Source organism: Canis lupus, chromosome 25 (assembly GCF_011100685.1).
Source record: "Canis lupus familiaris isolate Mischka breed German Shepherd chromosome 25, alternate assembly UU_Cfam_GSD_1.0, whole genome shotgun sequence".
Taxonomy (NCBI): domain Eukaryota; kingdom Metazoa; phylum Chordata; class Mammalia; order Carnivora; family Canidae; genus Canis; species Canis lupus.
In genome coordinates, this window is record NC_049246.1 from 50,991,720 (window position 1) to 51,113,615 (window position 121,896).

The window sequence follows — 121,896 nt, forward strand, 5'->3', positions numbered from 1 at the left end:
AGTCAGCAACAATGGGAGTTACAAGGACCATCCTGTAAACAACTGTAAACCAGACAAAATGTATGAAAATACCTGTTTTTAGACATTGTACAGTAGGCAGTGCAGGACTGTGATCACTGAGAGAAGGGAACATACAAGGGGAACCCAACGGTCACTCCAAATCTGCCCAGAGGCCATTTCTAGACCTCAGGTTTGGGGAGGTAGGACCCCAACAGCTCAGCAGCTTTGATGAGTTGGGGAGATAGAGGCCAGGGTTAGGATAGTTTGAGACAGCCGGAAATTGTGAGTCAGAGTTCTGGAAAGAGCCATCAGGTAGCAGAGGTCAAGATAGGGATTCCCTTGAGTCTTTGTAGAGGACTAGTACATCCCCATCTAGTCCAGGCAAAGAAAACACAGGGATTCCCAAAGCTCACATAAAATAAGAAGGTTATCTGCACATTAATCAGTCATAATAGTCCCCTTGACCCCTCTGCTCCAGACATCCAGTAGATACCCCAAAGAAATTATAGTTGGGTAATGGGCTTAACTATCCCTGTGACATCTACTCTAGAGTAACTCTAGGAAAGCTTAAAATCAGGTCTCCAAGGCTCGAGTTATCTCAAGTAATTTACTACCTGACAAAACAAAGCCCAACATGCTTTCTAGGATGGAAGTATAATTCAGACACTCCACAATGTAGAAATGTCTAGAACACAACAGCAACAATAAAACTGGGGCATCTGAGTGGCTCAGTTGGTTGAGCATCTGCCTTCGGCTCAGGTCATGATCTCAGGGTCCTGGGATCGAGCCCCGCATCGGGCTCTGTGTTCAGCAGGGAGCCTGCTTCTCCCTCTCCCTTTTCCTTGCCTCTCCTTGCATTCTCTCTCTCTCTCCCTCTCCCAAATAAATAAATAACCTTTTTTTAAAAAATTACTACGCATGCGAAGAAGCAGGAAAAGATGACCTATAACCAGGAGAAAAATTAGTCAGTGAGAACCTGAATTTTCTTACAATTAAATAAGTTGATTCAATAGTATAAATTCTACTTACCAAAAACAATCAGCAGACTCAGACACTTTTTACAAGTGAGCCCTAACATACATTAAAAAAAAACCTCGATAATTGCAATCGTATAAAAACTCTTTTTAAGAGAACAAGAAAAAGAGGGAGACAGGAGAAAAGGTTATGACCGTGGCATCAAATTAGACAAAAAAAATTGAGAAATGAGGATCAGAGACTGATCTCACTGATGAATATAGATATAAAAGTTCAAAACATTAGCAGGAAGGCCCAGGAGCAAATAAAAAGGATAATGCACTAGGCTTATTCCAAGAATACTGATATGATAGTATATATATATTGTTTAATATAAGGACATATATTAATATAATTCACCACATACCAGATTAAAGAGAAAAAGCCACCGAGGTCCTCGAGAGGTGCTAAAAAAGCATTTAATAATTTTCAAAATGTGTTTATGATAAAACTCCTAGTAATATGAGAAATATAAGAAATCTTCTTTAATCTCATAATAGCCGCCTACTAAAAACCTACCCAAATATCACACTTTTGACCGTAAAATATTAGGAACATTTCCTTTAAATTCAGAAACAGGTTTAGGTTGCCTGTCACCACTTCACATTGGAGTGGTGGTGCTAGCCAGAGTGATAAGGCAGGAAAAAGAAACAACTATGACAAAATATGGATTGGAAATGAAGAAACCCAAAATGTCATCATTTGCAGACTATTTGCTTATCTACACAGAAATCAAGAGCATCCACAGACAAATTATTTGAATTAGTGGGAAGGTACCACAAAGTTGGAATGCACTAGAGATAAATAGTTAAAATATATATTTTTTACAGTATATTTTTAAAAAAAATAATAATCCAAAGAGGTGCCTGGGTGGCTCAGATGGTTAAGCATCTGCCTTCAGCCCCGACTAGGCTCACTGCTCAGCGAGGAGTCTGCTTCTCTCTCTCCCCCTGCCTCTCCTCCACCACTCATGTGCACTCCCTCTCTCTCCCCCAAATGAATAAAATTCTTTAAATAAATAAATAAAAATAAAAAATAATCCAAAGTATGTAGTAATCTTTACAGTAATAAATGTCACAAAAGATGAAGATGCATATAACTTTTATTAGGAAATTTTTAGCCTTCACAAAAATATTATAGAAAACCTAAATAAATGAACTGTAACCTATTCATGGAAAAATTTCAACATCTTAAAAATGTTTATTTTCACTCATATGAGTCAAAAATTCAATGTAATTTGAAGTGAAATCTCAACCAGATTTTTTGTGAAAGTGGACAAATGGCTGCTAAAAATTTTTTTGGAAGAGATGCTATGAATACCAGTGACCCACTTAAAGAAGCACAGGAGGGTAGAAGACAACATGTCCTCCTGGAATCAAGATAATTATCATATGATCTCACTCATTTGTGGAATTTAAGAAACAAAACAGAGGATCATAGGGAGAGAGAGGAAAAAATAAAACACGACGAAATCAGAGAGGGAGACAAACCCTAAGAGACCCTTAATCATAGGAAATGAACTGAGGATCACTGGAGGGGAGGTGGGGGGGGACAGGGTCACCGGGTGGGGGGGGACAGGGTCACTGGAGGGGAAGTGGGGGGGACAGGGTCACTGGGTGGGTGGGGGGACTGGGTCACTGGGCATTAGGAGCACACGTGATGGGATGAGCACTGGGTGTGATATAAGACCAATGGATCACTGACCTCTGCCTCTGAAACCAATAATGCATTGTCATATGTTAATTCTTTGCATTTAAATAAAAATTTTTTAAAAGACTTAATGTAAAAAAAATAAAAAAATAAAAGACAATGTAAAGTTCTGTAATTAAGATGGGGTGCCCGGGACAAGGTAAGTCACCACCAGTGTAACAGGAGGGACCCAGAAACAGACTTGCACAAACACAGCCCTTCTGAGAGAGGACAAGGGGGGCTTTGCAGGTCAGTGGGAAGGAGAAGGAACACTGAAGTTGTGCTGCTGAGAAAACTGGTTAGGGACTGAATGTCTGGTCCCCACATTCCTAACCCAACCCCCTAACGGGCTGGGATTAGGAAGGGGGGGCAGTGGGACACGGTTAGGCTTAGATGATCTCATGAATCGCATTCGTGCCCTTACAAAGATCCCAAGAGACCTTGCTTCCTCTCTACGATGAGGAGTGGGCCACCTGCAACCTAGAAGTGGGCTCTCACCAGAACCTGGCCCTGCCGGCACCCCGATCCTGGACTCCCAGCCTCAGAACTGTGAGAAACCAGTGTCTGTTGTTTACAAGCCCCCAGTCCGTGCTATTCTGCTACAGCAGACCAGACAAAGACAACTGGCTAGCCACGTGGAAAAATACAAAATTAGATTCCTTTCTGCACCAAACCAAATGCCGTGCAGACTCAAGACCCAAACGTGAACCTCAGGTTTGGAAGAAAATGAAGAAAAGTGGTACCTCCATGTTCTCCTTCGAGGATTCAGGCCCCAGAAGGCACCAAAAGGGAAGGCCAGACATCAAGGCACCGCTAGTGGGTGAAGAGAAGCTCACCCACCTGGAGAGCTTTGCAGCACATCTGCTGACAAAGGTTCCCGCACAGGACACGTGAAGAACACACATAAATCAAACAAAAAGAATGCAAAAAAATGGCAAAAAAAAGTATAAACAGGCAATTTATACGACAAGACAGTCAACCACAATGGTAATCAAGAAAGTGCGGCTCAAAACCATGTCCATTAGGGGCGCCTGGGTGGCTCAATCAGTTAGGAGTCTGACTTTGGCTCAGGTCATCTCAGGGTCATGGGATCAGGCCACAGGTCAGGCTCTGCGCTCAGCAGGGATGCTGCTTGTCTCTCTCCCTCTGCGTCTCCCCTGCTTGTGTGCAAGGGCTCATTCTCTCTCTGTCTCTCTCTCTCTCTAATAAATAGATAAAATCTTTAAAAAAAAAAAAAAAAACCATATCCAGGAACACCCAGGTGGCTCAGGGCATGACCCCGGGGGTCCTGGGATCGAGTCCTGCATCGGGCTCCCCGCAGGGAGCTGCTTCTCCCTCTACCTGTGTCTCTGCCTCTCTCTGTGTCTCTCGTGAATAAATAAAATCTTTTAAAAAAAAGAAACATTTTCATCAGGTCACAACATGAAAACATGTGGCAACAGGGAATGTCGTAAGGATAGAGCAGCGGGAACAGCACGGTCCACTTGGGAGCAGCTCACTAGCACGGGCGCCGTGGAAACAATCCGGAGCTGCCCAGAAAAGCTGCAGACTCTGAGACCACCAGGGGTTCAACTAGACCCACCCGGGATCACAGGAGAAACGTCCCCAGACACTGCAGTACCTGCCGCAGAAAAGAGAAAAGGCAGGGAGGTGGGAGGAGATGGAGAGCCGACTGTCCACTGTCCGGAGAGGGACAACGGTGGCCTAGTCACACGGTGGCTGTCCCGAAGTGGCAGCGAGCAAGGCAGAGCCACAGCTCCTGGGAATCTGACAACAGCAAAGGTCACTTGGACCGTCCAGCAAGAAGCAGGCGGATGCATGCGGGGGCTGCGGCCCACACAGGGCCTCACGCTCACGAGGGAGCTGCCCGGAGCCTCGGGGTCAGGGATGGCATCCTGAGCACGCTGGACGCCGGAGTCCGGGTGGCGGGCGCCTCCGGGTCAGCTCAGGGCTCTGAGGCGCTGGCGGTCCGCGGCCCCGACGTGGGCCCCCACCAAGCCTGCGAGGTGGGGTCACGACACAGCCCCTCCTCCCCCCGTGAGGGTTAGGGGAGCGGTCGCCCTAAGCGCCAACGTCCCGGGTGCATGTTGGAAAACGCTTTATTTCTGAAACAAGGCCGCTTGGGGAGGCCTTTTATACTCTGGATGCTTTTCCGAGGGTCCTGTCACATGATAGCATTTTTCAAAGATTTGACTTATTTCAAGAAGTCTTGCCACGAAGGAGAGCAAGCATCAGAGTGATGAGTGACCTGGCAGGGGAGGGAGCCAGGCCTGCCTGTGGCAGGGGGCGCAGGGGTCACTGGCTGGGGCTCGCTGCTCGGCCACGCCGCGTGCTGGAGAGCGGCAGGAGGGCCAGCCCCCCTCCACAGAGCTGGGGGAGAAGCTTGGGGACACGGGAAAGTGGGACGTGGTCCTTCGGGGGCGGAGTCTCAGGCCGCAGGTGCCGCCGAGGCTGCCACCGCCGGGCAGGGCCTGGCGAGGCCCGATGGCCAGCCTCGAGGCCAGGCGAGGAGGAGGACAGAGGCAGGGAGGCCGCCGGGCCCGAGGAGCGCCTGCGGAGCTGCCCGGGAGGCCCTGAGCCGGAGGCCTGTCCTGCCGACCCTCCGCGGGCGCCGTCCCCGGGCCGCGTCCCCCACAGGGGCAGAGGGTGAGGGGCCGGGCGCCAGGGCCGTGCGCGGCGAGGACGTGACCGGTGGCAAGGACCACGGAGCCACGGGCCGGGCCCGGCCACTCGGGGAAGACGGGCTGCGGCCCCGCGAGGGCCGGGCAGCGCAGACACGGGTGGGCCCAGCCCTCAGGGACCGCGGGCGCCTGGCGTAGCTCCCACGTCGCGGAGCCCGGAGCGTGGGCGGGGAGCACGAGGACGAGCCCGTGGACAGACGGTGGGGAGGGCGGCCTGCGACGGGCCGAGCCCAGCCCCAGGGCCAGCCCTGCCCCACGGGCGCCGCGGCCCCGGACGGCGGCCTTCCCCGAAGTCTGAGGAAACCCAGCCCGTCTTTCCTAGTGTCAGGCTCACGGGATCAGAGTCCGAGCCGGCCGCGCCGGGGCCCCTCAGAAGGCGGGAGGCCCGTGGGCGGGGGGACGGTGGGGGGATGGCGGGGGGACGGCCAGGTGCTGCCAGGGTCCACAGTGCGCCGGGAGTCACCTCAGTGTGCAGGGCGGGGCCAAGGCGTCCCCAGGGCCTCAGGCCCGAGTGACCTTCCTAGAGGGCAGGGGCAGCGGATGCCAGAGGGGGCCCCCACAACCGCAGGAAGCTCGGGGCGTCCGGACTCGGGGGCTCGCGGAGCCAGCGGGGCGCAGCGGCAGGACGCGAGGCTGGGGAGGTCGCGGGGTCAGTCTGTCCGCAGAACGGCCGCGAGGAGCAGTGGGGCCTGCACCCCGTGCCAGCCCACAGAGCGGTGGCTGCCAACACCCCCAGGCGAGCAGCGGAAGCTTCCTCTCCACAGCCTGGCAGGAGTGAGTGCTTCGGTACGGGCGCTGGCACCCCGCATGCTGCCGAGGGGGACGGGGCCTCGCGCGCCCAGCTCCCAGACCGGAAGCCAGGCCTGCCTGCCGATGGACGCCCGCACCCCCCATCCCGGGCTCCGGTCGGAATCCGGCAGCAGCGCCTCTACTGCCCCGTGGGCCTCCCCAACGTGAACAGGCCCCAAGGCCTTCCGCACACACCAGAGGAGGATAAAGCTGCTTCAACACTCAAGACCAGACTAAACCAGGAGGAAGCAAAAACAAGCGAACAAGCAAAAAACCGTCCACGAGTAGACTCAGAATGTTTCGAGAAGGCAATACATCCCTGAAACAAGAACAGGATGCTGTGAAATGGGAACCGTTAGAGACGAGGAAGAAGGAGCTGTCAGACGTGGAAACACAAGTGCTGAAATACACGATCCCAAAAGGAACTCGAAAATGAAGCCCCAAGTCGCCCGGAAAATAGGACACAACACAGGAGAGAAAGAAACAAGAACAAGGCAAGACGACCAATGCAGCAAGTCTGGGAAGGAAACAGAAAAGCAAAAGGGGGGGACGTCGCTCATAAGCAGGTGGACGCAGCAGGTCGTGATGCTGGTGCCTCGTGCTCAGAGGGGAGTGTTCATGGGGACGGGGAGCCGCCGGGACACCCTGCAGCCGGCACGAGGACAGAGCAGACACAACCACAGCAAGGGCTCGTCACCCTTCTCAGGAAGTCACACAAGACAGGAGCCAAGGAAGGAGCAGCTCCGGGGTTCAACACACAGAGTCCCCAGGCAGGGGATGGGGGAGCGGCGGGCAGGCGGGAGGGAGGTGGGCTCGACAAGTCACCAGGAAGGACGGGACTCGGCAGAAAAGAGAGTATGGTTGAGAGCCGGGGAAATGGAAGGCTACTGAGGAATGTCCTGCCTGAGTGTCCTCCTCCCGTCTGGACCCGGCGACCGCACCCCTGCTCACCCCGCACCTGCCGGGCACCGGGGACCCACGGCCATGCTGTGGCCCCGGCCTCAGAGGCAGGTGAAGAACGGGGACCAGATGACACAGAGCAGCTGAGTCCCCCCGCTGCCCCAGCCCCACAACGGCCCCCAGAAGCCGGGTCCCCATGACCCACAGGCCTCGGGCACCGATGCCCTGCCCTGCCCTTCACCATCCTGGCCGAGCTGATGGCAGCTGGGGAAGGAAACTGAGCTCTACTTGCAGGGCCGAGACAGGAGAGCGGGGACGGGACTCCTGACACCCCTGAAGGCACTCCTGGGAACCACCAGCCCCACTCTGAGGGCGGACCCAAGGGAGGGGGGTCGCAGGAGCAGCTGGGCCGCCCCCTTCCCTTCCCTAGCGCTGCATTCCAGGAGCCGCATAGGAGGCCCAGAGCGAGGGGGCATCTGCCTCGGAACCGCTGGGCCCTAACCGGGAGACAGGAAGACACGGCCTGATCCTGCCAGCGTGGCTGCTTCTCCGCCCCGCGGGAAATGGTCCACGGGAAACGGCCCACTTGCACCACAGCAACTGGCTCAACAAGAAAATAGCATTTACTGGGCACCTACGGTGTGTGCGGCCCTGTGTTGACTAGGGTGGGTGAGGATGAGGATCGGGGTGGGGGTCTGAAGGGGCAGGTAGGGGCGGTGGGTGGGGCGGTGAGGGTAGAGGATTGGGTAGGGGAGATGGAAGAGTGAGGGTGAGGAAGTGGGGGTGGGGGGATGTGGGGTAGAGGAGTAAGGTAGGGAGCAGCTGCGAGGTGGGGGGGAGTAGGTCAGGGCTGGAGGGGTGACGAGGTGAGGAGTGGGGATGGGGGTAGAGGCGTGGGGGGCAGGATGAGGATAGGTAGAGGGGTGGGGTGAGGGAGAGAAGTTGGGGAGGAGTAGGGTGTAGGTAGGTGGGGTAGAGGGGGGGCAAGTTGGGGGTGGCTGAGGATGGGTAGAGGGGTGGGGTGGGGGAGAGAGGCTGGGGAGGAGTAGGGTGCAGGTAGGTGGGGTGGGGGGACAGGTTGGGGGTGGCTGAGGATGGGTAGAGGGGTAGGGTGGGGGAGAGAGGCTGGGGAGGAGTAGGGTGCAGGTAGGTGGGGTGGGGGCAGTTTGGGGGTGGCTGAGGATGGGCAGAGGGGTAGGGTGGGGGAGAGAGGCTAGGGAGGAGTAGGGTGCAGGTAGGTGGGGTGGGGGGCAGGTTGGAGGTGGCTGAGGATGGGCAGAGGGGTAGGGTGGGGGAGAGAGGCTGGGGAGGAGTAGGGTGCAGGTAGGTGGGGTGGGGGGCAGGTTGGGGGTGGCTGAGGATGGGTAGAGGGGTGGGTGGGGGAGTGAGGTGGGGTAAGGAGCAGGGTGGGGGTGGGTGGTGCCAGAGAGGTGGGCAGAAAGCACGAAGGGTACCCCTCTCTGGGGTCTAGGGAGCCTTCGCCTCCAGGGCTGAGATGCGGGGCACCACCTGCTGGCTGGGGTCTTGCGGGCGCCCCAGGAGGCCTCCCAAGTCTGCACCCGGTAATGTTCACTTCCTTCCCCGACCCACCACCTACAGTGGGGGCTTGCAGCAGGCTTCAAGGTGGTGGCGTCTGAGGGGGTCCCGGGACCGCCTGTGGAGGTTGGGCGGAATGTTCCAGAGAGTGAGGGCTGCGTGTGTGTGTGTGTGTGTGTGTGTGTGAGAGGCAGTACGTGAGTGTGTGAGTACGTGAAGCCACGAGGGTATGTGGGGAGGGCTGTGGGGGGGAGATTCTACGAGTGTGGGGGTGTGAGGCTGCTTGTGGAACAGTGCGAACGTGTGAGAGGGTGAGGCTGGGTGTGCGTGTGAGTGGGTGTGAGTGCACACGTGTGAATGCGCAGACGAGCGTGTGAGCCTGGGAGTGTAAGCGTGTACGGGTGCGCGTGTGACCGTGTAGGAGGCGGGAGGCCTGGCAGGGGGTTGGGGTGTCCTGGCTAGTCCCCCCCTGCCCCGGGAGCCCAAGACCTAGCAGCGGGCGCTTCCCCCCTCGGCTTCTGGCTTCTGGGGGAGGGTGGGCGGGGCCTGCAGGCCGGGATTAGGGGATTAAGTCCCGGGTGCAGGTCAATCCCCATCCACCCCAGGGAGGCCTCCGGCTCCTGAGGGGCTCACGTTCCGGAAGCAGGGGGGAAGCTGGCCGGGGGTGGGGGCATGGCCACAGAGGCCCCCGGAAGGGCTGCGGAGGGGCCGGGGGCTTCGGGGGAGGCTGGGGCTCAGTAGGGCCTGCACCCCTCGGGCGCCCCACACGGAGTCCGAGGCCTGGGGCTGGGGCGCCCAGAGCCGGGCCCCTCACGGTCCAGGCGGGACGGATCACTCGCCTACACGCCCGCCCCTTGCCCTGCCCGCTGCCCCGGCCCTGCTGTGGGGGGCCCCTCGGCTCACGGGCAGACCCGCGCTGGGCACCCCAGCCAAGCTGCAGGGGCGGGGCGGGGCGGGTGTGGTCCAGCCCCAAGCGAGCATCTGAGCCCTGAGATGCTCGCCCGGTGGGGTGACCGCGGGTGGGGCCCAGTCCTCTGGGAGCCCTCGGGACTGGGCAGGGGGGCAGCCAGGCGCTGAGCGCCCCCGCCCGCCCCCTCCGCCGAGGGGTGGCTGCTCCGTGCGCCCCCCGCTCTTAGAGGTATGGGGTCTGTGGCGAGAAGGGCGGCGTCCTGATTCCCAAGGGCCAGGGCGTGGATCCCGAAGCTGGTGGGCCCCCAGCCCCCAACCGGGGCGCCAGGACCCTCCGAGCACCCCCTCTCCCGGCCACGCCCAGCTCTCCCGCCCGGCCTGTGCACGCTGGGCCGCCTCCCCGGCCCCCCAAAGCCACGCCGCCCCCATCTCTGTCCCCCAGCCCCGTCCCCCTCCCATCTCACCCCCACGGGACCCACGGAGGCCTCCCTTGCTCTGCTTCACGGGACTCGGCGGCCGGGTCCGCGGAGGCCGCCCCGGGGAGCCCCGGAGGGGGACAGGCAGGGGGAGGGTGGCTCTGCCCTCGGGGCTGCCCGCGCAGGGCGGTGTGCGGGCGTCCAGCGGGCCCTCCCTCCGCACCCGCCGAGGCTCGGGCTGGGGGGCCGCCGCCTGCAGGGGGCCTGGCGCGGGGCGGGCCGGGCTGCGCCCCGCGGCGCCCTCTGCGGACCCGCCCGCCCCGCCCCCCTCCGCGTCCGCCGCAGCCCCGCCCGCGGAGCATCCCTCGCCCGGCCGCGGCCGCCGCACCTGCTGCGCACCTGTCCCGCGGGGCCGCGCGGCCAACCACACCTGCAAGATGGCCGCCGCAGGTGCACCCCGGCCCGCGGACCCCGCCGGCGGGCGGCTGGAGCGGTGCCGCGCGGGGCTGTGCGCGCCGTCCCGGCGGCCTCGGGCGCGACCTCGGGCGGCGGCCTCGCACCCGCAGCGCAGCCCCGGCCCGGCCTCCAGCCTGCAGCGCCGCCCGTCGGGGAAGGTCCGGGCTGTGCGGCCGCGGGCGCGCCTCGGGCCCGCGCCCGGCAGGCCCCATGACTTGGCATTCCCCGCGCGCCCTCCCCGCGCCCTCCCCGCCCCTCCCCGCCCCTCCCCGCCCCCGCCCCGCGGACCCGCCGCCGCCCTCGGGGGGACCCGCGAGCCGCAGCCTCCAGGGCGAGGCGGGGTCTCCGCGCCGCCGCGGGCCGCACCTGCTACGGGCGCTGGCTGCGTAGACGCGGGCCCGGCCGCCGACAGCCCGCCCTGAGCCCGCGCACGGGGACGCGGGGAGACGCCGCAGGGCCGTCCCCGCGGTGCGCACCCCGCCGGCCTCGCGCCGCAGCCCCCGCGCGCCCCGCCCGCGCCGCCCGGGCCCAGCACCGCCCTCCCCCCGCGCCCTAGCCCGCCCCCCCGCCCCCGGGAAGGACCGCGTCGGCGCGGCAGCCAGGCAGGGGGCTCCGGAGAGGCCCCCGGCGGCGACCCTGGGAGCCGGCGCCGCAGCGACGCGGCCCTTCCCGGGGACCCGCGGGGCCGGGGGCGCAGGGGACACCCCTGAATTTGCCCCATTGTTCTCCTCGGGGACGGGGGAGGAACGAGGGAGGAAACGGGGAGGAAGCGAGGAGGAAACGGGGGAAGGGGCCGCGCGCGCGGCGCCCGCACCTCGGCGGCGACAAGGACGCGCTCCGGCCGGGAGCTCCGCACCGGGGCCGCCGCGGAGCCGCTGCAGGTGCGGGCGCGGGCGCGGGGGCCGGTGCGGGCGCGGGGGCGGGCGCGGGCGCGGCGCGGCCCGGGCGGCCCTTACCTCTCCGGCGTCACTGGCGGCGGCCCCGCATGGGCACTGGCCGGGGCGCGGGTCCCCGAGCGCGGAGCTGCGGCGGCGGCGGCTCCGGGGCTCGCTGGGCGCTGTGACGGCGGCACCGCGTGACGGGCTGCGCGCCCCCGGCCCGGCCCGCCCCGCGCCCCTCCCGCCGCGCTGGTTGGCTGCAAGCGGCGCCCGAGCCCCAGCCGCCAGCTGGTTCGTCGCGCGGGGAGAGGGACGGGCGCGCGGCCGCCTCGGGGACGGGGAGGGGGCGGGGGGCCGGGGCTGAGCCGTGACATCACCGCCGACGCCGCGGCCGGCGAGCCGGGGCGCCGGGGCCGGGGAGCTGACCTCGGCGCGCACGCGGGCCCGTCCACGCGCAGCCCCGCGCGCCCTGGGGGGCCCGGACCCCCGCCCACCCGCGCCCGCGGGGATCCCGCGCCGGCCTCCCCCGACCCCTCTGGCGGGGCCCCCCACCTGCCCCCCGCCCCCCGCACACAAGCCCCGGGAGGCCCGCGGCACAAGCGCCCGGGCGCGGGGGACAAAGCCCGCGGGCTCCCGCAGCGGGGGGGCGGGGGCCCCCGATCTGGGTGTAACAGGTGAATTTTCAACGGCGCGCGGAGAGTCTGGGTCCGAGCGCTAGAGGGACCGGAGCATCCCCAGCTCCTCCCGCAGGGATGATGCAACCCGCGCGGCCTCCGCCTCTGCTCCCGGCATGCCCTGGGCGGAGACCCCCCCGCGCCCCCGGCGGCCCCGGGTCCTGCCCGCCCGCAGCCTGGTCCCCGGAGACACGCTGCCCCCGGCCCGCGCGGGCAAACCCGCCTTCTCGGCCTCCGCAGAGGCTGTCCGGGCCCCCGGGCCGACTGGCATCTCCATTGCCAGGGAGCTCCGTCCGCCCCGGGGGACGTCGAGGAAGCCCCCGGCCGGCTCACCCACCCGAACTGCGGTGGGTGCGGTGACGTCATGCCACCGAGAAAGCGGGGCGCCCAGGTCCGGTTCCAGCCCAGCCCCTGTCCTCTGCGCGTCCGCGGCTCCGCCTCCCCCAGCGCCCAGCAGGTGCCGGGCGCTGCCCCTGGGGCCTTATTTAGTCACTGGCCTAATCCTCACACGACGAGGAGGGAGGGGGCTTCACCTCCATGTGCAGCATCCCTGGGGCATGTGCCCCCAAGGCGACAAGGACGCAGACACACATGCACCCTGCGCAGGACACACCCTCCCACCCTTGTCCCCCAAGCCCTCCCACCCCCACCCCCACCCCCACCCCCGGCCCCGCCGGACAATTTCCCTTTTTCTATTTCCTGCAACCACCTGCGTAAAAGAGAAATTATTGCTTTTCCAAACTTTGGGTAGAAACAATAAAACTAAGGAGGGGGGGGCTTCATCATTTCCATTTTCATCGTATTTATTGATCTAGTCGAGTTCTCTAGTTCTTGAGCCAAATTTTACATGTTTCTAGGAATCCATGTCATCCAGCTTTCAAAATCACCAGCGTGTATTCATTTCTTTATCAATCGCGTCTCTAGTTATTGCTCCTTTTTATTCCGTACTTTATTTGCATTTTTCTCTGTTTTAATGTTTTTTAGATATTTCCAAAGGACCAACTTTTAGTTTTGTTCGTCGTCTCATCTTTCCCTCTATTTCCCTTATCCCTGCACTTGTCTATTATTTCTTTCCTTCCTGATTCTTGGAATCTGATATGCTGCTCCGCTTTGAGCTAAGTGCTTAGGCTCATTTATTTTTGAACTATTTAATTTTCTGGTGGATATATTTAAACTGCAAAATTCCCTCTCCAGCACTGCCTTACTGGGCCTCACAAATTGGGACAGAGGATGTTTTCATTATCATTCAGATCTAAATATTTCTTATCGTCCCTGATGATCTCCTTTTAACCTCATAGGTTACAAACCCCTGCCTTACTTCGTAACGTTATTTACTCTCCAATAGTGTTTCCTGCTTGCTTGCTTGCCTGCTTCAGTATTTTTCTTTATTATCAATTTTTGTTACCACTTTCCAGTTTAATTGCATTATTGTCTGAGAACAAAGTCTGTGTCGAGTCAGGATCCTGGCAGGAAGTGGATGGCACACTCCAACCGGGTAATTTGAGGAGTGTTTGATAAAGAGGCTGTTTACAAACGTGTAGGTAGGAGCGGGGAAAACCACAGGACCGAGGGACACTGCGCTGACATTGTCGCCTGATGCAGGGAGGTGGGGGGGAGAGGGAGCGGCTGCGGGTAGGGGCAGAGGCCTCAGGGAGGATGCAGCCAGCCCCAGCACCCACCGGAGGGATCAGACCTCACGCTCCCGCCTCACTGGATCTGGGAGTGCTCCCTCTGGCTGGGCCCAAGAGGCAGCTGGGTGGAGGGGCACCCACTGACAGGTCCATTTAGGGTGCTCTCTTCACACATGGGGTAAAGGGGACCTGGAAGCACAAACCCAACATAGCAGCCCAGAGGGCAGGGAATTCGCCTCAGAAATTTATTAAGGCTTCTTTAGGTCCTAACACATGGTCTCTATCTGTGAATACTCCACATGCGCTCAAAGAGGTTGCATTTCTCTGCTTGACGGGTATAGAGTTCTGTGTACATTTAATAGTTCAAGATTATTAATTACGTTGATCCGGATTTGGAGATTTCTGCTAGGCTTTTGTCCGCTTGAGCTATTAAATTATTATTTTTAAAATTAAAATCTCCTGTTACAATTGTTGAAATCTGGCAGATGCTGCATGACGGGCATTAAGGCAAATTCTTAGGTATTCAATAATTCTGATGGGTGTGCATTATCATTCCGTGGCCCATTTCACCAGTATGCATGGGATGTCCTCTCTCCTTGTTTTTGTTTTTGTTTTTGTTTTTTGGGTTTTTTTTGTATTAAATCTGAGAGTCACATATTAAGATGTCAATCCAGTTTTCTTTAGTTCATATTTGCCTGGTATGTCTTTTGCCAACTTTTTATTCTAAACTTTCCGTATCTTTTTTTAAGTGTTTCTCTTTTAAGCTACCCATTGTTAGAATTTTTAAATCTAATCAGTTTGTACCTCTTTTTTGTTTTTTAAGATTTTATTTATTTATTCATGAGAAACAGAGAGACAGAGAGGCAGAGACACAAGCAGGCTCCATGCAGGGAGCCCGATCTGGGACTCGATCCCGGGTCTCTAGGATCAGGCCCTGGGCCGAAGGCAGGTGCTCAACTGCTGAGCCACCCAGGCTGCCCGGTTTCTTCCTTTTAATTGGAATTTAATCCACTTACATTTATAGTAATTACTGTTAAATTGAGACTGAGTTTTTCCATCGTATTCAAAATTTTATTTACTGTATTTACTTTTTTCTATTTCGCACTGAGTATAGTGAATCTTCTTCTGCTGGTTTATCCTCATTCATATTTTTATTCTTATGGCGATTGCCTTGAATTTAATACTGTTTTCACGTAACCTATGTACCCTCTGTAATTATGCATCCTCCCTAACATTCGAGTTCTCCAGCCTGGCCACGTATTCTTTACTCCCAGGCACTGATGTTGTCTAGGATTATAGTTCTGAGTTATTGTGGATATACTTTTTCTTTTCTTTGGTCCTTGTTTTTGTTTAAAATTATTAATACTCATTCCAAGGACCTTGATCATCCTTGTTTTCCATGCTTCTTGAAGCTGCGCCTGCATTTCTGTTGTTTATGAAATACAAAGAATTTTTAATGTGGATTTTGGGGTGAAAAACATTCTGAGCTCTCTTAGATTCCTGAGATTACTTTTACTATATTTTCCACTTGGCTGGATATAAAATCCTAGATGCAATGTTTGTTTCTTTCAATTTTTTAAAAAAACACTTACTTCACGGTCTTGTATGCTGTTGAGAACTCCCATGTCCACTGGGATCTCGTTCCATGTTCTTTCTTTAAAGATGCTTCTAGAACTTTCTAAAGGGGTGAATTTTCCTGTGAGCCTTACATTCTGAGGTTGTTTATTTTTTTTCATTTTGGAAAATTAACCTCCATTGCTTTTCAAATATTTTCTCCTCTCAGTCTTAAGATTTTTCTGACTTTGGGATGCCTAGCAGCTGCACGCTGGTCCTTCTGTCCTCTGCGACCCTTTCTGGTTGTGTACTCCCTGACTCCCCATTCCCATGATGAGGTGGAATTCAGCCCCTCCCCCCAGCAAGGAGACTGGGCCAACAACCAGATCCTTCACGTTGTAGCCCTGCACCTGCACCCTATTTTCTTCCAACCCACACTCTGATTCTTGTGGGCTTCGCTCTCCATCGGCTGTGCGACTCCCGGCAAGTTCATTCACTCCCTATGTCTGTCGCAGGTCCTCAGGTGAGATAAGAGCAGTACGGACCTCACAGGTGACATGCGGAGAGCAGGGCTGGGCACGCGCTGAGCCCTGTGTGGACCATGTGCCACATGGAGGAACCACAAGAGGACTCCCGTGACAACGAGCGATATGCACAGTCACCTCCGTTCCATGCAGAAGTAATGACAAATGAGAGAAAGAAAGGTAAAGATATTGGAAAGGAGGAAACAAAATGAGCATTGTTTGCGGATAAGGTCATTGTCTACCTAGGAAACCTGGGGGATGAGTGAAGAGCCACAGGAAGCAGTGGGTTAGGGGTGTGCAGGAAGCACCATCACTGAGAGGACAGCAGTTTCTGTAAAGCAGAGGGAACAGTTGGAGCCTATAATGCAGGAGTCTGAGCACAATAGCACTAAGAAACATAAACACCCAGAAACAATAAGAAATGTGCAAATTTCTCATGTGTAAGGAAATTCTATAGAAAAACTAAAAATCCGCTGAAAAAAGGTAAGTTAATACAAAGGCGATATTGTAAAAAGTACAGTTTTTACTAAATTAAAAGTATACATTTGATGTAGTCTTAATTAAAATAGCAGTAAAAGTTCACATGGAAAAACAAACATGCGGGGATCCTTGGGCGACTCAGTGGTTGAGCGCCTGCCCTCAGCCCAGGGCGTGATCCCAGGGTCCCGGGATCGAGTCCCACGTTGGGCTCCCTGCATGAGCCTGCTTCTCCCTCTGCCTGTGTCTCTGCCTCTCTCTCTCTCTGTCTCTTGTGAATAAATAAATAAAATCTTAAAAAAAAAGAAAAGAAAAACAAACATGTAAGACTAATCAGGAAATTTGTTTAAAAGGAGACGAATGGGGAGGTCTGCCCTATTAGATGTTAAAACATGTTATGAAATTCTAAAATTCTAAGTCTTAAAAGAAATAGATCCAATGTTTATGGTATCATTTCAAATAATTTGGGGAAAATACATGACTTCGTAACTGGCATAGGCCACCATGGGAGATCCATAGAGTTGGCTATCACTGGACACATTATCAAGAGAAATTTCTGTTGGAGTTAACATTTAATTGTAAAAAACAAATTAAAAAAAAAGTAAGAAAGAAACTTTAGGAAAGTAAAATGAAGTGTGATTGGACATAGTATCTTGGGGTGGAGAAATCAGGACACGCAGCCTGAAAGCACCAAAGAAGCCCAATAGGCCATATGAAAACCAAACATCTTTGTGGCCTCAACATTATAAATGAAATTGAAAGACTCCATGCTAACACATATTTCAGAACATATGAAGATGAAGGGAATTTCCTAAAACTAAAAAAGCCTTTGTGAACTAATAGCAAAAAATACAAGTGACCACCAGAGAAGTGGCCAGATACTATGTAGGGACAATTTACAGAAGGACAATGGGGTCAATAAGCAAAGGTCATCACAGTTAAAAGAATGCAGAGTGAAATAGTGAGGGTTGTTTTTTTTGTTTGTTTGTTTTTTGACTTATCAGATTGTCAAAAATGTGAGTGTGTGGTGATATCCAGTGAGACGGGGCTGGGGGAAAGGATGTGGCAATGGCCAGGACAAGAAGCACTCCTTTTCTGCAGGGCGGTTTGTCAAAATGTTTCCACATTTAAAGTGCTTCTATCGTTTGTTTTTGTTTGTTTGTTTAAAGACTTATTTATTCATGAGACACAGAGAGAGAGAGAGAGAGAGGCAGAGACACAGGCAGAGGGAGAAGCAGGGTCCATGCCGGGAGCCCAACGTGGGACTCGATCCCAGGACCCCAGGATCACGGGATCACGGCCTGAGCTGAAGGCAGGTGTTAAACCGCTGAGCCACCTGGGGATCCCCGCTTCTATTGTCTTTAATGCGGGGCCCAAGTTCACCCCCTGAGACCAAGAGTTGCGTGCTCTACCAACTGAGGCAGCCACGTGCCCCCAGAGTGCTCCCCTCCTTGATCCAGGAAGCCCACTGGCTACCCGTTTGCTTGTGGTTTCTACACACAAAACTTTGGCCCAAAACCTGGAGATCATCCAGGTGTTCCCCCATGAGCACTGGTTGGATGAACTGGGGGTATATACGGGAGAGATTTCCCTTTTCTTTTTAAGGTTTTATTTACTTATTTGACAGAGAGAGCACAAGTAAGCAAAGCGGCAGGCAGAGGGAGAAGGAGAAGCAGGCTCCCAGCTGAGCTGAGAGCCAGGTTCGGGACTCATCCCAGGACCCCGGATCGTGACCTGAGCTGAAGGCAGACGCTTCACTGACTGAGCCACCCAGGCGTCCCCAGGGGGGCATTTTTCTGAAGCTGCTAAAATCAATGAGTCTCAAAAGTTATGTGCTGATGTGCAAAGATCACCAGATTGTTTGTTAAATTATTTAAAAGAGGCACAGAAGAGTGTGCATAATAGCTACCCCTGCCTTTGTTTTCCTGAAAGGAAGCACAGAATAAATGGACACCATGTTTGCCAAGACTGGGGATGCCTTCACTATTAAAAAAAATACATATATAGTCTTTCTTTATGTACAGTTTGAATTTTCTAATCCTATATAGGTATATGTTTTTGTTTCAATGGCTCTAAGAGCAGAAATTAAGACCCATTTTCATTTTTATGCTTTCTTTTTGTACCATTCTGAATTTACAACATGGTAAATACTACATTAAAAATTTAAAAATTTTGGGCAGCCCAGGTGGCTCAGTGGTTTAACGCCTCCTTGGGCCCGGGCTGTGATCCTGGAGACCTGGGATTGAGTCCCACGTCGGGCTCCCTGCATGGAGCCTGCTTATCCCTCTGCCTGTGTCTCTGCCTCTCTCTATGTGTCTCTCATGAATAAATAAATAAAATCTTTGAAAAAACTGTTTTAATAAAAATTTAAAAATTTTAAATCCTATCAGAGCTGTAGACTTTTGTACGGCTAAAGAATCTGGGAAGAGCCCCCTCCCCCCCAGCTACTCCAAATGTTAGGTTAAGTCATGAAATTGCCAACGTTCAACTATTTTTGACCTACAAAAAATGGTAATTTCAAATGGTTTAACTTAATAAAAATAAATTGTGGAAAAATATATCACAAAATTCAAAATCCACAAAATCAAGCTTGCAAACAAAAAAGATACACCAGCTAAGTGCCACCAGCCAGGAGGAAATTCAAAACGGTGGTGTTGGCTGCAGCCAAGTCAAGCCACTTGGGATGAGCAGGGATTGTGATGTCTGGACAGCAGTTTGGCAGGTGCAGAGGGGACCTGGAGAATAAAGTGGAGAAGGAGGTTCCGGTCAGTTGGGAGAGCTCTGGGAGCACCAGGATGACACCTGCCGTGTCCCCGGGTCTGAGCAGAGATGGAAAAAAGAAAGCAAGCCACAAGGCTCCCGGCTGGGGTTCGGGAGGGAGGTCTAGGTGAGGTCAGCATACAGCAGAAAAGCCCAGGAGGGGCGGTGGGGTCCCGGGGGGAGGCGGGAAGCCAGGGGGAAGCCTGTGGCCTGTGCTTGGGAAAGACGCGTGAAATTCCGGGAGGAGGGATGGACATTGAAACAGTATTTGAATAAATATTGGCTTAGAATTTTCCAGAACTAAAAAAAAAAAAAAGAATATTCCAGAACTGCAGATAGAAACGCTCAGTGAGAAATCAACATGATCCCCAATAGGAAAAATAAAACCAAACTCGCAGAACACCAGAGAATAATAATAATAGTAATAATAATAAAAAATAGGCAAAGGGACAGGACAGGTTTCCTGAAAAGAAGTGACAACCGGGCAGTGCTGGGGCAGCTGCCACCGCCCACATGGGAGCCCCGGGCTCGGGGGTGGCGTCTGGGGGGAAGGCGCAGGTCGGGAGATGCTGCAGGCCTCGAACCCCGGGCCCGCGCCCCCAGACCCCCCGCGGTCCGCCGCCAGCCCGGGGCGGGGACACAAGCCCCGCCCCCTGAAGCCCCGCCCCCGTTGCCCCGGCAACCCCCGCCGCGAGGCCGCTCCGCGCGCCGCGGGGGGACGCGGCTGCCATGGCAACGCGGGGCGTGGCCTCCGAGGCGGCGCAGCGGCGGACCCGTGTGCGCATGCCCGGGCCGCTGGGCTGGGCTGCGCTGGGCGGGGCTCCCGGGCGCGGGGGCGCGGGAGGGAAACTGAGGCCAGGCTGGGAAAGAGGCCTTGCTCCGAGGCAGCGCGGGAGCCCGCCGGCCCGGCAGGACCCTTCCCCGCCCAGCTTCGCTCGCTGGCTCCTGCGGGTCCGGCCCGGGGTGGCCTCAGATTCCCCGACCTGCACCTGCGGCCCGTGGCCCCGGGCTCCCCTGCCCCCTGGGCCTCGGCTGTTCCCTCCGGGCGCCTGCCCAGCCGCGCCCCTGCCGGCCTTGCCCACTCTGCCGGCCGCACCTTCTCCTGAGCTCCTGTAGCCTTTCCTTACAGCCCAGGGCGCCCGCCCTCCCTCCAAAGCCCTCCAAAGCCCTCCAAAGCCCTAGGACGCCGCCTCCTCCGTGCAGCCTTCCTGCCTTCACCACCGGATGGAACACTGGGGCCTGACTTCTCATCTGTCCCATCCCCTACGAGTCTCAGGTCCTCGTGTTTAAAGTGGGGACAATGCCCTCGTTTGCGTTTGGGGACAAGCGACACGGAGCCAACAGCAGCGAGCAGCAGGCTGTCTGGGCGCAGGCCCCCCAGGCTGGCAGGCCGGCCGCGTGCAGCGCATTCGGGAACCTGGGCCACCCTGTGGGCGGAGATGCGGTGGTGACTGAGCAGCAGCCGCTGGCCTGGGTGCAGTGGAAGGAGGCCCACGAGGGCCGGCCCTGGCCCAGCGTGTGCAGTGACCACAGACCGAGTCCTGGGGCCTGGGACTGTCCACCCGGGGGACGGGCGGGCAGCCGAGGCTGGCGTGTGGGAACACAGCGGGGCGGCAGGCGCAGAGCTCGGGCCCGCACCAGGAACCCAGGCGCTCCCAGCCCCTGCATCAGGGTGCAGCATTCGCACGCTGCTTACTTTTAAATATCTGAGCTCGGTTCGCTCATGCTCCCTTGCACAGGGAAGCACAATTATCAACCCCATTTTGCCCACGAGGAAACCGAGGTGAGGAGACTTGCAAATGCCCCGGGGGTCCAGGGTCCCAGTCGGCCCCTTGGCTGAAACTCTCTCCAGGATTCCAGGAACTTCTCAGGGGCCAGAGCCACGGCCGTGAGGCAGCCCCTGGGGGAGGGTGGGAAGCAGGTTCTGGCGCCCAGTCCAGGCTTTACTGCGTGGAAGCTCTGGTTAGCAGCACCCAGCCCCCCCACCCACCCCCGGAGGGCCCGAGGCCTGGGATGAGGCCCAGGGATCTGTATTTGTAAGGACACGCCTGCGCCGTAGCAATGCCTAGTCCCGCTTCGCTGCTGAATCACCCAGGAGGTAGGACCGACGTCGCATGCCACCTGATGAAGGATCGATGTGACCTCAGGACAGAGGCATCACCGGGTCTCAGGCGCGGGAACCTGGAACCGCGGGTGGGACAGAGCAGGGTGCGGTGGGGAAGTGGCAAGGCCCCAACGAAATTGGGCCTCTGAGCTTCTGGCCGGGGGGCCCAGCGGGGATCTGCACTGCGTGTGGACGGCTCTGCTGGCTCTGCCCGCCCGCCAGGTGCTGACTCAGTGTCTGGCTGGCAGCCGCTGGCAGCTGGGAGGCTGGGCTGCGGCCAGAGCCCATGTGGGGGGCCGTGTCCACCGAGCAGCGGCTCCCGGGGGCTCTCTCTGGGACCGGACCAGAAGGAAGTCGCTGGGTCCTTCAAGGTCAACCAGAGTCCCCTCCGGACCCCCCGCTCCATGGTTTTCCCTCCTCTGTGCATTCACAGCCACCCCACAAGTTCTGAGCTGGGTCTGGGTGTGGGAAGGGCTGTCCCTCTCTGTATCCTTGGGGTGCTGTTTGTTAGGGTCGCTCCCACTGCCCACCCTAAGCCGGGTTAGGATGGGCAGGAGCAGACTGAGCGTTCATCCGCAGTAACAGCGGGATGGAGTCTGCTGTCCGCCTGCACATGAGTCTGGGGGAACGGGCTGGGGACTAGAGGCGGCCTGGGGGTTCCACGTGCGGAGGATGTGCAGCAGGTGGCTAGACGCTGCCCAGGGCTGACACCTGAAGACAAGTGCTTCCTCAAGGACTTACGGTGAAGGCGGGCGCGGGGGGCGTAGACATCCCCCCTCTAGCAGGGCCCGGGGTCTGCAGGGTGGACTCCCTGAGGGCCTGGCCCCTCTTCCCTGGTCAGCCTCTGACCTCTCTGGGTTGTGGGCTGGTTCCCACCCATGGGAGGGTCCAGCGGGAGATCGGAAGGTGGGAGGAGAGGGCAGGGTGCAGGTGCAGGTGCAGGTGGGTTTCCCTGGCGCCCCCCTTCAGAGCACCCCTCGTGGATTGCCATGGCTGCGGACGGCTTTGGTCGCTCCATGGAGGACTCCAGGCTCCAGTATGGCCCCCACCCTACAGCCTCCAGGACCACGAGCATCCTTGAGCAGCTGAGGGTTCGCCCTCCAACCGTGGCCCTTGGCCCTGCCCACCTGAAGTGGATGCGCGGCGTGGGCTCTGTGCTACCCACCTTGGTGTGCCAGCGAGGTTCCTGGGGGGACCTCCCATACGTGCCGGACCCTCACCAAAGCCCGGGAACATTGACATAATCGTTATCAGGCCTTGAGCCCTACCCCCCCAATATCAGTAAATTATTCAAAAAAGAAATCCCACAGATCATCTTCGGAGTCCAAGGTAACAGAAAGCAGAGCGTCGCCCCAAGGACAAAATGCTCAGCACCTTGGAAATTAAAAATGTATTTGGTTAAAGGAGGAAGTAAAGGTGAAGCCGCACTCTAGTTGGAGATGAAGGAGACGGTCTCTATCACCACAGTAGGGAAAATGGGGTCACAGCAAACGCTCTACTGAGAGAGAACGCCCCAACATAAATCCATCACTTACAGTTTAAGAAATAAGGCAGGGGGTGGGGGGGTATCTGCCTTCAGCTCAGGTCGTGATCTCGGGGTCCTGGGATCCAGTCCCGCGTCGGGCTCGCTGCTCAGCGGGGAGTCTGTGCTCTCACCCTCTGTGCTCTCCCTCTCTCAGATAAATAAATAAAAATCTTTTTTAAAAAATGATAAGCAAAAAAAAAAAAACAAATAAAAATAAAAATAAAAAAAATAAAAAAAATGATAAGCACAATTTAGACTTAGAAGAAAAAAAGGATTTGTTATTTGAAGACGAGAAGATAGAGCTACAGAAACAAATACTTTGAATATTTATATAAAATGTGACAATCTAAGAAAAGTGGGTAATTTTCCAAGAGAATGTTAATCACCAAGATTTTCTCACCCGGTGCTCCCGGACTGCATGTTACTGTCCTCCCGAAATCTGAATCCCCAAGCAGGACGGTGTTAGGAAGCAGGGCTCTGGGCCAGTGACCAGGTGGTGAGGGTGGAAAATTTTTCTGGAGCACGAAGAATCCAGAAGCTGTGAAGGACAAGCCCAGCAGAGGTGCCACGTCAAAACCTGGAACTCAGGGGATCCCCGGGTGGCTCAGGGGTTTAGTGCCTGACATTGGCCCGGGGCGTGACCCTGGGGTCCCGGGATCAAGTCCCACATCGGGCTCCCTGAAGGGAGCCTGCTTCTCCCTCTGCCTGTGTCCCTGCCTCTCTCTGTGTCTCCCGTGAATGAATGAATGAATGAATGAATGAATGAATGAATGAATATCGTATAAAAAAATCTGGAACTTGAATGTGACAACATCAACCAGCAGCAGAGTTAAAGGTCAAAAAGCAAAAAAAAAGGGATCCCCGGGTGGCTCAGCAGTTGAGCATCTGCCTCTGGCTCAGGGTGTGACCCTGGGGTCCTGGAATCGAGTCCCGCATCGGGCTCCCTGCAGGGAGCCTGCTTCTCCCTCTGCCTGTGTCCCTGCCTCTCTGTGTCTCTCATGAATAAATAAATAACATCTTAAAAAAAAAAAAACCAGCAGGAGGAAGCATTTCTGACGTTGCTGAAAGATCAGGGACCCGCATCCACAGCATCGCAGTATCCGCCTGTGCTCAGCCGACGCGACCGCGTGTCTGGCCGTTTATTGGAGAGAAGGCCCGAGCTTTGAGAGGTTTTGGAAAATAAATAACTAAATCTTGAAAACCGCCAGAGAAGGAGGAGGCCGTAAACGGCACCGTGAGGGCTCTGAGCGCCGAGGGCGGCCACGCCCGAGTCAGGGGGCTGCCTCCTGGGGTGGCAACACAGCTAGCCCCGGCCGGTGGCTTCAGACGCAGACATCGGGGGGCGGCAGGGTCCCTCCAGAGGCCCCGGGGGGCCCTTGCCTCTCGGGTCTGGAACTACACCAGCTGCTGGCCGCCCGCCTCCGTCGTGAAGGCCCCCGCGAGGCGACAGGGCCACAGCGTCGTCTGCCCCTCCTCCGTGTGCGTCTGCTTCCCCGGGGCCTCCCTCCCACGAGGAGCCGTGACCCTCAGTGGCCTTGACCCGGCCACGCCTGCGAACACTTGCCTCCGCCGGCGTAGCCCTCAGCACCTGGGACAGAGGCGGGTGCGCGGAAGCCTGTGTGACTTCGCAGACACCCCAGCCACCCTCGCCGTGAACCCTGAGAACTCACGGTGCTGTGGTTGGTGGCCGTCGGGGGCGGCCCAGGCCATAGGGCTCCACACGCTCCTCGGAGCCTGAGGAAGCTTCCCGCGCTCCCGAGGACCCCGAGTGGCCACGGGTACCCCGCTGCAACCCCTATCTGCCCAGACCAGCCGAGCTGATTGTCCCCTGAGCCCTGACTGCCGTGATCCCCGGGGGGGGGGGGGGGGGCAGCCCTGGGGGGGGCCGAGCTCATGACTGCATTTAGGACCCCCTGGGGAGCTCTGAGAAACCCCCGGCCCGGGCCTCCTAGGAGGGCCTTGAATCCCAACGGCGATGGAGGCGCCTGTCCCCCCCAGGGTGATTTCTGTGTGCGCCAGCCCCCCTCCCCCACCCCCACCCCCCACCCCCCCTCCGCGTCCTGCTCAGGCGGCTGCGTTTGCACAGGGGTCTGGCTTCTATTCCGCTCAGGTGTGAACAAACCTCCTGCCCGTTTCCTACCCCGCGGGTGTATGGGCTCATACAGAGTGATCGGCCCCAGCCCGGGAAAGGCGGCACGCGGAGGGCAGGAGGTGACACCGCAAGACTGCAGCTGGCGGCGGAAGTGGCTGCGATTAAATCTTTTCTTAGATCTTGGCAGAAGAGGGACTGACCTTGGAGGAAGGAGTTTGGGGATCAGTTTCTCTCTCATTGGTTATTCGAGAGGATGCGTGAGGGAGCCAGGAGGCCAGCGCAAGTGCCGGGGACGCGGACGGGGACGGGGACGGGGCCAAACTTCACCAGGAGCCGGAGGGAGGTGACCGCCCTGAGCCTCGGTTTCCCCAGGGACTCAGGCCTCCTGGGGGCCCTGCAGGCACCCTGCCCCGGGTGCAAGGGCTGGGGGGACGCGGGGCCTCCCGGGCCCTGAGGGAGCAAGGCCCTCGGCCAGGTCAGCCCAGAAGGGGACCCTAGCGACCTCGGGGTCTGAGCCACATTCTGGGAACAAGGAGAAAAAGAGGTGGGACCCAGAACGCACCCAGGAGTGACAGGGCAGCGCTGAGCGTGAGCCACAAGCCGCAGCAGGCCCCACCTGCCCCAGGGGTGGCTCTGCCTGGCTCAGCCCCCCCACCCCCCGCGTCGGTCGCCCAGGACCTGCCCACCCCCTGGGCGATCCCAGCTGGGGCCGGGCAGCCCACCTACCTCAGGGAGGCCGGAAGCTTTCTTCCTCTGCGCGCCCCCCTGGGGCCAAGGGCAGGGCACACAGTGGCCCAGTGGCCCCGTAGGTGGGTCCAGGCGGGTGACCCGCTCCGTGCCTCAGTTCCCTCATCTGTAAACAGAGAGTAACAGCAGACTGTCCTCCAGGGGAGTCAGAGACCGGCTCAGTTAAGGGCTGTGAAGGACGGGGACGGGGCACACCGAGGGCCCGCTCGCTATCCCGGGCTCTAGAATGCCCAGGACCCCACTTCCCACCTGGGCTTTTGGTCTCTGCCCTGTGCCCTCGTGCCCCATCCCCTCCGCCCAGAGGCACAGGGACAGGAAGTCGGGGTCAGGGTTGCAGGAGAGAGAGATTCAGGGAGCAGAGGCCGGCCAGGTGGCCGGGGCAGGGGGCCACCCGCTAAGGCCAGTGGAGAGCTGGCCTCCGTCCTGCAGCTGCCCCTCACTCGGGGGCCCTGGGTAGTCGCCTCTCCCCGTGGGGCTCCCTTCCCCGCTTTGGGCCAGAAGACCCGGGACCCTTTATGCAGCACATGCCCTGGTTCAAATGACATCAACAGCCGTTCCATTCACCTGTCCAGGGCTCCCCTCCTGCCCTCTACGACGCGGAGGGAAAGAAGGGGTGACCGGCCGTCACGACAACCGCCTCCGCTCAGCATCACGCACGGAGGCGCAGCCTGACCTGCACGCCCAGTGCCCCGCGGCAGGAAGCACCCGGCCCCACCTGCTCCAGGTTCTGGGGCGAAACGTATAAAAGACAAAAACAGAACTGGGAGGGCAGGAAGGCGGCCCGTGTGGGCTGGAGCTTCGGGCCGTGGGGACAGAGGAATACACGTGGGGAAGCCCACGGAGGGCGCACGCTGAGCCCTGGCGGTACAGCCTTCACGGGCCAAGGCCTAGGTTCTTTTTTTTCCCTTTTTAATTTTATTTATTTATTTAAGAGAGAGAGAGAGAAAGTGAGCACGTGAGCAGGGGGAAAAGCAGAGGGAGAAGCAGGCTCCCTGCAGGGACCCCGACGTGGGACTCGATCCCGGGACCCCGGGGTCGGGCAGTAACACGGGGGGCGCCACGGCCTCGCAGGAACCCCAGCCCGGACAAGCCCTCTTCGAAGAGACGGTTTGGACACCTTGGGCCTGACAGTTTGGACATCTTGGGCAAATCTGTCTCCGGACGGGATACGGGACGCGACGGAGGGGGTGTCGGTTTTGTGAAAGACGACAGTGGCCCCGGGGCTCCGGGAGAAAACATCCGTCTGTTGAGACGCACCCGGGAAGGTCGGGCTGAAGCGACGCAACCCGTAGGATCAGCTCTCAAATCTGCGGCGAGATGAGACCACGGGAGCGGGGCCGGGACCAGTCAAGGCCACGGGGGTGGGAGGGGGGCGGCGGTGACCCCCGCTGCAGGTAATGAGGGTACGGCCGCCGGGTCCTTCCCCGCATCACTGTCGCCGCCTCCGCGGGTCCCCATGCGCCCCTTGCCCCCCTGCTCACGCCCCGAGCCAGCCCGCTTGGACCCCCCCACCCCCCGGGACCTCTGGGCACCTGCCCTGACTCCTGCCCAGCTCCCCGCTGCCCGCTGCCCGCAGAACAGGGAGGGGGCCTTGCTGCTCCCGCGGGCCCCGGCCTGGCCACCAGGTGTCACTGTTTCCCGCGGGGCCGCCCCTGCTTCTCCATCCCACCCAGGCCAGGCTCGGGCAAGGTGGGGTCCAGCACCCGCGATTGGAGCTGGGTGACCTCCGACCCCAGGCGTACCTGCTCCGAACCTTCCCGGTCGGGGGTCTGCCTTGGAGGGGGGCCGGGCCTCCTGGGCACCCCGCCAGAGATGGGGATCCTCAGGCCACCCCCGTGTCCCTGCGTCAGAAAGCCGGCGGACTCTGGTTCTCTTGTTTGGAAGCCTCTGGTCCCCGGCACAGGGCCACACAGGGAGAGCCACCTCCCCTCTCCTGCAACTCTCGGGGCTCTGTCCTGCTGTGATCTGTGGCTGCAGGGAAGGCCCGCAGCGCCCGGGGCTGTGGGGACAAAGCCACACGGGTCCCCCCAGGCCCTCCTGCAGCCCGCCTCGGCCCCGCTGGCCTCTCCCCGTCACATCTTGGCTCACGCGTGCTTCTGCCAGGAGGCCCCGCCGCTCCCGCCTTGCATGTCCTTCCCTGAGGCCACAGCTTCTGGCGGTGACGGGGATGCAGCCCCCTCCTGGCCCCCCTCCGGGTCCCCTCCCAGCCGCAGGCTGGAGCAGCGAGGCCGAGCGTCCTCCCCCCGTCGTCCCGTTCACGACTGTTCTTTCTCACACGGTGGACACGGAGGAGACTCTTACTCAGAAGCATGAATTAATGAGGCGAATGTCGGAACCTGTCCTGTCGCTCGGAGGACAGAAATGGGGGGCGGCTCACGGGCTCGTCCGGCCCAGGGGAAATCAGGCAACCTCCTCAGTTCTAAAAAGCCACGGATGCATATTGTCAGGGACCCCGGGCCCACCCGGCTCGGGGACCTCGAGGGCCCCCCGGACTCCGCAGAGGCCGTGCCCCTGCTGGGGTTGGTGCAGCCCAGGGGAGGGGGGGAGCAAGGAGCAGGGGGGAGCTCCCGGGCCCTCCCCATGGGCTCACACAGGCCACCACCGGGTGTGACGACACGGGAGGTGCCGTCTGCAGGGGAGTCTGTGGAGCCGCGGCGCCCAGGGTACCCGCCGGGGGCGGGGCACCGGGTCCCTCTGCCCGCTGGAGACTCGGGTGCTCAGCCTGAACCACGCTGCTCGGGCGATGGCAGCGGCGGGGCCCTCTGACCCCTGAGGGTGCTGGGAGCCCTCCCGGGGGCCTGCGGGTGGACCCCCTTCTGCACAGCAGGTGAGCAACAGCTCCCTGCATGTCAGGCCGAGCCCATGAAAATAAATCTGCTCTAGAAGCACCGTGGACAGTGTCGGTACCAGCTGCAGGTGACCCGAACGCGCCTGCTCCCTGCCCAGCCCGCGGAGGCGGACAGCGGCTGCTGCGGCCGTACCATCCGTCACGTGGCTTAAGAAATCGTTTCTTCGTCCGCTCATTAAAAAATAAATAAATGAATAAATTGAGGGGCACCCAGCTGGCCCCGTCGGTAGAGTGCTCGACTCTTAATCTCAAGGTTGTGAGTTCGAGCCCCACGGTGGACGTAGAGATGACTTTAAAAAAATTAAAATCTGGGATTCCTGGGTGGCTCAGCCGTTTAGTGCCGCCTGCAGCCCAAGGTGTGATCCTGGAGACCCGGGATCGAGTCCTGCATCAGGTCCCTGCATGGAGCCTGCTTCTCCCTCTACCTGTGTCTCGGCCTCTCTCTCTCTCTCTGTCTCTCGTAAATAAATAAATCAATAAATCTTTTTTTTTTAATTAAAGTATTTTTTAAAAAATTGGAATGGAAGAGACCGACAAAGCCCGAGTGTCCGGGAGCACTCAGGAGGAGCCCGTGATCGCGTGTGGCCCTGCTCTGCTGTGTCCTGCTGCCGGGGACCCGAGAGTGTTCTGGCGCCGACTCCACCCAGATGCCAGCCTACTGCCAACGACTGTGGGGACGCAGGCGAACATCTGGCAACGTGAGCGTGAGAAAGTGACAGCCTCCCATTCTGAAAGCGGCTTGGTGGAAATACGGGGCTTCTAGGCGTTTCATCTGTTTTGAATTTGTTTCGTTCTTTTTCAAAATTATTTACAGTGCGTGCATAAATACCTTTATCTTTTTTTTTTTTAAGATTTTATTTATTTATTCATGAGAGACACAGAGAGAGGTAGAGACACAGGCGGAGGGAGAAGCAGGCTCCCTGCAGGGATGCGGGACTCGATCCCGGGACGCCGGGGTCACACCCTGAGCCGAAGGCAGACGCCCACCCACAGAGCTCCCGGGAGGGGGGGGCCTGAACACCTTTGCCTTAACCTCTGCTGTGAAAGTGCATCCAGGGAGGCACTGCATTCATTTTCCCGGGAGAAGGCCCCGGAAGAGCAGAGCCCACTGGGTGTTGGAAAGCACCAGGGTGCGGGGGCTGGTGGCCGTCGCTGGCAGAGATGCAGGCGAGGGCGGGCACCCACAGCCCGGCCCCAGACAGAGCCCGTGGGGGGCGTGCGGCCTGGATCTGGGCCCGGGCCCAGAAGAATCTACCCATTCAGCTCCTCCGCGGCATCCACACCCAGCCCCCCTCTAGAAAGTGGCCGCCTTTAGGGGAACAGATGCCCACGAAGCCCTCAGCGACGGTCAGCCGTGGAAGGGCCGTGGGACAGGTCGGGCGTCTGCGGGGCGGGGGCCAGTCTGTGCAGCCGCCGGGGGATCTGGGCCTTTTCCCGCGAGAGCCGGCCTGTGCCCAAACTCCCTCCCCTTGTGAGGACACCAGTCCCGGACGGCGGTCACATTCCCCGGGACTAGAACATCTATCTGGGGAGGACACCATCCACCCGATGGCACCCGGAAGCCCTGGAGATGTGAGCATGGCAGGATTTTGCAGCAGTGGGTGCGGCGGCTTGGGTGCAGGCACGTGGCGGCCGCCCAGCCCCAGCGGACCCGCACGTCCCCACCCGCCCTGAGCAGCGTCCTCTTGGCCAGCCCGACCTGGCTTGGATGTGGGTCGTCTCAGAGAAGGCGGAGCTGAGTCGTCCTGGCCTGGGCATCTCGCTCAGGCTTGTGGGGCCTCACATCCCTGGAAGTCTGAGTCCTGGGGGCCCGAGGAGCATGACAGGGGCCAGAGACACTGCAGAGGAGGCCCCTGTGTCCCTGGCAGCCCTGGGCTCCCCGGTCACCGTGGCCCTGATTTTGGATGAGGACACTGGGCGCAGAAGGGGCAAGCAGCTGCTCAGGCTGCGCCCTGGGGGGCCTCTAGGTACCCACCCCCGACCCCACCACCTCCCGGGAGAGGCTGCGCCCCTGCTCTCTGCGCCCCATGCCGAGCCTGCCCACGGGCCTGTGGTGGGGGCTCCCGGGAGTCCCGAGGACGGGGTCGAGGGCTTCTCTCTCCTGAGGACCGAGAGTAGATTCCGCGGGCCCCACCCCTGCTTCCCCAGCCTCAACCCTCGGAACCCTAAGGAGAGCTCACCTGGCTCGTGCGGCGGACGGAGTGCTAGAGGTCACCGCAGGTGAATCCCTGACGTAGCTCCTGAGCCCTTCCGCAGTTTAGGGGCCGTGCCCAGACTCCGAGGAGGCCACCTCCAGGTACCCCCAGGCGTCTCCCTCCCCACCTGGAAGGGGTGCCTCAGGCTGACGGGGGGAGGCATGGGGGGCGGGCAGTGCTCCGGGGAAGGGTCTGGGGTCCTAGACATCCCTTTGCTCCCTGGCCTCGGTGGGCAAAGCATCTTGGTCCCCGGAGCTCCAGAGAGACGCGCATGGGGTGACCCAGGAGGGCCGCGCTCAGACACGCAGGCTGGGGTTAGGAGGGCGGCCGGGGTGGGGGCTGGTGCCACTGGTGCCGCGGGTCTCGCCGTGGGCCCCTCCCTGGGGCCCGAGCTCAGCGCCTCCGGAGGACCCACCGTGGGAGGAACACCCCGGGGCGCAGGGCGGGGGGAGGGGAGCCAGGCCTGCCTCCCAGGAGGACCCCGGGGCCCCAGGAAGCCCACGAGGAAGGCCCTGAGGGGCGCCTCTCACGCCAGCACCGGTTGGGGTGCAGGAGGTCGAGGGGCCCCGGTGGGCAGGCGGGTCCTGGGGGTGGGGGCCGGGCCTCGAGGCCACCGGAGCTCCCGAGAACTCTTCCGGAGGATGTGCTGCCCGGGTTCCACAGCCCTCGTGCTGAATTTCGGTGGCGTTAAGGCTCGTGGTGACACCACCCGGCGGCCCGGCCACACCTGCGCCTGTGGCTCCCGGCGTTGACGGCACCCGCGCTGCCCTCTGATTCCTGCCCGGACGCTGAGCCGCCTCCCGGGTGGGGGCCTGGGCGGCCCTGGCTGCTGCTGGGCTCAGGGCAGCACCCAAGGCCGAATGTCACTGAAGAAGCCCGCTCAAGCGTGACCTAGGAATCAACTCAAATGTGTCTCGACGGCAAATCCGGTCGAGCTGGCACAGCCGCCCCGCGGGGAGGGGCGCCGGGGTTTGGGGGCCACGGAGGGCATGGGGCGTGTGGGGGGCAGGGGACCCCAGGGGGTATGGGGGCGCGGGAGGCACGGGGGGCGCGGGGGGGCGTGGGGGGCGTGGGGACTGCGGGGGGGCATGGGGACCCCGGGGGGCTCAGGGGGCGCGGCTGCCTCACGGGGTCACCGGCCGGCAGGAGGCTCCGGGTGGGACGGCCACCAGCCCGAGTCGCCCTGCATCGCCACTACTGTCGCATTATGAACCCAACAGCAGCCCAGAGCCCCCAGGTGGCCCCACCCCCAGGAGGCCCCGAGATGCACGGAGCCGGCACCTGGGGAGCCCCAGGGATGCTCAGTCACGGCTGCTGGAGCTGCTCCGCCCCTTGCACATGTGTGTGAGCAGCTCTGGGTCACGTTGCGTGGGCGGGGCCTAGTCCAGTGTCCCCCCCACCCCGTGCCCGCTCCCCTGCACGCGGGACTCCCCGTCGCCCTCGACGCCCCGCTGCTGCTGCCCGGCCCAGGCTCCCGGGCCTTCCCTGGGGGCAGGCATTTCACGCTGGGCCCTGTGTCCTGCACCCCAGGGTGCCAGGTGCCGCAGGGGCGCAGCTCGGCGGGGAGCAGGGGTGGTGCCAATCGGTGTGTCAGGGCCCGCGACACCCGTCACCCCCAGCTAAGCACAGGCTCTCACGACGCTCCCCGCGGGGACCTGCTCCTGCCGCCCAGGCTGACCGTCCCTCCCCAGCTGGGACCCGGCGGGCTGGGACGCTGAGCCCGGGGCCCCCACTGGCCCTTGCTGCCCGCCACCGCTCGGCAGGCTGCCCCTGGCTGCGGGCGTAGAGCGGAGCGTCCTCAGGCGCCCGGCCGGAGCGGGCAGTTATCACAGCCGAGGTCGCCGCCCGCCTGGAGCCCCGAGGGGACAGGGGGCACGCACCCTGCCCCCGCCCCCAGGGCCCGGCATCGGGCGAGCACGGCCGCCCTCCGGGGTGGGGCTGACACCGCCTGCACCTGGCCAGGGGGCCTTTATCTCCAGCCTGCAGACACAGAGGTCGCTCACCTGCCCAGCCGCTGGCTGTCCTCGCGGGCTTCCTGGGCTCCCAATCGCCTCGCGGCCTGAGGAAACGCCTCTCGGGATTGCAACAGTCCCCTCCCGGTGACGCCAACTCCGCGCATCTTCCTGTTTGGGAACAAGGCACACCCCCTCCTGGTTTCCCTGGGCTGCACCCACCCACCCGCCTGCCAGGACTGGGCTCGGGCTGCCCCCCCACGTGCCGTGCCCACACGCGGTGCTGTCCAACGTGGGGTCCTGCCCGGGGCGGGGCGGGCAGGCTGCAAACCGCGTGACGCATGTGGCATGAGGCTTGTGGTGGAAGGGCCGGCAGGGGACTCCACGCGGGGGAGATGACTCCCTGGACAGGAGGCTGGGCCACAGCCCCGAAGGAAGGGCCAGCAGGGCTGGACAAAGGGGGACAAGCGTTCCCGGCAGAGGGAACGGTCCCTGCAAAGGCCACAGATGCACTTGTTAGCCTGGAGTGATGGGGGCTGTGCCTGGGGGGGTGCAGCCCCTTGGCTGGGAGGGAGGATGGACCCAGGGGAAGGGGTTTGGTCACCGAGGGGACAAGCCCGGCCCAGGGGGCTGTGGGCAAGGAGCGGGGGCAGCGGCTGAGCCGAGGGGAGCGGCCCCTGTCCCGGCAGACAGGACATGCCCGTGGTGGTCAGCTCGGGTGGAGCTGGCTCCACACCGTGACTCCAGAGCCCAGGGCTGCACGGATGTCCCAGACGCCACGGCGGGGCAGGACCCGAGACGGCCGGCTGCATCGGGGGGCCTCCAGCTGTGGGGGCCTCCCCGCGTTGTTCTGGGCTCCCTAGTTTCCTCTGCGTCCTCCCAGTTCTCTCCACTTCCCCTTGACCTTTCCCTGGCAGCCCCTGGGGTTCTCCTCCCCGCCCCCCCCCATCTCTACGAGGCTCTCAGCTCCCTGGGCCTGTGCAGACCCCGGGACTCCCCTGGCCCACCCTCCCCCCGCCCGGTGAGGGCCCTGCTCTTCTTGCCGACACTGCACCAGATGGAGCAGCCAGGCTGGGCCTGGTCCAGAGGGAGTAGTGCTGGGGGCAGGGAGGGCCGGGGGGGGGCAGGAGGGGGCTCCTACACAGCCTTCCTGTGCTGGGGGGGCCCAGCCTCCCACGGCACGTGTGCCCGAGGCCAGCTGGGGCCTCACCTTCCTGGGCCGCCCTGGGCTGCCTGGCTGGCGTGTGGGGCCCGGGCCCTCTGCCCGCTTCTTTGCCCATCAGACGACAGAGCACCACGTCTCCGGCAAGGCCGTGCAAGTCCCCGGGGGCCAGACCATGGCCAAGGCTCCTGGGTCCCCGCAGCCCTGGGATGCCCGACAAGCCCAGAGCCGGCACCAAGAGCTGGATGAAGGGATTTGGCTGAGCTGGGGATCCAATCGTCACCGGGGAGGGGCACGTGCCAGGCCCCAGGGGACGGTCCTGCGTCCTCCATCACCGTGAAGCCTCCTGCAGGAAGCCCTGAGGTTCCCCTGGTCACTAAGGCCCGCGGTGCCAGAGCCCCGAGCACAGAGCGGGAGGACGCACTCGCCCCAACCAGGCCCCCTTGGGAGCGACGAGCAGTATTGGTGCTGCTCAGGGAACGGCCAGCGGGTGCCCCCTCCCCCGGTTCCTGGCAGCAGAGGCTTTTCTGACTCCCTGGGACACTAGTGGCTCCGCTGCACAGGTGTCTCCGCGTGCAGGTGTCCTTGTAGCACAGGTGTGTCCGCTGTACAGGTGTCTCCACTTCGCAGGTGTCCCCACAGCACAGGTGTCCCTGCCTCAGCTGGCCCTGGCCCCTCTTCCTGCTTCTTGACTTACATTTATTCTACCCACTCAGCGGGCAGAGAAGGCTCCGCAGGCAAACATGGCCTTGGTTACACGAGAGAACACCAAACCTCAGGGCCCTTGGGAACGAGAGGCACAGGGAAGGACCAGGAGGGACATGTCCTCCGTGTGAGCGTGCGCATGCACACTCGTGCGTCTACACACACGGGGCAGACGTGTCTCCTAAATTGAGCCTTTCCCTTAGCTCAGCAGACTGTGGCCCCTAAGCCGAATCGGGCCCACCGCTTGTTTTTACAAATAAAGTTTTATTGGCACCCAGCAACCCCACCGCAGCCACTCTTGCACCATCACAGCAGGCCTGAAGCCGCCATACAGCCTGTAGGGCCTGCCAAGCTGGAAATATTTGCTCTCTGATCCTTTAAGAAAAACTTTGAGCCCCCCTGAGCCCCGCAGGACCCCCTTGGCTGGGGCCGGGCACCTGACAGCCTAGAGGAGCCGGGAGGAGCTCGAGGGCAGAGGACAACTTGCCAAGCTCTGTTTTTCATTCACTGGACTCTGGAGGCTCCTCCCCGCAGCAAGGGTTCAACACCCCGGCTGTCAGGCCCTGACGTCCGTCCGGGAGAAGCGTCAATAAAGGGTCAGGTACCGGCAGCAAACAACGCAAGGCAGAGGGCGTAGCGGGAGCCCATCGACCGCCTTGCCTTTGGACGCCCCACAAGGCCCTCTGGGAAATGTTCCGAGCGCTGGCCAGGGCCAGTGTGGCCCTGGGGCCACAGGCGGCAGGTTGGGTGCGGACCATGGCCTCCCAGCAGCTGCTGGTGGCCCCCCCGAAGGCCCTGCTCAAGCCCCTGTCCATCCCGAACCGGCTTCTGCTGGGGCCCGGCCCTTCCAACCTGGCCCCGCGCATCCTGGCGGCCGGAGGGCTGCAGATGATCGGGCACATGCACAAGGAGATGTTCCAGGTAGGACGTCCAGGGGGGCGCAGCGGGCGCCCCGGCCTCCTCCGTGGGCGAGGGCAAGGGGCACACGGCTGACCTGCACGCCCCTGCCCGCAGATCATGGATGAGATCAAGGAAGGCATCCAGTACGTGTTCCAGACCAAGAACCCCCTGACCCTGGCCGTCAGCGGCTCGGGACACTGCGCCCTGGAGGCCGCCCTGTTCAACCTCCTGGAGCCGGGCGACTCCTTCCTGGTCGGGGCCAACGGCATCTGGGGGCAGCGGGCCGCGGACATCGGGGAGCGCATCGGTACCGGATGGGCCGGGGGTGGGCTGCGGGCTCCTGACCTTCCCCGAGCCTCCTGGGCTGACCCGTCCGCGCTCCCCGCGAGGGCTCTCCCCCGCCTCGTGCCTCCACCTCCCCGCCAGGCTGGCTGCTGGCTTCTCCAAGTGGGCATTGGGGTGCTCGAGAGACCCCCGTACCTTCCAGGCTCCCAGCGTGCAAGGACAGGCGTCCCCGGAGCACGTGGGGAGGCAGCGCCGCGGGGAGCCCCAGCTCCCGGCACAAACCCGACAGGCCCCGCGGCTCTCCTGGGCTGAGGCGTCGCCCCTGCTCTGGGACAGGACAGGGTTTCAGAGGCCGAAAGCCCCTCCCAGCATCGCAGAGTGCAGGGGCGCAGAGGAGGTCGGCACCTCCGGAGGAAAGGTTTTGAGGAGCAGGAGCGTGCAGGGGTTTAATGATTGACCTCGGCCTTTGGCAACAGCCCGCAGCTCCTGCACCGTCAGCTCCACACATGGCCGCACTCCGTCCTGGTTAATGGACAGCCCCCAGGGGCCTAAGGGGTCCCCCCCCTCACCTGGTCCCCTCGAGTCCACACACTGGTTTGCAGAGGGAGGCGTCCTGGGGCACAGGTGGGGCCCGGGTGACCTCAGGCTCCCGCCCTCCAGAGGCTCTGCCCCAGCCTGCACCTGGCCTTGGGCTCCCCCCGGGGCTCGAGTGGTCCTGGGGCTCCTCCCTCCTCCAGAAGGCAGGGGGCCGCGGGGGGTGCACGGGGGTCCCAGAGGGGGCGGCCCAGGGCCTGCGTCCTGAGCCCCCACTCACCTGTTCTCCTCTACTCGGCCACCGAACGGTGCTCGACGGCACAGTCCACCTGGCTGTGTGCAAAGGCTGGCTGGCTTCGCGGGTGGGGGGCCTGGCTGGGCTCCGGGAGGCTAGGCCGGGGCAGGGGCGGTGTAGCTGAGCCTGAGCACTCTCCCCCCTGCACCCCGGAAACCTCGGCTCACAGACAGCAGCCTCGCTGAGCACCCCTCACCTTCCTCTCCTCTCCGGCTTCGGGCCAGGGTGGGGGGGAACCCGCCCCCACAGGCTCCCACAGGCTCCCACAGGCTCCCACAGGCTCACCACTCTGTGCCCCTCCCTAGGAGCCCGGGTGCACTCGATGGTCAAGGACCCTGGAGACTACTACACGCTGCAGGACGTGGAAGAGGTGGGGGGCTCGTCCGTCCTGGGGAGGGACCAGCAGACGGGGGCTGGTCGCTGGCCCTCAGCCCCTCCCAGCACCAGGTGACCGGGCGCAGGGGACATCCCAGACCTGGGAGCCGGTGGAAAGCCTGATAGGGAGGGTTCTGTGTGGCAGGGAAACTGAGTCAGCAGCCCAGTCGCGTGGGGGATGTGGGGGGTGGGACATGCCGAGGCCAGTCCCTCCCTGTCAGGAAAGGTGCGCCCCAGGCAGCCCGGACCCTGTGCCAACCGGGCAAGGTCCCCGGAAGGGAGCCCCCACCCCAGGCCAGGTGCCAGCCCAGAGCTCCCCGGACGGGGACCAGGCACGTCCAGCTGCCACCCCCGGGTCTGTCTGCCGCGCGGGGGGCGGGGGTGTGGGGGCCGAGCTGGCCCTGCCCAGGGCCCACGCGCTGCCACCGCCCGCAGCCGTCCCGTCTGTGCCCCCCTCTGTCCCCTCAGGGCCTGGCCCAGCACAAGCCGGCGCTGCTGTTCCTGACGCAGGGGGAGTCATCGTGCGGCGTGCTGCAGCCCCTGGACGGCTACGGGGACCTCTGCCACAGGTGAGGACAGCCCCCACCCCCGGCCTCTGGCCTCCCGCCGCGTCACTCAGCGCCGGGCACTGTCCCCGGGCGTCGTCTGCTAGACCGAGCCTGGGCTGCGACCCCCGGGCCGTCCCCCTCCCCTCTGTACCCACCGTGGGATATGCTTTACGCCTGTGAAAATAATTTTTTTAGGTAATCTCTGTGCCCAGCGTGGGGCTCAAACCCACGGCCCTGCCATCCTGCCATCGAGTCCCACACTCCACCTACTGAACCAGCCAGGTGGCCCCAGGCCATTTTTTTTTTTTTTCTAAATTTCTAAGAAAATGTGGAGATGGAGGAGAGTCAGAGCTCCGGACCGGGGCTGGACTCTGTGCCCCTGGGCTCTGCCTGCACGGTCGGCACACCGGGCCCTCACACGCCCCAAGGTCCCCGCGTTGACACCTGCTCCGCCCCCGCGCAGCCGCTTCCCACACGGAGCTGGGTCTGGGGTCCGGGGGTGGGGTGGTCCGGGAGGAGCCTCCCAGGCTTCCGCACTGGCCTTCTGGAAGTTCCCAGGGGCCCCCGGGAGCCCAGAGTCAGACGCCTCCCTGCTCCCCTCCACTGCCCTGCACCCCCAGGTACAAGTGCCTGCTCCTGGTGGACACCGTGGCAGCCCTGGGCGGGGTCCCCATCTACATGGACCAGCAAGGTAAGGCCCGGCCCCGTCACCCCGGCCACTGCGGCCCTGGAGGGAAAGGCTCCGTCGGCAGCGCCCGCAAGCCCGCCATTGGCCCACCGTGGGCTCCGGGCGGGACGGGACCCACCAGCTAATCGACACCCAGCCTCTGTGGGGGCCGTCAGCCCCCGATGTGGGCGGCAGGCGGGAGGGAGAAGCTCCTCCAGCACCTGGAGAGGCGCGGGCCCCCAGGAGTGGGCGGGGGATGTGCCAGGCTGGGCCACAGTGTCCCCGTCGGCCGGTCACATGCCATGAGTCCCGTGTGCAGGGTTGGCCCCGTGGGCTCAGCATCTCCCCTCAGCGGGAAGTCCGAATCCCCAGCTGCTCAGCAGGGCGCTCCCCAGAACCCGCTCCACCCGGGAGCTCCATGCAGGGCCCACCATGAAGGGACAGGCTTGGGGGGGGGCCCTGGGGACGCATTGCCGGGTGGCGAGGCCGTCCCCAGGATGCCCACACCGCGCCCCCGGGCGACGAGGCTCCGGCCCACGTCCCGGGAGACAGTGCAGCCCGGAGAAGCCGACGTGGGGCCCAGGGCGCCCTCCACACCTTTGCGCTCTGTATTGGAGTCCGTAGACCCCAACGTAAAGTCGGGGAGTGTCGGCCACGTGCTTGGAGGCGCCCGGCCAGCAGGGTCCCGACTACGTGACCAGCTACGGTTCGCCTCTCTCCTGGCGGTGGCTCCTCGGTTCTCGCCGGGCTCGCGCTCTCAGGAGTTAGGCCTACAGAGCGTTCCGGGCCGGGTGACCTCGGGTGCACATTTGGTGGCCGCCACGGGCCCGCGCAACCCTCACACCACGTGCGGGGTTTCTCCGCACCAAGCAGACCGCACGTGGGGGGCCTGTGGCTTAACCCAATCCCCCCGAGATGGCGTCAGGTCGCGTAGGTAGAGCGTTGAATCCAACAGGAGCGTCCACCCTGCTTCGGACAGCTCTCCGCTTTGGACCTGCCGGGTGGGCACCCCCGCCCCACGGTCCCACCCGCGGGGAGCGGCCCCCAGGAGCACACGCCCCGCCTCTCCACAGGCATTGACGTCTTGTACTCGGGCTCCCAGAAGGTCCTGAACTCGCCTCCAGGGACGTCCCTCATCTCCTTCAGTGACAAGGCCAAGTGAGTGACCCCGGGGCCCCCGCCTGGGGCTGGATGAGCAGTGAGGCCGGGTGGCCCCCGAGGAGGGAAGGGCAAGGGACCGAGGGCTCCTTGGGCGGTGCTCAGGCACCGGACTGCTCACGGCCCACCCGGGACACCCCGGACAGGTGCGCCGAAGCTCCGAGGCCACAGGCCGGTGGCAGCCAGGGCGCCGTGAGGGTCGGGGGTGTGAGGCCAGCTCCATGAGGCTCCTCCCGGAGCCCGGGCTTGGGGTGGGGATGCAGGGCCTGGCATTAGGGAAGCTTCCCAGCCTCAAGCGAGGACGGGGTCCAGTGCCCGTCCCCCAGGCCTCCACCCCCGGCTCAGCGTCCTGGAGCCGATGCACAAGCCGCTCCAGGGGGTGGACGTGGGCCAGCTCTGTCCGGCAGCCCCCGGGGGCCCCCACGTCCCTGGCGTCCAGACCCCACGCCGGGCCAGGCTGGGATGGGGCACGGGCCCCAGCAGATGACTGCCGTCAGCTGCCCTTGGCCGTTCACCGGCTCAGAGACAGTCCTCAAGGGGTCAGGGCTTGTGGGGGGCGTGGTGGGAGGGGCTGTGCTGAGCCCGAGCCGAGCTCGCGTGGGCAGCGGCCCCGTCTGTTCGCAGCCGTCTGCAGAGCAGGTGTACGGAGCTTCAGGACGGCTGCGTTGCCCGCGGCCTGAGAGCAGACGGGCCCCCGGGGCGCAGGGCCGGGGTCCCGGGGGCCTCACCCCTCCTCGCCGGCTCACTTCCGCGGAACAGGCAGCCTCCCGAGCCTGCCCCAGGCGCTCCAGCCGGACAGACGGCGGCGCTCAGGCTGCTCCTTCCCTCGCAGGAGTAAGATCTACGCTCGGAAGACGAAGCCCGTCTCCTTCTACCTGGACATGAAGTGGCTGGCCAACATCTGGGGCTGCGACAACCAGCCCAGGGTGTGAGGAGCACGGGGCTGGGGCCGGGCCGCGGCTGGTGGGGGCCTGGGGTGGCTGCCCCCCACTTCCAGGCTGCAGTCCAAGCCCGGAGCCCGGCCAGAGCCCGAGGACTCAGCGGCGTCGGCCAGCGATGTCCCCACTCGGTTCCCCACGCCCCCCGGGGCCCTCCCCAGCAGCACGGCCCCATCACCCTCCCCGGCCCTGTCCTCTCGGGGGGACCCGGCCCTGCCACATGTTCCCCCTGCGGAGTCTCAGTTTACCCGCCCCCCAAAGAGAGGGGCTGAGCAGGGGCTCCTTGGGGCGGCTCAGCTTCAGGCCAAGCCCCCTTACGGCACACGCGGGGCCGGGGGCTCCAGGAGGTGCGCTCTCCTGGGCGGGCCCCATGGCCTCTCGGGGCTGCTGGGGCAAACCGAGGCCGGGTGGGGGGCTGCCGCGCTGGACCGAGCTGCTCCTCTCGCCCCGAGTCTGATTCCCCAACTGGACAGCGGCGCCCGGCAGTGGGCTGGACCCGTTGCCAGAGAGCCCGGCCCCCCCCCGCCCGGTGACGCTGCCCCCCGCCCCGCCTTCCAGGTATCATCACACCACCCCGGTCATCAGCCTGTACAGCCTGAGGGAGAGCCTGGCCCTCATAGCGGAACAGGTGAGCACGGGCGGGAGCAGCGGGCAGCAGGGCCTGGCAGGTGCAGGACCCCGGGGCGGGCGCCACGAGCTCCCGGGAGCCCCTGGGCGGGAGCTGGTGGCCTCTGGGGCCCCTGCTCCTGACTCCCTGCAGCCCCTCGGGGGACTCTCAGGGCTGCTTGGGGGGCCGGGCGGGCCTGGGCTGCGGACCAGAAGTGCTGAGGGTACGTGCGGCAGAGCCAAGTGCAGCGGGGTGGGGCCGAGAGGGGGCGGCCCACGGAGCAGGTCCTGGGAAGACGGGTCCCTGTGTCGCTCCGAAGTCCCCTCCTCTCCCGTGGCCACCTCCCCACCTGCAGGGAGATGCTCCCACCTGCCCATCACCAGGGGCCACGGGCCCCATCCGCCGCCTGGGTCCCCACCGGCCCCCCCAGACCCAGACTATTTCCACTGCCCTGAGGCGGCTCGAGGTCCGGTCACTGGGGGCTCAGGGGCTCCCAGGGGTGTCAGAGGCCAGGCCGGGAGGGGAGCCCAGGGGCGCTCTGTGGTCTCAAGCTGCCCCCCCAGCACGAGAACCAGCTTCCCCCCCCCACCACGGAGGGAGGCACCCCACCCCGCCTCCCCACCCCCCGCCCTCCCCGGCCCGCCCACTGGTGCCCTCTGCCCACCCAGGGTCTGGAGAACAGCTGGCGGCAGCACCGGGAGGCCACGGCATATCTGCATGAGCGCCTGCAGGGGCTGGGTCTGCAGCTCTTCGTGAAGGATCCCGTAAGGAGGGCAGCAGGGTGGAGGGTGGGGAGGCAGAGGGCAGGGGTGGGGGACGGGGGCAGGGGGCAAGGGGCGGGGGACAGGGCGTGGAGGGCGGGGAGCAGGGGGCGGGGGCCAGAAGTCAGGGGGTGGAGGATGAAGGCAAGGGCCGGGGAGGGGGTGGGGGGACAGAGGGCAGGGGTAGGGGACAGGGCATGGAGGGCGGGGAGCAGGGGTGGAGGAGACGGGGTGGGGGAGGAGGGCAAGGGGCGGGGGAGGGGGCGGGGGCCAGAGAGGACAGGGGCAGGACGCAGGGCGGGGGCAGGGGCAGGGAGAGCACGTGGGGCAGGGGGAGCCGCTGCACAGCCCCCTCTGAACGGACCCAGTCCTGTGGTCGCCGGGCGGTCACTGTCACGGTCACAGCTCCCGCCTGGAGTCTTTCCGGGTGAATCTCTGAGCCCAGGATGCCCGTCGGCCTCCAGGGCCTGCAGTCCAGGGGTGGGGGGCGGAGGCTCCCCTGTTTCCCTGAGCCTGGGGGCTGTGACTGGCCCGAGGGGACAGACGCACGGGCGCGGGGAGCTGGTGGCTGCACTCCCCGGGCCCCTTCTAGTGCTGGCCCCGAGCCGTCGCGTGTCCCGCAGGCCGCCCGGCTGCCCACCGTCACCACTGTGGCCGCGCCCGCCGGCTACGACTGGAGAGACATCGTCAACTACGTCATGGACCACTTCGACATCGAGATCACGGGCGGCCTTGGGCCCTCCGTGGGGAAGGTGAGGGGACGCGGCGCCCTGAGGCCGGGCCGGGCGCCGGCCACAGCCACGGCCACAGCCACCGGGAAGCTCCTCCCACCCGCCCGGGTCTGGGGGGCTCCCTGGGGGTGGGGGCGGGGGCGCGTCCAGGGCCGGGTTGACCCCCCACCTCCGCAGGTGCTTCGGATCGGCCTGCTGGGCTGTAACGCCACCCGAGAGAACGTGGACCGCGTGACCCACGCCCTGCAGGAGGCCCTGCGGCACTGCCCCCGGCACAAGCTGTGACCTGGCCGCCTGCTGCTCCCCGACCTGGAGGGGCCGAGAGCAAAGGACCCTGCCAGCGGGGGGCGGGGGAGCAGGACAGCCGCTGCCCCGGGCGGGCCAGGCTAGCGGGAGGGCGGGACGGCCGCGGCACCTCCTGGAAATGGACCCTGTGGGCTCAGGACCCACGCGAGCCGCAGCCCCGCACGGCCCCCCTGCCGCGAATCCTCAATAAAGATTCCTCGGTCACCCGTCCTCCTTGTGCGTGGGGGGGCGCCCCTGCCCCCTGGCGGCACCTTTGTCGGGGGTTGCTCGGGGCCGACCTGTGCCTGGGCCTCCCCGGGGCTGCAGGCCGGGTGTGTGGGGCCCGGTCGCTGACCCCGGCCTGCAAGGAGCAGCCTCACACGCCTGCGGGGCCCCCTCGTGACTTGAGTCGCAGACACGCAGGCGCCAACGTGCCCACGGCGCACGGCCCGGACTGCGGCCGGGGAGCTCGCGGCCACACACAGGCGCACAGGCCGGCACAGCGCCGGAGGTCTGGGGGCCCCAGGTGTCCGGCGAGGGCCCCCCTGGGCACCGGGCCCTCCTGCTTCTCAGCTTGGCCCCCTCGGACCCGCCGTCCCCTGGGCGCCCCCCCACTTGGGCTTTCTGCCCATGCCAGGCTCCCCCTGCTTGTCGCCTGTGGGGCTCTCACATCGGATCCCTCGACCACAGCGCAGCCGCCAGGTCCTCATGGGTCCTAAGGGCCCACGACGCCCAGGGGGACACAGCGGCCCAGCGCGGCCCGAGTCCTCGTGCGGGGCCAGCGTCACCCCCCCGTGTCGGCCAGGGCTCCGTGCTCTCCGACGCCCACCCGTCCCCCGCCTGTGCTCTTGGCCACGGGGGAGAGGCCCCGGGTCCAGGAGGGGACGGGCCGAGGGAGGCTCTTCCTGAGAGCAGCGCCGTCCCGGCTGGCGTCCCCGGAGCAGACTCGGCAACCGGAGCCCAAGTGCAGGTGCCCCGGGGCCGGTCCCTTGTGTCCAATCCGGTCCCCGCAGGCCGGTCTTGCAGGTGCTCGTGGGCCTTGCGGAGGGGTCGCACATGGGCACGTTCCCGAGTGGTCGCTGCTCTTGCGGGGCACTGGGACACGCCAGCCGGGCCGCCGTCCTGGCATCCGTTCGTCACCTCCGGGGTATTTGCAAGTGGGGGCTGTGATGAGGGTTGGGACGGCTACTTGGGGAGGCCCCCGCCAGGGGAGGCGTGGGGTGGTGGGGACCGCGAAGCGCCTGTAACCCCCACACCCTCGCCAGACGCGCGAGCCCGTCGGCCCCATCCACACCCGCACCCAGGGGTCTTCTCTTCCGGTGGGCGTGGAATCGTCCCCGACTCGGCTTTACCTTCTGCTTCCCCGATGGCGAATCCTACAGAGCCTCCTCGGGTGCCCGCGGCTTTCGGGACTTGTCGGCTCCCGTGTCTTGCTCCTCTTGTGTGATTTTCATGTTTTTATTGTGAACTTACGGCCGTTACTTCACATTCCGGGGACTGCGGGTGAGCGACGGCCTCTCCCCTGCTCCCGGGTCCCCTCTTCGTCTCCGCCATCCCGGTTTCCAAAGAGCGGTTCCCTTCCCTTCACGAGCTCCGATCCACCCACGTGTCTGCTCTCGTGATCTGCGCCGTCGGTCACCTCTCAGGACACCTTCGATGACGATGACGTCCGGGTCCTGAGGGTATCTCCCTGCGTCTTCGTCTGGGGCCTCCACGGAGTCGGCTGTTGCGTTGGGGTCCGGGGTGTGCGCTGCGTGCGTCTTGCGCGTGGGGTGCAGGAGGAGCCAGGTTCGCGCTCATCCCCAGGGTCCCAGTTTGTGAAGCAGACGTGCCCGTGCCCCCCGCCCTCCCTTTGTAAAGACTGTTTTTCCTACCCTGGGTCCCTCGAGTTCCCATGTTAAGTTTAGAATCACCTTTTCTATCTCTTTAGAAATTTGATAGGAATTGCAGCAAATCTAAGCATCAAGGTTAATGGAAATCGTCAAAATGCAACTTCCTCCTCCTGAGCGTGGCCTGGGGAATTTTAAACCCTATCCAGCGGTGTTTCCAGTGCGGAGGACATCCGTACCTCTCGTTACCTATTTCCTGAGTGGTTTTTTTTTTTTTTTTTTTTGCACTTTTGACGCTCCCGTAAATGGTATTTTAAAATCTTTATTTCCAATAGTTCATTCTTAACGTGTATACAAGGACACCTGACTTTCCCCCGATAACCCGTCCTCCAACCTCGCCAAATTCACAAAGTTCAGTAGTTTCTTGGCGGATTCCTTCACGATTTTCTGTTAGGAGAGCAATTGGTCTATGAACATGACAGTCTTGCTTCCTTTGCAATATTCATGCCTTTTACTTGTTTTTCCTGCCTCGCCGCACAGGTGAGACCTACCCCCCCGCCCCCCCGTAACACTTGGCTCGTGTAGCCCCCTAGGGTCTCGTGCCAGGGGCTCGTTCTCCACCGGGGCCCAGACTGACGACAGACGCTGCGCTCGGAACAGGAGGGCGGTTCTCCGCTCCAGAGGGCCCAGGCTTGCCCCAGAGCTGCAGCTTGCAGGCCACGGTTCCCAGGGATGCCCTGCAGCGCCCCGTTCCCCCGGGGGCACCCTTGCATGAACCTGCCGCGCTCTGGCCGCACTCAGGACTGACAGCCTCTGAGGCCCCGACAGGCGGACACGCCAAGCGAGGTGCACGCCATCTGCAAATCCAAGGAGGCCCGGCCAGCACTGCCCGGCTCATCACGGCCGGGGCGGCAAGGGGTAAACGCTTCGGCTGTTCCTTAGAAGCCATGTCTCGGCTTGGCGTGCCCAGGCCACCGAGCCTCTCGAATCTTCAGCTGTGACACAGACCCTGAGACTAGCGTTCATCGCCCACCCTCCGGGATAAAACCGTCTTACGAGGCATCCGAAGCGCTGGCCGGTCAACGCTCCTCAGGTCTTATTAGCATGATGTGGTCGGTATCGTGAGCGAGATGCTCTACGGGACCAGGCCAGGTGACGAGGGTCCAGGAGGCCTATGTCGTGACACCGAGCAGGGGGGGTCAACCCCCGCCTGGGGCAACCTTGAGCGGACATTGAGGCCTCTTCCAGGCGAACTCGAGTCGTTTGTAACGTCCTCTCCAGCGGGGCTTGGAAGGGAGCCGTGCGCGGTCAGCTGCCACGCAGGGCCTTCCGCCGTGCTGCCCTGGTTCTGAGTCTGTAGCTCCCAGCGGAGCCGCTTGGCTCATCATGGTGTCATTCACCATGATGCAGGTGATTTTAGACATTTCACATTTATTTTGTTTATTTTTTTTAAAGATTTATTTATTTACTTATTTATGATAGACATAGAGAGAGAGAGGCAGAGACACAGGAGGAGGGAGAAGGCTCCATGCCGGGAGCCCGACGCGGGGCTCGATCCTGGGTCTCCAGGATCACGCCCTGGGCCAAAGGCAGGTGCTAAACCGCTGAACCACCCAGGGATCCCCACATTTATTTTATTTTTTAAAGACTTTCCTTTGGGGGACAATTTCAGATACATGACAAAATGGAGAGGAGGGTGTAGCGATTTCCCATAAACCTGCTGCCCCTCGTTACACAGGCACCGACACCCCTCACCCGATGGTACGTGGGTTATTACGGATGAACCCACACAGACACTTCATCACCATCATCGCCCAAAGCCCGTCGTGCACATTACGGCTCACTCTCGGTGGTGTCCCCTCTACAGGGTCTGGACAGGTGTGCAATGACTTGGACCCGTCCATATGGTATCATACGGAGATTTTCACCTCCCTGAAATCCTCCGTGCTTCACCTCTTCATCCCTCCCACCCCCTCCTCCCTGCTCACCCATGGCAACCGCTGATCTTTTCACTGTCTCCGTGGTGTTGCCTTTTCCAGAATGTCAGACTTGGAATCCTACAGGATGCAGCCTCTCAAAACGACTTCTTTCACTTCGTCACAAGCATTTAAGTACCTCCCGTCTTTTCCTGGGTTGACAGCACATTTCTTTCTAGCACCGAGTAATATCCCGTTGTCTGGATGGACCAGGTTATTTATCCAGTCACCTACTGAAGGGCATCTTGCTGCTTCCAGGTTTACGGCGGCTGTAAATATTCATGTGCAGGGTTTTGTGCAAACATGAGTTTTCAGCTCCTTTGGGTAAATACCAAGGAATGCCATGGCTGGATGGTGTATGGTAAAAGTGCGTTTAATTTTTTTTTTTTAAGATTTTTATTTATTCATGAGAGAGAGAGAGAGAGAGAGAGGCAGAGACACAGGCAGAGGGAGAAGCAGGCCCCATGCAGGGAGCCCAACGTGGGACTCGATCCCAGGACCCCGGGGTCATGCCCTGGGCCAAAGGCAGACACTCAACCATTGAGCCATTTTTTACTCAGGTTGTTGGCTTTCTTGTTGTGTTTGAAGAGGTGGGGTTTTTTTTTTTTTTTTAATATATACTCTGGATAACAATAATTTGTCAGATGTGTCTTTTACAAATATTTTCTCCCAGTCTGTGGCTTGTCTTACTCTCTCGACATCATCTTTCAGAGAGCAGGAGATTTTAATTTCAGTGACGTTCAGTCGACTGATTCTTTCTCTCATGGATCGTGCTTTTGGTGCTGTAGCTAAAACGTCATCACCACGCCCAAGGTCATCTAGGTGTCCTCCTATGTTATCTTCCAGGAGTTTTATAGGTTTTTTGTTTTTTGGTTTTTGTTTTTGTTTTTGTTTTTTTGCTTTACATTGATGTCTATGACCCATTTTCAGCTAATTTTTGAGAAGGGTGTAAGGTCTGTGTCTAGCTTCATCGTTTTGCATGTGCACATCCAGTTGTCCTAACGCCATTTGTTGCAGAGCCTATCTTTGCGCCGTTGCATTGCCTTCGCTGCTTTGTCAAAGATCAGTTGGCTCTATTTCTGTGAGTCTATTTCTGGCTCTATATTCCATTCCACTGACCTATTTGTCTGTTGTCTGACTGATATGACACTGTCACGAGGACTATAGCCTTATGGGAAGTCTTGAGGTCAGGTACTGTTGGTCCTCCAAATTTGTTCTCCTCTTCCCGTATCATGGTGGCTATTCTGGGTCATGAGTCTATGACGTTAGAATCAGTTTGTCAATATCCACGAAATGACTTGCTGGGCTTGGGATTGCACTGAGCGTACAGGTCAGGCTGGGGAGAACCGACATCTTGACAATGTGGGGCCTTCCTATCCATGAGCATGGTATGTCCACATTCTCACCTCTTCTTTGATTTTTTTTAAATGTTTTATAATTTTATTTTCTTAAATTTATTTATTTATGATAGTCACAGAGAGAGAGAGAGAGAGAGGCAGAGACACAGGCAGAGGGAGAAGCAGGCTCCATGCACCGGGAGCCCGACGTGGGATTCGATCCCGGGTCTCCAGGATGGCGCCCTGGGCCAAAGGTAGGCGCCAAACCGCTGCACCACCCAGGGATCCCTCTTCTTTGATTTTGTTCGTCAGAGTTTTATAGCTTTCTTCATAGAGATATTTTACATATTTTGTCGGATTTATACCCAAGTATCTCTTTTTTTTTTACTCTCCTGACTTTTGCCAGGGTTATACTGGTGAATCAGGGTGTTTCAGGGTGATGCTAAGGTTGTTTTGCCAGACTATTTTGGCCATGAGAAAACAAGTGCTTTTGGTCTTCCCCTTGGCCTCTCCTACCATTAAGGCTCTTGCTCCTGCTGAGAACACACATCCTGTTACACACTCAGACGCTGAGGAAATGCTCACAGGGTGGGCCCGGGCACTTTGTACCCTCCCTGAATAGGTTGGGCCAAGGTTCTGTGTTCTTAAAGCCCCCACTCTAATGGCATTTTGCATCCCCCTGTATTAGTCTCAGCTGAGGCCCCGCACCCCATAGCCTTCAAGGGTCCTGCATTTCCTCTGCTCCATGCATGGGTGGCTATTCTGGCACATGGTCATGGAAATTGTGGAGGATCCTGGGGAAGTTGCTGCCACATGCACTTGCCGTGGGGTTGCAGGCCCCTTTCCTGGAGCCAGGGTGTGGGCTGCAGCTTGGAAGCTGAGGAACGAATGTCACCAAGAGGTGAAGAGGGTGGAAAGGAGAAAATGTCTGTTAGGCTGGGGCACACGGAGGTCTCTGGGACTCTCACGTGAGAACGCAGTGGGGAAGGGGCTGCAGGCTGGCTGTCACGGGCTGATGAGAGCATGCGGAGTGGGGGGATGGAGCAGGGAGAACAGATGCAGGGGGTGGTGTCAGAGGCGGGGAGACGCCACCTTACACAGGAAAAGGGGGCACCTCCACCGTGACAGGACGGACACCGGGTTGGCAGGCAGAGCTACGGGTGTGGGCTTCAGTTTCCTCTACGAACTAGAAGGAGGTGACACCGGGAAAGAGGCTGGTCATTTACAGGGATTGGAGAAAGTTGGGGATTGTCTGTGTGCACACCAGCTTCTTGTACATCTAGGCTTCCCCGGGGGAAATCTTCTCCACGTAGATACACGGAAAGTGGAAGGCCCCGTCCCCCTGTGTATATCCAGTGCGCGAGTTTATTCGAGATCAGATAGACAGTATTCGTCACCACAGAGTGGCTCGTGACGCAGGTGGGGACAAGCGCTGGGGCTCCAGGTGTCATGCAGACGCTTGGTTTTGAGAGTCTGATGATATCACACAGAATGGGTCAACACGCATCTTGTGAAACCCAAGGCACCTCATCCCAGGCCCGGCGTTTGGGCAGCTGCTCCCAGAGGCCTGATGCCCGGCACGCTCAGGCTCCCACGAGGCCATCCTGACAGTCTGCGGTGGCCCTGCGGACGTCCCTACCACCCACCGCCCCCCTCAGGAGAAGCCCACTCTCCCCCAAGTGTCCTGGGATCCTCTGTGGGGCAGGGCCGTGGGCGGTAAAGACTGAGTCGGGGGAAGCCAGCTCAGCACTCCTCACTGTCCAGGGTCTTGGTCTTCTGGAAGATGCTCTGCATGGCGGAGATCCGTTCCTTATCCTGGATGTTGAAGACCTGGAACTGCAGATGGGGTGGGGGGCAGAGGGGTCACAGAGTCATGAGAGCCCCTCGCAGGGGCACGTGCTCCCCAGCTGCCAGGACCTCCTGCCTCTGGGTCTGCCTGCAAGGTCTCCTCAGATGTGGAGCCACCCAGGGCCTCTCCTCCAGGGGCTCTTCCTCGCACGTGGGTGTCCCCCCAGATGGGCCTGACCCCGCAGGTGCTTGTGGTGGGCTGAGCACCCATAACCCCCCTGCTCTCATCCCACCAGCCCCCTGTGCTCTGGAGGGAGACGGTGCTGGCCCTTTGGGGTGAGGGTGCAGGTCGGCCCGAGGGAAAGGAGCAGGAGTGGGCTCTGTGGGAGTAGGGGAGGGAGGGCTTAGCAGAGTGGCCAGGCGACCCCCGAACATCAGGCCACAGGATGCCAAGTCCCAAGGACACAGCATGGGGCTCCTGGGTCCAAGCGTGAGCAGGAACTGCACCTGCGGGGACAGCCCGTGAGGCCAGCAGACTCCGTGAGGAACGGAGCATTTGTCAGGGGTGTGCTTGGGGGTGGTTCTGGCTCGGACGCGTGCCCTGCTTCCCGGGCACTAACGGGCAGGGGGCACCCACGGCCTGTCTGACCTCCAGAGGCCACACCTTCCCTGACGCTCTCTTGCTGTCCAGAGGACAGACCTGACCCTGGGGGTGTGGATGAGGGCTCTGTCCCCACCTGCATGCTGCCCTGGGCCTGCCTGGGACGCCCTCGGCCGGCCCTGCCCACCTTGTCCAGCAGGACGTCGAAGTAGGCGGTGGCCCAGTAGGCAGGGTTGCTGGCGGGCAGCTGCAGGAGCGCCTTGACCCCGTTGCCGATGCGCGGTGGGGGGCTGCGGCCCAGGTGGGTGACGTGGATACGCAGGGACGCCTCAGGTTGGCTGGCGAAGTGCTCCACCCGCTGGTACAGGGCGTTGAGGTCCAGGCCGGTGTCCCGCAGCAGGTTGCAGCCGGGGTAGAGGAAGTGCGGCAGGTTCCTGGTGGCCAGACAGCAGAGCAGCACCACCAGCAGCCGGTACACGGCGCCCTGCAGCTCCGCCCAGTCCTCGGGCGCGGGGAAGAGCACCGAGGCCCACAGCAGCACGGTCTGCAGCAGTTCGGGGGGTCAGGCGCCCGCTGGCGGCCCCGGCCTGGTCCAGTGCGGCCCAGCCCACCGCAGCCCGCCCCCGGCCCCCGGGCCCGGCCCACCAGCCCCCCACCCCCCACTTCACGCCCCCCGGATGCCCCAGGGTGAGTCTCAGCTCCTCCCGGCCTGCGGCCTCCATCCTGGCAGCTCCCCGACTCCCCAGGGCGCTGCCACTGAGTCCAGGCTCACAGGGGCCGCAGCCCCCAGCCCAGGACCCCTCTCGGGAGATTCCGAGGCTTCTCGCCTTCTCCGGCCTCTGCCTCACGCCCTGTCCCCTCCCACCGAACGTGCCCGCAGCCCGACCCCAAGAGCAGCCGCAGCGTGCAGACCCCGAGGGCCCCCGGGAAGCTGGCAACCCTCAGGGCTGGGACGGAGGCCTGCAGGGGGCAGGGAGTGGCTCAGAGGGACTCTCCTGTGCCGGGTCAGGCCGCCCTGCCAGCCCCCATCCCCTCACGGAGCAGCACTGCCCCCCCAGGCTCGCTCCGGGCAGAGACCCCGTCTGCCCGCCTTCGCTGCCTGGCGCCCCAACCCTGCTCCCTCACTCTTCTCGGCACCCGATGGTCACGAAGGCCGAGGAGGACACGGCTCCCGCCACGTCGCAGCAGCCCAGCGAGGGGCCCAGCTGCAGGACAGGCCGCTTCCTGTCCGGGGAGGACCCCCGGGGGTAAGCTTCGCGGCCACCAGGGACCCCCGCGCCCGCGCCCCCCGACGATGCATACCTTCAGGTGGCCGTAGGTCAGGCCGGGGCTCTGGCCGCTGTCACGCCAGCTCTCGTGGTTGACCCGGTCCAGGATGGAGAGGCTGTCCAGGCGGTGGCCCCGGAAGGAGCCCAGTGCACCGAGCAGCCGGGTGAGCAGGTGGTCGGTGGAGACCCTGGGGGCCAGGACAGGTACCGCAGTGTCGGCCTCGGGGCCTCGGCCAGGGGCACAGGGCCCCCTGCAGCCGCGGCTTGTCCCCAGGAGGGAAAGCGCCGGCTTCTGCGGCCTCCCCGGATCAGAAGCCCGTGCACGCAGGGTGGTCCAGGCTGGCACCCGGTGCCCCACCTCCCCGCCCCGTCCCAGGAACCGCCCCGGCCGGGCAGTCGGATGTGAAGAGTGGGCTTTCATGGAGACGCCGGGCCCCAGAACACGGAGGGGTACGGGGAGCCTCCTGGCGCTCGGCTGACGTGTCCAGTCCGGGCCCCACTGGAGAGGTGCGGCCTTCACCGGGCAGCCCCGCAAGCCATGAGGGGCTTGGAAGCCGCCCCCAGCAGCAGGGCCGGCCCTCGGGGTCTGTGCACCCGGGCGCTCCCCACATGCTTGCTGGGCCGTGGCGGCCAGGGCCCCGGGGGCCCCACTCTTCGTGGAGGCTCAGGACCGACGCGCTGCACACTGACGTCCGGATGGACGGCCCTGCTTCCCTGCACGCGGGACGGCTTAGCCCACCCTCCCCTTCCTGCCCCCCTCCTACGTCCCACAGACACCACCTCGGGATGTCCTCTCGCCGACGTGAGAGAGGAAGGGCCTCACCGAGCTCGCGGACTGGGGGCAGCCGCGGGGCCCTGGGGGTGGCCGGGGCTCCGGGGCCGGTGGGCGAGGGGGACCTGCACCAGCCCCACGCTGGGGGATGCTCCGGATCGTCTGGTCACCCTCCCCGTGTGGGGCCCCTCCTGAGCGCTCTGGGCACCTGAGGGCCCCGGACCGGTCGCTGTCCTCTTGGAGACTTTCCCGCCCGAGACAAAGGTGTCGGCTGGGTCGCGGGGGTCCCGTCCAGGGCGGCCCCTGCGTTTCCCAGTTTCTCCGCGCCTCATCCCCGCAGGCCTCCTGCTCGGGCCCGGGGGCTCACAGTGGTCAGCAGGCCCGTCCTGCAGGCTCCCCGGGACCCACGGGCGCAGGAGGCGCGTCCTACCTCCAGAGCTGGGCGCCAGCCGGCACCAGGGCCACCTCCTGGCCGACGATCCTTCTCAAGCTGCCCCCAGGAAACGCATGCATCAGCTGGGCCCCCTCCAGGGCGGGCACCCGGTGCTTTCTGCGAACCACGGGCACGACGTGGAAGCGGACCGTCCTCCAGCCGCTGGACACCAGCAGGGACAGGTGCAGCTCCTCCTCCCTCAGGCTGTCCGCGTTCAGGGAACCTGCAACAACGCGCCGGGCCCTGGAACCGCCGTCTCCACTGCCCCCCCACCTCTCGGGAGGCCGGTGTCGGGAGGGGCCCGCGTGGTGCCCGGCGCCCGGCAAGGCCTGGACCCCAAGGCTGACGGTGCGGGAGCCTGCCCTCCCGGGTTCCACGCCGCCCCGGGGCCCCCAGAACCTCAGCCCGGCCGGCACACCAGGGAAAGTGCTGCCCGCCCCCCTTCACTACTCAGACGCAGCCCCGAGCCCGCCCCCCGACCCTGAACCCCCACCCACCCAGCAGGGGACATCCCCAGGGTGATGGGGCTGGGGGCTGGGTGTACGGCTGCCCTGGTAAGACCCGGGCCTTCTACTTCAGTTGTCATTTCCCCCAAAACATATCAACACCACACAGAGAGGAAGAGGAGCTGTGGTGTGGGGGGCACTCCTATCCCCCCGGCCAGCCCTGGGTTCAGAGTGGTCTCCCCTTCCCTCCCCCAGCCCAGCCAGGCTGCGAGGCCCTCGCCCGGGAGCCGAGCCCCCTGGGGAGTCCCCAGTACGTGCCTTGGACAAAGGTCCCCAGGGACAGAGCAGAGGGAGCCGCCTTCCCCTTGTCCCACCCCACACACAGCCCTGGGGGTCCTGTAGGAAGGAGCCTGCACCTCCTGCACACCCCCTCTCTCCCCATGCAGGCCCCTTCCCCCATGCAGGCCCCTTCCCCCCCATGCAGGCCCATCCCCCACGCAGACCCCTTACTCTCCATGCAGACCCTCCCCCATGCAGCATGCAGACCCCTTCCCTCCCATGCAGACCCCTCCTCCAGTCTCCTATAGGGTAGTTCTTGAGCCTCTTCCTGGGACCCAGCCCAGACCAGGTCATGGCCCTGCCACCTGGGCCCCCCCAACGAGCCTCAGTTTCCCCATCAGTTGTAAAGGAAGGAAGGCGTCCAGGGATCCCTGGCTCCCCCCGCTTCAGGCTTGAGGCGTGTCCCCCCAGAGCTTCCGTCGGCGGCTTCGTGTCCTCAGCTACCATGGGGCACACATTTTGGCCACGGAGGCGACGGCTTGGGAGGCGGCCAGCCACACCTGCCCTGTCACGACCGCGCCCACCGCAGCCCCCAGCCCGGTCTCACCGGTTCCGTCCCTGGGTGGGAGCAGCCTGAACCTTGTCACCTGGAGCCGCTGTGCTTACCTTTTAAGGTTAAGTGTCAGGAAGTAATGCCTGGAATTTCCCTGCACACCCAACGCCCCGGGCCCCTGGGCGGGGGCCCAGCCGCCTCAGCCTGCGAAGCCCGGGAGGGCGGGGACCTTGGAGCGTGGCTGCGGCCCAGGGCAGGGCGCACCCCAGCGGGAGGGGCGCAGGCCGGCGGGGGACAGGGCCAGGTGGGAATGGCCACGTTAGTCACCCGAGAAGACAGAAGTGGCCCCAGTAATTGGAAGGTTCAGAAGATGGCCAGAGAAGATGCGGAAGGGGCCGGGGGCACTCGGCGCGCCTAATGACGGGCCCCAGCTGCCCTGCGAGGGCGGCCACCCGCCCCAGGCCACCAGGGCAGGTCTGGGGACGGCCAGGGTTGGAAGTCGCCCCTCCCCTTGGTGTTGGAAGAGCAGTCGGAGCAGCCGGGGCAGGTCGCCGTCCCTGAGATGGGCTGACCGGCCCCGTCGTCTGACATCACGGCGGATGTGGGGACCAGGTGAGCGCTCGGGGGCAGCCGCCGCCCCCCCCCCGTCCCCCCCAGGGGAAGCCGGACCCTCTGCTCCAGTCCCGGCGCCTTCAGGACAACCCGAGGCCTTTGCTCCGGCCCCAGGGGACACCCTCCCGTCCCGGGCTTTCAGTCCACGCGGCGCCAGGACCCCGGTCCGACCCTGGGGCTCACCCCCCAGATCACACCAGCAAGGCCGGAGGGGAGACTGAGGCCCGCCTGCCCTGCACGGCCTGCTCAGGGCCCAGGTCACCAAGGGGCAACCAGACCATAAATCAAAACGGATCTGTGCACACATGTGCACGCGAACACAGCCCCTACACACGCTCATGCGTGCACACTTACACCTGCACACGCACAGGCGCACACGCACATGTGATCATGACCCCGTACACACACGCGTGCACATACCCAGGCTTCCCACCCATGCCGTGTGGCACCCGTACGACCGTCGCCCTGGCCTGGAGCTGCTCGCAGAAGCACCCAGGACGGCAGGGACCCTCTGCCGGCGGGTCAGCGGCCTAACGAGTCCCGGCTGCTGCAGCGTGACCTCCGGGTCCTCATGCCAGAGCCAGAAGCGCAGGACCTGTCCTCTGAGCGGTGTTTGGGGCTGGAAGGGACCTCGGACCCCGACACGCAGGTGCTGAGAGACCGCAGTCTGTGCACACGTGCACCCACACGCCCCCACGTGTGCACACTTACGCCTGCACACGCACTCACGCGCTCGCGCTGCCCTCACACCTGTGCCCAGTCACTCGGCGGCTACCTGGCGCGATGAGGCTCTGGTGCCTGCAGTGCACGATGGCCGCCACCAGAAGGTCCTTGAGGACGTGCAGGACCTTGCTGGGCACGATGTGGCCGCAGCACTTGGCGCTCCCGTCCGAGGAGACGTTGAAGACGTCGTCGGCCGTCCACTGCTCGGGCCGGGGCCCTTCCCGGGACACCCCCAGGCGGCAGGACGCGGGGCCGTCCCCTGCCTCGGCGGCCCCCACCTCTTCCACCAGGAGGGCCTCGGCGTCCACGCACAGGGGCACCTCCATGTCCAGGGGGTCCTCAGAGGAGCGCAGGGCGAACTGGAAGGCCTCCAGGTCACGGGAGTAGTCCACGAGGAAGCGCGGGTCCAGGTCGTGCACGCGCTCCAGGACGGTGAGCAGCACGTCCTCGGCACGCTGGTAGTCCCGCGCCCGCGGCGCCCCCCTGGAGCGGATGGCCCGCAGGTAGTGGTGCCACAGGGGCACCTGCACCGCCATGGCTGGGCCCGGGGCAGGGCAGCCCGAGAGGGCCACACTGAGGCCGGCGGGCCGGGGGGACGCACCTGCCCTCCAGGTGGGGCCCAGCTCCGCGGAGCAGGATCCCCGAGCACAGAGCCACCGCCACCGCCACCGCCACCCGGTTAAATAGCCAGGCCCGGCCCTGGCCTCTCAGGTGGGGCCGAGTCAGTCGCCAGCAGCCAGGAATGTCACTGGGAGCCCGGGGCGGGGTGGGGCTCCTCCCTCCTGTCACCCCGACTCCGCCCCTCCCGGGGCCCAGCCACCTCCCCCGCGCCGTCCTGGGGTGGGGGCCTAGTGTCCGGTCCCCTCGCCGCAGCCACGGGGGCAGGGACCCACGGCGGCCCCACTGCTGCGATGACAGAGGCCAGGCCGGGTGGCGGCCCCCTGAGCCCCCGTGGGAGGAGCCCCTGGGCAGCTGCACTTGCCCGGCAGCCTCAACACCCACTCAGGCACCTGTGCCCGACCGAGAGCTGAGAGGGGGCGCCTCGGGGGGGCCCGGGTGTGAATCCTGCCCCCCTGGGGCCTCCCTTCCAACCCCCAAGGCTGCGGGGAGCCCGCACCCACCCCGGGCTGCAGCTGGAGGCCCGTTGCCGCCCCGGTTCGGGGGAAGTCTCCCCGGCCCCGCCTCGCTGGGTGAAGGCCTCGCCCCCCCAGCGCCCTGCTGGGAGCCCGCCCAGCCCAGCCTGTCTCCCGCTCAGCTCAGGCTCAGGCGGGCAGGTCCCGACCAGCCGGGGAGCCACCCCCGCCGACCCTTGGCCCCTGGACGCCGGGTGCCCCGCTGGAGGGTGTGCAAACAGCGAGCCTGGAAGTAGCCCCTAACAAGGGATCCTGGAGACGCTGCCTGCCGCCCGCCCTCTGCCCTGGGGAGCCCCCACCCCCACCCCCACCCACGCAGGGGCCTCGGGCGCCACGGGCAGAGCCTCCATCCAAGGCGTGCACTTCCTGGTGCTGGTGCTTGGAGGCCCCGGGCCTGGGCCTCCGTCTCCACACCTCCCGGGACGGGGAGCTCACCACCTCTCAGGGCAGCCACAGCACGGCCAACCAAGAGACGCTCTCCGTCCTCAGAGCGGGCCCAGTGCTGTCCTGTGGCCTTGCCCAGAGCACGTCCGTCCCTGTCCTAGGGCGGCCACTCAGCTCAAGGACCGGACGCCCCGGCCTGCCTCCCCCCCACCCCCTTGCACAGGTCCTTCGGTCTCCAGGGACCCGACCGGTAGGCAGGGGCGTTGCTGCAGAGGAGCTGGTCCCACAGCCCTGCCCTGGCCCTGGCTCCCGGGGCCTGTGGGTCCCTCCGTCGTGCCCGGGAGGCCTCTCCCCCAGGGTCAGGGGCTCGTGCAGCCGAAGGGCCCAGAAGCTGCTCACGCTCAGGACATACAGAGCCGTCGGGCCTCAAGGGGCTCCCGAGACGCCTCCCGCTCCGGCGGTGATGACAGCGCCTTGGCCACCAGCTGGCGGGAGACCGGCCACCCCTCGTGCGCGGTGCCTTCCTGGGCAGCAACCCCCAGCGGCGGCCAGGGTGCCCGCAGCCCCACCGTCACGGGCGCAAGCACGGCCGAACTCCCGTGTGTGGCCCCACGACGCGCAGTCAAGGTGGACGCGGTCTGACACGCGTGCCCAGTGGCCGAGGACGGGGCTGTGAGTGCGCCTTCGTTGCTCCTGCGGCGTGTTCCTGCCTGCCAGGCCCCGGGGGCGTCGGCCACACATGCCCCCCGGTGGCCCCGGGAAGGGTGAGGCTGCTGCAGGGAGGTGAGGCGCCACCCACTTCCCCGGCCCCAGAGCCCCCTCAGAAGGCCCCGCTCCGTTTCCCAGCTGCCTCCAGCGTCCGGTGCAGGGCTGCCGGCCCGCAGCCTCCTGGTCTGTGGAAGGGGCGAGGGCCTGAGGCAGAAGGCCCCCAGGAAGCGCAGGGAGGGGGGGCGGGTCAGGGGGTGCAGGGGGAGGGCGAGGAGGGTCAGGGGTGCAGGTGGAGGGCAGGGCAGGTCAGAGGGTGCAGGGGTGCAGGGGGCGGGGCGGGTCAAGGGGTGGGTCAGGGGGTGGTGCAGGGGGGCGGGGTGGGAGTTCGCTGCCTTCCCTCGCAGAGACCGCTCTGGCATAAAGGCCGGCACCCCCCACCCCTGCCATCAAGCAGGGCGCACGTGGGGCTGCACCCGGAGGTGGCGGATGGAGGGCACTGAGGGCTGCGGGGCAGGAAGCCGGGGGCCCCTGTGACTGGGGGCGGCAGAGGGGTGGCCGTCCGGGTGTCTGCGGGCGCTCAGGGTCGCCCCAGGAGAAGCAGGGGCGCGGCCGGCCAGCACGGTCTCCCGGACGTGGCCACCCCAGCCAGCGGCACGAGCAACGGGGCGGACGCGGGGCCGTGAAGCTTCCGGAGGCGAGAAGGGGGCCGGGGGCGGCCACCACCCCAGACGGAGTCCTGGGGGCTCCCCGGGGAAGGGGGCCCGAGAAGGAGGCCCCGGGCAGAGAGGCGGGGGCACTGACGCGCGGTTGGGAGCGACCCAGGTCTGTCCGTCCGGGGCCCGGGGGCCAGCGGGGACCAGACCGACTTCCCCGCTGCCCGCTAGAGCCTGGGTCCGCCCGGCAGCTCAGGCGCAGACCGTCGGGGAGCCACGGAGCGCGGCGCCCCCAGGTGCTGTAGGCAGGCCTGAGTTTGGTCTGGTTTTGTGTTTTTTACGATGATGAATAAACATAAAATGTACCATCTTAACCATTTTCAAATGTCAAGCCCCGTGACAGGAGGGACCTTCACACTGGGCGCCTCCAGCTCTCCGCCCGCCTCTAGGACCCCGCCCCAAACTGAAACTCCGTCCTCCTCGTGGAAGAATAACTCCCCCTCCCCCCGCCTGCCGCCGCCAAAACCCCCTCCCCGTTCCCCTGACCCCACCCGGCACCCACTGCACCCACCGCACCCACCGCCACCCTCGTTCTGTCTCCATGATTTTTTTATTTTAGGATTTTATTTTTAAGAGGTCTCTGCACCCGATGCGGGGCCGGAGGTCACGGCCCCAGGATCCGGAGCCACGGACGCCCGCCGTCCCGTCTAAGGACCTCGTGGCCGTGGGTCAGTGCTGTGGCGACGCTCGCTCCACGGAGCCCAACGCCCGCGGGGGCCGGGCAGTCCCTGGTCCTGGCGGCCGTGTCCCGGTCCCCTCCCGAGTGGCACCTCCCTTGATCCGCCCTTCGTCCATGGACACTTGGCCGACGGCTGGCCGTGCGGGGGGGCAGCTCCTGGGGAGGAGTCCCCAGGCGCAGACTGGCTGGCAGCTGGCAGGGGAGCGGAGGGCGGGCCGGGAGGCCCCGGGGCTGGGCGGGGGCTGGGGGGGGGGCAGCGCTCCCTGGAAGCCTCCCGCCTCCTCTGGGGTTGCCCTGCGAGTGACCCGTCCTCCCGGGGCGTGTCGGGGCCGCGTGTCCCGTCCCCGCAGGCCCTGCTGCACCCGCCCGCGGCCCGTGTGTCGGGGCGAGCACAAGAGATGCCGCCAAGGGCACGGGGTGGCCCTCGCACCGGGAAGCCGGGACGCCCAGGAGGGTCTGAATCCGGTGGGGCGGCTGCTGGTGGCCCTGGGCAGGGCGGACACGGTCCTCCTGAGCCCGGCCCTGCCCACCCCACGGGGGCGCTGCCTGCCTCCGTTCCGGAACATTCCGCGGGGCTGGGCCCAGGCCCAGGGCTGCCCTGTCAGAGGCTCTCCTTCTTGTCCAGTGACAGCCGGGGACCGGGAGCCACGAGCAGGGACCCCAGGCCAGGAAGCTTGGAATGGACGTCCAGATCCTATAAGGGCCTGGACAGGGTGCAGGGGCGGAGGCTGGCGGGAGGGCTGGGGGGCCCGGGCCGAGGGGAACGCTGGGGTGCGTGGGGGCGGGGCAGGCCAGGATGCCCGCGGGGACACGCGCCCCCATTACACGCTGCCCCACACCGCGGAGGTGGCTGTGCCCCGGAGCCCCCGAGCCCCCGAGCCCCCGAGCCCCCGGCCCACCTCGCGGCGGTGGGGGTGCCATAGACAGCCTTGGGTGCGGGAGGTGCCCCAGCCACAGCCCGGGGGAAGCCGGAGGCTACGGCCAGCCCCGCACGCCCATGGGGCTCCGTCCACCCGAGGGCCCGCCCGTCCCCGCACGGCCACTCGTGTGGCTGTCGCCCCGGGGGCAGTGGGCAGAGGCCTTGCGGATGGCAGCACCGCGCCGTGTTCCTCAGGACGGGTCCCTCTGGCCCTGCCCGGGCGGGCAGCCTCCGAGGAGCGCGCACTCTGGGGGTCACGGGGGTCGCCCCCGCTCAAGACGGTCTCTGCTGGGAGGGGTGCAGCCGGGCAGGGGGCGGGGGGCCGCTGGCTCAGGAGGCCCTGGGAGACCCCGGGGACCGGGTGCAGGTCTGTGCCCGTCCCTCCCCTTGCCTCGCCCCCCGGGACTGGGTCCCGCCCCCCCAATTAGACACAAATGCCCCCCAGAGCAGGTGGTCCCGGGGTGGGGGTGGGGGCTCCAGAGGGAAGCCAAGCCCGGAGGGCGAGTCCACAAGCAGGGCTTAGGACGACGGGGCTTCCCTCCGTCCCTGGGCGGTGCTTTCTCCTACCTGGGGGCCTCGTCCGGCCCTCTGGGGACACCACCCCACCAATGACCCCTAAGTTCTTTGCCAGGTGTTGGGGAAAATGCCACAGTGTACGATCCTCCCTCGGGAGTCCACCCCTGAGCACAGTTGGTCCAGGGAGAAGCCCCTGGAAGGCCGGGCGGGTGCGGCCCAAGGCTGGGGGAGGCCAGCCCCCTGCCCCGCGCGGTGGCTCCGGTGCACAGCGCCACCAGGGCGCCTCCAGGTCTCCAGGAAACGGCTTCCAGACAACAGCACTCTGCGGTCCCCACGGCAACAGGGCGGCACTCCTGTTTCCAGGGAAACTCAATCCCTGCGTCGTGGTTGCCAAGGCAACGCCTCTGCCCTTAGCTGGCCACTCAGGTCGCCAACCCAGAGGGGGCAGCTGGGCGCCCTGACGGAGGAGCCAGGTGCCGCAGGTGTGCAGCTGCTGCCCTGAAGCAGGTCCGGCCCGGCCAGGGCTCCAGGAGGAGACTCACCGGGCGGCCCAGCCCCGGCCCCCCGAGCCCTGTGCCCCCCAGCCCCGGCCCCCCACCCCGGCCCCCGAGCATCCGACCCAGATGAGCTCCGCCTCCAGCGAGCCCGGCGATGGGGAGGCCGCTGCGCCGCAGTCCCCACCCGGGCTGGACGCCGTGATCCAGGTCAGTGGGGCGCCCGCCCTCCAGCACCCTCCTGGGCGTAGGCTCCGAGGGCACCTTGGGAGGGTGCCCAGAGGGGCCACACCTCCCCGGCTCCAAGGGGCACGTGGCGCTCACATGGTCAGCGTGGGCATGCGCACACTCATACACACGCAAGCGCAGCCTCGGCTCCGGAGAGAGGCCCAGGAGGGACTGGACCCAGCACCCGGCCTCCCCGTCCGCGGCGTGGCTCAGGCCGGCCGCCCCTCCTCTGGGCCTCGGCTCCCGGCCCGCACACCGTGGGGCGGCAGGGGGTGCGCACAGGGACCCTGCCCCGCTGGGACCCCGCTCCGGGATCTCACTCACGCTTCCCTTGTGGCAGAGGTGGGGGCCGCCCCGCTGGGTGGGTGCGGTCACCCCAGGATCTGCTCCGTGACTTCCGCCTTCTCCGTGCGCGGCCCTCCGAGCAGCCACCGCAGCGCAGCAGCAGCGGGGACGGGCACCCACCCCCCGCCCCTCCTGGCCTCAGGCCCTGGCTCCCTGAGCGGGCGCTCTGCTCGGCCCCGCCAGCCCCCCACAGCGCCCACCGCTCCAGGCCGCCCCACCCGACGGCCCCCGGGATCCCAGTGAACCCTGCCGCCCCGGCTGACTCAGTGGTTAACGAACCCGCGTCCTAGACCTCAGACTTGGCTGCCGGGCTGACGCGGCCCCAGGTAAACAGCCCAGGTCGCCAGAGGACAGTAATGGCCCACAGCTGGTGCCGTGTGATGCAGTAACACCGGGTCGCCTCGGGCGCACGCACACGGATGTCCACACGGGATAGAACGCGGTGGGACGGGACCCCTGAACCGGGTGATGCGACAGGACAAAACAAGGCCCCGGGCGGGTGACCGAGTCCGGCTCCCACGGGGCGTCCATCCCCACGCTCCCGCCTCGAGAGCTGGCCGCAGCCGTCGACTCCCGTCAGCCACACGGGGCCCCATCACCCACTCTGGATTCCAGAAGAGAGGCTGCCCCCCCCCCAGCCACGTCGCTATGGTTACCGGCGGTTCCTGGGGCCCTTGTCTGGCAGTGGGCACAGGTGCTTGGCAGACGCAGCCGCCCCCCGCCCCCACTGCCTGCGGGGAACTGTCCCCTGAAAGCCACAGGGAGCCCGGCCGAGGGCCCTCTGCCCGTCCAGCCGACACCTGTTATTTGCGTGTGGCGATGGGGATCTGGGTGCCACCCCCCAGGGCGCAGCAGGCCGGCGCCGAGACGCCCAGATAGGCCTGTCCAGACGGGGAGGCAGGGCCCGAGGGCTGGAGGCGCCGCAGACCGAGGGCCCAGGCAGGGGTGTGGCTGGAGGTCGTGGCCTGCGTGTGACCCGGCCTGCACACACTCCCCACGCCTGGGGGGGCCCCCGGCAGCGCCTGCACCGCACCCTAGGGCGCCTGGCCCCGGCCGTCCGCTCCGATCCGGGATCTCGGAGGGTGGGGCACCCCGAGCCGACAGCGGCAGACGCGCCCCCGCGGGACTGCCCTGGCTCAGGGGCCAGTCGGCAGGGAGCCGATCCGGGTCTCGGCTCCTTAAGATAAGAGCTACCGGACGTGCCAGGATGTTTCGGGGGTAGGTTTCGATTAATGATTTCCCAGGAATTTGTCCGCAATATCTAAATTTTCAAATTTCCGTGCAAAAGTTGTTCCTGATATCCTCTTGCTGCCGTTCGGCTGAGGATCCGAAGCAGGGTGGCCGCCGGCCCTGGGGTTGGGGAGCGGGACACCCGGGGCGTCGGTGTGCCACTCGGGGGCATCCGGGCACATGGAGAGGTGCGGGTCACCCCGAAGCCGTGCCCCTGTTTCTTTGATTTCGGCCCTTGTTGATCCTCTTTACGGTGTTTTTATCTTCTGTTTCCTTAACGTATATATTTATTATTCCTTTGCTTCTCAGTTCTTTGGGGTTGTTGCTCATCTAATCTTTCAAGATGTGTGCTTAGCTCATTCATTTACAGATTTTCTTTACAAAAAAAAATTTTTTTTTTTTTATTTTAACGGGACACCTGGGTGTCTCCGTCGGTTGAGTGTCCGACTCCTGGTTTCAGCTCAGGATGTGATCTTGCCGTCGTGGGATCAGGTCGGGCTCGGTGCAGAGTCTGCCTCAGATTCTCTCTCCATCTTCCCGTCTCTCCCTCGGCACACCCCCGTGCACGCTTACCCGCCCCCCACCGTCTCTCAAATACAAAAATTTTGAGATAATAATTTTCATTAGTGTCCAGTTCAAACTGTGTCCAAATTTCCCTTGTGATTTTATCCATGGGCTATCCAGAGGTATAAATAGCCTAATTTCCAAACATACAGAGATTTGTAAATCGTTTTTCTTTTCTTTTTTTTTTTTAAGATTTTTATTTTATTTATTTATTCATGAGAGACACAGAGAGAGGCGGAGACACAGGCAGAGGGAGAAGCAGGCTCCTTGCAGGGACTTGATCCCGGGTCTCCAGGATCATGCCCTGGGCTGCAGGCGGCGCTAAACCGCTGAGCCCCCCGGGCTGCCCTGTAAATCGTTTTTCTACGCCTCGTTTGCCAATATTGGGCTCAGAGGTTTTGTTTGGAATGTCTTAGAGCAGAAAAGCCCATTAGCACCCACAGGGAGGCAGGGAGGTGAGTGGGCATGTGGCCTGGCCTCGGGGGGCGGGGAGCTCCACGCTGGAAATAGACATTTGGAGTGTGGGCGTGTGGGTAACCGGGTGAGTGTGCACAGAAAGAGGAGATGGAGCACGCCCACACTTCGAGATGGGAGACGCAAGAGGGAACCAGCCAAGGAGACCAAGACGGGTGGCCAGTGAGGTGAGAACAGCTGAGGCAGGTGGCATCAGGACGCGAGTGTTTCAGGAGGAGATGGTGACCCAAATGCTGCCAACACATCCAGGAAGAGGGAGACCCTGGACCACTGGGCTTGGCAACATGGAGGTCGTGGGTGACCTTGACTCCAAGGATACCTCAAGGCGCAGGAAGGAGCAACACCTTTTTTTTTAAAGAGGGATATAAATTTAAACAGTTTGGTCCACTAAGAATGGTCCAAAAGAGAGAAAAATCACTGATACGTAAGGAAGAGGGAAGGCTTGCTGGAGGAATGTGTGAGGCACGTGACAGAGGATGAGGTGGGTTGGGTTGGGTTGGGTTGGATCAGATGGGAAGGATGGAATGGGATGGGATGGGATGGATGGGATGTCTTGATGTGGCACGGCACGGGGTATGATACAATGGGACGAGTGGACAGATGGAAGACAGTGAAGGTTGGCGAACTTTTTCTGGAAAGGGCCAATAATTAATATTCCGGGCTCTGCAAACCGTGAAGTCTCTGTAGCAACCACTCCACTCTGTTGCTGCAGCACGAAGGCAGCCATGGACAATACGGAAACAAATGGGTATAACTATTCTCCAACAAAACCTTATTTACGAACACGCGGCACGCTGGAACAAGCTGCAGTTCGCCAAAGTGTAGATCCGAGGATGGATGAATAAAGGGATATGCAGGTTGGTGGGTGGAGGGGCTCCCTGGGGGCGGGGGCAGCCCCGGGTGGGGCTGCGGTAGATTGGAGAGCGGATGGAAAGACATTGCCCACAAGGGTGGGGGAAGGAGTCGATCCCATAGTCAAAGAACTGGCCTCTGAGAGAAAAAAAAAAGAATCAGTGATTTATTTTCCCCTTTGGGTTGAAGTGCTATTGCAGGCGTCCAGAAACACGCAGAACACCCTAAGTGTGCAGCGTAACCGAGCGGCTGGCGCCACGTCTCAGAATCCAGAAGCCGCCCCCCGACATAGGCTGGTCTTGCCTGTTCCTAAAGATACATTCGTGTGGGCACGTGTACAGCGTGTGCCCGTGTGTGTGTACAGCGTGTGCCCGTGTGTGTGTACAGCGTGTGCCCGTGTGCACCACTCCCTGAGCATGGCTCGGCCCGTGCAATGCCCCCGGAAGGCAGCCCGCGGTGGCCTCTTGCTCGCTCTGCCGCGGCGCAGGGGTGCACCGTGTGCACATCCCTCGCTCTCTATCTGTTGTACAAACGGCCATTTGCGGAGTCTCCCCCGCGGCCCCGCGTGACGCCGCCCACGAGCACTCGGCCCGGATCCGCGGGGGCCCCATAAATCCCCTTTGTCGGAGGCCTGCGCCCTCGTGGAAAGGCCAGGCCGCGGGTTCCGTGTGCGGGGCCTGGCCGATGCCGCTGAGCGGCTCCCGAAGGGCGCGACCCCGGGGACGCGGGCGCCTGTGTAGCCCTGCCGGCCCCGCAGCCCCTCGGCGACTGCATCCTGCCCTGACGGCGGGCGCACCGCGGGGCTGCGTCGGGATCCGCCACTTATTTACCTGGTGACCATGTGGCATTCCGGCATTTTTTTAAAGATCTGACTCACTCATCTGAGGGAGAGCGTGCACTCGTGCACGGGCGAGGGGCGGGCGGCGGAGAGGGAGAGAGAATCTCAAGCGGACTCCGCGCTGCGCACAGAGCCCGATGCAGAGCCCGATCCCTCGGCCCTGAGGCCACGACCTGAGCTGACACCGGGAGTCAGACGCTCCCCCGACTGAGCCGCGCAGGTGCCCCTACATTGCAGCGTATTTATGGGGCCCTCACATCTATCCTCTCTGTGAAGCGTCTGCTCTCAAATGTCCATTTTCTGTTATCGAAGTATTAATAGGAACTTGGGTCACCGGAAGCGAGTGCCTTACTGGGTGAACCCCCCCCCCCCGTATCTGCCGCGAGCGGCCCTCCTGCTTCCTGCAGTGGCATCTCTTGACGCACAGAAGCTCATGATTCTCCTAAAGCACAACTGATCGATTCTTTGCTCTCTTACGTCAGCGATCCTGGCGTGCTGAGAAACACGCTTAGCCCACTCCGGAGTCACGAACACGTTCCTCTACATTTATTTTAAAGGCCTTCTTGTTTGGGGCGCCTGGGGGGGCCGGGCGGTCAGGGAAGCGCCCAACTCTTGGTTTCAGCCCAGGTCGTGATCTCAGGGTCGTGGGATTGAGACCCACGTGGAGCTCCCTGTTGGGTGCTCAGCGGAGTCCACTTGGGACTCCCTCTCCTTAGCCCCCTGCCCCTCACCCCCTAAAACCAATCAATCAATCAATCAATCAATATTCAGAAAATATTTGAAACTAAAAGCTTTCTTGTTTCTTGATCTGAATACCCAGTGGCCCTCCCCCCACTCCTGCACTGAAAAGCCCTGACCACCCGCGTCACCTTTGTCACGCAGCAGCGTGTGTGCACGCCTGTGCACGGTGCCTGCATGTGCGGGGTCACAGGTACACCCCCCCCGCTGGTCCCGGGCCCGTACCCCAGCACCTGGCTGGCTGAGCTGCTGCAGGCCCGGGACGCGGCCCCCCGCGAGCCTACGCCCGCCCTCCAGCTTTATTCTTCATGGTCACCTTCATCCTTCTGACTCTTCATTTACAAATGGATTTTAGAATCAGTTTTCAATTTCTACAAAAGGAAAACTCCGCCAGATTGGGTTGGACTGGGATTTCATGGGATGTAGCTAAGGCGAGGAGATCGGCCATCTCCGGGACGTGGGGTCTCTTCTACTTCGTGGACACGAGCAACGTCTTGTTTGATGAAGCGCTTGTTCTGTGTTTTTAGATTTTGCTCCGCGCGGTTGTCAATGAACAGGTCTTGCGCGTGCTCAGTTATTACACTTGCTCCTGGACACCTGACATGAGCCGCTGCTGTCGCTCTGTAAATGGTAGCCGCGGGGAGCTGGCCCGCCGGCCCACGGCCACCACCAGCTCCTCCTCCGGGGGCCCCTCCTGGAGGGCCAATCCCGCATCGCTGCCTTTGCGCGTGCCCCGGAGGTCCCCCAGGAGAAGGGAAGGCCTCGTGCTGGAATCTCTGTCACCAAAGAGATTAAACGCCTTGCCAGAGTGGGGGGCCCTGAGAGTGGAGGGGGGGGGACAGGGGAGGTCCCGGGGGAGGAGGGCAGGGCATGGGCACAGACCCCGAGCAGCAGGGAGGGCAGCGAGGTGCCCCAGTTCCGGAGCCGGCTCTGTCACCGACTGTGCCTCAGTATCCTCATCTGTATCAGGGCGTGAGACGGGTCCCCGGGGCCAGAACCTGCAGGGTCCCCCACGGGACAGGAGCTGGGGTGGTCTGAGGGCATCGTCACGCCGCGGTCACTTGCCGAGGGCCGAGCCCCGTGCCGTTCCCACGCAAGCCAGGGACAGCGGCGCCAGCCCATCTCCGAACCTTCCCCCCCCGCGGGCCTTGCCGCGGCCAAGGTCACATCACACCTGGTCAGACGGAGCAGCCGCGCTAATCAGGTGGCCCCCACCCCCTCCTCATTCAGAACCTCGCTCGCCCCACCACCACCCCGGGGTCCGAGGGGACAGTGGCTGCACAGCCGTCAAGGGGGCAGGCGATCAAGGCCCTCGCCCTGTCCTCTCCTGCCTTGCTCCCCACCTTCCCTGTGGCCTCGTCCCCCGGCCCCACACGGACTGACGACCCATCCTGCTGCCGCTGTTGCCCCCGCCTGAACACCTGACCTGTGCCTCCTCTGGCTGTGGGACTCCTCATCCTTCGAGGCCACCTGGCCTGGCCTGGCTCTGGGAAGTCTGTGCGGCCCTGGGGACACAGGAGCAAGCATGGTCAACAGGCCCCCCGGTGATTTCTGCGTTAGGCTAGGTTTCCCGTCATTCCCATAGTGACCTGCGCCAAGCACTGACCATGCTGGGGGCTCGGGCAGGGGGCACAGAGACAAGTGACCACGTGTGCCCCTCGCTCCCAAACGCCCGTTCAGTGCCTGGCCCGGATCTCCCACCCATTATGAGGTGAGGACCACACTGACACCCGTAGGAAGCATGACCCTGCTCCCGGGGTGGGGGGACTCCCAGGGCCCCCGAGGCTCACAAACGCACAGAAACCTACACCGGGCAGCGCCCAGGCACAGCACGTAGGGCCAGGTGTTACCCCGACACAGAGAAGCTCTTTCCTGAGGACGCGGAGCCTGGCAGGCACCCCCCACCCGGCCTGCGTCCTCTGTGCGGCGGGTCACGCCACGGAAAAGTGGCCAGTGGACGTCTGGTAGCCGGACTTGGCTGCGGCCCAGGCCTCGGATGTGCTTCTCCGAGCTGTGCCCGCTCCTGGCGGCGGCCGGCCTCCAAGGAGGAGGCAGGAGGCCGGGCACAGAGGCCGGAGGCGGGGGGCCGGGCTCTCTGTCCCCTGCCACCAGCCTGGGCTCCGGGAAGTGCCAGCCTCACCCGGGAGGGCACCTGAGGCCAGCTTGCCCTGGGGAGGCGCGGGGCCCACGGGCGGGTGGGTCGTGCCTCTCGTGAGCGCCCGAGCCGGGGTGAGCCTCGTCACCCATGGGGTGCAGGGGAAACCCGCCCTCTCGGGACAAGTGTGCAACAAGTGTGCTAAGCGATCCCCAGGGCGCGTGCCCTGCGGGGCCACCGGCAGCCACACGGCGGCACTGTGGGAGCTTGGCTCGGGGCTGCCACTGGGCTCAGGGGTCGGGGCCACCCAAGGGTGCGGGCAGCCGCGTCCTCCCCGCCCCCGAAGGCGCCAGGCTCCCCTAGGCCCATCCTCTGCGCCCGTCGCGGGCTGTCCCCCAGCCCCGGCCCGGGCCGCCCGCACGGCCTGGGGAGCCACTCGGGGTCGCCGCAAGGGCAGGTTGGGAGGTCGCCCCGCGTGAGTGGGCTCGGACCCGCAAGGCCGTGGCCGGGGCTCTGGGATGCCCCCTCCCGTCTCACAGGAGGCCCCGGGTCGGGCGGCGCCCAGGTCGTGGCAGGACGGGGCCCAGCCCGAGCCTCCTCCGGACCCGCCTGCGCGCCCAGGCTCCCCGGGGTGCGCCCCGACCCGCACCCGCCGCTCCTGGCCCCGCCCCTCCTGGCTCGGCCCCGCCCCCAGGCTCGGCCCCGCCCCTCCAGGCCCCGCCCACCCAGGCCCCGCCCCTCTCGGCTCGGCCCCGCCCCCAGGCTCGGCCCCGCCCCTCCAGGCCCCGCCCATCCAGGCCCCGCCCCCCTCTCGGCTCGGCCCCGCCCTCCAGGCCCCGCCCCCAGGCTCGGCCCCGCCCATCCAGGCCCCGCCCATCCAGGCCCCGCCCCCTCTCGGCTCGGCCCCGCCCTCCAGGCCCCGCCCCCTCTCGGCTCGGCCCCGCCCTCCAGGCCCCGCCCTCCAGGCCCCGCCCCCTCTCGGCTCGGCCCCGCCCTCCAGGCCCCGCCCTCCAGGCCCCGCCCCCTCTCGGCTCGGCCCCGCCCTCCAGGCCCCGCCCTCCAGGCCCCGCCCCCTCTCGGCTCGGCCCTCCCCTCCAGGCCCCGCCCCCTCTCGGCTCGGCCCCGCCCTCCAGGCCCCGCCCCTCCAGGCCCCGCCCCCTCTCGGCTCGGCCCCGCCCTCCAGGCCCCGCCCCTCCCCTCCCGGGCCTGCCCCTCCTGCCCCTCCCTCCCCTCCTGACCCCGTCCTCCCCGTCCTCCCCGTCCCGCCCCTGCCCCAGGCCTCTCCGCCTCCCCTCCCGGGCCCTGCCCCTCCCCTCCGGGGCCTGCCCCTCCCTCCCCACCCTGCCCCTGCCCCTGCCCCAGGCCTCTCCCCCTCCCGCTCCCCCTCCCGGCCCTCCCCCTCCCGGGCCTTCCCCTCCTGACCCCGCCCTCCCCGTCCCGCCCCTGCCCCAGGCCTTGCCCCCTCTCCTCCCGGCCCCTGCCCCTCCCCTCCAGGGCCTGCCCCTCCCTCCCCACCCTGCCCTGCCCCTGCCCCTGCCCCAGGCCTCTCCCCCTTCCCCTCCCGCCCCTGCCCCTTCCCCGCCCTCGACACCGCCCCGTCCCTCCCCCCCCCCCCCGTGCCCCCCACCGCGCCCCCTCGGCTCCAGCTGGGCCGCGGCCCATCGCAGGCACCGGCCACAGCTGGAACCCATTACGCCCCCAGCGCCTCCTGGGACGTCTCGGCTAATAAGTGACCCTCTGTAAATGTTAGGAATGAGTCAAGTTTATGCCGCTGCTGCCCTTCCCGTCAGCGGGTGGCGCCTGGGATGCCCGAGGGAGCGCGGAGGGTGGGGGAGCGCGCAGGGCAGAGTCGGTGCGGCCTGGCCCAGGGAGTTCATTGCTCCTGCGCGGGCCTGGCCTACCCGGCTGAGCCTCAGTTTCCCCACGTGCGAATCTGGGTGGAGGTGAACATGGCCCCCGCCCCCCTCGGGCTGCCCTTCCTGGGGGGGGACAGGAGAGGAGGCTGATGGTCTTGGCATCCGGCTCGCTCGGCCCAGAGAGCATAGGGGGCACCGGCTCCCCTCCCCCCAGGCAGGCTGCTCCCACCCCAGTAACCCCAGGGGTCACCTGGGGGTGCTGGGTGAAGGCTCCTCCCGGAGGCCCCCCACTTTCTCAAATTGAAACATCCCCGTGCCAAGTCGGGCTCCAGCCTGTGAAGGGCCGGTCTGGGCCGGCCAGGACCAGGTTCCACACCAGGGGGCAGCGGAAGTCAGCCCAGGCGTCTGCTCAGCGGCGGTCCGGCAACTGGGCTGCTGCCGGGATCCGTCCGAGTGCGGCCTTACTGGGTGCCACACAGAGCCCAGGTCTCGGGGTGACCCCCGGCTGTCTGGTCCGCGTGGAGCATGCCTTGTGCCCAGGGAGAATTGGGGACAGCGTGTGCAGGGGACGCCAGGCTGGGGTCTCGGGAAGAGGGAACAGAGAGGGCGCCGGCAGTGGGGTGGGCACAGCAGGGGCACACCCAGGAGGCCAGGGCCGAGGGCCACAGCCGGGTGCAGGGCCCTCCAGGGAGAGCTGAGAGGAAATCAGAGGAGGGAGGCGACAGGAGGCCACTCAGGGGTAACTCGGCAGGATCCTGGGCTGGGAGGGGGCTTGGGGGGCCCCGGGGGGTAGACCCTCCACAGGCAGGGGGAGTCTGACCACACGGTGATGGATTTCAGAAGTTTGAGATTGGGGGACCATGATAGGAGAACCCGGTTTGCAGCCCCGGAGAGCCCCCGGGGGCAGACATCTGTCTCCAGGACCCCAGGGAAGCATCGGTGACCCTGTCACCCCAAGCCCTCTCACGCCCAGATGCTCCACAGGCCCCGAGGGTCCTTGCCCTAGCCGGCACCACAATTACACCCAGCAGAAGGGCCCTGCCCGGGCCGGGGTCTGGAGGGCGCCCCCGCCCTCCCCCAGCTCTGCCCGCCTCATGGCGCACCGAATCCCCAGGGCCTCCCAACACCGGTGTCCGGGAATTGGGCCCCTGGGGCTTCCCGGCCGCTGCCAGGCCCTGCTCTGGCCCAGCCAGGAGGGAGGGCTGCCCTCGCCATCCTCCCACAGCCCCTCCCTTGGGTCCTGCCCTGTCCTCTCGTGCCCTTGCTGCTGGGCAGGACGAAGGCCCCAGCACCCGGCCACGTCCTAAAGGGAGGTCCTAGGTCCCTGCAAGTTGCCAGTCCCCCCCAGCAGCCCCACCGGGAGAGTGGGGAGACTGTGCTGCGGGTGGTCCCGTGGAGCAGAGCAAGGGCACCGCCCCCCGGTGCCCCTGGACAGGCCCCCCGTGAACACCGGCCCGGCCCCCGCAGAGCTCCCAGGGTGTCATCCCACTCTACAGGCACAGACCCCAGGCAGCGTCGGGCGACAGCCCTCGGGCAGTCCTCTCGGGGCCCTTGGCTGCGGCGGGGGCGTGCAGCCCCCACTAAGCCCATGAGCTCAGGGCGGCTGCCACCCCCCAGTGTCTCTGGATGGCTGTTTTGCAGAGGCTGGAGGACACCGTCTTGAGCCCCATGGCCAGCAGGGAGGATCGGGCGCTGACCGTTCGCGGGGGAGGCTGCCGGGCTTCGCCTACTCCTGTGCCCGCCCGAATCCGCGAGATCGTGGCCGGCAGCCTGGGGGACGAGCCACACCAAGGTGACGGGAGGTGGCGGGGTGACGATGGGGGGGGTGGGCAACAGGGGAACCGCAGAGCCAGCAGCTGCAGTCGAGCCTCAGTGCTCTCCACCCCCCACCCCTGCAGCGTCCCCCTCGGGCGGCTGGCCCCTCCTGGGCTGTCATCTTGCAGGGTGACGGGCCGAGAACCACGCCCTCCCACGGGGTCCCCACGGGGGTCACACATCCATCCCCGCAGCACGCTTCCCACTAGGCCGCAAGGACTGTCCAGCGCGGCATTCGTGTGTGGGACACATTGGTGACCGTCTCGACTTCCAACGTATTTATTTTCCGTTAGAGGAGTGAAAATCCCGAAGGGCGACGCTGAGGAAGCGCAGACCCTGAGCGGGCCCCCCACCCCTCCCGGGCCTCTGACCACAGCACGCAGGCCCCCTGGGTCCCTGCAGCAGGGCCACCCGGCCGCTCGGCCACGAGGCCCCCGCTGTGCCTGTGACTGTGTGGGTCCCGAGGCCCCCGTGCAGAGTAAGGGTCTGTGGCCTCCCGAGGGACCCATCGCTCTCCGGGCGCGTGTGAAGGGGGAGGAAAGCCCGCCGTGCGCTCAGGAAAGCAGCTCAGGGGGATCCCTGGGTGGCTCAGCGGTTTGGCGCCTGCCTTTGGCCCAGGGCGTGATCCTGGAGACCCAGGATCGAGTCCCACGTTGGGCTCCCTGCATGGAGCCTGCTTCTCCCTCTGCCTGTGTCTCTGCCTCTCTCTCTCTCTCTCTCTCTGTGACTATCATGAATAAATAAACAAAATCTTTAAAAAAAAAAAAAAAAAAAAAAAGGAAAGCAGCTCAGATGAGACCGGTTACCCTGCATCAGCAGGTCTTGGTGCCTAGTGGGGGCCGGGGGCCCCCGTGTCCAGGCCTCTCCCCCGCCCTCTGCTCTAACTGCTTTGGGGCCGTGTTGGGGTCAAGGATGCTTGAGACGTAGGGCCCCAGGAGCGGGAGGGAGGCCTGGAGCGAGACGTCCAGGACCCCACGCCAGGGTCTCCTGGGTCGGGTCGGGGATGCTCCCGGAAGGTCGGGGCCGACCGCGGAGGGAGCCCAGGGACCCGCCCACATCCCACCGTGGGGACAGCACGGTGGCCCAGGCGGTGCGGGCTGACCCTGGTGCTCCCCCTGCAGGGGTGCGGGAGCCGCTGGGCACCTCGGCCCGCCTGCAGGAGGAGAACGAGCTCCTGCAGCAGGAGCTGTGCCGGCTGGAGAGCCTGCTGGCCCAGGCGGGCGCTGAGCACGACGAGCTGGCCAGCAGGTGCCACACGGCCAGCGAGCGGGTAAGCGGTGCCCGGGGCGCGGGGCCAGCAGAAGGGCGGTCCGGGAGGCCGGGGGTCAGACGGTGGCACTGAGGACGCAGCCTGACGGTCCCCTCAGCCTCCGCACAGCTGAATCCCCAGCCAGGCTGGAGGCGGGAGGGTGCGCGCAGGACGGGTGCCCAGGCCCCCCCACGACGAAGGCCCCGGTCTCCCAGCCCAGCCGGAGCACTGCCTTGTGTCCTGGCTGCCGGGGGCCTGCTGGGGCAGCTGGTGAGCCCCAAGCCCTCGGCCCCAGCGCCCCACCTTTGGGGTCTGCCCAGGAACCGGCCCCCGCCCTCGGCTCTGCCCCTGCCTCCACCTTTCCCTGACAGCCAGGCCGGCTGTGACTTCAGAGGACAGCTGTGACCCCGGGTCCTCAATCCTTGGTCCCCTGGGCACCCCCAACGCCTCCAGCCACAGCAAGAGGCCATGTGGCTACGAAGTGTGGAGACGGGGACACTGAGGCAGAAAGGCGAGGACACCTGCCAGACCAGAGCCCGGCATGCCCGGCCCCAGGGTGGGGTGCCCGCGCCCCTGCGGCGTCTGGCCCACCTGGCCCCGCTGTCCCCAGAGCCCTCCGTGCCCTCCGAGGCAGAGCTGCTGCCCCCACGCCAGATGAGGACACGCTGGCCCGGGGCTGAGCTGCCCCAGGCTGCCCCCTGTTCCCCGGGATGTCCGGGGTTTCCGGGAGAGGTGGCACCAGCGGCCCCCAGACCCAACGCCCGCTCTCCCTGCTGCCCCCACCCCGGCGAGTCCCCTCGGGGCAGCACCACGACGAGGGGCGTCCTCGGCCCCATCAGGGCCAGGAGCCCAGGGGGCACCCGCCCACCAGCCCGGGCTGTCTGCGGCCTCGGCCCAGTCGTGGGGGTGGGGGGCCTTCCTAGCACAGGGTGGGGAGATGTTGGGAATCCGTGGCGGGAATAGAAGCCAGAAATCCTGCGGACACATTAGTAAGCCTCATGAGTCAGAACTGAACTCCCAGACCTCGCAGCCCGGCGCACATGTCCGGCTCCCGAGGGCGTCCCCCACCCCCCACCCTGTGCAGGCGCCAGAAGGGGCAAGGCCTCCCCCCGTGACCCCCGAGCAGATGGCCGGGAGGGGGTGACCTCTGTGCGGCACGTCCACTGGGTGGGCACCCCGGCCCCTGCCCTGGCCTCGGCTGTCTCCATCCTGGGGCCCGCAGGCTCTCCTGACCTTCCCGCGTCCCAGCCCCCCCCCCACCCGCCGGCTGGGCCCGAGTTCCCCTCCCCAGACACCCCAGGTGCTCCGGGGTGCAGGTCTGGGGTCCGCCCAGCACCTCCCGTCCTCCTGGAGCTCCAGGCTGCCCACCTCTCAGGCTCCAGCAGGGAGGCGGGGAGGAAGGACGCGGCCCTGAGGCAGGCCTGGTGCAGCTCCATGACACCCCCCCCGCCCCCAGGCCTGCCCCGGGTGGAAGCCCACCTGCCGGACGGGAACTGGGGGGCAGCGGGAGGAGTGGGACCTCACGCTCACTCTCACTCGGGCAGGGCGACCCCAGGCCTGCTCAGTCCTGGTGAACCGGCCCGGGGGCCCCTCCGCAGCCAGCCAGGCACGGGGCGCGGGGTCAGCGCGTGAAGGCCTGGCCGCTGCCCCTCGGTGTGCGGGGGCCCTGGTGGGCCCTGGGACGGCTGGCTAGTGGGCCACCGTCCTCTCCAGCTGCAGGCCCGTCTGGAGACCACCGAGGCCCGGTTGCGGAGGTCGGAGCTGGAGCACAGCGTGGACCTGGAGGAGGCCCTGGGCCGTTTGGAGGCGGCCGAGCAGAGGTGAGTGTGGGCGGCTGCAGGGAGCTCGGCCGCACCCCCAGAGGCAGCAGATGCCCTCGCCCCGGGGCCTCCTCCCAACTTGCCTGTAAGGCTGGGTTGGCCGCGGGCTTCAGAGGCAGGGGAAGAAGTGGGCAGAGCAGGGCGGGGACGGGGACCACCGGGGTGGGCCTGAGGGGGCTGCAGGTCCCACGGGTCTGAGGGTCTCACCCGCCCTGCCCTCCACCCCGACGCCCGCGGGTGCCCTGGCCGGTGCTGCAGGCGGGTCCCCTGGGCTGACCGTGGGCCTCGGGAGCGCAGCCAGTCCTGGGGTGCCCACGGGTGCTGCCCTCGACCCCACTCGTTCACGCGCTGGCCCCGCCTCCTCTGGCTTCAGGCCGCTCTGATTTCCCGGTCAGGGGCTCGTCTGCCACCACTGGCAGGCGTGGGTCACGCCCGAGCACGCCCAGTGGTGCCCCCGGCTCTCCAGAAGGAGCCCCTGGGCCCCGGGCTCCGGGCGCCGTCCCTGGGAGGGAAGGGCACGCGTCCACACTGCAGGGAGGGCAGCCAGGAGGCGCTGAGCCCCTGAGCTCGGCTGCGTCCAGACCTGGGGGAGGTTGGCGCGTTGGCGGAATGCTTCCCGTTACTTGCTTCATCCTCGGGGACTCTGGAAAAGAAGCAAAGTGCTGACGAGCATTCGGAAAACCGGTTTTCACAAACAGCCGGGGGGGGGGGGGGGGGGGGGGGGTCGTAACCCAAGAGGAGGCGATGCCCAGGTTGCAAAGAGGAGCGGAGCAGGTCCCTGCTGGGAGGGAGGGCCGGCTCTCGGAGGGAGGCTCCCTGGGGAGAGGACCCCGCGGTCGCAGGGGGCTGCCCGCTCGAGGGCACGCCCGACCCCCTCCGCCGCGGGCACTCCCTCCGCAGGCGCCCCTCAGCTCCCAGCGCTGCCCGTCCGGTGTCTCGGTCCCCCCACCTGGCGCCTGGGCCGGAGCCGGTCACGCGTGAGGGGCACGGCCAGGAAGGCTCAGCATGGGAGGAGCAGGGTGCCGGGGCTCCTCGGGTACCGGGCCCAGTTTGGGGAGCCGTGGGGGGCCCGTTGCAGGCGGTCAGTGCCCCCTGGGGCCAGCTTGGGGCCCTCACGGCTGAGCGGGGCCGGCCGGGCCGGGGAAGCTCCGGGCTCCGGGCTCGGCTCCGAGGGGCGTCCAGGGAGAAGCCCCCAGGCCAGGCCGCGGTGCCGTGTGCCGCCCAGGAGCTCTGGACTGGCGCAGGTGAACAGCCTGCTGCGGCAACAGCTGGAGCACCTGAGGAGGGCCAACGACGGGCTGGCCGAGGAGCTGGCCAGGACGGCCGACGGCGTGCTCCACCTCCGGAGCCAGCTGGAGCTGAGGGAGGCGCAGCGCGGGACCGGGACACAGGTGCTTGCCCGCGTTGGCCCGCGGCGGCTCGTGGCGGGGGGTCGGCCGGGGGGCCGGGAGGCTCAAGTGGCTCCGCGGCGGTCCCTGCTGGGGGGCAAGGCCGCTGACCTCCTGCCACGCCGGGCTCCCCATCGGCTGGGCCCAGCAGCCTGCGGGGGCGGGGGACGCCGGGGAGGGAGACCCTCCCCCAAGGAACGGCAGGCGGGACCAGACCCGCGCAGGGCCCCGCGCCTCAGACAGCAGCAGGCCCCTGGAGGCCGGGCCCTGGTCAGACCCCGGGGGCACACGTTGCTCCAGGCCCCCCCACCCCCGGCTCCCCTGGTCAGTGTTCTGATCCCAGGCCTCGGCCTCGGGGGGGGTCACTGGGGACAAGACCTGCTGTGAGCTGGGGGGATGCTTGAGACGGACGACGCCCAGCTCCCTGCCCCGCCTGCTCCGGGTCGTCCCACCGCCACGCTCGTGGCCACTGAGTGAGCGAGGCGTCCCCGTCTGCTCCGACCCGTCCTTGGACGGGGGCCCCTGGAAGGGCGGCTTCCTGGGGCAGGGCCGGCCTCCGCGGCTGCAGCGGCCCTTGCGGGGCAGGTGTCGCTGCCTCCCCACAGTCCTCTACAGGTGCCCCTGGCGGGATGCGCCCCGACACCACCTGAGAACGGCGCTTCGGGTGAAAGTGGGGCTGCGGTGGGCCAGCGTGCCCGGGCCTCGGGCGGACCCCCCCCCAGGCGAACCCGCCTCACGGGGCCACCGCAGCACCTCCCACCCAGCGTCAGGCCAGCTGGCTGGGCCCCCACGGGCCTGGGGCGCAGCCGCCGCACAGGAGGTCTTGACCCCTGTGCCCAGGCCCCTGCGGCTGCGGTTCCGTTGGAGGCTGGGGGCCTCCTGCTGCGTGGCCTCCAGATGGAGGGTCCTGCCCTTACCCACGTCCCGCAGAGGCCGGTGGTCATCATCGCAGGTGGTGGCCAGGCAGGGGCAGGTTAGAGGCAGCCCCGCATCCCTGCCACCCCCGCCTCTGCTTGTGACCTGGGGGGACCCGGACGCCCTGGGGGGCAGGTCCCGAGTTCAGCCCGGCGGTGGTTCGTCCAGGGTCTCTGTTTCCCCCTTGGCCTTGAAAGGAGGTCTCACTGGTCGGCAGATGCTCCCTCTCGGTCCCTGAGAGACTCTCCCTGCGCTCTGGCCCCCCCACCTGCTGCGAGAAGCGGGCGCCCGGGGCCTCTGAGGTAGTCCGGCCTCCCACCCGGTGGCTTCAGGATCCCGGCTCCTGCCTCGCGGTCCCGCAGTTCCCCTGGGACGCGTCTCTGTGCAGATTTCCTTCTCTTTATCCTGCTTCGGATTCAGCAGGACGCTGTGCCTTGGCGACCTTTGAGGGTAGGCCTCACGTCCCCGAGCTCTCCGACCCCGCGCAGGCCAGCTGCTCTGAGGACGCCCTCGGGCTTCTGCGCCGGCACGTCCGTCCTCCCTTTGTCACCCGGCCCGTATTCTAGAGCTCGGCTCCCAGCGCGCCTGCCTGGTCAGCACGTCCGCCTCTGGAGTCCTCACGGTTAAACCCACCCGCTTTGGCTAAGATCCCAAGTGTCGGGTCTCTCGTGTTTAAGGACTGTGGCTGAGGCTTCCCCGAATATCCGGCTCTTACCCCGGACGTGCACGCGTCTCGTTGCTTGCTGACGCATCTTAGAAACGGCCACGTCCCCCGCTGCGCCGGATGTCGCGACGTCTCGCGTTGTCTGAGGTCCGATCATGCTGTTTGTGCAGGCTCTTGACCGCGGTGCCCTGTTCCCTTGTGTCGTCAGTGATTTGCCTTGAATTTTAAACCAAGAGCGGCTTATTTTTCTTGCAACTTGGTGCTCGTTCTTTGAAACCCGGAAGGGATGCGGTCTCTTCCAGAAAGGATTTTCCTTTGCTTCGGCAGGTGCACGGGGGCGGCTCTGACCGTCTTTGGGGCCACATTGGAGTACGTTTCCAGCCTGAGCATTTTTTTTTCAAGCCACCCAGGTGATGTGAATTCAGGCTGAAAACTGCGTACAGGCGGCCTTGTGGCCCTACGCCCCCAGGGAGGAGGCTGCTGTCAGAACCCCACAGACGGGGCTTGTGTTCCGCTAACGTTAGCCGCTCACGGTTCTGGAGGCGGGAAGCGCAGGATCAAGGCGCGCGACCACTCAGCGCGGGGCCAGGGCGGCTTCCCGGCCCGGACAGCATCTTGGAACTACAGCCGCAGGCGGCGGACGGGCGAGGGGGCTCGAGGGCACCCTCATAAGGGCGCTAAGCCCATCACCAGGGTGGAGCCTGACACCCACCTCCACACCCCGTCCAGCAGGGATTAGGTTTCACCGTTGAACCCAAGGGGCCACCTCGGAGGTTCCTCCTTACACTGCCCTGCAGGCAGGGCTGCGCGTGTGCGTGTGCGCGTGCTCGTGTGGGCGCGTGTCCGCTCACTCACCTGGACGGCCCCCCTTGGACGGCAGCTTCGAGATCTGGCTCGCGAGTGTGGGCAGATGCGCCGTCTGGACGGGCCCCAGGCTTTCCTCGCTGTCCCCTGACCCCCACGGTCCAGGAGACCATGTTCCCGTTGCTCGGTTTGGCAACAGGCTGCCTGCGTCCCTCCGGAGTCCCTGACCCCAGCGTCCGGGCCGGAGTGCCCCCCGGCGCATCAGCCTCGCGTCCCAGAAGTCGTCTGGTCTGGAATCTTCCGCAGTTCATGGCGGTTGTCGGGCAGGGCGGCCCAGGCGTGCGCAGGTCTAATCCCTGCTCCTGGAGGATCACCCTGGGGGCCGGGGCACAGTGAGGCCCGACAGAGTGGCGTCGCCTACACACGTGGGCTCAGTGCGGGGACCTCAGATGCGGGTCAGGACCCAGGGGCTCGGCAAAGGCTTCGTGGAGGAGGAGGAGCAGGGGGACGTGAGGGCCTCCGTCGGCAGCGGCATCAGAGAGGCGCCCGGAGCGGGCCGGGAGGGCAGAGGGGTAGCTACGGGGCGGCCCGGGGCCCGCGCTGAGCCCCTGGGAGGCAGGGAAGATCCGCACTCGGGACACAGCCAGTGCAGGGCCCGGGACGGGGGTAGAGACCCGGGAGCCCTGGGCTTCAGCCCGGTCCCTGAACGGCGGCCAGTGCCAGCCCTTCCTGCCCGCCCTCCACGCCCCGCCTGTCGCCTGTCTCGGAGGGCGGCTTCCCCACCTTCCCCTCCATGAGCTCCAAGGGCTACAGGCCGGGTCCCTGGCACCTGCGAGGACCCGGCCCCACCGGACACGCCAGGGGCTCCCCCAGAGGAAGAGCTGGGAGGGCGCGAAGCCTGTCCCCTGTGCTGCAGGGGGGTGGGGGGAGGCGGTTGCAGAGGGCCGCACAGGTGCCTCCCGCCCCAGCAGGGAGACCAGGCGGGTGAGTCCTGGTTCCGGGCAGGAGCTGGATGCGGTCGCCTCCCCAGGTCGTCGGGGGCGGGGGGCGCTGCCCCCAGGAAGCAGGGCCCCCGGGGTGCTGGGTCTGCTCCCCGCGGGGGGCGCCACCTGGAAGAGGGCGTTGAGGGGTGGGTGCGGGGGTCCCAGGGCTCCAGCCGCCTCTCTGGCCCGAGGCAGACTCGCCCTCTCGCTTTCAGAGCCAGCGTCCCCGTGACGGGGGGGCCCAGGACCTCCTCCTTCTGTGGAGACGGGCGACCGCGCTCCGGGCACAGCTGGCCGAACTGCGCGCAGCCACGGACAGGTGACGGCCGGGGACCCGCGTGGGGGAGACGGGCGCCTGGACGGGGCCTGAGGCTCAGTGGCGGTGCTGACTCGCCTCCCAGGGGGCTCGCGGACATGCGAGCGGAGGCGGCCAGGACGGCCCGGCGCCTGCGCACAGCCTGCCTCAGCCTCGACTGCCACCTGCGGCTGTCGGCCCGCGGCGAGCCCGGCGCCCCGGAGCAGCAGGCCCTGCAGGCTTCGCGGCTGGAGCGGCAGCTCCGGGACAAGGTGCGGGAGATGCTCCAGCTGCAGGGCCGCTGGGACGCCGAGAAGGTGGCGCTTCGGGCCAGGTGGGTGCGGCGGCCGGCGGGGGCGGGAGGGAGGATGAGGCCGAGGGCCGGGCGCCTCCCAGCCCCTCCCAGCTCCCAGGGGCCGCGGTTCCCAGACACGCACGGGCCCCGCGTGCAGCTGTACCGGGGGCCTCCGTGCTGCTGCCCATGCTCTTGACGGTGCCCCTGGCGGCACAGGACGGTCCCCAACGTGGCGGGCTCACGCGGCCCGAACCAACCCCGGAGGCCAGGCTAGGGCGCCCAAACCTTGAGGGTCTCAGCTGCGGCGGGCAGGCGTGGCCCGTGTCCTCGTGGCCGGTCCCAGAAGCTGAATTCCCGGCCTCGCGGCACGTCCCTGCCGCGGTGGGCGCCCGCTTGGAGGCTGACCCACTTGAGAGGCTGAGGCAGGTGGGGGGCCCAGGTCTACGCCGGGTGCAGCTGAGACCGGGGCCCTCCTGGGGTCTGCGAGCCTCGGAGCGAGCGCGCGAGGTCCTGGATGCAGAGGACGTGTCTGTGGCTCAGACGTGAGGGCAGCTTCTGCGGGCAGGGGGAGACAGCTCCCCAGGGAAGGCCGAGCCTGCTGCCCCCGGGCGCAGCTCCACAGGGGCGAGGATCGCCTGGCCACAGGCACCTGCCAGGCTGCGGGGAAGAAGGCCGCGCTGCCCTGGGGGGCCACTTGAGTCAAACAGACCCCAACACAGCCCCAAAGGGGCGAGGCAGGCGGGCCCAGGGGTGCCAGATGCAGGGGCAGTTCCCCGGGCCTGTGCGGAAGGTGCTGGAACCACAGCACGGGAGACCCAGGTGCCCCGGGGTCTTTGAGAAGGAGAGGGACGATGACATCACTTGGTGGCGGAGGTGGTCCCGGCGGAGGACGCAGCTGGGCTGAGGGCCCGGAGGACGGGCGCGGAGCCTCCGGGAGCCGCAGGCCATGACGCTGGAGAGCGGGGTTGGGGTCGGGGTGGGCCCGGGGCGCTGGACTCTGCTCCCGAGGCCATGGGGGCCACCGAAGGTCCTAGAGCGGGAGAGAGGCGTCTGGCCGGACGGGGCTGTCCACTGAGCCACGCCGCGGGGGGCCGGGAGCGGGCAGCGCTGGGCTGTTCTCTGCTCTGACGCCCCGACCGCCCTCCAGGCTCTCGGAGCAGACGCTGCTGGTGGAGAAGCTCACGGAGCAGAGCTCCAAGCACGAGAGCACCATCGCTTCCCTCAGGGCGGACCTCCAGGCCCGGGTGCGGGGCGGGCACGGGGCGGGCGCGGGGTGGGGGGCGGCCACCTGCCCTGCCCACTGAGGCCCTGCTGTGGCCACAGGAGTCCCCGCGCGGTGGAGACCAGAGGGCGGCGGGCGTCCTGGAGGAGGAAGCTGCGTCCCTGCGGCGCGTGTTGAGGAGAATCGCAGAGGTGCGGCCGCCTGGGGCTTCCTGTGGGACCGCAGGCACCTGCCAGGATCTGGAAGGTCCCGAGCTCGCGCCCCTCCACCCCGTCCTCTCTGCACCCCGTAGGTGGCCCAGGCAGACGCGGAGGGCCCACTGCTGGCGACGAGCGGCAGCGCCGAGGCCGAGGAGGCCGGGGGCCAGCTGAGGAGGCCCGCGTGCTCTGCGTCCCCACCCCCGGCGCGCTCCCCAGACACCCCGGACACCCCGGAGGTGGCCCTGCAGGCCGTGCAGGCGGCCATCGAGCGGCGGCGGCGGCGGGAGCAGGTGGGCGGCCACGGCCCAGGACGGGAGGCAAAGCTGGCGGGTCCCGGGGCTGCGGGAGGAGTGGGGTCCCGTCCAAGGCCCGCCCAGGCCGGAGGGGCTCACGCCACTGCCCCCCTCGCCGCTCCCCCCGCCAGGAGCTGTGCCTGCAGCTGGAGTCGGCGGAGGCGCGGGCCGCCCGGCTCCGGGAGCAGCAGTCCGGGGACCGGCAGGAGCTGCAGGCGGCGCGGAGGCTCCTGCACGAGCTGCAGGCGCAGGCCCGGGAGGCACAGCAGCGCCCCGCGTGTGGCGAGCTCCTGCGGAGGTGACCGGGGGCGCGCAGGGCAGAGGACAGAGCAGGCTTCTGGCGAGGCCATGTGCCCCGGCCCCCTGCCCTCAGCCCCACGTTGACCCGCCTGCTCCGAGGCCCTGCCCCCCTGGGCCCACCTGGCTGCTGCCGCCCAGGACGCAGCCCCCCAAAGCCCTGGCTGAGCATGTGCCCTGCCCCCGGCCCCCGACTCCCGGGACTCCTCCCAGGGCTCCCACCATCCTTCAGGAACGGCCCCGAAGTCCCCCAAACACCCTTCTGGCCACATCCACGGGGCGGCCTGAGAGCACTCCCGGGGCTACGGATCCCGTGGCAAGCGGCCAGGAGGCTTTCTGGATGCTTCCTGCACATGCTGCTGCCCCAGGGCCGGTGGCGGTGGGACCAGAAGCTCCCCTGCTCAGGTGCTGAGCGAGGGGCCAGGAGACGGCCAGGAGGCCGCTTCCCCTCATCACCCCGGGGGTGGGGACTGTGGCTCCCTTGGGGAGGTGCCTTCTCGGGGTGACCTGACGGCGCCCTCGGTGCAGAGACAGGATGTCTGGGGAGACATGAACCCCACGCCCGCCCCGAGGGGCACCCAGGGAGGGATGGGAGCAGGGCTCAGGCTGGCGTGGGTTGCGGCCAGGGCTCCTAGCAGGGGCAGCCCTGGTTGGGGGGCCGGTGTGGCTGCTGGGGGCAAGCCGTGGCTCCGGGGACAGGTGGGCAGGCCTGGGTGGGACCCTCACGGGGGGGGGGGGGGGGGGGACCCAGGAGCGTTTGGGAGATGGAGGCTCCAGGACTCGGCGCTTCAGGGGCCTGAGGCTCGGATTCCCAGCTGGGGCGGCCGGCGGCTCTCGAGGGCCCGCGCCCCCCGTCGGGACCAGGCCGGTGGGACAGGCAGACGCGGAGGTGGGGACAGTGCCGGGGAGGAGGGTCCGCCCATCAGGCTGTCCTGCGGGGACCGCACGCTTGGCCGGCAGCGGGCAGAGGGCCGAGCAGAGGGAGCAGCGGGGAGCCCGACCCTGAGTGCCCTGGGGGCTCGCGGAAGCCTCGAGAGGGGCGCGCCTGGGCCCGGAGGCTGGGTGCCTCCCCGGGTTCACCCCCACGGCCGCCTGGCCCGTGCCCTCCCTGCCCTTCAGTGCTCCCGCCCAGGCCGAGGTGCAAGCCCATCCGGGGCGTGACCCGGTCCTGGGGCTCCCCAACCTCCGCCTCCCCTGCTCCCAGAGAGAGAAAAGGGCCCTGGAGCCGGCGGTGGAGGAGATGAGGAGGAAGGAGGCCCCGTCCAGGCGGAGAATGCGGAGCTGCAGGGGGGCGGCCTGCTGTGGGCGCAGCAGAGGGGAGGGCTGCAGGCCAGGTGCGGGGCTGGTCGCCGGGCTCCTGAGGGCAGCACAGGGTCCCCGTCACCCCGCCCACGGCCTGCCCCCCACAGGGGCAGAGGTGGACACGGGAACCTCCCTGCAGGGCCACCCACACTCCCCTGGGCTCCCCGGGCTCCCCGGCCCCCCACCCCGCGGCCCCCGGCTTGCCCCGAGCTGACCGCACCCCCTCCCCTCTGGTTTCTGCACCTCAGTCGGGGGCGCCTGGAGCAGCTGGAGGAGAAGATCTCGGGGCTCAGGAGGGAGCTGGTGTCCGCCCAGGAGGCGCTGCACTTGGCCCAGCTGCAGAGGGACGTTGTGGAGAGCGAGAGGGAGGGTCTGCGCAGGGCCCTGGCCCGGGTACTGCTCCACGCCCGCTGCACCCCCGTCCCCGCTTGCCTGTCTCCTCGCCCCCAGGGCCCTCGGTCCATCCAGATTTCCCAGCACCACCAGCGGCCTCCTGGGGCCCCAGCTGCGGGCCCTGGCCCGTCCCCCACCGTCCCGGCCGCCAGCCACCCCTGCTTCTCCGCGCCGGCTCCCTTGGTACCCTGTCACCCCTCCGGGCCGCAGCCTGGATGCCCAGGGGGCCGCCGTCCCCCTCAGAGGCCTCTCCACCCTGCCCCGCCCAGAGCGTCAGCTTGCACACCTCCACGACGTGGGGCTCACTCCCTCCCTGACACCCACAGCTCTGGCCTGCAGGAATCCGAGTATCCCCCGGCGTCCCCCTGGCGTCGCCCGTGGGGGTGACGGCCGCCCTGCCTCCCTGCCCTAGGCCGAGTCCAGCAACACTGACCTGGAACTGCTTGTGACCCGGCTGAAGTCAGAGGGAGTGGAGCAGAGGGACTCCCTGGCCAGGATGGCTGCGCTGACGGAGGGGCTGGCTGAGGACAGAAGCCACCTGAGCCACCTGGTCCTGCAGGTGAGGCTGGGCCCCTCACCTCCCACCTCTCCATCTCCTCCAATCCTGCACGGAGAGCAGGTGTGGCAGGAGGAGGCCGGGCAGGGGGTCAGCCCGCGGGACGGGGCGTGGTGGGGGGGAGCCTAGGTGCAGACCCCACCCCCCCCCCCCCCGGCAGCTGGAGCAGGAGCGGGACCAGCTGCGGGAGCAGCAGAAGGCGCTGGAGCAGGAGCAGGCGGGCGCGCGGGAGCGGCTGGCGCGGGCAGAGCAGCAGCTGGAGCAGGTGCAGGGGCAGGCGGCCCGCCTCCAGCAGCAGAGGGCCCAGCTGGAGCAGCAGGTGGGCCAGGTGAGGCGTGGAGGGCTCCCGCTGCCCCCGCGGGGCTGCCCCGCCTCTGTGGGTGCGGGTCACCGTTGGAGGTCCCGCCGGTGAAGGGAGGGTAGGACTGGGGGGATAGGCAGGGTCCCTGGGGCTGTCCCCAGCGCCCCCAGGGGACCCAAGGCCCCGCCCGTGACTGGCACACACTCGGGGTCGGGGGCTTCACTGCCTCCTCCGCCGCGGGGCTCCCTCCTCCCTGCCTGCTCCATCTGGGGGGGGCCTTCCAGGGGGTGACTCTGCGGGGCGGGCACTGCAGCGCTCTGCCTGCCTCCATTCGCGGCCCACGGGCCCTGTGCGCCTTGGGACTCCACGCGGCGCCCTCCACTCTCTCCCGCGCTGGCCCATCCGTCCCGGCCGTCGTCTTCCTCCTCCTTTCACCGCAAGGTGATTCGCACTCGGGAGCCAGGGCGCGTTTCCGTGAGCAGTGACCATCGTGTGCACGGCGCGGCCAGCGCGGAGGAGACAGGGCCGGTCCCCTGGGCCACACGCTGGCTCCCCCGGGGCAGAGCTCCTGGTGGACGGAGCCGTGGAGTTGGAGTCTCAGGCATCGTGGGTGGGAGTTGGGGCGGGCAGGCGGCAAGAGCTGGGGCTTGACGGCCTAGTAACGGTCCGCGTCCGGATAAACCACACTGGCTCCCCCATGTCCCTGCTGCTGCACGTTTGGGTTCCGTCCACTTTGGGTTGTGATGCGCCAGACGGCCACAGACATCGGTGACCAAGGCGCACGAATGTACAGGGAGGCGGCCGTTTGGGAGGTGGCCGTGGAGCTTAGTAAGAAACCGCCCAGCGATTTTCCGGAGAGATTGTGCTATTTATCCCACCGGCAGCGCCCGGACGGGGCCTTGCAGCTGCTCCTCGGCCTTGTCAACACTCGACATCATCCACTTTTGCTCTGTGTGTGCGGTCACATCCCGCTGTGGTTTTCCTCCGCCTTTCCTGGATCACAAACGATCTTGAGAGCACCGGAAATTTGTGGACCTTCTTTTCTTGTCAAGTGTTCAAATCTTTTGCCCATTTTTATTGTTGTTTTTTTTTTTTATTTTGTGGTTTGGTCGTGGGCGTGTAGGAATTCTGCACACACCTTGACCACAAGTGCTTCGTCAGGCGGATGTACTTGGAATGGTTTATTCACGTTGGTGACTTGCCTCTACGTTCTCTGCTTTTTTTAAAGAGTATTTATTCATTTATTCATGAGAGACACAGAGAGAGGCAGAGACGCAGGCAGAGGGGGAAGCAGGCTCCCTGCGGGGAGCCCGATGTGGGACTCAATCCCGGGTCTCCAGGGTCACGGTCTGGGCCGCAGGCATATGCTCACCCGCTGAGCCACGCGGGCATCCCTCCCCGCACCGATTTTTAAAGACTGTCCGTTCTCCCTTGAGTCAACTCAGCGACTCGTTGAAAGCGAATTGAACATACACGCGCAGAGATGAGCACGGGTCAGATTGTCGGTCTGTGCAAATCCATCTGCTCATTCTTTCCCCCAAACCACACTGTCTTGGTTACCGGGCTTTCTTGCTCAGCCTTGAAATTAAGGAGCACGAGTTCTCCGACCTTATTCTTCTTTTTCAGAATGGTTTTGACAGTTGGAAATGTCGCACATTTCCGTGTACCCTGCGGGATCAGCTCGTGAGTTTCTGTCCTCCCCGAAAAGCTGTCAGAACCTACTCAGTTGGGATCGTGTTGACGTTGTAGGTAGAATCCAGAGGCCTGGGCGCCTTGAGGTGTCCGCCCGTGAGGATGTGGCGTTTCTCTTCTTTACTCACTTCTCTCAGCTGTGGTTTGTTCTCCGTGTAGCTGTCTTGCTCATACTTGATTATCACACCCTGGGCCAGAGGCAGGCGCTAAACCGCTGAGCCACCCAGGGATCCCACACACGGATTTTCCAAGTACCTACTTGTCACCCATTTCTTATATAATTCTATTGAGGTCAGAAAACATACTGTAGGGGCATCCGGGGGGCTCAGTCAGTTAAGCATCTGCCTTCAGCTCAGATCACGATCTTGGGGTCCTGGGATTGAGCCCCACATGGAGCTCCTGCTCAGCAGGTAGCCTACTTCCTCCTCTCCTCCCTGCTTGTACTCTCTCTCTCTCTCTCTCTGGCTATCACTTTCTCTCTGAAATAAATAAATAAAATCTTTAAAATAAGAATAAAAGAAGAAAAAAGAAAAAAAAACATGCTCCATGCTACTTGAATGGCTCTAAAGGTACTGAGGCATGTTTTCGGCCCAGCCAGTCTTGCTGAGCATCCCATGCTCGTGTGAGAAGAGCGAGCACAGTGATACTGGTGGATGCAGGGTCGATAAATATCAATCACGTCAAATATTGTTCGAATATTCCATGTCCTCACTGTTTTTTGTTTGTTAGTTCATCTTATTTGTTTTACTTGGCTGGTTTTGTCTACTTGCTCTAACAATTCATGCTGGAAGGGCATTAAACTCTCTATCTGTGATTGCAGAATTATCCATTTCAAATTGTAGTCCTGTTTATTTTTGCCTCATAGTTTGAATTCCCGTTATTAGGCGCATACACGTTTAGTATTTTATGTCTTCATGATGCGCTGACTTTCTCCATCACTATGAAATGTCCCCTCTTATCTCCGCTGACACTCTTTTCCTTGATTTCTACTTTTTGTGGAGTTGATAGAGCCACACCAACTTTCTCATGCTGTTTTCTTTGTATACCCCTCAAGAAATTTACTTCTGATTCATCTCTGTCTGTATATTTAAAGTGTGTTTCTCATAAAAAGCATATGCTTGGGTCTTGCTTTTTTTTAAGAATTTATTTATTTACTCATGAAAGACCCAGAGAGAGAGAGGCAGAGGCACAGGCAGAGAGAGAAGCAGGCTCCCTGCAGGAGCCCGATGCGGGACTCGATCCCAGGACCCCCAGGGTCACGCCTTGGGCCAAAGGGAGATGCTCAACCGCTGAGCTACCCAGGTGCCCTGGGTCTTGCTTTTATATTCACTCTGGACAGTTTGTGCCATTTACATTTAGTGTAACCATTGATATGCTTGGTTTTATTCTACTATCTTGGTAATTGTTTTCTATTTGTCTCATTAAAAACACATTTTTACCTTCCTCATTTCTGGACTTATTTTGGGTTATTTTCATATTTATGTAGTATTCCATTTTATGTTTCCTTTTTTTTTTTTCTTTTTTCTTTTTTGCTATTTTATGTTTTCTAATGGCATTTCTAAGCTGTACTTATTTTGCTTATTGTTTTAGTAATTATTCTGAAATTATTATATGCATAGTTTATATTCGAATAATATCATGTTACTTCAAAAACAATTTAAGACCTTCACAATAATATGTTACATTTATCTCTCCCATCCTTTGTGCTCTTGTTGCTGTATATTTTACTTCTACATGTGCTGTTATAAACCCTACAATAGGGGCAGCCTGGGTGGCTCAGTGGTTTAGCACCGCCTTCAGTCCAGGGCGTGATCCCGGGGTCCCGGGATCGAGTCCCACGTCGGGCTCCCTGCATGGAGCCTGCTTCTCCCTCTGCCTGGGTCTCTGCCTCTCTCTGTGTGTCTCTCAGGAATAAATGAATAAAATCTTTAATAAATAAATAAACCCTACAATATGTTATTAATATTTTTGTTTTAAATGGTCACTTTAACTATGCACACACACACACACACACACACACTTCAGTTATCTGGTGAAATTCTTTATCTTCACCGTATGTTAATCGTAATCTTTTTCAAGTCTTTGTCCGATAACTCCCAACATCTGCAGCCTCTAACAGGTCCCTTTCTATTGTCTTTTATATCTTGGTTTTCAGTCATTGGGCTTGCCTCTTGATATGGGTAATAATTTTGTTGAATAAGACTTTATGTTTTTGTAGAGATCATTTGAGCCTCTGAATGAGATCAACTTTTTCCAGAGGGAATTGGCTTTAGATTTGGGGAAATCAGAGCAGGGGCAGAGCGCCTGTATCCAGTCTGGGCTCACACTGGTTTATAAGTGGGTTTCAATCCCTCATGAAGAGCGGCCTATTTCTGGTGTGCCCCGGGGTGCAACACCGCTCTCCCGGGCCCCTCACTGGATGAGTCGGGTGTAGACCAGGGCCTCTACCTTCCGGCAAGCTCCACCACCAGGTTTTGTTTTCTCAATTCTCTCAGCTGCCACTTCTCATTCAGATTCAGAGTCCCTCAGCCCTCTACTGCTTGGGAATTATTTTTTTCTAAAGCAGTACTTAAAAACAATACAGAATCTGAGTCTCCCCTCCTCTCTGATGTCTCACCTCTCAAACACCAGCTGCTTTGGTGGCTTTGAACTCCAGGTTAAGCCTCCCTAGTCTCACAAGTCAAGTTCCCAGGCCTTATCCTTGGCTGCAAAGGCTCTGGGCCTTGTGCTACTTCGGGGCTGGTAGATACTGCAAGGAAAGCCCATGGCCAGGTGTCGGGCTCAACTAGGTCCACGTCTCCTTGGGTCTTGGCCACGTGGCACCTCCTAGGCCCTCATACGATTGTGATGTTGCAGGTGTGCTGCATAGATTTTCTAGCTGCTCCAGGTGGGAGGGTTGGTCTCCAACAAACTTTCACCATTATCAGAAGCAGAAAGTACTGGTCTCTATGTTTGAAGATACTTTTATACGTTATAGGAGACTAGGATGGACAGCATTTGCCATCAGCATTTTGATGAATCCATCCCACCATCTTCTGACTTTCCTTGTTGCTGTTTGGAAATCAAATGTCATTCCTATCGTTGCTCATTTTAAGCTAACGTGTGTTTTTCTGATTTTAAAATTTGTATTTCTCTATCTCCGGTATTCAGAAACATTACTGTGCTCTGTGTCCGTGATGCTTTCTTCATGTTTATCCCCCTGCATGATTATGGCTCCTTTTAAATCTGTGGCTCGATGGATTTTACTGGACTGGGGGCATTCTTGTGCAGTATCTGTTCAAGTATTCCCTCTCCTCTCCTCCTGCAACTTCCATTGTACACGTGTTGGACCTGTTTGCCTTGTCCCGTGTGTTACACTCTCTTCAGTGTTTTTCATCCTTTTTTTCTCTTCATGATTCAGTCTGGATACGTTCTTTTGCCGAACTTCCAGACTGGTAGTCCTCTCTCTTCTGTCTAAGCTGGCATTGAACCTATTTTGGTTATTGTATTTTAAAATTATACTGTTTATATCTAGTTTCTAGTTCTCTTGTGAAATTCTGTATCTTGCCATCCACCTTCTTGAACACTGAATCACAGCTACTTTATTTATTTTTTTATCACAGCTACTTTAAACTCTGTGAACTCCGATATCTGAGTATTCAAGAGGGCAGAGAGGCATCGGTTTTTGTTTTATGTTCTTACCTGTGGGGTTTTGTTTTGTTTTGTTTTTGCCATATGATCCTATCTCCTGATACACCTGGTGATGTTGACTAAATGCCAAATATAGGTAAAAAGTTGTAGAAATGACGTGAGGATCTTGATGACGCTATTCTTCTTCCAGAGAAGATTCACCTTTGGTTCTGGCAGGCAGTGAAGGGAAACGACCCCGTAGTCCCTGGTTGGAGTGATTGAAGCCCGAGCTTCAGCTTTCCTGAGGGATGATCTATTCCCAGGTCGGCGCCACTACTGGGTGAAGCCCTGCGGGGATTGCCACTAAAGCCAGGATGCTCTTTAGGGCCCCTCTGCCATGATGGCTCTGAACTTGAGTTTTTGCTCCCCTGAGGCCATAGCACTGTCGGAAACTCTCCTGGGCTTCTCAATTTCTCAGGCCAAAATGTCTAAATCAGCAAATTCTGAGGAGAGAAGAGATGCCAGGTGGTGCCTCTAAGGTCTCGGCTCCCTAGTCCCCCCGCCTTGGCAGCTCCCTGAGGCCTCGTACAGATCCCTGTGCTAGGTTCTGGCCACACTCGTGTGGTGCTCTTGATGGAAGTGTTTGCGGCGCCTGGTCCTCTGCCCCCTCCTGCCATCGCTGGGTGATGTTTCCTGTCCCCTGGATGCCCGTGGCCCAGCCCAGGTCACCATCTGGGACAGCAGCGGGCTCTTCCCTGGGAATCTTCAGCTTCTCCATCGCGGCTATGGGAGCGGGGGCCCCTCTGCTGTGAAAACACCCACGTGCACCTCTGAGGCCCCAGCGGTCTCCCACCCACTCTCCTCCCCGTCTCGTCCCCCACGCCCTCTGCACAAAGTTGCTTCTTTTCTCTTGAACGCCCCTCACCTTCCCACTCTCTGCCAGACTGTCCCATCCCCCTCCCGTAGGTCACAGGCAAGAAACAGGCACTGGAGGAGCAGCTGGCCCAGAGCCTGCGGGACCAGGAGGCCCAGATGGACACTCTGCAGAGGGCCCTGCAGGAGAAGGAGGCTTTGTCTGAGGAGCGGACCCAGCTGCTGGCCAAACAGGCGGCCCTGGAGAGGCAGGTCCAGCTCACAGCTGCGGAGGCAGCTGACCTCAGGTACCCAGGGCCCCACCAGCAGGTCGTGTCCACGTGGCCTCCGCCCTGAAGAGCCTGGAGTGCGGCAGGGGGGCGGGCACTCACTCAGCAATAGCTGAACAATTCTGTCCACATGGGAGAGAGGCTGGGAGTGAGGGGCAAACACAGAGCCCGGGTAGGAGGAGCATCTAGGAGTGAATCTGGTGAGAGCCCGGGGATGGGCCTCCTGAGCAAGGTGGCCACGCTGGCCAGACAGCAGGGAATCAGAAACCCAGTTCGGACCAGCAGAAGGAAGACCTGGAATGTCTTGCTCATGGATCTAAGAAGTTCAGGGTACACATGGCTTCAGGCCAGGCTGGATCCAGGGGCTCCCACAGTGCTGTGAGAATCCTGCCTGTCCCTGCTCAGTGCTGCTTAACTCCGGGGGTTCTGTTCCCAGGCAGGCTCACGGCGAGAGGGGTGGTGCCCACTCCAGGCTCCCTCCTTCAGCAGACAGCCCTTTCTCCCCACAAAGCCCCCAAACTGAGCCACTTGATGTCCCTGAACCAATCCTGGGAGTTGCTGGGCTCAGGTTGGCAGGCTGGGTCAGGTCCATCCCCGAAGCCAGGGGCGGTGCCAGCCCCGGGGAACCGGGAGGTCGAGGGCAGGGGCAGGATGAGCTTCAAAGACCGTCAGGCGCCACTTCCGGAGGACACGAAATAGGCACTTGTGGGCGAGAACAGGGGGCGCCTGTGGCCGTTGCCCGGTGAGCTGAGCTCGTCCCGTGGCCTCCGTACCTTCCTGCCACCAAACTTGCGGGCTCCCTTGGGAACACCCAAGTATTTTTGTAGAAAAGATTTCCTCCTGGAATTCCGGAATCTGGGGTCACGAGAACCCTTCGAGTCCCAGGTCCTTAAACATCCTCGCAGACAAACCTCTTTTGCAAATGAAAGCTGGCGGAGAGATTGGAGCAGGGGGTCCCTGCCTGCCGCCCCCTCCCGGCCGGGGCCTCCGCAGCCCAGGATCCTCCCTCCAGCCGCAGCCCTGATGGCTGGGCCCGGGGCCTCTGCACACGGCAGGCCTGTGGCCCACACAGAGCCACGTGCTCCTGAAACAGCCCTTCACGATCACCAGCCTGAGCTTCTGGCCACAAGACTGCTCGGGGCCTGCCCTGAACGCACGCACGCCTGGCGCACACGGCCCCTCGCACACACGTGTGTGTCTCTCCAGCTCTAACGAGCTCCCGGGGCGTGCTGACAAGCGCCAGGTGCAGGAAGTCCTGCTGCAGCTCCCTGCTTCTCCGGGGGCACCGGGCCGGGATCTGGGAGGAGGTGGGTTCAAGGCACTCGAGGGACCGTTCCCCGCAGCAGGGAGGGGGTCACGCAGATGGGGGGTGGGGGGGACGTGGGGTGCTGGCGAGGACGGGGAGGAGATGCCAGGCGTTGAGGTTTCCGGGCTCTGCGGGCATCAGGGAGCCCTAGAGGGTGTCCGTGTGCCGTACCCCCCGACAAGGTGGCAGCGGGGGGCAGGGGGCTGTGGGGTCCCCATGGCCCAGGCCCTCCCTGGCCCGTCCACGTGGGTGGGGCCCTGTGTGTGCCCCCCGAGCGCACGCAAGTGTTTGTGGGGTATGCCCCGCGTTGTCCCCTTCCTCCCGCATCACCCAGCACAGGGCCCGGCCCACGAACACTTGGAACAGGCCCCTCGGCCGCCTGGTGACTGGCAGCCGCTTGCCTGGCCTCGCACGACTGCTTCAAGCCCCTCCGTCCCCTCCAGAGAGGAGTGGCCGCCGGGAGCTGCGGGAGCTGCGCCGACACAGGACTCCCCGTGCACACACGTCTGTGCGCGTGCACAGGCAGGCAGGGGCGTTTGCACGCCCGGGATCACGCCGCGCGCGGGCGGCTCCGGCACCTTGCTTCTCGGAGGCAAGAGGAGAGAGAAGAGAGCTTCCTCGTCCTCAGTGACAACCCACTGGCTGGGCCGCCCTTGCCAGCATTCTGCGCTTCAGCAGCCCCGAGGCCGAGCCCGGCGCACGCGCTGCCAAGAGCTGCAGTGGGCGTCCTCGCACACGCCTCACGGGGCACGTGTATTTCTAAGGAACCGGCGTCTGGGAGTGGAATGGCTCGTTCTAAGATAAGCACTCTTTAAATTTTGAAATTTCCCAGCCTCCGCTCCACAAGGAAAATCGTCCTCACATCCTTGCCGACGTTGAATGTGACCATTACGTAAAGTTCTGTCGCTCTGATGCCGGGTCCCTCGAGCTCGTGGTGGTGATCGACTGTCCTAGGGCACTAGTCAGGTTGGGCAAGCTCTGGATGTTCATTGTCCCTTTGCGTTCTCTTTGTGAATAACCGTCATTTTTCTCGTTTTTCTGTAGGATCAGCTGACTTTCTGTCATTGATTGGTAGGAGCTCTTTGCATATGGTGGATATTAACTCTTTGTCCGTCTAGTGCAGATTTTTTTCTTCCAGTCTGTCCCTTGTCTTTTCAGTTGGTTTATGCAAGCTTTCCTGCACAACCATCACCTCGTCTTTAAGTGTGTTTACATTGCTGGCCTCTATTTTTGGCTTTTGGCTTTTGTGTCTTGCTTAAGAAGATCATATAATACCCTTTGTGTTTTCTTCCGACTATTTTTTTTTTTTTTGAGAAAGAGAGAGAGCTCGCGTGCATGAGCGCGGGGGAGGCAGAGGGGCAGAGGGAGAGAGAGAGTCTCAAGCAGGCTCCACGCCCAGCATGGGCCCGACCTGGGGCTCCGTCTCACGACCCTGAGATCATGACCTGAGCTAAAGTCAAGAGTCAGACACTTAACCGACGGAGCCGCCCAGGCGCCCCTCGACTGTTCTTATAGTTCTGAGTTGTTTATCTGTTGTTTGTTTCGTTTAACTTAATCCACCCGAAAGGTCATTTTGTGCTGAGCCTGATTTGGTTTTGAGATCAAAAAATGAATGAGATGTTCCGTTTATCTCCCGGTTTGCGAGCCGGGCCGCGCCCCACGTCTAGCGACGGGCCCCGCACCGTCCCCCCCGAAGGCCTGCCCGGCTGATGGCCGCTGTCTGCTGACTCCCTGCAGGGCCGAGAGGGACTCTCTGGAGAGCACCCTGCTTGACACCCAGCGGCTGTCGGGGCAGCTCCAGGCGGAGCGCGAGCAGCTGGAGGGCGAGACCCAGAGCCTGCGGCTGGCTCGGCAGACGCTGCAAGGTGCCCTCGGGGGGCTGCACGTCCACCCCCCCCGCCCCGTGGAGCTCAGCCCCCGAAGGAGGGAGGCTCCCGGTGCTGGGCCCGGGCACAAAGCTGGGCAGTGGCCGCAGGCTGAGCGTGGTGGCCCCCTGCCCGGCCCCCGTGCTCCCTGTCCAGCCCAGCCAGCCGTGGGTGGGCCTGACCACGGGCAGTACAAGGTGACAACTCGGGACATTGCAACGGGCCCAGGGCGCTTGTCGCCGCCGGCTCTGGCAGCGTCCTCGAGCAGGTGTCCCTCCAGCGCGCCGGCCCTCCGCAGGGAGCTCATGAGGGCCACGAGGGGTTCCCACCGCGGCGCCGTGCGGCCAGTCCCTGATGCGCCTGTCACTCTGCAGTGGAAATGCAGCAGCTGAAAAGTGCCTGGGAGGTCCAGGAGACGAAGCTCCAGTGGGACGTGGGGCGGCTTCAGCGGCTAGTGGCCCAGCAGGAGCGGGAGGCGCAGCTGGCGCTGGAGAGCCAGGCACTGGCCCACCACGAGGACCTGGCGCGGCTCCAGAGGGACAAGGTCTGCTTCCGTTGGGCCCTCGGCTGCCTGGGCACCTCCCAGGAGCCCACCGTGTCCCGTGAAACAGCAGACCTTGTGGTGGGGGGCCTGGGAGAGACCAGGAGAGAGAGGCGCCCCCGCCGTGCCAGGGCCGGGGCCAGGGGAGGCCTCCCCAGGGGTCGCGTGAGCAGCCCAGGGCCTGGGGCATGGGTGCCGCCTGGGTCCACTCAGACCCCCGCAGCAGAGGCCAGGCCTGGGGTTGGCTGACCTGCTGCAGTCTGCGGGCCGGGAGCACCCCCGCCGGAGCTATCCCGCTGGCCACAGGCCCCCCCACTCTTGTTTGACACATCACACATGTTGTGAGTGTGGAGCTCGGGGGAGGTTTGGGAACCACTACGTGCGGGGGGGCACCCAGCTCTTGCTTTGGTACGTAGCTGACTGGAGTGGACAACCCCGGGGACCCGTCCTGCCCTGCTGTCCCATGAACCAGGTCTCACTTGGGACCCGCTGGCCTCGTATGTCCTGACCACGCAGCCTTCACTGCCTGTCCCTTTGCATCGGCCCAGGAGACGCTGAGTCTGTCTCTGACAGAGGAGAAGGAAGTGGCAGCTCGCCGGTTGGAAGAGGAGAAGAAGCTGGTAGCAAAGAATGCAGCCAAGAGGGAGGCTCTGAAGGAGGAAATTCAGACCCTGAAGCATGAGAGGGATGAGAGTCTCCTCCAGCTGGAACACGAGATGCAGCAGGTGATGGGGGCTGTGAGGCAGAGGGAACCCACACATCCACTCCTCACGTCAATCCTTCTCCCACCCAGCAAGAGGCCTATGAGGGCAACCTTTCTGGGTCACTGCTATTGCAGCTCTGGTCTTCCTCAGCAGTTCTGGTGGACAGAGATCCACCCGCCGACTCATCCATCCAGCAACCCACTCATCCACCCATCCATCAACCCATCCATCCATCCATCCATCCATCATCCATCCATCCATCAACCATCCATCCATCGATCCATCGATCCATCCATCCATCCATCCATCCATCCATCCATCCATCTCTCCACCCACCAATCCATCCATGTACTTGACTGTCCCTCCACTCATTTGTCCACCATCCATCCCTTCGCCTGAATATCCATCCTTCTATCTCCACACCCAGCCGTCCTCCCACATACGTGGCCATCTAGCCACATACCTCATTTTCCATTCACATACCTGACCATACACCTATCCATCAATTTGCTTAAACATCATCCAACCATCCACACACCCGACCATCATCCAGTCATAGGACCGTCCGTGTCTGCAGCCAGTCCCTTGACCATCTGTTTATCCTCTCACTTCAACATCCTTCCCACACCCTCAGCTGTCCCTCCATATCCACCATCCGTCCCTGTGTCTGACCACCCATCCCCCTGACCAGCCAGCCGGTGTGTGGAGACCTGGCTGAGTGGAGGCACGGAATTTGGGCCATGGCAGTGAGAAGGCCCACGGACCCCACTCGGGACAAGGGCTGCCTCTGGCTGATGTGGGATCAGGGACACAGCATGTCCTGGCGGGGGCTTTAGCACCCGGCTCTGCGGCAGCCTCTCCTTCAAGAGGCCCCCGGTCCTCACAAGCACCCCTGCCCCCTGCTGCCAGGCCCTGTCGCTGAAAGAAGCAGAGAGGAGGCTGCTGGAGGAGGAGCTCTCCCGGGCCTTGCAGGAGCTGGAACAGGTGCGGCAGGAGGCCCAGAGCCGGCACGAGCGAGCCGAGGTGAGCCCTGGTGCCCAGGCCAGGCACGGAGCACCCGGCCTGGCACCTGCACTGCCCAGCACCCCCTTCCTGCCCAGTCCCAGGGACACAGCCCCCTGTCCTGCCCCCCGAGCCTGGACTCCCCCAGGGACCGGCCGGGGCTCCTGCTGGGAGGAGACACCGTCTTAATGGGAAGGAGAGGCCCAGTGAGCCAAGCCGGGTGGGGGTGCGAGAGCCAGGCCCTGCTCCCCAGCAGCAGGCCCGGCCAGAGCGAGGCCGGAGCCAGGAGGGCCCTGGGCCGCAGGTGACCTGCAGCAGAGCCGAGCAGCACCTGGGCTGGGGTCCCAAGACACCAGCACGGCCCCGGGAGGAGGACGCCCCCGAATGTGCGGGAGGCGCCTGGGGGCCGCTCGTGGCCGCCAGAGGAGAAACCCAGGCCGGGAGGCCCGTGCTGTGCCGAGGCAGGCGGTCCCGGGGGTCCCGGCCGAGCCAGGACACAGGCTTCCCCAGCCTTGAGGGTGGGGTGAGGCTGCCTGGGACGACCAGGGGGACGGGCAGCGGCTGCCAGGGCGCCGGTGGGGGCAGTGACCCTGGGGGCACTGGGCCTCCTCCCCGTGGCTGCACCCGCTGCTCCATCTGGTGCCCCCCATGTGGCCGACGGGGAACAAGCCCCCCAGGTGCGGTGGCCGGAGCGAGGTGCGAGGAGGGCACAGGGAGTGGTCTGCGGGGGAGCAGCACCCCGGGGGGCTGGCACTTCGCACACCCCAGGTTCCAGGGGGCCGCGGCCAAGCCAGGCCAGCACCCGTCCTCCTGCGCCGCCTGCGTCCTTCCTACTCCATTACCCCTGCGCTGGGTCCAGGGGACCTGTCCCCACCTGCTCCCTGGTGCGTCCCCAGCCCCGAGGTCACAGGCTTCACTTCTCCACCGGTGCTGAAGTGGCCCAGTGAGCCAGCGATTGAGCGTGTGGACAGGACACAGGACGCTGGGCCTCGAGGAGGGCGGCCCCGGGAGGGGGCCGAGGCCCGTCCCTGGGGCCCCGCGCGGCAGGACACGGGGTTGCCGTCAGGCCTCGGCTGCCAGGGGGCCTCCGCACCCCCAGGGCTGCCTGACGTGGTCACTCTGAGCCGAGCTGCCCGCAGGGTCCAGGCACCCACGCTGCTCTGTCCCACCCCAGGCCGGGGGCAACGGGGCCGTGGGGGTGCCCTCCCTCCTCCCATCCTCACCGAGCTGCCCCCCAGCAGCCCCCGCCACCCGGGGAGCTGACGCCCAGCTTGCCCTGGCGCTGGCTCGGAGTCCCCGCCGGACGGGGTGGCCTGCCAGCCGGGCGCTCCCTCGGCCACCTTGGCGTGAGGGTGCAGGTGACAAGCCCTGGGGGGCGCAGGGAGAGGCCCACCCAGGAAGGCCTGTGGGTGACACAGAAAGCGGCCTGGCAGGTGGAGGGCCCCACCGCCCCCACAGGGGCTCCCCGGGGGCCCCACCCAACTGGCTGCCGGCGACGGCCGTGCACAGGGCGGGGAGGTGCCCGTAGGATCCAGGCAGTGGGGCTGGTGGGTGCCCGAGGGACCCCGCACAGGGCCAGAGCCGGGGGCGGGTGTCCTGGTGAGGAAGCGGGGGGCCTCAGGTGCTGCCTTGCAGACAAGGAGAGCCGCCAGCACGGCTGCCCGGCCCGGGGCGCAGGGGACCCCACCTCCCACCAGCACCCCCGGGCCTGCTGGACGGGGTCCCCCCGAAGGCTAAGGCCCCGCAGAGCAGACTCGAGTCCGGGGGACTGTGTGGCCGCCTGAGTGTGGTGGCGGGGCCTCCACGGGGCCCCTGTGTGCACCGGGACGTGGGCACGGGCCTGACTGTGGCCCTAGCTCCCTGCTCGCCCCCCACCGCCGCGGCTTGGGGCCAGGGGTCCGCCTGTCTTGCCCCCCCATGCACCCCAGCAGCCCCCCGAGGCCACCGCCTGCCGCTCCCTCCAGGCCGCCATGGGCGCCACGGACGCGGAGCTGAAAGCCCTGCAGGCCCAGTTTGAGGACGCGGTCGCCGCGCACCAGAGGGAGGCCGCGGCTCTGAGCGACAGTCTCCGGGAGGTGGCTGCAGAGCGAAGCGACACCAGGAGAGAAGTGAGGGGGTGCTAGGGGAAAGGGGGTGCCAGGGGAAGGGGGGTGTTGGGGGAAGAGGGGGTGTCAGGGGAAGAGGGGTGCAGGGGGGAAGAGAGGGTGCAGGGGGGAAGAGAGGGTGCCCAGAGAGAAGTAAGTGGTGCTGGGTAAGAGGAATGCCAGGGAGAAGAGGGGGTGCCGGGGGAAGAGGGGGTCCCCAGAGAGAAGTGAGGGTGCTGGGGGAGAGGAGGGAGGCCCACCCATCCTGCTACCCCCCACCATCCAGACCCCCCCACCGGGAGGAGCCCCGGGGCAGTGGTGCTGGCCAGGCTGGGCCTGCGCAGCGTGAGGTGCGGGCCCCTGGGACGGGGTGCTGGGGTGGAGGGGCCGAAGTGTGGGGGTCCCGTGGGGTTTCCAGGGGCGGCCAAGCGTGGACTCGGCCAAGGCCCCGAGGTGGACACGGGGTCCCCAGGAGCCACGTGACAGTGTCCCGCGGGGGTGGGGGCAGGAGGGCCAGGCCGCGCAGCAGGCAGGCGACGGGGAGGTGTTTGTGAGGGGCTGTGACAGGGCCTGGGGAGCCCGGGGGGGGGGGGGGGGGGGGGGGGGGGGGGAGGGGCGGCGGCGCCCAGGTGGGGCGTGAGGACCCGGCCCCCAGGCCGCCCGGGCCCGGAGCCAAGGCGAGCGCTGCGGGAGCCCAGGGGAGAGCGGGGAGGGGGGCCCCCCGGGGCAGCCCCGGCGGGGGTAGGGGGGCACAGAGCGTGATTCAACATGACAGGCTGTTTACTTTGGCCCCCAAAGAGAAAGGTCTCCTTTCAACAGATTTCAAAGTCAGGCCGGTCAGCGACCACACGGGGAAGCAAAATGAGATTTAAAACTAGGGGCTGCAGCGGGGGCGCCAGGAGACGGGGTGGGGGGGGAGGGGCACGTTTGCTCTGGCGAGGTGAAGGAAGAAAGTGCGGGCCCCCCGAGAAGGTCAGGTTCCCAGAGAGGGGGCCCCTGGAAGGAGGGGAACCCCCAGAAAGGAGGGAACCTCAGAAAGGGGGGTCTCAGAAAGGAGGGGAGCCTCAGAAAGGAGGGAACCCCTAGAAAGGCGGGGAACCCCCAGAAAGGAGGGGGCCCCTGGAAGGAGGGAACCCCCAGAAAGGAGGGGCCCCAGGAAGGGAGTGGGGGAGCAGGGGGCTGAGCGAGGAGGCAGGAGGAAGCCAGGGAGCAGCAGCACTGAAGAGCCTCCCAGGCGCCAGGCTGGCCCAGTTGCCATGGAAACCGCACCGTTTTCACAGCCTTTAAACTGGAGGAAGGTCCAGGCTTCTCACAGCCCCGCCTGAGGTCCACACGCGTGTGCACGCAGGCACATGAGCACACCCCACGGTTCACACACGTGCACGTCCCTGACCGTGTGCGCGGGATGCACACGCGTGCACTTATGCGTGGATGCAACACCCGCAGGGGGGCTCACCTGGGTGCTGCGGGGCGCACGCCGTGTGCGGCAAGTCGCACACGCAACCCCACGCGCTCACGCGCACGCAGGGCATGCCTGTGCACACACGCGCGGCGTGCACGCCCGCACACACGCGCAGATGCACACGCTCACGCGTGCACGCCCGCACACCAAGCACACACGTGCGCGCTCGCACTGGCGCCCAGGCCAGAGCCCGGAACCGCCCGTCCCCGGCTCCCCTCGGCTGTGCGGAGCCCTGGAGCCGCCTCCCTGCAGGAGATTTCAAAAGACCCTGTTTATACAATTTCTAGTAAAGAAATAATTATTATAATCACATTAAGTGATTTGGCTGTAAAATTCCTGTAAAGAGGATGGCTGTTCTCCCGGGGCGCGGGGCCGGCGGGGGGCTCGGGCTTTGTTGTGCTTGTTTTCATCTCCGCCCTGGGAAGTGGAAAGAGCCTCCTTTCTGCGGGGAGGGCCTCGCGCTGCTCCTTGACCCCGCGCGGATTTTTGCTGAGCTCTGCGGAAACTGCTCCCCACGGTCGTGGCTCCCACATGCGGGGGGCGGGGGGGCGAGGAGGGGCTCGGGCCCTTCCCAAACAGAACAACAAGAGCCGCGGGGGGACGCGGCAGCCGGGCTGGCCGGGGGCCTGGACGCTGCCGCTGGAACGGCCAGCAGCGTGGGGTTGGCTCTTGGCAGACCAGCGCCTGACACTGCTCGGAATTCCTGTGGCTTCCCCTCCCGGCAAGGCCCTCTCCCCTGGGGCGGGCGGCAGCCCCACGGAGGGCCCTCCAGAGGCAGGCGGGGGCGGGCGCCCCCGGGGCGGGGACGGGGTGGGGCCCCCGGCCCCGCGCCTGTGCTCCTCCGAACCCGAGTCGGATGCGTCCCATTCGGGGCCTGGAACGGGTCCGACGGGGACAGGGGCCGCGACTCACACCCACGGCCCCCACCCCTGGCCCGGCCTGCGGGGCCGAGCCTTGAGACCAGGGTGGATGTGGAGCCTGCCCACCGTGCCCCGGGGGCCTCTGCTGCCCCCCCCTTGGGTCAGGAGCACTGGACCCCGAGCACTCAGGAGACAGTGGGAACCTGCTGCCCGAGCAGTTGCACGGCCTGGTCCACACTGGGCCTTCTGAGGGCCGTCGCCAGAGGCCCCCGCTCCCCGCCACCTCCCGTACGATGGGAACCGGGGCCCACGCGACTGGGTGTACCCACCACCACGCAGGGGTCGGGAGCCCAGGCCACTGGTACCGCCAGGGTGGGCAGCGGCCCCAGTGCCGCATCATCATGGACGCAGAGGGCGGGCACCAGGGGACAGCAGCAGGGCAGGCCGTCAGGACCTGGGTGGGGACAGTGCACATGTGCGGGCAGAGCCATGACCCATGTGGTCCCCGCTGACCAGTGAGCAGGGCCCGGGGGAGCCAGGCCACACCAGGGGCCAGGAGGGTCCGAGTGTCTCCTCCCTGGGCCCCGGGACCAGCCCCCATGAAGCCTCAGTGGCATGAGGAGAGGTGACCCCCAGGTGGGCACGTCCAGGTTAGCTGCTGCTCCTCCAAGCACTTGGGGACACAGGGCGAGGGGCTACATCGGTGCTGCGGACCAGAGCCGGGCAGCTCCACGCCCCGACCCCCGCCCACGCCCCTGACCCTGGCCCCAGCGGCCGCACAGCCACATGCTCCTCCCCCAGGCCGAGCGGCTGCAGGCCCAGCTGGACGAGGCCCGGGAGGCGCTGGCCGTGCTGCGCCGGGAGCTGCAGGGCCGCGAGGAGAGCGGCGAGGGGCTCCGCAGGGAGGCCCTGGAGGCCCGGCGGGCGCTGGGGGACGAGGCCCGTGAGAAGGACGTGCTGCGGCGCTCCAACGCTGAGCTGCGGGCCGCCATCCGCAGGGCTGAGCAGGACCGGGCCAGGTAACGGCCCAGCGCAGGGGCGCAGCCCAGAGGCGAAGCCCGCGGACGCGGCGGATCCTCGACGAGGGCCGGATGGTGGGGCGGGCTCAGCTGCCCGGCGGGCGCCCACACGGGCGGGAAGGCCGGGATCCCAACAGGGGCAGCCCCGCCCTCAGCGACTGCCCATCTCGCAGGCCTGCCGGTCCCGAGTGGCCAGCAGGGCACGGCCGAGGGCCGGGGAGCAGAGGAGGCGGGGCCTGGTCCAGGGCCGGGGGTGCCCCATGGGGGGGCGGCGAGGCGAGAACGGCCGCCCTCACGGGGTGGGGGGCACAGGTGCCAGGCCGCGCTGGACGTGCGTCTCCGGGTGTGTGGCTGCAGAGACAAAGGCAGGGGGAGGGCCCCGAGGGGCACGGCCAGCTGGGCTCCGGGCCTCGGGAGACAGACCCCGGGCGGCGGGCGGCGGGCGGCGCGGGCTGGGCCCACCGGGACACTCTGCTCAGCTTCCAGAGGGCCAAGGAAGAAGGGGAGCAGAAGCTGCTGGTGCTGGAGGAGGCCCGGGCCGCGGCGCAGAAGGAGGCCTGGGAGCTGCGGGCCAGTCTGAGGGAGGTGGAGCGGGCCGAGGCCGACGCCCGCCGGGGGCTCCAGGAGCTGGGCAGGCAGGTGAGGGCAGCCACCGGGCCCGGCCCGCGGGACGTCGCCCCCACCCCGGGGCCCCCGGGCCGCAGCGAGGGGCTCGGGACAAGGCCGTGCTGCTGTGCCCCTGGAACACTGTCCCCGCACGGCCACCCCGGGGCCCGAGGACGGCGGCACCGCTTGCCAGTCTGCCTGCCACTCGGGCTGCGTGCTGAGGTCCCTGAGGTCCCCGGGGTGCAGACCCCGTTCAGAGGTGGGGCCCTGACGCCCCTGGACTCTGGGGGGCCTTTCCAGGCGTCCACAGCCGTGTCCAGGGCTCATGGACGCCCTGTGGAGGCTCCCGTTGTCCTGTGCGCCCCGGAGCCGCCGTCTCCTGCACCTCCCTCCTCCCCCACGGCCTCCCGTGAGGAAGGTTCGAGCACCGTCCCTCTCAGAGGAGGCCACGGAGGCACAGAGCCGTGCGGGGGACCAGGTCCCCGTGAGCCGGGGTCCCCGGGAGCCCAGAGCAGCGCCCCGCTGCCCCAGCCCGCTGCTGGCCCTCGAGCAGTCAGCTCCGGGGGTGGTCTCAGGGCACCCCCACCTCCCGCGCCCTGCGTGCAGCCGCTGCCCACTCGGAGGGCTCCCTCCCTGGGACACGTGAGCTGAGGCTGGGGTCCAGCGGGGCCCCCGGCCACCCCATCCGTGCCGCCCACCGTCACAGGTCAACATGCTGGAGGCTGAGAACCGGAGGAAGAGCCAAGAGGTGAGCCAGCTGCAGGCCCGGGGCGCCCAGGATGCCGAGCGGCAGCAGCAGAGCCAGCGGGAGGTACAGCAGCGGCAGAGGCTGGCGCCGAGGCCCAGGCGACCCACGAGGGCGCCCCGGGGGGGGAGGTGGGGGGCGGAGCGGCCCAGAGGAGGCCCCAGCCTGCCAGAGGGGTGTCGGTCCCAGGCGAGGCCGGGACCAGGGGTGCACGGCAGACGGGGCGGCCTGAGAGGAAGGACAGGATGGGCTGCTGTGGACAGACGGCGGGGTCAGGGAGGGCCCTCGGCGCCTCAGCCGGGCTGCCGGAAGGGAGGGGAGGGGAGGGGAGGGGAGGACCAGTGGGGGGGGTGGCTGCAGTGAAGCAGGAGGGAGAACGGCCCGGGCCCGGCGAGGCAGGGGAGCGGCCACCCGGGGCCCCGCGTGTGCAGGGAGGCCACGGGGCAGCCAGCGGCGATCACCCACCGCGCCGGCCGCAGAAGCCTGTGGTGGTGTGTGGGGCACCCCGAGGCTCCCGGCCCCAGGCTCAGGGTGACGCCGGCCCTGCCCTCGCTACCGCAGGCCCCAGGACGGGGCTGGCCAGAGGGGACCCTGGAGGGCCCCGGCAGGGACAGCCTAGGGTCACGGCTCCACCCGGCTCCGGGCTCCCTCGCGCCTCCGCTGCCCGCCAGGATGTGTGTGCTCCGGGGCCCGTGCCGAGGACGGGGCGCGGGGCTCCCTCGGCCTGGACGGGGCGCGGGGCCGGGCGCAGGGCTGAGGCGGGCGGCTGAGGGGGGCTTCCCGTGCCCCGCAGGTCCTGAGGCTGCGGCAGGAGCTGGCGGAGGTGGAGGCCGGCGCCGAGGCCCAGAAGCAGCAGCTGGAGGAGCGTCTGCGCCAGAGCCGCGGGGCCGAGCGGAGCCTGCGGGCTGAGCTGCGCTCGGTGTCCGGGAGGCTGCGGCAGGCCAGCGGCGCGGCGGAGGGTCTGCAGGCTCGCCTGGACGAGGCCTGCGGCCGGCTGTGCAGGCCTGGAGCAGGAGCTGGCCCGGGCGGAGGCTGCCCGGCGCGACTCGGAGGGCCAGCTGCGCCGGCTCTGGTCCACGCTCCGCTGCGGCCTGGGGCTCCAGGGACACGGCCCCCCAGGCTCCCCCAAGCCGCCCGGCCTCCCGGGGAAAGGTCAGTGTCCTCGGTGGTGCAGGGGCTCCTGTCCAGGCTCCGCGGCCCACCTGGGGCACATGGCGAGGGGGCTGGTCCCCCGGGCTCCCCCGGGCTCCCCGCGGGTGGGGACAAGCAGAGAGCCGGGGGCCGGGACACCTGCGTGTGTCACCAAGTCCCCGCCACGTCCCCCCGCCGTCACTGTCCCGCAGGCTCAGACAGCAGCCCGGGCCGCTCCCCGCGGCACAGGGCCAGCTCCCCCAGCCGGGCCGGCTCACCTCCCCGAGGGCCCTCGCCTGCACCCGGGGACCACAGCTCGGCGGTGGACGTGGCCTCTGTGCGAGACGCCCTGAGGGACTTTGTGCAGAGGCTGCGGGATGCCCAGAGGGAGCGGGTAAGGGAGTGGACAGGTCACGCGGGGGGCTCCCGTCGGCCGGCCATCCCAGGCGTGCTGAGACCCTGGCAGGGCCTGCGGGTCACGGGCACCTAGGTGTCAGACTGGCCTTTGGGTGGCATGACACATAGCAGCGAACCCCACCGTCCCTCCAAACTGGACCCGAAGCCCAGGGGGCCCAGGGGCCTCTCTTCCTCCGAGGGGGCGGCAGAGCCCCTGGCGCCAGGCGCCGTCGGACACCCCCTGGGGCCCAGGTCAGCGCACCCGAGCCCCCCAAGCCTCCAGCCCGACGCCCCGGACCTCCACCCCCGCCAGGCTGCCCCCTGACCTGGGTCCTTCCGCCCAGGATGACTGGCACCTCCAGGTGCTGAGCCTGAGCCGCCAGCTGAGAGAGGCTGAGAGCGCGCGTGCCCAGGCCCAGAGCCACGCGGGGCAGCTGCAGACGGCGCTGGCAGAAGCGGAGGAAGGTGACCTCCCGTCCCTCCCGCCCCCGAGGGTCGCGGTGGGGGGTGCTCGGCCACCTCCCCAGGGCCCCCGAGGGCCTCACCCCTGGCTGCTGCAAGTGCGGGGTCCTGGGAGCTGCTCGGGCTCGGGCGGGGGCGGCGGCTGGCTGGGAGCTTCCCGAGCAGTGGCTTCCGCATCACAAGGGCGTGAAGCCCAGGGACCCTGCGGGGCCCCAGGCCCTGCTGCCCCCCGGGCCACCCTCACTTCCTCCCTCAGGGCCTTTGCGCTGGCTGTGCGGGCCTCCTGGGACCCTCCTCCACAGACAGTCATGAGGCCGGTGGCCCCTGTGGCCTCACAGAGCGCCCCTGCCCTGCGGGCCACCCCCACGGCATTCCTGTCCCCCTCCCCACGTTGGCCCGTCTGCCCCAGAGGGTGGGTCTGGGGCCGCGCACAGTCTCGAAGGAGGAATGTCTGTGGAAGGAAACAAGGTGGGAGAGAAGGAGAAGCAGGCGGAGGGAGCCGGGACCCCAGCCCCAGCCCCAGGGATCCTTGAGGTTCAAGTGGGAGGGGCAGGGATTGTCGGGGGGCCTCTGCAGCCCCAGCGTCTAGGTGTCGACAGCGAGCCTGTTCCCCGGCCTGAGCTCGGGAGCCACGCAAGCCCGTTTGTCCGCAGCCTGGCGCCAGGCGGAGGGTGAGACGCGCACTGCCCAGGCGGCCCGCGCCCTGCAGGAGGAGGTGCTGCACAGGCTGGACGCGGAGCACCTGGCGAGCAGGCGGGCGGCAGGCCGGGAGAGGCGGAGGTTCCAGGTGGGGCTTGCGGGGTGAGGACCTGGGGACAGGGCGGGGAACGAGGAGGACCACTGTGGAGGCAGAGCGGGTGACATGGCCTCCAGGGACAGGGTGCCCACAGGGCGCATAGGGGTGTCCAGGTAGGGCTGTCCCGGGGTGCTCCCCTGGAGGGCTGTCCGGGGGTGCTCCCCACTGGTCTGCAGGCTGGGCACTGGGTCCAGGGCAGCGAGGGCCTCAGGCAGGGTGACCTCTGGCCTCCCCGGCCGTCCACCCTTCTGTGGCCACATGCGGGCCTTCGGTGACACGGGCCCAGCCCCGGAGCCCCCGTGGGGTCATGTCGATGGTGAGCAGGACAAGTTTACTGTGTCACCCAGACACGGACGGAGGTTACACAGGACCAATTTGGGTAAATGTCCCCACATATGCGCCTGTGCTGTGATGGTGGCCTCTGGTCCCTTTCAAGTGAGGAGGCTGGGCCGGTGGAGGTGGCCGCCTGGACGGGGCGCCCAGCAGCCCCGGGGTAGGGCTGGGATGGGGAGCAGCCGGGTCTGGGCAGCTGAAGCTGCCAGGCTGCCATTTCCAGAAAGTTCTTGGAGGCCCCGGAGGCATGGGGATCAGCAGGCCAGGGGGGAGCACAGGCCCCCCAGGGGCGTGTTGGAGAATCGGGGTCCCCGGCCCCACCCCGGAAAGATGGTGGGAGCAGCGGAGCAGGGGGCTGAGTGGCCTGGCACTGCGAGGGGTGGGACCGGGCCAGGGAATCCCCGGGAGCTGGGCCGCCGGGAGACGCGGGGGACGCCTGGGCCCGGGCTGGAAGGCCGGACGACCCAGCGCGGGGCCCAGCAGATGTGGCTCCGAGAAGCCGGGCAGGTGGCGGAGTGACCCCGACGTCTACGCAGTCGCCCCGCGCTGGGTCGTCCCCCGAGCTCGGCATCCCTAGAGTGACGCTGGATTTGCGTGAGGATTCGGGGCCGCACGTGCTGCCGTCTCCAAGCGTCCCGGGTCCCCGCGTTTCCATGGCGTGTCCTTCAGAATCTGAAGTTTCTCGGGCCCTGCGACGTTCCGCAGCTGCCACCGCGTGTCCCCAAGCGCAGCCGCCCCTCCCCCCCCCCCCCCCCCCCCCCCCCCCCCCCCGTTCCATCCCCATCCCACCTCGAGTCTCTGCCTTTTCCAAGGGAATTTATCCCCCTTACGAGCTGTGCGGTCACCTCCGGGCTCTGGTTTGCTCCGATTGCTGACTGGAGGCTTGAGGCTTCCTCGTGGCTTCCATTCTGTCCCTCTATTTTAGGGTCGTTTGCTCTCCGTCCCCCTCCACGGGGGTGGGCAGCACGTGTGACCGCGAGCGTGGGGCTGCGCCGTGCTCAGGGGACCCCTTCTCGCAGCCCTCCCCCCGCGCCCATGTCCCCTCCGCCCTGCCCCGTCCAGGCTGCCCCGCCTGCACCTTTCTCCTAAGTGCCCCGGTGGGGGTCCCTGCAGGGCCTGCCCCCGATTTTGAACCCCGCCCCCCGTGGGCACACCCCGGGGCTTTATACTGCACGCACTGATGGCGCTCCCCGTCAGTGAGCCCCATCCCTGCAGGCAGCAGCCCCACGGGGTCCGGGGGGCAGTGGGTTCCGCGTCTCCCACCCCTGCCTGGGCTTCTCGTCGGCTCTCACCAGGCTGCCGCGGCAGCAGGACCCTCACGCGGACCCTCACGCACCGCTGTCCCCGTGCCAGCAGCCCGGGGGCCTCCGGGGGTTCATCCGGCCCACCTGGATAACCTCGGGCGGTGGCCCCTAATTACACCTGCGAGGTGCCCGGGTGTCTCGGGCAGTCCTGGGGCCGCCCGCCCCCGGGCCCCCACCCTCTGGAGGGCCTGTGTCTACCTAGATTCCCCTGGTGGTGGCCCCATGACCTCATCCTCAGATGGGCTCAGGGAAGGCGAGGGGGTTGTGGGTTGAGTTGTTCCCCCACGGGGGAGGCCAGACGGGTGTCCCCTCTGCGACTGTACCTGTGCCTGCAGCCCCGTCTGCTCGCGGAACCGAATCTGTCTTGAGCCGATGCTGGTCATTTCCACGTAAAAACGCCCCTTCTCCGCGCACTTCCCATCCTTTTGTCCTGAAATTCGGGCAGCCCAGCCCTGCCCTCCGGTCGCCCGTCCTCCTTGCCCCGCGGTCTCCCGCCTTCTCGCCGGCTCCGCGGCCCGGGAGCTTGGGCCTCCGTCCAGGGCCGCGCGTCATCGAATCCCCATCTCCACGCCCGGGTCGGTCCTCGCATCCCCAGTCTCGGTTGTTCCCGCTCCGGCTCCCCGCCCCGGGGCCCCTTCCTGAGCGGGCGCGAGCAGCTTCTGACACCTGTTCCCACGTCGTGCAGCCACTCTGTTCTCTTCCCATTCGAGACCCTCAGATCTGATCCTGGGTCGACTGTCTCTTTCGCCACCACTGGCTGTGACTGTCGGGATCTCTCTCCTCTGCTCGGCCTCAAAGAAGGGGGTCTGGTCTTGCTCGGAGCCGGGAGTGGAGAGGACCCCCTGGGGCTTCACGTGTCCCTGTCCAGATGCTTCCAGCTGGAACTGAAAGACAGAAAGGGGAGCCCTGGGGGCCGTGGGGACTGTGGGGACCGTGGGGACCGTGGGGGCTATAGGGACCCTGGGGGTCATGGGGGCCATAGGGGCCGTAGGGATCCTGGGGGCTGTGGGGACCCTGAGGGCCATGGGGACCCTGGGGGTCATGGGGGTCATGGGGGTCGTGCGGGACGTGGGGGCCCCGCAGGGCAACAGAGGCGGCAGGGAGCGACCCGAGGTCTCCTGTCCTCCGCGGGGAGGGTGCAGGCTCCGTCCTCGGGCCAGCTGAGCTGCGTGGCGCCCCCTCCTTGTGTGTGGCACCTGCCCGCGGGGCGGCTGGGGCTCCGTGAGATGCCGGCGTCCCTTGCCTCCTGCAGCCCCGGCTGAGTCAGCGCCCCTGTGGCCCCACACCTGGGGACGCTGGTCACACCTCGCCACCCGTGCTGGGCCCACATTCCCCGGGACTCGGAATCGGCCGCCAGTGGGCAAGCGCGGGTGCTCAGATCCATGGGCAGCGCGTTTAGCCGCGGCGAGAATTCTGGTACTTCCGTCCTGCGGCCGTGGGTCTGTCTGCCTCCGTGTCGCGCGAACCCCCCGAGTCTCTGGTCTCCAGCCCGAGGACGGTTTTCCCAATTTCTGTGCCCGGGGCATGGAGGTGGGCGCCTGGGAGGGGCACCCCGATGCACGGCAGGCCCCGAGGGCCCAGGGCCAGCCTCCCCGCGCCCAGGTCAGGTGCCGGGCCCCCCGCGCAGGCCGAGCCGGGTCTGCGGGGACACGAGCGCTTTCACTTTCGTGCGCCGGGTTCTCCCCCCGTTTCACGTGAACCGTTGAATGCGTTTGTCAAGAGAAACTTAATTAAAAACATATTTTTCTAATTAAATGGTAGGCTGTGCTATGCAAACAGTGAGATTCTTGTTCGAGAGCAAATCCCTCCCTGTTTCCAGGGCCCCCTGGGAATCCGGAGGATCAACAACGCGGAAGGGGCCCGGACGTCAGGACACGCGCCCCACGCCGCTCGGGGTCCTGCGGGCAGCGGGCAGTGGGCGGCCCGGAGCGAGGGGGCGCGGGCCCACAGCCGGAGGGGGAGGGGCGGCGGGCGGTCAGGGCCAGGCCACGGCCCCGGGCGAGAGGGGCCCGCCCGTGGACACCGCCTCCCGCCGGGCGCCGGGCTTGCCTCCCCCCGTGGGCAGCCGGCAGCTGGGCCCTCCGTCCTGCACGGTTAGAGGCATCGCCGGGGCCGCCCCGCCGCGCGTTTCCCTCACGCCTGTCGTCCCACCTGCGGTTGGAACCGTTTTCTTCCTGAGACCCTCTCTTCTTCCCACCCGGGGCCCTACCTGGTCTCGGCGCTGCAGATCTGTCGCTTTCTCTGAGCCCGACCTGCCAACAGTTCGCCTGGTTTATTGGTCTCTTCAAAGAACCAGCTTTATCTCTCCCGTCGTCTTCGCCCACGATGACTCCTTTAGGGTTATATTAATATCCTCCTTTGTTGTTGTTGTTGTGATTTTCCTCATTCCTTTAAAAAAAAAAAAAAGATTCTTTTTATTCATTCGTCAGAGCGAGTGGGCATGAGCGGGGCGGGGGCAGAGGCAGAGGGAGAAGCAGGCCCCCCGCGGTCACGGCCTGAGCCCCAGGCGGACGCCTCCCCGACTCAGCCACCAGGCTCCCGCCCTCGTTTCTTAAACCGAACAAGCCATGGATTTACGTCCGGGCGTCCTCTCTCAATAGAGGGCTCGGTGTGACCCCATTTTCCCTACTGGGGGTTCGGTGTGTGCACCACGGATTTCCGACGTGAATTTTTTTTTTTTTACCAGTTTTCGAGGACTTTCGGTTTTTATTTCCTAACGCGAGGGTTACTGAGAAGATCGGCGACGGGTTTGTGCCTCTCCGGTTGCTGCGTCCAGTCTTAGTGGGGACGGGGTGAGGCTCGGGGACAGTCAGGACCTTCCGAGCAGCTTCCGGGGGGATGTGTCTATGCTCCTGGCTCCTCGCAGGTTGGTTGTTGGTTGCTGGGCTCTCCCGTTTGGGTTTCGTCTATCTTTAATGGACTGTGTGGAGGGAAACGGGCAAGCTGGTTGCCGAGTCTACAGAGAAGGAGAGATGTTTGAGGCTTTTAATGGAAATTTTGAAAAGCAGCAGCGAGGCTGATGATAAGGCGAGCACGGCCGAAGGGGGCGCTGGGGCGAGTGGACGCGAGTGGCGTGCGAGGGTCTGGGTGAGCCCCGACCCCGGGCTCCCGGCCGAGCTCCGGGTCCCCGACGTCTGAGCGCTGCCCGCTGGGGTCTCTCCCAGGACCAGCCCGAGGCCCCTGGAGCGCAGGCCCCGCGCGGGGCTGGAGTTGGCGCCTTCCCGCCGCCACGTGGACCCGCAGGCGAACCGGGTGTGCGAGGCCGACTGGCCCAGCCCATGCCTCGCACGGCCTGTGGGCTCCGAACCGTGGCGACGCAAGGAAGGACACTAACTCGGAGGCGCACCGGGTGACGCTGGCAGAGGGCACGCCGTCCGATGATGCCGGTTAATGTGAATTCCGTAAAAGCTGAGTCATTACGAGAGGAGCCTGATGCTTCACATAAGTGGCCTGGGCCTCTTTAAAATACCATGAAATATTTAAGCCATATTTGAAGGAAACCTCTGCTTTTCTCCTGGAAATGTGCACAAACAGAAAATGGTGGTTTCCGAACTTGCAGGGAAGGGCGAAACCTTGCGGCTTTTGTCCCCACTGTCCGCTTCTAAAGTCCGAGAGCACCAGACGAGGAAGCCCGTCCCGGCTCTGCCCACCGGCCCCTCGCCAGGGGCTCAGTCCTCTCCCTGCTCCGAAGTGGCCTCCCCCATTGGCGGGCCCCGTGCACCCCAGCATTTGTCATGGCCGAGTGACAGACGGACGGGACGCAACTGCTGCGAATGCTGTGCTTGTGGTCCGGATGGGCCCCCGAGGGCTGGAACCCGTGTGGTCATCGGGGGAACCCATAGCTTCGGGCCTCCCTCTTGCACCCTCCCCACCCCTCCCCCAGCCCTGCTCCTGGGAAGAGCGCCCTCCCCCCCCACAGATGTGCAAACTTCATCAGCAGCACTTGTCACATCCAGAGGATCCCTTTGGGGTCTGGGTGTGCCGGCCTCTTGGGGCACTGCACGGAGGGGTCAGCCCTCGGCCAGCCTTCGGTCCTCCTGGGCAGCCGCCTCGTCCTCCGCCCTCTGCTGTAGCATCCACTGGGCTGGGACCTGTCTCTCCCTCCGCCCCGGCCATCGGAGGCTCTGTGACACTGTCCCCCACATCCAGCCCCTCAAGGCTGAACTCTGGGCCTGCAACCCCCTGCCCACCCTCCCGTCTCGGTCAGCGGGTCCTGGACCACCCAGCGGAGAGGCCACCACCAGCTCCCCAGCCCCCACACGGCCCCCCAGGCTGTCTCCAAATTCCCACTCGTGTTCTTCCGCTTTGCCCGCTTGAGCCTGAGCTACCACGGGCTCCAGGGTGGACACCCCAGGACCCCCCCAGCACCCCAGCTCCGCCTTCCTGCTCAGCCATCGAAGCACCAGCAGGTGTGATCCCTGGTTTTCCAGGAAGACACTGGCCACTTCCCACCAAACACTCAGGGGCAGGGCTGTGTGTTCCTAGGTGGACTCGTGCGGGCTTGTGTGTGCGTGTTTGCTCATCAGACTTCCCCAGGCCCACGGTGTGTGCTCCAGGACCCAGGGGACCCAGCAGGCGCCGTCGTCCTGGGGGCGGGGTCAGAGCCCGGGGTGACAGGGAGGATGGCCCCAGGGCCGAGAGGACAGGGGGCAGCGCCCCGAGCAAGGAGCCGCTAGAGGCTGGAGAGTGAGCAGGGCAGGGGCTCAGAGGAGGTGGCGGCCGAGAGCCGCTGCAGCCTCAGGACGATGAAACGGCACAATTCGACACGCAGACTGGGGCGTGCGGTCGGGCCACCCCGTGGAGCACGCCTGGGGACAGGAAAGGGAGGGCCACGGGTGCCCGAGTCATTGACCACGGCTGGGGCAGGCTGAAGCAACAGGGCCAAGGATGGTCAGGGGTGGGTGAGTGGGTGCGGGGGGAGGAGGGCCCGCGCTGTTTGAGCCTGGGGTGTCGGGTGCCTGTGGGGCAGGGAGCAGTGTCCTGGGACGCAGGCTGCTGGGCCCACGGTGGTGGGACGTGCCGGGCAGGGGCACAGGTGGTGGACCTCAGAGGCTGCAGCTGGGGAGAGCGGGCCCGGGCCTGAGCTCTACAGGCTCTGAGCGCTTGGGGGACGCCCCGGCTCATCCCAGGGGGACGGAGGCCAGCTGCGTCCTGAGGCCAGCCCGGCCAGCACAGAGCGCCCAGGCGGAGCCTCTCGGGGTCCTGCACCCCAGGCCCCTGCCCACCGCGGCCACACCCTAAGCCGCCTGACCAGCACCTGCAGGCCCTGCCCCCTAGCACCCCCAGGCCGTGTTCCCAGGAGACCCCATGTCTTCCTCCCTAGGAGCAACTGGACGCGCTGCACAGGGCGCTGGGTGAGAGCCGGAGGCACAGCCAGGGCCGGGCCCGGCGCGGGAAGGGGCCGCAGGAGCAGGTGGCCCTGCTGGAGGGCGCGCCGGAGCCTTCGCGGCAGGTGAGGGGGGGAGGGGCGCCCCCGGCAGCCGCGGGCAGGTGTTCGCATCTGGAGCCTCCCAGACGCCATCCGACCGCCAGCGGACCGACGGGGAAACTGAGGCGGGAGGGACACCCTAGACGCGGGGTCGGCTGTGGACACGCAGCTCAGCGGGGAGAGCCTGGAGGCCCCGGCAGCCGCCTCCCCTCGGCAGGGCGGTGAGCGCGTGGGCAGGGGAGCAGGCGCCGAGCGGACGGGCCGGCCTGCAGGGGGAGCTCAGGGGGCTGCACGCGCGGGGGGCGGGGCTGCAGGGGCGTGGCCACGGCTGCAGGGGCGGGGCCTAGGTGGTGTGGGCGGGGCAAAGGGCGTGGTCACGGCTACAGGGGCGGGGGCGGGGCGGTGGCTACAGGGGGCGGGGCCGCGGCTGCGGGGGGAATGGGCGGGGCCGCGGCTGCGTGGGCGGGGTAAGGGGCGTGGCCACTGCTACAGGGGCGGGGGCTAGGTGGTGTGGGCGGGGGAAAGGGCGTGGCCACTGCTACAGGGGCGGGGGCTAGGTGGTGTGGGCGGGGGAAAGGGCGTGGCCACTGCTACAGGGGCGGGGCCTCTGTTGCAGGGGCGGGAAGGGCGGGGCCCCTGTTGCAGGGGCGGGGCCGCGGCTGAAGGGGGCGGGCGGGGCCGGGCCGGCTGCATCCCATGGGGGTGGACCTGCGAGCTGCGGGTGGCAGGAGGGGGGGGGGCAGCTCTGCACCTGCGCTGCCCTCTCCAAGCCCAGGGCCGCCGGCGCAGGTGGGGGACCCTACAGACACCCGCTCCCTTTGCTGTCCTTGGGGAGCAACACGGGTCACAGCAAAGGCCCAGCTCTGCCCCCAGTGTGTGAGCCACAGCCCCTGGGGGCTGGGTGGCCTGGCACCCGCCTACCCCTGGAGCCCCGGATCCTCTGGCTGGAGATGCCCGCGGCTCAGGAAGTGCCCCATACACTGGACCCGGCGACAGGGTAGCTCAGGGGCGCACAGTCGCCAAGGGGGAGCCGGGCTTCCACCCCAGAGGTCTCCACAGCGGGCAGGAGCGAGACCCGGAGGCCGGCAGCGACCGGGGGCCAGGACAGGACAGTGAGCCGCCCGGACACACGGGGAAAGGCGCGAGGCCCAGGGGCAGGGCCCAGCCCAGGCGCCCACCGGCCAGTGACTCGCGGGGCACACTCCCCAAGTGTGAGTGGATGCGGTCTCCGCGGAGGAAACACGCCAAAGTGAAGCTGCCCGGGTTGAACTGGGGGTGGGGCGGCCAGAGCATCTTCTGGGGCCCAGAGAAGGGAAAAGGGCCCCTGGAACAGGCCCCACGCCCACTTAAGGCTCTGTGGGCCCAGCAGCGGGAGTCTGCAGGCAGCAGGGCCTCCCCGCACATGGCCCCGCGGGCCGCTCCTTGGTCCCGGATGTGCCGCCTGGGCCCTGCAGGAACGGGGAGGGGACTGGGTGTGTGGCAGGTGCCAGCCAGGCTGTGGGCACGCGGTTCCGGCGAGACGCAGACTCAAGCAGGGAATATGGGGGAATCGGGCAACAGGGCAGTTTGGGGGCAGCCTTTGCTGGGCTCGTGACCCAGCGTCCGAGGCACCTGACCCTTCCAGCTCAGTGACCCCCTTACAAAGTGGGCAAGCAGGAGTCCCGGTTGCTGAGGTCTCAGCCGCGGTCCCCAGAGTAGGGTGGCCTTCCCAGGCTTCACTAGGACGAGGAGATGGGTGTGTCCTGCCGCCCTGGCGCCTGGCGGCCGTGACCAGGAACCTCAGTGAGCACGTCTGTGCCCCGTCTGGGCGAAGATCCTCGCCGCCTGTCCCCTAGAGTAGGGCTGACGCTGTGTGCGGGCACAGACATGGAGGGGCCCAGGGACCAGACCTGCCGGTCAGCACAGGTGTCTGCACAGGGCTGCAGCCCCTCCCACCGCAGCGCAGGCCTGCGGAGGTGTGCAAGGTGTGCACAGTGTGTGAGGTGGGTGGAGATGTGCGCGGGGGGGAGGTGTGCAGGGGTTTGTGATGTGCTGGGTGTGCATCGGTGCAGGGTGTGAGGGGTGTGCAGGGTGGGTGGAGGTGGGCGAGATGTATAGAAGTGTGTGAAGTGGGCAGAGGTGTGCGAGGTGGGCAGAGGTGTGCAAGGTGTGCGCGGTGTAAGAGGTGGGTGGAGGTGTGCAGAGTTGTGTGAGCTGTGCGGGCTGTGCAGGGTGTACGAGGTGTGCAGAGGTGTGTGAGCTGTGTGGGGTGTGCAGGGTGTGCAGAGGTGTGCGGGTGTGGAGGTGTGCGAGGTGTGCAGGGTGTACGAGGTGTGCAGAGGTGTGCGGGTGTGCGGGGTGTGTGGGTATGCGGGGTGTGCAGGGTGTGCAGGCGTGCAGATGTGCGGTGTGCACGAGGTGTGCGAGGTGTGCCAACACGCCCCCCCCCGCCTGAAGGGAGCAGCCCCGGAATGGAGGGCGTTGGTCGCTCGCGGCCGTCAGGGCAGCAGTGTCCGGCCAGGGCCTCTCGGGGCGCCGCAGACCCAGGCCCCCCCAGCTCGCCTCCACTCCCCCTGCTCACCGACACCTGCCCAGAGTGCCTTAGGCGGGGCTGGCTCACAGGCGAGGGTCAGGGCGCCACGCAGGCCAGGCTTGGCCTCAGCGCCCCATCGTCGCCGGGGGTGAGCGGCGGGCGGCGGGTGCCCAGAGCTCACACTTGGGAGGACGGAGGCGCCGGCGCAGCCCGCGGTCAGCAGCGGGGAGGGCAGAGCAGGCGGGACGGACGGTGCCGTGTCCAGAGCAAGACGCACAACCAGGGGCAGCCAGGTCCCCCTGAGAGTAGCCGAGCCTCCCCAGGTCTCCCCGAGCCCAAGCCGGCCTCTGCCCCGGGCTCCAGCCTCTGCCCCAGCCTCTGCCCCTCGCCGACAAGGACTGACCAACGCACCCCCAGGAGAGTGGTGAGGCCCCACCAGGCAAGGGCACTGCTGAGCCTGGAGCCTCCGGGAGAGTGTCTGCCCCTCTGTGTCCCCAAGCGCACGTCAACATCTGTCCTGGGGCAGGCCCGGGCCACCAGACACACACCGTCCAGCTGACGTGGACTCGGGGACAAGCGGGTTCTCCGGAGGGGAGTGGCCAGGTCAGCAGGGGGGTGCAGTGGGGGCAGAGACCCTAGGAACAGGTTGGGGTCGGGGTCAGGGCGCAGGCACAGAGGCCAGCAGGTCAGGACGGTCCCTGAAAGCCAGTGGCCAGCTTGTCCCTGCAGGGCCACCTGCCCTCCCAGGGAGGAGGGTCGCCGACCCCCGGGGTCACAGGAATCCTGCTTACCCCGAAGGCCGACCACGCTGACAGGGGCCCAGGCGTCCGTGGCGGCTCCGGGGGGCGCTGGCCGGGCCTCAGTGGCACTGCCCGGGGCAGCCGCGCCAGCTGCGGGCCCCTGCGGCCCAGGTCGGGGGGGGGGGGGGGAGCAGCTAATGAGTTCCAGGAGGTCAGCTGCGAGGGGCCCCCAAACCCATAAACCCTTTATTGGTGTCTCAGGAGGGGAAACCCGGATGTGGCCGTTTATTTATTTTGGATTTCACTTTTCTCTTCTCTGTTTAACGTGCACTTCCAGGAGCGTAGCTGGAGTTTTAAAGAAACAGGACTTCCTTTTTCAGGGGACGTGGACTCTCTTTTTCTCACACTGAAGAAGGAGTCCTTGTTTTTGTCACGCTAGCCTGCTGTCACTGAGCACGCCACCGCCAGTGACAGGACGGAGGCCTTGCCGGGTCCAGCCCCGGGGGCGAGAGCCAGGGCAGCAGGCGGGAGGGCGGCTGGGGGGCGCTCCAGGGGGCTCGATGCCCTCGAGTCTTGTCCAGGGACAAGGCCCCGAGCGGGACCAGGGACTCCCCGGAGGGCACCGTGCATGTCAGGCACCCGCAGGCATGACCTGGGGCGTCAGGTCCTCCCTCCAGAAGGGACCCCCACGAGGGACAAAAGGAGCCCCTGCCATCTGGGCTCTCGCAGACGGAGCAGGAGAAGCTGGGGAAGGACGGGGCCAGGGCCAGGACAGGGGCTGGGACGTGGACAGGGCCCTGCGGCAGGACCACAGCTGCAGGCCCCCCGGGCGGTGGAGCTTCGTGCTTCCGGGCCCCAGGTGGGTCCCCGAAGGCTCCCGCACACCCCCCCACGAACGTGCACGTGCAGACGGCAGGGACGGGCTGGACAGAGGAGGAGACAGCCCCGATGACGGGCCTGCCGGGCTCTCACCGCCCCGGGACCCAGGGCCCTACGCGGCCCTCCTGGCCTTCCCTCCAAGGCACCTGGGGCCAGGCAGGCCTGCGGGCCGCTCTGGGGGCTGCCCTGTGCCCCCTCTGTGGGCAGCCAGACCCCGCACACTTGGAGACGCCAGGAAGAGCAGAGGGCGAGAGGCGCCGGGGGGCCGGCAGCCCCGGGCAGCCGAGCAGGAGCTAGGAGTAAAGGGGCTCTCAGGCCCCAAGGGGGGAGTCCAGGCCCGACGAGGCCCCGGCGCTGAAGTGTGAGCAACGCCCCCCCCGGGTGGGCTCAGCGGGCACTGGGGCAGGCGGGGAGCTGGAGGACGGACAGGTGGCCCCGGGGGGAGGGCTGGACTCCGGCCCCGGGACTCCGAGCGGCAGGCGGGCAGGCGGCAGCAGTGGGTGCCCAGGTCCCGGTGCAGCCGGCACAGGGGGGCTCTGCGAGCTCGATGCCCCGCCCCACGGGACCGGCCCCGGAGCCCAAGCAGCATCACCAGTGGCGGGTGAAGGGCCTGGAGGAGCAAAGGGGGCCCGGCCCTCAGTGTCCCAGCAGACGGAGGGGTGGGGCGAGGGGAGCAGCAGCCTCCAGCAGTGGGATCCCAGCGCGGCCGCCCCGTGGGCCCCAGTGCTCACTGAGGGGCGCGGCGAGGGTTCTGGGATGGGGGCTTAGCAGTGGGGACTGGTCCTGGGCAGAGAGCAGCGGTCACTGCGTGTCACAAGGCAGTGGGAGCACTGTCCCTGCGCTGCCCTTGGGGTGGCGGATGTGGCCGTGGCGTGCACCTGCCCTGCCCCCTGCCCCGCACCCCCCCCACGCACCTGCTGGGCTGAGCCCCGGGCTCCGGCCCCTCAGAGACCTGGGGCCACCTGGCCGAAACCCTCGTTCTACAGTGGCGGCAAGTGGGACCCGGAGAGGTCAAGGGCCACCCAGTGTCACGTCACCCCCTCGTCAGTGTCCCTCACCCACCAAGCCGCGTCTGCCCAGCCTATGAGCACGTGTTTTCCTAGCTTGTGGAGCACACGCGAGCCTGCGTGGAAGGCCGTGCCTGGGGCCCGCGTGCGCGGCGGTGTCCCCGCGGGGAGCGGCGCCCTGCCCACCCTGCCCACCCTGCCCATCCTGCCGCAGCTGCGGAGCCCGTCGCCCGCCTCGTGTTTCTGTCCCTTCACAGGCCACCCGTCCTCGGGGGCCACAGGGGCCGCACAGCCACGTGCCTGGGGGGTGACCGCCGGGCCTGCCGCCCCCTGAGCCCCTGCTCTGTCCCCAGGTGGCCGGTCTGAAGAAGCAGCTGGACCAGGAGGTGCCTCGGCGGCCGCAGGCTCAGCCCAGCCAGGCCTCCCGGGCCAAAAAGTGAGCCCCGCTGCAGCCACCCCGCGCCCCGCCCCGGGCGGCCTGCCCACCCAGCGTCCCCAGCCAGGGCGTCCGGCTCCCCCCCAGGGGCCCCGTGTCCACGGTGCCCTGCGGTTCCACGGGGGCTGCTGGGGGCCCGGACACCTCGCCCTGGCCCGGCTGCTGGGGACACTGGCGTGCGGCGCCCCAGAGCCGGTGGCCAGGCCCCAGCAGGCCGGCTTCCGTGGCCACGGGCTGCATTCCATGCCCTCAGCTCTATAAACATGGGGAAGCACGTGGAAAGTATTTCCACCAACTGGAGCCAAAAACACAATGTCCTGCGAGGCGCAGCCGCCGCTCCCCTGCGCCCAGAGGCCGCGGACCCTCGTATCCAGGAACTGCAGGCCCGTCCCGGCGGCAGGTGGCTGGAAATGACTCAGAAGCGAGTCTCCGTGACTCACTGGCCACGGGAAGCGCCGCCTGCGAACCCGAGCTGCTACCGAACTCCCACGTTTCCAGCCTCGAACTCTGGGAAAGTCCTGGTGGCCGTGGAGCCCGGGCAGCCCTCTTGGCCCCTGTGCGGGCATCACCTGCCGTGGTGTCCCTCCTTCCCCATCAGCACGGGGCGCGGTGACTTGTTTCCGCCCCAAATGGCCTCTCTTGTTTTGCAAGTGGCACGTTTAGGGTCCGTGGGGCGCCGGGCGGCCCGTGGCTTCCCGTGTGCGTGGGGCTGGCTGCCCTGGGAGCCCCCGGAGCCCCCGGAGCCCAGCTGGGAGCAGGCCCGACCGTGCCATCGCCGTCCCCTGCCCCCGGACGCACCCAGGCCGTCGGAGCTGCTTTCTGCTCCAATGCAGCGACCGAGGGGCCGCGGGCTGCGAGTGGAGGGTCGCGGCGCCCCAAGGAGGCGGCCACAGGCTTCCTTGTGCCTCTCAGCTCTGCCCACCACTGGCGGCTGGGTTGAGGATTCTGAGTCCAGCTCGGGCTCCAAGGGGAGGAGCAGGTGACCCACTAACAGTGGCTGCTGCGGCCAAGGGGGTGTCGGTGGCGTCTGCCTCAGGGCGTGCACCTGTCAGTGGGGACAGCAGGGCACCCGGGAGCACTCACCCCCCCCCCCCAGCAGAAGGCCCTGGGGCGGCGGCGGCGCGGGAAGGGACGGGAGCCGGAGGCGGGGGTCCGTGTGGGCGCCCTCCCCTCCGCGTGCCCACGGCACCCGCTGCTGCCTCACCTGTCACATCTCTGGGCCCGGAGCTCCCAGCCCGAGGAGCCACCTGATAAGTGCTCGTGGCTGAAAGGGGTCCGGCTCGTCGGTGTTAGAATGAAAGGCCCCAGAGCCTGAGCCACACACTCCCGGGCGGTGGGGGTGTCCCCGCCCCACGTGCATGCCTCAGACCTCCGGGTCTGTGCGTTTTAATAAATAGTTCAACCCACGTCGGAGACGCTGTCTTTACTTATTCAGCATAAAGTCATGTTCTCAGGAAAGAAGATCTTCCTAAAGGAAATAAATTGGTGTTTCCTTAAGCACCTCCTGCAGGGCACCGACCGTCCCGGGGCACCGGGTGGGGCCTGGCTGTTCTGCCAACAGCTCCCGGGGCACCTGTGGCAGGTGAGGGGGCGACGGGGCCTCCCGAGGTCCTGCTTCTGGACCAAGGCCGCAGGGCCGTCAGCGAGAGGTCCGAGGCAAGCCCAGAGGCCCCACGCCCAGGTGGCCAGCGGCGTCCCGGTGACCGGAGCACAGAGATGGGCTGGTGCCTGGGGGCTGGAGCCCTGCTGGGCATCTCCTGTCCCCACGCACAGCACCCCCCAGCGTCCGGGGTGAGGGCCGGGGAGGACAGCCCGCGGGTGGCCAGGCCGTGCATTGGTCCCCGGAGCCTCAGGGCATCTCCCCGGCCACCCCGCCCAAGGCCCAGCCTGGCCCAGCAGCCGTCGGGGTGCACGGCCTTGGAGGACCCTAGCCCCGCCCCCCGCAGTCCTGCAACCCTGGACAGGCCCCTAGCCCCGGTTTCCTGCACCATGGGCCACCCCACCCCGGAGGGGCACGGAGAGTCCACTGCGGGTACTGCCCGTCGGACCGCCGTCACCAGCGCTCATCCCAGGGCCTGGCCGCTGTGGTGTCCACGCGCAGGTGGGGCGCACGCGGGGGAGCAGGGGGCCCCCCAGAGCCCAGGGAGGGCGGCGGTGCCCACGCTGCACACCAGGCAGTGCGGGGGGGAAGGCGGCCCAGAGGGCCAGGCCCCGCCCCCGCAGCACCCTGGCCTCCCAGGGCCGCAGGACCGAGGGGGCTGCTGGAACCGGGGCTTCTAACACATTAACGTTTTTCAAATCCCTGCAAATAAAAAGTTTAACGACAGCGAACACGTACAAAAAGCAAAGCACTGCAGATCCCAGCGTAGACCTGAGCACCTCCTTCCCGCACGTGCCGGCCCCTGGTGGGGGGACGCCGGCGTCTGGCCTACGTTGAACACTCGCTTTAAAGACTCTCTCCGTCGACGTTTTCCCGTTAGGTTTGCCCCACGTCATTACAAATGCCACAGAAGTGTGACTTCATCAGCTGCCGAGCCTCCCAGCACACGGACAGGCCCTGGGCCACCGAGGCGCCCCTCTGAGAGGCCGTGGGGGGCGCGTGGAAGCGTCGGGAAGCGGGAGTCTTTGCCCCGGGCGCGGTGGGGGTGGGGGGTACATGTGGGGTTGCCCGAGGGCCGTGGGAGGGAGACAGCCCCAAACCTGTGACCAGTTTTGGCCTGTCCCGGCCGATTCCCCAGCTCAAAGCGTTTCTCTAATTCCTGTTTTTTAAGAACTAAAGCAGCAGCGAACATCCCGGGGAGCAAACGTTGAGCCCCAATCCCACCGTCTCCCTAAGACCAAGAGAGGTGCCCTCACGGGGGTCCGGGGTCCGGGTGCGGGGGCCGCGGGGGCCGCAGGCACGGGGAGAGGCCGAGTGGGCCCAGCACCCACGGACTGTCCATTCCCTAGGAGTGTGCCCTGAGCCGGGGGGTTCCCGTCCCTGCCCAGGGGACCAGCTGTGCCAGGGACCCCACGCAGCCCCACCTGGTAATAACCAGGCAGGGTGGGCTTCTGCAAGAGCTGCGCCCAACCTGCCCCTCCGGGCCCCATAACCTCCTACCTCGCCCGCAGCGGTGGGGGGCGGGTTACCTGGGGCAGGGGCTTCCGGGTCCACATCCGTGGAAGAACCAGCTGCTGGGAGGGTGGGGGCTATGCTCATCCAGCTGCCTCTGGAGAAGGTTGCGGAGGGACGGCCAGCCGCGAGCAGCCCCACTCGGAGCCCTCAGGGACAAGCCCGCCAGGCCAGGTGTGTTGTGGGGGGACAGCACTCCCCCCTTGCCCTGGATGGAGCCCCACGTCCCGGGATATCCCGGGGTCG

General features: G+C 65.2%; 4 protein-coding genes and 2 long non-coding RNA genes across 7 annotated transcripts; 3 read left to right on the forward strand and 3 right to left on the reverse strand.

The window, feature by feature from the left end:
- Positions 1-4,934: 4,934 nt before the first annotated feature.
- Positions 4,935-19,673, reverse strand: LOC102152258 (collagen alpha-1(I) chain-like). Its single transcript, XM_038573038.1, has 8 exons — positions 19,370-19,673; positions 11,993-12,284; positions 11,347-11,929; positions 10,679-11,265; positions 10,023-10,575; positions 9,243-9,395; positions 6,095-6,355; positions 4,935-5,678 (listed from the first exon to the last, which is right to left on the reverse strand). The coding sequence occupies exons 1-8, from the start codon at positions 19,671-19,673 to the stop codon at positions 4,935-4,937; spliced, it is 3,477 nt and encodes a 1,158-aa protein (XP_038428966.1).
- Positions 19,674-19,694: 21 nt separating this feature from the next.
- LOC119865876 lies at positions 19,695-22,451 on the forward strand. The gene is made up of 3 exons (XR_005378297.1): positions 19,695-20,671; positions 20,930-21,734; positions 22,049-22,451. It is a non-coding gene; the product is annotated as an uncharacterized LOC119865876 (long non-coding RNA).
- Positions 22,452-29,079: 6,628 nt separating this feature from the next.
- Positions 29,080-35,808, reverse strand: LOC106557798. Its single transcript, XR_005378934.1, has 4 exons — positions 35,599-35,808; positions 32,403-32,522; positions 30,385-31,290; positions 29,080-30,117 (listed from the first exon to the last, which is right to left on the reverse strand). It is a non-coding gene; the product is annotated as an uncharacterized LOC106557798 (long non-coding RNA).
- On the forward strand, positions 34,768-42,533 carry AGXT (alanine--glyoxylate and serine--pyruvate aminotransferase). The gene is made up of 11 exons (XM_038574418.1): positions 34,768-35,139; positions 35,233-35,425; positions 36,538-36,602; positions 37,076-37,176; positions 37,776-37,846; positions 38,896-38,980; positions 39,813-39,908; positions 40,477-40,546; positions 41,194-41,289; positions 41,910-42,038; positions 42,195-42,533. The coding sequence occupies exons 1-11, from the start codon at positions 34,909-34,911 to the stop codon at positions 42,300-42,302; spliced, it is 1,245 nt and encodes a 414-aa protein (XP_038430346.1). The 5' UTR covers positions 34,768-34,908; the 3' UTR covers positions 42,303-42,533.
- Positions 42,534-48,784: 6,251 nt separating this feature from the next.
- Positions 48,785-84,247, reverse strand: MAB21L4 (mab-21 like 4). Of its 2 annotated transcripts, XM_038574425.1 has the most exons (7): positions 84,054-84,247; positions 83,471-83,563; positions 67,161-67,239; positions 52,304-52,529; positions 51,136-51,289; positions 50,021-50,377; positions 48,785-49,280 (listed from the first exon to the last, which is right to left on the reverse strand). In XM_038574425.1, exons 3-7 carry the CDS (start codon positions 67,189-67,191, stop codon positions 49,188-49,190), a joined length of 861 nt encoding a protein of 286 aa, XP_038430353.1. In that variant the 5' UTR covers positions 67,192-67,239; positions 83,471-83,563; positions 84,054-84,247; the 3' UTR covers positions 48,785-49,187. The 2 variants fall into 2 exon arrangements, with proteins under 2 accessions (XP_038430353.1, XP_038430352.1); XM_038574424.1 differs by lacking the exons at positions 67,161-67,239; positions 83,471-83,563; positions 84,054-84,247 and adding an exon at positions 54,972-56,105.
- On the forward strand, positions 70,291-119,951 carry CROCC2 (ciliary rootlet coiled-coil, rootletin family member 2). The gene is given in 33 exon segments (XM_038573039.1): positions 70,291-71,477; positions 72,317-72,319; positions 72,622-72,770; positions 74,463-74,569; positions 75,795-75,960; positions 79,539-79,642; positions 79,725-79,952; positions 81,061-81,157; positions 81,237-81,326; positions 81,428-81,634; positions 81,637-81,926; positions 82,067-82,304; positions 83,132-83,259; positions 83,476-83,620; positions 84,033-84,179; positions 84,337-84,504; positions 90,745-90,938; positions 93,964-94,091; positions 94,466-94,635; positions 95,181-95,357; positions 96,246-96,359; positions 98,303-98,446; positions 101,546-101,763; positions 102,243-102,402; positions 103,076-103,180; positions 103,216-103,245; positions 103,908-104,111; positions 104,113-104,266; positions 104,458-104,639; positions 104,986-105,106; positions 105,757-105,890; positions 112,860-112,988; positions 118,456-119,951. Coding segments are annotated over 33 exon segments (4,884 nt in total). The 5' UTR covers positions 70,291-71,311; the 3' UTR covers positions 118,543-119,951.
- The last annotated feature ends 1,945 nt before the right edge of the window (positions 119,952-121,896 follow it).

What these genes read in the sequence shown, in the direction of transcription:
- LOC102152258 (XM_038573038.1), bottom strand. Translation starts at nt 19,673, where the DNA reads ATGCGCACACGGGTCCGCCGCTGCGCCGCCTCGGAGGCCACGCCCCGC. An exon ending in AGCTGCCCCAGCACTGCCCG is followed by an intron (nt 12,285 to 19,369) that starts GTTGTCACTTCT and finishes CACCCACCGCAG; the next exon opens with TTCGGGTGGGTGAGCCGGCC. An exon ending in GGACCCGGCCGCCGAGTCCC is followed by an intron (nt 9,396 to 10,022) that starts GTGAAGCAGAGC and finishes TGGGCGCCCCAG; the next exon opens with CCCCAGGCCTCGGACTCCGT.
- AGXT (XM_038574418.1), top strand. Translation starts at nt 34,909, where the DNA reads ATGTTCCGAGCGCTGGCCAGGGCCAGTGTGGCCCTGGGGCCACAGGCG. An exon ending in TCCTTCAGTGACAAGGCCAA is followed by an intron (nt 38,981 to 39,812) that starts GTGAGTGACCCC and finishes CTTCCCTCGCAG; the next exon opens with GAGTAAGATCTACGCTCGGA. An exon ending in TGCGACAACCAGCCCAGGGT is followed by an intron (nt 39,909 to 40,476) that starts GTGAGGAGCACG and finishes CCCGCCTTCCAG; the next exon opens with GTATCATCACACCACCCCGG.
- MAB21L4 (XM_038574424.1), bottom strand. Translation starts at nt 55,455, where the DNA reads ATGGCGGTGCAGGTGCCCCTGTGGCACCACTACCTGCGGGCCATCCGC. An exon ending in GCTGGCGCCCAGCTCTGGAG is followed by an intron (nt 51,290 to 52,303) that starts GTAGGACGCGCC and finishes CCTGGCCCCCAG; the next exon opens with GGTCTCCACCGACCACCTGC. An exon ending in TGACCTACGGCCACCTGAAG is followed by an intron (nt 50,378 to 51,135) that starts GTATGCATCGTC and finishes GAACTGCTGCAG; the next exon opens with ACCGTGCTGCTGTGGGCCTC.